At 38.7% G+C, this 144,179-nt stretch overlaps 1 protein-coding gene and 4 pseudogenes across 1 annotated transcript; 2 read left to right on the forward strand and 3 right to left on the reverse strand.

Moving 5' to 3' along the window:
- Positions 1-3,170: 3,170 nt before the first annotated feature.
- Positions 3,171-4,172, reverse strand: LOC148009383 (germin-like protein 8-2 pseudogene; annotated as a pseudogene).
- On the forward strand, positions 3,997-23,623 carry LOC148009384 (threonine synthase, chloroplastic-like; annotated as a pseudogene).
- Positions 23,624-31,586: 7,963 nt separating this feature from the next.
- LOC148009385 (germin-like protein 8-2 pseudogene) lies at positions 31,587-32,346 on the reverse strand (annotated as a pseudogene).
- A 13,495-nt stretch (positions 32,347-45,841) lies between these two features.
- Positions 45,842-89,400, forward strand: LOC148009386 (uncharacterized). The gene is made up of 6 exons (XM_087673594.1): positions 45,842-46,270; positions 46,361-46,438; positions 46,525-46,617; positions 46,715-46,777; positions 88,878-89,048; positions 89,134-89,400. The coding sequence occupies exons 1-6, from the start codon at positions 45,950-45,952 to the stop codon at positions 89,398-89,400; spliced, it is 993 nt and encodes a 330-aa protein (XP_087529720.1). The 5' UTR covers positions 45,842-45,949.
- A 7,932-nt stretch (positions 89,401-97,332) lies between these two features.
- Positions 97,333-98,196, reverse strand: LOC148009387 (cysteine synthase pseudogene; annotated as a pseudogene).
- Between the last annotated feature and the right edge of the window lie 45,983 nt (positions 98,197-144,179).

The following is a 144,179-nucleotide window of genomic DNA, read 5'->3' on the forward strand; positions in this document are numbered from 1 at the left end:
CAATGACGAGCAAGCTCTCCTTTTCCAGCAATTCCCAAGCAACCCATTAGGATTGGCATCGACACAAGTGATAGAGATTTTCAATTCTATGTCCAAGTAATTTACAATGTGATGTCTCTGTTTATCATTTCATTAGCCATTAGGAATCAACAAGAGTAAGGATATAGTACCACCATATTATGGCATCATATAAATTACTTAAATATTTTTTTAAAAAAATTATCTACATTAGAAAATTTTCTCCACATAGAAAAAAAGCTTATATAGAAAATATTACATATCTAGGATTTTTCTCTTAACATAGGAATAAAAACCTATATAGTGAAAATTTACCTATCTAAACTATTAGATGTACATTATGGCCTATTTGAAATTAACTAAACAATCTATATATCCTAGTTTTAAATTTACTGTATAATTTCTACTTATAAATTCATAGAAGTAGGAATGTGCAAACTAGGAAAAATGTAACATTTCCAATTAGAGAGAAACTAGAGTAACATAATAAATTTATTATGTAGGAAAACTATCAAATGTAGGGAAATTTCCCTATGTGGGGAAACATAGGAAAATTCCCTATGTATGAAAATTTCTGCACATAGGAAATTTTTCCTACATATGAAAGAAGAAAAGGGTTTTCCATGTCATTTCTCTGGTCAAAAAAAAATGTAGGTAGGAAAAGTAAATATTAGAAAAAATGGAACATTTCGCTATGTCGAAAATTTTCCCTATATAGAGAAGTTTTCTTTGAAGGGAAATTTCCCTTTCTAGGTAGGAAACTTCCTATGTGATTTCCTAGTTTCACTAATTAGGAAATATTCCATTTTCCCTAAATACTTTCCCTACTTATGTGTGTTTTTATCTATAGATTTGATAGGGGATTCCCTAGTTTTTCCTATGTAGGAAATGATTAAAAGTTCCTTATGCTTGAGCCTCAAGTATCACCTTCGATCCCAAGATACCCTCTGGGCCTGTTGTGATGCTGATTGGGGAGGTGATATTTTCACTCATAGATTGACTACCGATGGCTACCTGCTTCTCATGGGTGGTTCTTCTATCTGGAGTGCCAACAAGTAAACTTATATCACATTATGATCTAGGAATCAGACTTCTACTACAAAGTTGCTTAATTTACCATTTATTTTGATAATCAATCTTATATCACACTCATCACTTTAGGTGATGTCAATTCTAACAAACTCAAACACATTAGTTTATGTTTCCATTTTGTAAAATATTTATATCAGGAGAGCTATCTTCACATTGAGCATGTGCCTAGTTCTTACTAGATAGACATTTTCACAAAACTTGTCACTCATGAAAAATTTCGTCTCACCTCTAATGCTCCTGATTTCTATTGACATCATTTTTTGTACTTGCAACCCATTCCTTTCTATAAGGGGATAAAAAGTAGTAACTCCTTTTCTTGAAATCATTTTTAATTTGTCTTTTCTCAATTTAAGAAGGTATGTTGGAAGAATATTCAAATATCTTTTAGTGTAAGCCTTCAAAAGTGGCATCTTTCACTAATCATCCACCTTTCACATTGACCTCTTTAAGAGACATCCTTATATACAAGCATTGCTTGTACAACAATGAACACAATCAAGTCTTTTACTTTCTTTAACTCTTGTGTTCTTATCTCTATTTTCTTAGGGTTGGTTCTAGAGTGTGAAGTAGCTCAGAGGGTTTATCTATAAGTATTCATCTATATAACATGCATTCAAAGGATATTAAGAAATACCCTTTCTTTATATGTTATATGACCCTAAAATGATCCCTTTTACTTTACTAAACTTACATATTTTTTTCAATTTGTAATTAAAAAATCTTATTTGTAAATATGATCTTATAAATTTTACAAAATATAATACCATTTTTTTGAACTTATGTGGTATCTTACATAATCTATAAGGTGGACTCCTTGGGGGAGCAACAAAGATAAAGATGCATTAGTGCATTTATTCCATACAATTATAATTGCCTTTATTGTTTGAATGTGTCTATCCTTTCTGTATGGTGAAAGTGTGCTTGCTAACATAAAGACTTGATATGTACCACATTGGCTAGTGACACCTAATCTAGTAGCAATGGCAATGACAATACTAATAGTAGCAAAGCAAAATGAGAAATCATAGTAGCAGTAGTATGAGGAGGAGAAGCATCAATTATCACATCAATTTAAGAAGGTATGTTGGAAGAATATTCAAATATCTTTAAATGTAAGCCTTCAAAAGTCAACAAAGATTACCCATTCCACATCTTCTCATTTATGATCATCTTATCATATAGCATCTACCAAGTGGATACTTTTTTCCACTAATCACCCACCTTTCACATTGACCTCTTTATGTAAATTTTATGAAATATAATACCCTTTCTTTTGAACTTACGTGGTATCTTACATAATCTATAAGGTTGACTTCCAAGGAAGCATCAAAGATAAAGATACATTAGTGCATTTATTCCATACAATTATAATTGCCTTTATTGTTTGAATGTGTCTATCATTTTTATATGGTGAAAGTGTGCTCGCTAACATAAAGACTTGATATGTACCACATTGGCTAGTGACACCTAATCTAGAAGCAATGGCAATAACAATACTAATAGTAGCAAAGTAGAAGGAGAAATCATAGTAGTAGTATTATGAGGAGGAGGAGGAGCATCAATTATCACAGCACTACTGGTAGCAAAAAACAACAATAGTAGTTATTGCAATGTTCATGGAAACTATATTTTCTATATCACATGCAAAATTTTAAACTTCATAAATTGAATGTCAATTTTTAAGTAAAATTCATAGTGCTTCGTTTGCATAAAAGGAAGTTTGAAAATTCAATAAGGTAGTAATAATAGCAATTACTGCAATATTCATGGTAACTATATTGCGTAGATGGGCTTTTCTTGCATAACGTTTTTTGTGCTTTCCATTTTGATATTTTTTTTCATAAATAGACTTGGGAATCATGGAACATGAAAGCTCAAAATTTTGTGACCTCTAGATGGATTACTTTTTATGATTTCCAAATTTGTAGGTGTTGCGTGTAAAGTATCAAAGAAATGTGGTGGCAAGAATATCTATTCTGTAACAATAATGCTTAAGAATATTGATTTGTATAGCAATAATGTGTTAACTTAGTGCGACATAGATATAAGGATGACCACGGGAGGGTGGTGATGACGGATATATTAGCATGATAACGGGATTGTGGTGGCGAGTCTTAATGAGGCTGTAAACCTCGACTGTGCAGCAATGATGTGTTGAGATGGTGTGACACGTATTAGTACCATCACGGCAGTGTGGTGGCGACGCTTTTAATGAGGCTATAAACCTCGTCCTTGTCGATGGCGAAGGCGGTCTCCAGCACGTCCTCCGGCAGGGGAGGCATGGCGGCGAACAGAGCGGGGGCGACCTGGGAGGTGCCCGGGTTCTGGCTGTTGAGCGCGGAGATAGCGAGGGCAGGCTTCTTCTTGTCCGGGTTGATCTGGAAGTGGACGAGGCCGCGGGGAAAGACGAAGAGATCGCCCTTGTACAGGGTCTGCTGGAAGAGGGTGTTGTTGGTGGTGGAGACGAAGCCTACCACAAGCGTGCCTTCGGCAAGGAAGAGAACCTCGGTGGCACGCGGGTGGACGTGTGGAGGGTTGAGCCCACCTTTGGGCGCGAAGTCGATGCGGGCCACGGACAGGCCTTGGGTGTTGAGTCCAGGGAAGGTGAGGGCCGACGCCAGCTGCACAGCGGAGCCGAGCGCCTTGTTAAACTGGCCTTGCTGGCGAAGCAGAGGAGAGGCGAAGTCCTTGGCCTGCACTTGTTGGGGATTCTTGCACAGCAGACCGTTCACGGTTGTGATTCCGGCCGCCTGCGCCCCCTGATCAGCCACGCAGAAGTCCTGCAAGGGGTCCTCGTCCGCCGCCTCAGTGCGAGTTATCGGGTGGAAGAGCTGCTGCGCCAATGTGATAGCTACAATTAGCATAGCAAGCTTTAGTGATGATGCCATGGATACAGTATTGCGTATGGTGAGTGCAGGACGGTAACTATGAGAAAGCAGGGCCCCGAATGGTTCTCTACTAGCTAGTTAACCTCTTCCGATCGGCGAATACTGTATTAGCAGATCACGGTTTTCAGCAAGCACAAGTGCGGCTTTCTAACGTCTAGGAATGAACAACCGCTGCACCGCTGATCGCATGGTGGGAAGATGGAGCCTTCGATTCCATATAAGTAGTACGAGCTAGATGCGTGGATAATCGTTCGTATACCAGGTCATGAGCTTGCGTGGATAATCATTCGTATACCAGGTCATCAGCTTGTTTACCAGGTCTTTCACGCTCTTGTGGATCCAATCACGCGCGTCCGGCCTGATTAACATTAAAATAAGAGACTCTACTTTTCATCCTGCGTGTATGCAGAAAGTATTTATCTTATGTAAAATACCTATGAAGTCGTCGTCCACGCGTTCATGGAATGCGTCCGATCGCTCGGCCTACGACTTGGTAGTTAATCATTTCGCAAGATGGATAGAAAACATGTTTTCATGAGCGTTGCCCGTTTATGGAAAATGGCCACTACAAGGTGTGAGGCTCGGGATTTTCATATTTATATCATTAACCCATCTAATGTTGTGATTGGTAGCATAAACTAACGTTGTTCTTGTAATGTGGAAGGTAATGCAATATATCCCAAGACTTGCTAGGTAGAATGTAGAGAGATGGTGTAATAAACCCAAGGTCAAGAGTTCTATTTTTATGGGAAGCACTATTCTACAATGTAACGAGGTGATGTAATCATAAGGGCTTGCTAAGGTGAAAGTAGATGCTAAGTTCAAATATGATAACCACATGGGAAATTTACATAGAAATAGTTGTAAAGGTGCTCAAATAATAAAGAAATTTGGAGAAATCTAAAGAAATGAGTTACTCAAATTACACATATCAAATTCTTGTTTTGCTTTGTCTCAAGTTTTTATTTTACAAATTAATAGTAAGATATACATAAAGATCTCTTTAAAATTTCTCTATCATGTTATATTATGTATATTTGATTTGGTTTAGGAGTTTCCTTAACAACTCTAAGTGTGTGTATGTGCACGTGTGCATAGATATGTGCAAGTGGAGAATGGGCTCAAAGGGTTTACTATATATATATGCTTCGTATCATGTGTGTTTAAGGCTTGGTTATACATAACCTTATGTGTGAATTTTTCTTGAATAAATGTAAAATACCACGTGAGCTCAAAGAAAATGGTTTTTTACTTACTAAAATTTACAAAAAAGATTTTTTAATTTTACTTTGGAAGAAACCGATATTTTTTAAAAAAGAAAAAGGGGTCATTTTATGGCCTTATAGCATGCAAAGAAAGGTATTTCTTAATAGCCTTTTAACACACGCTATATCGATGATTTTTTACCCTTATTTATTCAATCTATAAGTAACTCCTTTATATGACACTCTTTTTTATATAAAAAATTTGTAAAAATAGTATTTTTAAAATCGCTTATTTTGAACCCATGTGATACACACATATATTCAAGAGTAACTGCCTCGAGGGGATGAGCAATACACATGCAAGTTACACATGGATACGTATTTATATTTGTGTGTAGACATGCCTATGTATGCATGTTAAAGACATAACCTTTCCAAATACCTCTCCATATAGGAATATATACTCATGCATGTGTACTAACAAAATAGTGATCAAGGATGTTTAATAGAAGTTCAAAAGATTTCTATAGCTAAGTTTTAACACTTGCAAGCAAGCATTTTCTAAAATAGTGGAGTAGTTATGGATTATAATGCAACTCTATTACACTACACACACAAGGTTATTTGAAAACAAACAAGTAGGTATTTAGCTTTTGTGAACATCAACCATATGTGCATATGGGAAAGTGAAATAAGCTTAATAAACTCATTTTATAGAGACCTTTATGGTGTAGAGCAATTAGAAATCTCTTACTTTGAAGATGATGTGTTAGAATGATGGTAACGATGAAATTTTCTTTATAATCTCATCTTTATGAGTGAACAAGAAAAGTAGCACCACATCAGTATATACTAATCTAATCCTTTAAGAGAAGTCTTAGTTGTCCTTATGCGTAGTGTATATGAGAATGGAAAACCAAACACACATAAGTGAACCCTCCTCACTACAACATATCCTTTGGCAAGAAAAGATTGTAATTACTATTTAACTTGTAAGAATTTTCTCTTGTTAGTCGGGTTTCACTTCCTAGCTTGAATGCAACAACTAAAAGCCTAATACCCATGCACTAATGGAAGTATTCTTGCCACTTGTATGTGGCTTCTACGTCATTGGTTGGATTTTCTAGAAGAATTTGTAGATAAGACAAAAAATGGTAGCTCCTTTTGCATGTTTTAACATCACATATAGTTGTTGGGTCCCTTGTATCAACAAATACCACTATGCAACTCATGGTCCTAGTAGTTACCACATTTGCATGTTTAGCTGGATCGACAAAGCCCCATCCATGTAGAATACTATGGTAATCTATATGTTCTACTATGGAGAAAAGCATCCTTTGTTAGAAAATCTTTGTATCCACAAAGAATGAAGTCGCGCTTAGATGATAGAGCACAAATTGTTGTATGCACGCATAGTGAACGTCGGAAGGTCCCCAAGAATAAGAAACTCCACTAAAGCTCGTAAAGTAATAAAAAGGTTTTGCAAAATATGAAGCAAGATAAAAAATAGCCCAATTTACAATTAGCATGCTTTGGCTTTTGTGTTTGCTTTTGTCCCGGTTGAGTATCCTAAAAGTCAGATTGTGCCTAAATACAATGTCCAATAACAAAATATTTAAACTGAGTGTGTATGCGCATACAAAATAATCAATATTTTTCAAGCCCTTCAATAAATAAGTGTACCTAAATAAATATTAGTGCTACGTCTTTAATGATAAGGCCCGCGCCCATCACAAATGATAACTTCTTCTAGGTAATTTGAATACACACCATCGCCTAGTGCTTTCCAATGCCATTGCTGTCTACTATACACATAAACTGAAGCATTCCCTACTGTTAGAAAATAATAAAATTAAACTGACAAAAGTGAATACCTAGCATTCTTCAGCTCTTTACCTACAAAATAAATAAATAGGTTGAAGCTAATGTCGCAAAACCTTACGAGGCACATCCATTGACTTCATCTCCACTTCGTATCTTGATTCGCCACAAATAGGACACTCTCGTGCGAACTCATGAATCCCACGAAATAAGACACAATCATTGATACATGCATGGATCTTGACATAATCGAGGCCTCCCATAGATGTCAAGTAATGTCTTGCTTGCTCTCTCTTAGTTGGAAATTTGTTTCCTTTTGGAAGCATTTGTGATAATGACCTACATATATTTTTAAAAGTGAGTTAAAAAACCACCAACGTCATATATTTATGTCTGATTTCAAAATAAAACTGAATTGATACCTACTTCAATAACGCATCCAAACTGACATTACTCTATTCATAAATTATTTGCAAGTTAAGTATCTCGAGGGACGCACGAAGAACGGAATACGTACAACCTTCATACAATGGAGTAGATGATGCTACATATAGTGGATCATCTGGCTTCGTAGAGTGACATTCTCCCTGAACCAGTTGCGAAAATAGATGGTGTACCATGTTGTCCAAAATCTCATCCTCTACGACTTGATGGGGCATTTCATGAGGGCTACTATCATGTTCGTCAGTCTCTACTCTTCTTGAAGACTCTGTCTCCTCGTGTCGACGTTTTGCAGCCTCTCGACGCCCGGGAGGGAGCATCTGAGGATGTGGCACCGCATCTTGCTCAACCACAAAAGGGAGTTTCATGTACGTTGATATATAATTCCCGTAACATAGACTAGCAATCTTAGTGGTGGTAAAAAAAACAATGAATACCGGTGATTTTTCTCCGTCCCATTCTCCATACAAGCTGAGGTGTGACATTGCAATTCGACGAGCTCGAAAAATACACCCTCGACAATGATCACACATGCATTTAATTTTTCATTGTACCCATGCATCTCGATTATGAAGACGCAATGTTTTATCCTCACTTGAGGATGTGCTCATTGACTCATCAGCATGCACCACACTAGGTGATGACGACGACATGATTAAACCTAATAATTCATAATAACATCAAATTAAAATATTTGTCATTCATATATTTACATAAGATCTCAATTTTAAATACACAAAAATCATCATAAATACATTAAAACTTATGATAAGAATTCACTATTAAAACTTATCGTAAAAACAAAAAATTATGATAAAGCCTAAATGTGCATCTATATTCGTGTCTATCCTCGTGTCTATATTAACGTCTATTTTTACGTCTATATTCGCGTCTATCTGAACAATAGATGCGCATATACAGGCAAAAATAGACACACATGTCAAAATTCAAACCATACTTAAATCATTTATTTTTAAATTGCGCCTTTCCTTTCCTGCGTTTTTTGCGGTTCTGAAGCTTGAGTTTAGCCGACATGCAGTCTCTTCATGCCTCACCTCCTCATGACTCACCTCTTCTTTCATTTCAAACACACAAGAAGGGAAAAATGAAAGCCAAGGAGAGGAAGAAAGAGAGAACAAGAGAGAGAAGAATAAGAAGAAGAAGCAAGCAAGCAAGCAAGCATAAAGGGAGGGTAACTTACCAAGGAGAGGAAGAAGGAGAAGGAAGAAGCGCCACCACCCGCCACACCAAACACCTAAGGTGAGTCTCTCTCTCTCTCTCTCTCTCTCTCTCTCTCTCTCTCTCTCTCTCTCTCTCTCTCTCTCTTTCTTTCTCTATTCCTCTCTCTGCTATGTCTGTGTATTTAGGATTTGTGATTCCATTATGTATTCCATTTTGTAAATCATCAATGGTGGTCTTCGAGCTAAAATCAGCCGACTGAGCGCGTCTGATAGCACGTCTACATTTCAGTGTAGACACATATATAGATACGAAAAATCTTTCCTCTCATAGCGTCTGAGGGCGTGTCTTAGAGCGCGTGTGCTCTGCAATCTACATGCGATGATACACTCGCTGTGACCTGCAGTCTACACGCGATTATACACGCGCATTGACCTGAAATGTGCGTCTGACAGTGCATCTGTGTTGCATCTCAGATGCGAAGATAGACGCGCTGGACAGAAGGTTGACTTTGGAGCGCGTTTGAGGGCTCGTCTAACCTGTAATTTAGACGTGGGGATACATGCGCCAGGTCTCCCGATTCTGATAGTAAACAATATATTTTTGTAATGATGAATGTGACCAATCCCATGTTTGTGTTTATCAGTTTTCTTGTTCATGAGAAGCATTAGCACTTAAGTTTTATGCTTAATGTCTAAAGAAAGCTCTTTGAAAATGTAGGTAATATATGATTTTTTGTATGCAAATAAATTTTTCTTTTTCCTATGTTTTTTTTTGCAGATGTCGTATCCTGGTTCATCTAGCAATGACCCGGATTTGGATCGCATGAATGATACATTGGCCTCCTTTGGTAGGGGGATCAATGCATTTTTTGGAGGTTTTCCTAGTAGGGAAGACTTCATGGGAGAGATGACCAAACACTTTGGCCGCTCTCCCACAGCGGATTGGCCGCTCTCCCATAGCGGACGAGGTGTTCAGTGTCATGTCTGGGATGCCTCTGACATCTTTGCCTGGCACTACTTCCCGAACTCCACATGCAGGTACTCCATATGCAGGTACTCCACGTGCTCCACGTGCATCAACTGAAGCACAAGCATCTACAGAAGCACGTGTATCTGCAGAAGCTCGTGCGTCCAGTGAGGTAGAGGGTAGTCGACAGTGAGGGAGGAGGGAGAGTCGAGGGGGAGGACGAGGCTTGTGTGGGGGTTGCTTAGGAGATGGCGAGCGATGACACTTACCAGTAGATCACGTAGAGGAGGTTGCACGCCAATACTATAGAGTTACAGATGCTGGTGGCATCTTTCATGATGATGAAGAAAGGGATGTAATGGCGTACATGAGGAGCGTCGTGCATGCGACGTATAAAGATTGTTTCAACGCCTTCAAAAATCAGAAAAGCGGCTTGTGGCAGGAGGTGTTGAGAGCAGTCCATAGGAGGTACCCAAATCCTGAGGGTCAGCGATTCTCGGATGATTAGGGACGCACAAAAGTGAGGGATATGCTTCACAACAAAAGATCCCATCTCATGACATGGGCCAGGGACTCACTACGGAGGTAGGAGGAGGGGCGTGGAGCCTATAGCCAACCACCTATGTGCCACCACATAGAGTGGAAGAAAGCCAAGAAGAAAGCAACAAAGAAAGTGAAGAGTCGCCAGCACGCAGAGGCGCGACGGATCCAAATGGAAACCATGGGATCGTCGCATTATGGATCGGGTAGCAGAGAGTCGTGGGAGGCAGAGTTTGTAAGTATATTTTGATTTCTAGTTTTTTAAAATTTATATTTCTTTCAATTCTTTATATATTTTATTCTAATATATTGTGACTCATAATCGTTTGTATATATCTAAATGTTTTGCAGACTACCATCGTTGGTAGGATACCTACTCCTAGAGAGGTAGGTTAGCATCGAGGCCATAACCACATAGCCACATGGCTTCACTTCTATGAGGAGGGTCTCATCACTGAGGACCAATACAACCGGGCCATGAGGATTCGACAGCTAGAGGAGGTATGTTTTTCTTACTTTCCTATTAAAAGTATAGCTAATTATAACTTTTTCTCCACCTTGTCTATGTAAGCAATCCTGATCTTTTGTGTGTGTAGGCGAACTCGGATGTGGAGCATAGTGAGGAGAGGGATAGCAACGCTAGTAGCCATGGTGGTACTAGCGAAGATGTTTCCTCTTCAAATTCGTAGAGGAGCACCATACCTCCTCATGATTCCTTCTTTTCTTATATATGTATGATCCATCTTTGAGCCTACTACTTGCGGCCATGCTTTAGGTCGCAAGCACTTAAACTTCCCATGAAAACGCTTTTGATATATAATGAATATATGGACTTTTATTTTCAATTCTCGTGACCGTAAGATACATTATCTTTTTCCCAAATGCACAATCTGATGTATGGGAGGGGGAAAAAGAAAACTAGAGAGCATCTTTGCAACCACATGCTCTCTGGTTTTTTTTTCCAGTTCTGTTTTGCGTGTCTATCCGCACATCTAAATTGCAGATAATTCACGTTTATACGTGCGTCTATAGTGCAGAATACATGCGCTTATACACGCGCTTTATAATTCAAATTTAAAAAAAAATTAAATATCTTTTTTTTAAAATGACATTTTTTGTTTTCCGTTCGCGTCTACCACTGCTTGTAAAAACGCGTCTACCAGCGTGTCTATATGCGCATGTATATGTGCGTCTATTGCACGTCTATTTTTGCGCGTAAATTCATTGATACATGCGATTATAGACATGAAATGGTAGACGTGTAAATAGAAGGGCGGATAGATACGCCCATAAGATTTTCTATATATTCAAAAATCGCATCTAAATGCGCGTCTATGAGGCCTTTTTGTTGTAGTGATCTAAAATATCATAAATTGGCTACACTCGTCTAAATAACTAATAAGTTTGAACCATGGACACTAACACTAATGTCTAAAATGGCATTGGCTCTCTAGATCAATAAGAAAGTCGCACTTTAGAGTCTTCACATGGTGTGCACGTAGTGGCACAACTCCACCCCCTCCTAATCGGCACATCCTCTAGCATGTGCCAAAGTCTCACTACCATGTCAATGTCTTCATCTTCTACCTCTTCTTCTTCCATATCCTCATGTTCATGCTGACTATCGAGCTCCTTCAACTTAGATGCCGAAGACTCCCTACATTTTAAGAGTTTGATATGTTTTCTAGCCATTGGAATCCTTAGAGTTGTCCCATCCATCTCATTTAATGCATAGGTAGCATTGTCAAAAACAAACCTTACCACATATGGACCAAACCACCCCCGCTTTGTCATCTTCTGACTTGCACTATGCTGATTTTCTAAGCTACTGTCATAAACTAGCACCCAATCTCCTTCTTGTATAGCTTGTGGCCGAAGTATGTGTCACTTTTTAAACCTCTTCTTATTCTTGATCCTTGCAGTCTTCAGTTTTTTCATGGTTGTCTCAATGTCTTCAGGCCTTCTTTCTAATTGTCTAATGCGTCGGACCAGAAACTCTTCTCTATTCAAACCCTCTTTCCATGGTAGAACACTCCAAGTAGTAATAGTCTCCTCAATAGGCATGATTGGCTTTTGTCCATACATTAATTCAGCAAGCATATACTCTGTAACTGCATTATGAGTGGCCCTATCAGCCCATAAAGCAAAGGGCAACATTCTTGGCCATTCTTTTATCTTGCCCTTGCATGACTTTGCTAGTGTCTTAATGATAGGTTGATGACCTCTTTCACTTTTTCCATTTGCTTTAGGATTGTAGGCTGAAATTAAAGCCAACTTGATACCGAATCGTGAAAAGAAGCACGAGCCTCATCCACATCCAATTCTCCTCTATCAGCAACACAACCATACCTGCAAAAGACTTCTTCTAATAAAAACTTGCAAACTGCTTGAGTAGTCTTTGTACTAAGAGCTCGACCTTCCACTTGATTTGTCAAGTCTTCTCGTGCAAGCACAATATATCTCATATTCCATAAACCTGTAGGTATAGTAACCAAATCAACTACCCATTTGTAATGCATAGATGATGGATAGGTCGGTTGCAACCCATCTCTATGCTTTACAATGGAATACATCCGACAGACATTGCATGATTCCACATAATGTTCCACATCTTTATACATGATTTGACACCAATACTTCTCTTTGATCTTGGCAAATGTGCCCCAAACTCCTCTATGTCGAGCCCATAAGCTTTCATGAAACTCCTACATCACCTGTTATTGAGAAGCCCTATCTCCCAAAACACGTATTGGAGCTCCTCTATTTTTCTTTGCATGCTTCCATAAACATCCATCTTTTAAGAAAAAACCCATAAGCTTTTCTTTGAATCCTTTTGAATTCAGCTTCAGACCATACAGCCTTCTTTGTCATGAGGCTGAGATATTGACCTATTTTCAGCCAATCATCCTCATACAACTCTTCCAAAAATTGTGTTCTCACTGAAGCATAACACTGATGATGCTTTCTCTCTATAGCCCATGCCATTTCTTCACCATGGCTGTAAGCTCGTTTCTTACTATTGAAATCCCTGTTACAATAGTTGTATCTACAGTAACAACAACTGCATACTCATTCCCTATTGTCATAAAGTCATTTTCAACACCTATCACATCATCCTCTTTATCTTCAAACCTCGTTTGTGAAAGCATGTTGGCCACAAGGTTTTCTCTACCTGTAAAATGCTGAAAATCAGGGTTAAGTGCCTTTATATATGCAATCCATCATAATATGGCAATATCAAGAGTTGAGCAATTTGCTATCATGCCCAATAGAGGTAGACAATTAGTCTCTACTACTACTACATGAGCTCCCATAAAATACTCCCTATCACACTTAAGCGTTGTCACTACACCCCAAAGCTCTCTTTTGACTTGAGAATACCATCATTGGCATTCATTGAGGACCTTTGCTCCAAACCGAATGGCATATCTATTCCCATCAGCATCATCCTGACCCACTGCCCAACCAATGCCAATTGGGCTTATATCCACAGTGAGAATAATAGGTTGCCAATTCTCATAATTTGCTATCATGCCCAATAGAGGTAGACAATCAATCTCTACCACTACATGAGCTCCCATAAAATACTCCCTATCACACTAAGGGCTGTCACTACACCCCCAAGCTCTCTTTTGACTTGAGAATACTGTCGTGGGCATTTATTGAGGACCTTTGCTCCAAACCGAATGGCATACCTATTTCCATCAGCATTATCATGACCCACTGCCCAACCAAGGCCAATTGGGCTTATATCCACAGTGAGAATAATAGGTTGCCCATTCTCATAATTTGCTCTCTTTAGTGTTAGGGCTGAAATCAATAAGCTATTTAACTTTTGAATTGCCTTCGTATGCTATTTTCCCCAGCAAAACTTTTGCCCTTTTCTCAAGAGCTAATATAGACTTTCAGCCACATGAGCAAAATGCGAAATCCATATCAAGTAAAAGACACATGCACCCCAAAATCTTCTTACCTCGGATACATTTAAACGTGTCTCCCACATCGTGCTTATGGCGTCAATCTTTACTAGTGAGGGCTTTCTTTCATATGGTCCACACATGTGCCCAACAACCAATATTTCCTCTACTCCAAAAACTGATTTTTCTCCTGACAGAGTCAAATGCACTTCTTCAAGATGGCACAAAATCCTATCACAATCAAAAATATGATCAACCACAAATCCTCTACATCCCTGATCATTCAACTCTTCATTCTTCTCATGGATATTGCACCCTTTGATTGGCACATGATCAAGAAAGGGTAAGGTTAACTGAGGAATCTACTCCCTCAATACTTTATGCATAGTATTCATCATATATGCCACTGAATTGGTTGCCCCCTGTGGAAGCGCACACATCCTAACCAATCCAAGTGGTGTCTTCATGGTAGTGATATCTTGGCTTTCTAATGCAAGCTAGAACTGATCATATCGTGAATATAAATCTCTCGAATAGTAAATTGCTTTGCCTACAAATGCTTCTGCAAATTCATCCACTATCGGGCCTGATCCAACATTCCTTATGGTGACTTTATTAACTGGCTGCAAATCCTATATAAACCTCAAAGAACCATTCTTCTTTGGAATCAAGAGTGTTAATCTCTTCACCATTCCCCCTTCTCTTATTCTCTTCTCTTCTCTTTTCTTGCTCGCGCACGGCTATGGTTGATGGAGCTTGAAGGAGGAGGCTTGAGGATGCTTGAGCTAGCATCTAAGATCATGGAGCTACCGGTGTGTATGAAGGAGGAGGCAACTCATTTTTGCATCCAGGAAATCTCACTACATTCATAGGTTTAGAGGCATGTCATCTAGGTGAGAGGTAGCCACTAGAGCTTGCTTGGAATGCTTAAACAATAAGTAGTCCGTGGGTCTTGGCGGTCAAGCGAGGGCTCTCACAATCACTTTCTTGAGTGAATGCCTTCCTTAATAGGCCATCATTTGAGGAGGAGATAATGGAAATGGTATTCCTTATGAATAAAAAATAAGATACTTGGTGCTCATAGTCTAGGAAATATGGAAAATTTGTATCTTAAGCTTCACTTTAGTGGTGACATTAACCACTCCACTAGATAACTGATGATGAGCAAACAAATCCTCCAATGGATGTCTTCCAAACTAGGTGACTTAATGGATGAGAATTTGATAAACTAGAAAATGATCTTAAATGGCCTTTTATTCTTGTAATAGCTTTACTTCTTAATATTCTAGTATATCTTGTGTCTAAAGCCAAGCAAAGGGTTTCTTTATCGACATTCAAAGAATAACACTAGTGCCTTAGTCATGACATTTTCTGTACTGACTCTCTAGAGGTCAAAGTCGCTTCCTTAAGTTTATGTCCATAACCAATCTCTAGATATTAATATTGAAAAAATAATGACTATATCCAAGGAATTTCAGAATCAATAGTCATATGATAAGCCACTATTTGCCTAGTTTCGAGGAAGGGACTAGCAATGGCTTTGTTTATTTCAACCACCCACATAGAATCATTCAATTCACATCATAAATAGTAAGCTTTTTTATATTTGGTGGTACCTATTTATTAAACAAACAAATTCTGAAGCTAGATATATATTATCATGGAAAGTATGACCATAGGCTATTGCTATCAAATATATTTAGCTTGTTACAATACCTTCATTCTCAAAAATCCAAAGCCAATGAATAGTGTTGCATCATTAACTTGCCACCAAAGATTAAACTAAAAATATATAAAGAAATAAAACAAAAGAAATTAGATCCTCTGTGATTGCTAGAGTGGGGCCTATTTGATCTAGATGGCCCAAGATTAGAATACATCCACATCACCCTAAATCTCAACATGTGAAGAATAAACACAACCACCTTGATGGTCCTTGCACATAACCTTTTGCAGGACCAAAACACCTTAGTATGGTGACTACTTTTTTGTGTTTGTAAGAAGTATCCAATTAATTTTTTTAGTCCTAATTGGCCTAGTAATTGCACATGTATGATTTTTTTTCATTGAGGATAGTGGCAGTCAGTGTGATTGATAAGAACATCCTAATCAAGAGGGGTTCTTATTGAGACTACACCTACGGTTTACCATGAAATGTACTAGGCATGCCACTAGGAATCTTTGCAACACATGTATCATGTTATTTTTTGTGCCTCTCTCACATCTATGAGATTCTAGCTCGTCAATTCCTATGCCTTTTGTTAGATGTTGTATCATTGTATGTAGTGATTTGAAATAGGAAGAAAATGATGGACTCGATGTCAAGATTGTGAGAGAGAAGGAAGGAGTCTCACTTATAGCTTTCTCACTTACACAATGGGGGAATACACACAAAGGTGGAGGCTAAAAACAGTTTTCCTCTTCTTAGTTGTTTAAGCCAAAAAGAACTCTAGTACAAAGAAATAGAAGAACCCTATATATGGGTCTCAAACCAAACTCAACTAACTAAGGTGGCATACTAACTGAGCCACGAACTAGAGTAGATAAGGATAGCTATCATCTAGCTATTATTCATGGGAGGTGTACCAACCGCATCTGCAGCTAAAAAGTCGATGACATAAATGCACAATGGTCACCCTGGCATATCACGAGTGGAGCTCGATATCTCAACACTCCCCCTCGAGCTCAATCCCAATTCCTGCACACCAAGCAGGTCTCGGAACTTGCGCAGCTTCTCTGCACCCAATGACTTCATGAATATGTCAGCTACCTGATCCTCTGTGCTGACATAAACAAGATCAATAAGACCTTGTAAAACCCTCTGCCGCACATAGTGATAATGCACCTCAATGTGCTTTGTTCTAGCATGATAGATCGGGTTATTTGCCAAGTGTATTCTACTCATGTTGTCATAATAAATGACAACTTGCCCATCTGTAGGCTGATGCATATCATAAAGTAGCTTATGCAACCAAGCTACCTCACATGCAGCCATTGCTGCACCCGTGTACTCAGCCTCTGTGCTCGACAAGGCAACTGTAGGCTGTTTCTTGTTGCTCCAACTGATTGTAGCACTCCCAAAAGAGAACACATATCCACTGGTAGATCGTCTTTAGAAATACTACCAGCCCAATCAGCATCAGTGTATCCATGCAACTGTATATGAATCCTAGTCTCATAAAGTAGTCCATACTACAATGTCGACTTCACATACCTGAGTATGCATCTAGCCGCATCCAAATGCAGTTTCCTTGGAGCTTGCATAAACTAACTTACCAATCCAACAACATAGCTCAAATCTGGCCTGGTAATCATATAAATCAAACTTCCTACTATGCATCTGTACATAGTAGGGTCTTCTAGAAGCTCACTTGCATCTACGCTCAGCTTCACATTCTGCTCCAAAGGAACTGACATAGGCTTATAGCCTGTCATCCCATATTTGGACAGCATGCTCTAGGTGCTTGCTTCAAGCCATACAAGGCTTTCTTCAACCTGCAAACAAACTCAGGATGAACAACATGCACATAACCTGGTGGCTGCTCCATATAGACCTCTTCTTGCAAATCACCATGCAAGAAGGCATTCTTTACATCCATTTGATGTAAAGACCATCCCTTTGATGCAGCCATAGCAATGACTGCTCTTACGATTTCCATCCTTGCAACGGGGCTGAATGTTTTTTCATAATCAATGCCATATGTTTGTGCATACCCTTGACTACTAATCTTTCCTTGTATATATTCAGAGAACCATCTATATTGTGTTTCACCTTATAAACCCACTTACAACCGATTGCATTCTTGTCTTTAGGCAAAGGTACCAATTTTTATGTAGCATTTGCTTCCAAGGCATCCATTTCTTCATCCATGGCTTTCTTCCATTTTTCTTTTCCCATGGCTTGCACAAAAGAACTGGGTTCTGGTTCCTGTATCACTTTGACCATATAGGCATAGTGAATGGCTATAAATCCATCATATTTCAGCCTATCCACAGGATACCTAGCTCTGGTAGAGCTCCGCAAAGTAGGTTCACTCCCAGGTGCTCTCAAAACATCCCTAGTCTTCCTTACTCCAGGTGTAACAATAGAAGGAATACCCAACTCATCATCAATGCTCTATTCTGAGCCAGTGGATTCACCATCCACATAAGAGTGACCTGCATTCACATCAAGCATGGGCTGATCTACCTTCTCTTTTCCTTTTCGTGAAACCTGCATACCACTATCTGCATTGTTTTGAGGAGATTCTCCTGATCTGAATCTGCCTGTCCATGGCCAAGAATGTGAACCATTGCTAGAGGACACTCCAGGTCCACTAATATTTTATGACTGCTGTTGTGAATTCTGTGCAGCATTACCATTTTGTGCATCTACATCATCAATCACATTTACTAGTTTATACCAGCTACTCATCTCATAAAAAATAACATCTCTGCTCACTATAAAATTACGAGTGGAAGGGTTATAGCATCTATACCCTTTCTGCTGCAAAGAGTAACCAATAAAGATGCACTTCTCAGCTTTTGAATCTCAACTCATTTGTCACATGAACATAGGCAATGCAACCAAAAATCTTCAAATGAGAAATATCTGGTTTCCTACCAGTATACCTCTCCTCTGGAGTCATCCCATGTATTGCTGTAGTGGGAGTCCTGTTCATTATGTAGATTGCTGTAGCAACTGCTTCAGCCCAATAAAAATCTGGCAAGTCTTTTTCGTTGAGCATGGCACGAGATACCTCTCCAATATGCATGTTTTTCCTTTTTGCAATTCCATTTTGTTGTGGGGTATGACTACATGAATATTGTTGCTTTATGCCATGCTCTTGCAGGAACCTTGCAAACTCATTTGAGAGGTACTCTCCCCCTCCATCTGACCTTAGGCATTTTATTTGCAGGCCTGCTTCTTTTTCAACCATAGCTTTAAGAGTTTTGAAATGCCCAAACACTTCACTTTTCTTTTTCATAAAATACACCCGAACTTTTCTGCTATAGTCATCAATAAAAGTGAAAATAATGACAGCCTCCAATAGATGCAGCTTTAGTAGTTCACACATCAGAGTGGATTAATTCCAATGGCTTCTCACTCTCTTGAACATGTCTAGAAAATGGTTTCCTTGCCTGTTTTCCAAATTGATAGGCTTCACATACCTTATGCATTTCTGCAACCTTGAATTTAGGCAATCCTGCAACAATATTTTGGGCTTGCATTGATTTAAGTCGCTGTACATTAACATGACCAATGCATTTATGCTAGGTATCAATATCTGCAACTACACCGGTCCCATGTGCAAACATTGATGCACTCAATTTAGGCATGTCTGCATCCAACGTAAATATTCTGTCATTCTTCTTTCCTTTTGCTATCAATCCACCTTTATTTTTCATATCCTCAACAAAGCATCCATGAGAATTAAATCTGACCTGCAAACCCTGCTCAACCATTTGACCAACAAAAACCAGGTTCTTGGTGATATTCGGGACATGAAATACATCCGACATGTATTTCTTTTTCCCATCTTGCATAGACAAAGGAATTTTTCCAATCTGCACAATAGGATGTGTATCATCACCAGTCTCCACAAATCCTGGTTTTTCCATTTTCCTTGCATCCTGCATCCATTTTGCATGACCTGTCATGTGGTTTGATGCACCTGAGTCAATATACCACACATCGTTGCTTTCTTCTGCACTTGTCCAGAATTGGTCATGTGCTGCACCATAAATAAATGCTCATTTCTGTCATCACCCTGTCTACTAGAAGATGTATAATTGCCTTGCTACAATTTTCCATTCATGATGTCATTCTGCTTTTTATAGCAGTCTTTAGCCATATGATCCATTTTACCACAGTAGTAGCATTCAACATTGCTATTTGCATTTTGGCCTCTTTGCTATCCACCACGACCTCTTTGGCTCCCCCTGCCTCTAGAGTTACCACGCCCTTCTCCATAGGACTAGTTTTCTTGAGTTTGCTACATATTCTGATTTCTACCACGGCCTCCAGATCAGCTTTCTCTACCTCTGCCTCTACCTCTTCCAGCATTTGAGTAGAAGACAACTTCTTTTGAAGTTCCTCCTGAAGAAGATGCACCACCATTTCTCTGCTCCTCAGAAATTAAAAGAGCAATCAACTCCTCAAAATCAAGAAATCTTTTACGGACGGAAATCGATGTTCGGAACTATGCATAATCCTTTCCTAGACCAGTCAAGGTCACAGAAACTAAATCATCATCTTTCACTGGCGACCCAATGGAAGCAAGTGCATCTGCAATCTTCTTCACCTTCATGTGGTAGTCATTGATGCTCATACTTTCTGTTTGCACATTGTGCAACTCTTGCTTGAGCTGCATTTTCCTGGCTTGTGTATTTGTGCTATACATTTTTGACAAAGTATCCCATGCCTCCTTTGGCATAATTGCATCGTGAATATGCACAATCATAGAGTCTAAAATGCTAATAGACAGCCAGTACATAACTTTCCTGGCTCTCTCATGCCATCCTTTAAATGCGTGCATTTGCTATTGATTGGGAACATCAGGAAGAACTAGTTCTTCTTCATTTCCTGCAACGAATTTCTAATATCCTTTTTCCATAAGGAAATTCGTCATTCTAAACTTCTATGCTTGGAAGTTGTTCTTGTCAATCTTTTCAGTGACAATCTATGAAAGAGAATCAGACATCATTACAGAACACTGCAAAAAATTCTGTCACTACAAAAAACACAACTTCAGCCTCACAAGGGCAAATCTGCAAAACTGACGAAAGTGGTATTTGACCACACAGTCACTTCCAAGTGACAATTTTGCATCAACAGGCAACAAGGATGATTCTGTAACTCCCAATGTCTCTACACACAGGCATACGATGCAATTTCTAGAGTAACTTTTCATCGACCTGTAGAAAAGTGATGCCACAACAAAAAACAGGGCCTTTTCCTAAGTGCGTGTGGAAAACTTCCGCCTCCAAAACAGGCATCGAAATGGCCTCGAATCAAAAAAACAGGGCAACCGAGGGCTAAATCCCTCGCCCGCAGCATATACTGCCCTCTTGCTACACCGCGAAGGGTCTCTCAATCTGAGACAATGCACTCTTGCACTTTCCGGCTATGCTACCTGCAGAGACTTGCTCCCTAACTCAAAAAATGAAAGCAACACTGGTCCTTTTACCAAAACACCACTAACTTGGTTTGCTTTCTTGAGCTCCTTACCACGAACCAGGCTCTGATACCATGCCAAGATTGTGGGAGAGAAGGAAGGAGTCTCACTTGTAGCTTTCTCACTTACACAATGGGAGAATACACACAAAGATGGAGGCTGAAAACAATTTTCCTCTTCTTAGTTGTGTAAGCCAAAAAGAACTCTAGTATAAAGAAATAGAAGAACCCTATATATGGGTCTCAAACCAAACTCAACTAACTAAGGTGGCATACTAACTGAGCCACGAACTAGAGTAGATAAGGATAGCTGTCATCTAGCTATTATTCATGGGCGGTGTAGCAACCGCATCTGCAGCTAACAAGTCGGTGACATAAATGCACAATGGTCACCCTGGCATATCACGAGTGGAGCTTGATATCTCAACACTCGAGAGATGTGAAACTTGCAAAGCAAAACAAATAGCTATAAATGCAACAAGTTTTTAGTGTAAAGGCTTCTTTTATCACAATAATGAGTTAGTGGGATGGTCTATTTTTTCCCCATTCTGATGGGTGCATTCGATGGTTGATACACTCTTGAAATAATTTCATGCATTAGGGCCACTAAAATAAAAATTTCCCTTTCTCATGTTTCAATGCATGTGTAGGATGTACTTGCATTTAGCATAGCTTTGGAAGTGCTCAGAAGAATTTCCAATGCAAGTTTGTAGCTACTACAAACTCCATTCAAAGGTCATTCACTTGCTTTACTAGGGTGTGCAATGGTAAATCACAACTAAAGTATTATGCTTTTGTTCGCATGAGACTTTTTTACCATTCAAAGCTGAACTAGTAAGAAGAGTTAGCGAATAGTATTTTTTGTCAATTTTTTTAAGCTAGTAAGAATAACTAGTAAGAAGAGTTAGCGAATAGTATTTTTTGACAATTTTTTTTAGCTAAACTAGTAAAAAGAGGTGGAGTCTTAACACAGCACTATTCGTGAGATCTGCTCACCCATGGAGGCTCACCTCTTCCACTTTGGCCTCTAGGAAAAAGAAGGCAAATGACAACATCTTTGACAATGCATGCCACCATGGTCTGTTTGAGCCGCCTACTACCTTCTCTGCCAAGTAAATTCCTTTCATCCCATATGACCCTATCAATGAGGGGTATTTGTTGGACAAGGTCATTTACAAAATCAAGGATGGTTTGGTTCTTGATGTTGAGCATGATATGGAGGCCCTAAGGAATATGATGTGAAGTATTTGAACGAGGTTTGATTTCTATGTTAGTAAAACTACTTGGCCATTTTGGATCAAGTGCTTGGAGTAAGGAAAATTGTGTACTTCCTAAGATGGACAGATGATATTGTAAATGCTTTTCAAGGGAATTTGACTTTGTTCCATGCATAGCAATTGGATAATGAGATGTTGAATTTGAATGACTTGTGGGTGAAGTAGTGTGGTATCAGTCACACGGGGAGCTTTAAGGATCTTGGCATGATGGTCTTGTTGAGTCAAGAGAAGAGGTTAACGAAAATGAATAATCTTCTCATTGATGTCAACTATGCATCAACTATTGATATATCTGTAACACTTTCAACTTATTTTGATGGACTTGGCATTCCTCCTATTGTGTTTTTGCTAGCAAACAAAATCTGAATTTCCCACTTGGTGCAACAAATTGCCAATGGGGTAGTCTTATTGAGCCTGGACACCAATTTTGATAGGTGCATGCATCTAATTTGAGAAGTGATAGAAGCAATGCCCATATACTTGGCTAATTCTTTATAAAGCCTTCACTTGGAAGGCCAGAAAACTATAGCCATAGAGATTTTAAGTGGGACATTCCTCATTGGGTTATTATACATTGAAGCAATTATGGGAACATCTATGGATTTTGTTAGGGGTTTGTTATGTGCAAAGAACTTGGCTTGACTAATCGAATTCCCAAGCTAGTTGTTGCACAATCCGCAACAACAAATGCCAATCCAATGCATCTATATTATAACACCAGGTGGAATAATTATACACCTATGAAGGCCAACCCCTTTTTTGCATCTGCTATTCAAACTAGTGATTTAGTATCCATTGATCATGTAGTTTCTACCCTTTGAAATTTTGAGGAGATTGTAAGAGGTTATAAAAGAAGAAATAATGGATGCTAGTTCTTTGGCTAATACGATAGAAGTGTTTACTTGCCCAGACACTTGCATGGCAGTATCTGCCTTGATGAAGTTGCGAGAGAAGAATGTAATTGGGCGCAACCAATCATACTATTGTTATGAGTGCAGTTAATGGCCTGATGTTCAGTCATTCCAAAATTGCTTACCAATTGAAGGAGATACCAGAGTTGCAATCAAAGTATGCTACCCTCCCAATTGAAATAAAGATTAGTTTAGGGTCTCTCTCATAGGCACATTTCTGAGAAGGAAACTAACCTAGAGTGTCAATATCTTTGAGGTTATTTGCACATTTCATGTTGACAAGTGGAATGTGCAACCACTATTCTATGGTAAATCACATCTCTCATTTTGATAAGCTCATGGTGTCTCGGATTTATCTTTATTATGCAAAAGAAAAACTCATGGGTTGGAATTTAGAATATCTCTGATGTTGTGTAACAAGGACAGGCTGATCATGGAATTTTGAATATCTCTGACATTGTGTAATAAGGACAAGCTCATCATTATGATACCCATAAGTTTGTTCTTATGTCTCCTATTATAAGCTTTGTACTTCTTTATTATCTTTTACCACTTCTTGATCTTTTGAGTTAGACCATGATTGTATCTCTGATGTTTTGAGCTTTATAGGTTTGAGTGCTAAGTCAGCTACTACTATGAAGCTTACAGGATACCTATGAAATGGATGCTAATGGACTATGGCATAGGCACATTTTGGAGTAACAAACTGACCCAAAGTGCTAGTGTCTCTGAGGTCACATGCACATTTCATTTTGACAGGTGCAATGTGCAACCTCAGTGTTTTTGTGGTAAATTTCATCTTTCATATTTTGACAAATGGCACATTTTTCTTTGGAGTCATCTTTATGCTACACAAGAATTATGGACTGGAATTTTGTGGATCTCTAATCTTATGTACTAGTAATAGTGAAAGTAGTAGGCACTTTTATTTTCGAATAAAACACTGGACATCATCTCCTATTGCCATGCCTTGTGAGGGATGTGTGAATTGTTGTAAGGTCAAGTTGATCATTAAGGTACCCACAATTTTTTTCACAAGTTGTAAGGCCTTGATTGATGCCCTTTGTTGGTGGTCATTGAATGCAATGGAGAGTGTCAAAACTATTACTCACATTTGAAGCTTACTTAAATATTCATGATATGTATGGAAGATGCCATGTAGATGTTCTTTGCAATATGTCCTCAATTTGTATGCTTTTATTCAGATGTAGCTTATTAATGTTATGCCAGGTGAAGTAGAGAAAATCTCTTTGAAGAAGCCTAAATCTCAAGTACTCATAATGAAGGTTTTGTGGAGAATCTCCAAGATACAATGGGTTCTAATTAATACATGGAAAAGATTAAGGAAGCTACCAGATAGTTTGTGACTTTATTGAGACTTTTTTTTAACTTGCTAAATTATCCTTGTAATCTTTATCCTTTTAGCATTGGTGTTTTTATTTTCTTCTAAAGTGGTAAAACTCAAACATGAAGAGTGAATAAACACGAAGATTAACAATTTGAAAAGGTTCATTGTCTTGTGTGTACGATACATACCTTATTACATCTATGCCTCCATATTTCATGTGTATTTTTAGAGTGATGTGTAGTGTGTTTCACAAGATTGTGTGTAAACATAAGGAGCATTTGCAACTAGTAGCTTTTGTTTTATGCATGTGTGCAAACATGCATTAGTCTATTCATTCTATATCCTTGTGCTCATGTTGATGGATTATGCATAAGGTTTTATAACTATTATAAATTTTTGCCAAGATGTCACTAGATTCAAGGCATGGATAAGCTTTAAAACTGAATGAAGGTGTTTTAGGAAAAATTGAATATGTAAGCCTACATCTCTTTCAAAAAACTTCAACTTCATATCCTCCTAGTTGAGAGGACAAGAACTTAATACATCATGTGTGATGTATGCTAGTATATATACTCATTTATCTCAGGTACTTTTCACGTTCCTCATATCTTGTTGTCAACTTAATTTTGTGGGGAAGATACTAGTGTGAAGACTGACAAAATCATAGGAAGAATGGATTGTTATTTCAAACAAAAAATGGGAGACATCTATAAAGCCTTGAGAGCTTCTACATGAGACATGATGGTTGGATTGTTGATTAAAAAGATGGAATGCTACATGGAGAAGGAGATTTTGCAGCCTAGATTCCACACTAAACCTGCTCATAAAAAAATTCATTGAGCATTGTATGGACTATGGAAAATGGTGACCTATCTCACCATAATTTCTTAAGTAGTGGATTAGGTTTGTAAATATGTAGATCTAAGTTAATTCTTAAAAGTTTTTGCAGTCAAATGCCTCGAGTAAGTTACTCATGAATATATGTATGCATCACGTGGGTTTAAAATAAGGTAGTTTTAAAATACCAATTTTTTTAAACATACACAGGGATATAATATAAAGGGGTTATTTACAGATTGAATAAAAAATGGTTATGTTTTATTCAACAAAAATTCATAGATAAGGATATTTATAAATAGGCCTTGAACGCACGTGATGTACAGAATATACATATAGTAACTTCCCCGAGGACTGTTTGCACGATTGTTTGCAGCAATCAAATGTCAAATGTCTTTATGTAGGTGGTTGTTCAGTGCTGCCGATTGCCAATAATTACAAACTTGGCTGTGAAGTTTTAATACTAGCTGTATATCAGCTATACAAAAAGAATCATCTCCATGTTCAACATCCTAGGCTTGTAAGTTACGATAGGACAAAAAGTAATATTGATCCCCATAAGCAAAAGGAGTTGGAACAATTATCTTTTCTGTCAACCACATGATGAGTTGACATGTATATGGATTTTCTTTAATATTTTAATTTTGTAAGGCTAGATTTTCTAAACATGTCATCCATAGATTTAGGTCCTTGGAGCTACTTTTGTGGAGCTTGTAGCTTGATGGATACCCTATACAATAACAACATTAATTTTAGCATCACATGCATCTTACATTTGTAGAGCATGAGATCATTGCTATAATTTCCCTGTCTTTTCATGTTTTATGGAACCAAAGGCTCTTGCCATACTAAGCAAAGGCAACCTCACATGTGAGCGAGCATGTGAGTGGGCTTACTGAACCGCTATGCATTGGAAAGGTTATTTGTGAGCTAACAATAATCATCATCATCACTAATGTTATCAAACTATTGTGCCCTCTCCTCATGCTATTTTTCAAGGAGGAATATGTGAGTGGACCATTGTTTGGAGCCCATTTTAAATTTTGCTAATGGCATTGGGCTATAGCTTACCTGTAGCTCCATCTTTGACTAGTTGTGACATGTGGGATTGATCTTCACAATCTTGCAAGTTTTGCTGCTTCAAGTGGAGACCCTTGGGGCTTGAAATAGATGCAGATTATGGCTTCTTATTTAGAAAGATGGACACAAAGGGAGACAAATCAAGAGTTGCAATATCTGGCTATGGCTGCTTTCTTGGGTAAAATAATAGTAGAAGAAGAGACTATTGAAGCAGGTCAATATAGAACCTTAAAAGGTAAAAGTAAGCGCAGATTTGAGAAGAGAATACAAAATTTTGGCTTGTGTCAAGCTGCAAGTAGGATGAACATTGCTGGGGTGAGCTAAAGAAATGCTTTGTACCTACACATGATTTCCACCAAGAAAGGCACACAACTCCAGTGTTTTTTGTGGTTGTACATTCACCAAGAAAGATTTGTGAAGAAATAGTGAGAATGAGTTGTACAAGTTGAAGAAATTTAAAGTGCATTGAGTGAGATGGTCTTCAGAGAAGAAGCTTCTTTCTTTCCTTGATGACATGGTTTTCACAGAAACTGCTACATTTATGGGAGCAAATGTGATGCAAGTGCTACTTGATTGCTAATGGAAGTGGTACTAGGTTATTCCAAAACCTAAATCTATGCATATGCTCAAGTAAAAACTTGCCTTCAATCCCATAGTTTCCACTACTTTAGGGACTCTTATTTAGAAGTAGCTATTGAGGGAAAAAATTCCTATGTCGATTAGTGGTTCGAGTTTTCTTACATGACCTTCCTGTGTGTTGATGGTTGTCTCCTCTGCAATTGTCTCCTATGGATTGATATTGCTAGAGCATGTGAACTTGGTTGTTGAGAGAGTGCTACTTCTTGATGTGTGCCTTGCATATAGTGTGATACTACAATATTGTCCTTCTTGGTTGAGTCTCTTTTTAGGTATTTCTATACATTTGACGCACCTTGTTGTTTGTCTTCTTTGTAGCCAAAGTTGACAGCAATGTGATTTTTTTTTGCCTTCTATGCAGCCCATTTTCTAGCAACATGTCGTATTTGTTTTGGTTGCTACAGGTTTTTCAGTATATCTATGTGAGTTGGCTACTATTGTTGACTCTAGTTTTTGTTAATAGTGTCCCTATTCTCAGTTTGGCTTGCTTATTTGTTCTTGGTGAGCAAGTTCTATTTTTATTTCTTTCTTCACTTTCAGTGTGGTAGGTTTTGGTTGTGGGTTGCTCAAGTTTTTTGCATTCTGTGATTGATTTAGCTAAGCTTCCCATTGTGCCGATACATCTCTATGTATTGCAGAGGGATATACATGCCATAACCATTGATAGCTACATGGAACTACTTGACAATGACGAGCAAGCTCTCCTTCTCCAGCAATTCCCAAGCAACCCATTAGCATTGGCATCGACACAAGTGATAGAGATTTTCAATTCTATGTCCAAGTAATTTACAATGCGATGTCTATGTTTATCATTTCATTAGCCATTAGGAATCAACTAGAGTAAGGATATAGTACCACCATATTTTGGCATCATATAAATTACTGAAATATTTTTTTAAAATAAAATTATCTACATTAAAAAACTTTCTCCACATAGAAAAAAAGCTTATATAGAAAATATTACATATCTAGGATTTTTCTCTTAACATAGGAAAAAAAACCTATATGGTGAAAATTTACCTATCTAAACTATTAGATGTACATTATGGCCTATTTGAAATTAACTAAACAATCTATGTATATCCTAGTTTTAAATTTACTGTATAATTTCTACTTATAAATTCATAGAAGTAGGAATGTGCAAACTAGGAAAAATGTTACATTTCCAATTAGAGAGAAACTAGAGTAACATAATAAATTTATTATGTAGGAAAACTATCAAATGTAGGGAAATTTCCCTATGTGGGGAAACATAGGAAAATTCCCTATGTATGAAAATTTCTGCACATAGGAAATTTTTCCTACATATGAAAGAAGAAAAGGGTTTTCCTTATCATTTCTTTGGTAAAAAATAAATGTAGGTAGGAAAAGTAAATATTAGAAAAAATGGAACATTTCGCTATGTAGAAAATTTTCCCTATAAAGAAAAGTTTTCTTTGAAGGGAATTTTCCCTTTCTATGTAGGAAACTTCCTATGTGATTTCCTAGTTTCTCTAATTAGGAAATATTCCATTTTCCCTAAATACTTTCCCTACGTATGTGTGTTTTTATCTATAGATTTGATAGGGGATTCCCTAGTTTTTCCTATGTAGGAAATGATTAAAAGTTCCTTATGCTTGAGCCTCAAGTATCACCTTCGATCCCAAGATACCCTCTGTGCCTGTTGTAATGTTGATTGCGGAGGTGATATTTTCATTCATAGATTGACTACCGATGGCTACCTGCTTCTCATGGGTGGTTCTTCTATGTGGAGTGCCAACAAGTAAAATTATATCACATTATGATCTAGGAATTAGACTTCTACTACAAAGTTACTTAATTTACCATTTATTTTGATAATCAATCTTATATCACACTCATCACTTTAGGTGATGTCAATTCTAACAAACTCAAACACATTTCCATTTTGTAAAATATTTATATTAGGAGAGCTATCTTCACATTGAGCATGTGCCTAGTTCTTACTAGATAGACATTTTCACAAAACTTGTCACTCATGAAAAATTTTGTCTCACCTCTAATGCTCCTGATTTCTATTGACATCATTTTTTGTACTTGCAACCCATTCCTTTCTATAAGGGGATAAAAAGTAGTAACTCCTTTTCTTGAAATCATTTTTAATTTGTCTTTTCTCGATTTAAGAAGGTATGTTGGAAGAATATTCAAATATCTTTTAGTGTAAGCCTTCAAAAGTGGAATCTTTCACTAATCATCCACCTTTCACATTGACCTCTTTAAGAGGCATCCTTATATACAAGCATTGCTTGTATAACAATGAACACAATCAAGTCTTTTACTTTCTTTAACTCTTGTGTTCTTATCTCCATTTTCTTAGGGTTGGTTCTAGAGTGTGAAGTAGCTCAGAGGGTTTACCTATAAGTATTCATCTATATAACATGCATTCAAAGGATATTAAGAAATACAGTTTCTTTATATGCTATATGACCCTAAAATGATCCCTTTTACTTTACTAAACTTACATATTTTTTTTGAATTGTAATTAAAAAATCCTATTTGTAAATATGATCTTATAAATTTTACAAAATAAAATACCATTTTTTTTGAACTTATGTGGTATCTTACATCATCTATAAGGTGGACTCCTTGGGGAAGCAGCAAAGATAAAGATGCATTAGTGCATTTATTCCATACAATTATAATTGCATTTATTGTTTGAATGTGTCTATCCTTTCTATATGGTGAAAGTGTGGTTGCTAACATAAAGACTTGATATGTACCACATTGGCTAGTGACACCTAATCTAGTAGCAATGGCAATAACAATACTAATAGTAGCAAAGCAGAAGGAGAAATCATAGTACTAGTAGTATGAGGAGGAGAAGCATCAATTATCACATCAATTTAAGAAGGTATGTTGGAAGAATATTCAAATATCTTTAAATGTAAGCCTTCAAAAGTCAACAAAGATTACCCATTCCACATCTTCTCATTTATTATCATCTTATCATATAGCATCTACCAAGTGGATACTTTTTTCCACTAATCACCCACCTTTCACATTGACCTCTTTATGAGGCATCCTTATATATAAGCATTGCTTGTACAACAATGAACACAATCAAGTCTTTTTCTTTCTTTCACTCTTGCATTCTTATCTCCATTTTATTAGAGTTGGTTCTAGAGTGTGAAGTAGCTCAGGGGGGTTTATCTATAAGTATTCATCTATATAACATGCATTCAAAGGATATTAAGAAATACCATTTCTTTATATGCTATAAGACCCTAAAATAACTCATTTTTCTTTACTCAACTTACGCATTTTTTTCAAATTTTAATTGAAAAACCCTATTTGTAAATATAATCCTGTAAATTTTATGAAATATAATACCCTTTCTTTTGAACTTACGTGGTATCTTACATAATCTATAAGGTTGACTTCCAAGGAAGCATCAAAGATAAAGATACATTAGTGCATTTATTCCATACAATTATAATTGCCTTTATTGTTTGAATGTGTCTATCATTTCTATATGGTGAAAGTGTGCTCGCTAACATAAAGACTTCATATGTACCACATTGGCTAGTGACACCTAATCTAGTAGCAATGGCAATAACAATACTAATAGTAGCAAAGTAGAAGGAGAAATCATAGTAGTAGTATTATGAGGAGGAGGAGGAGCATCAATTATCACAGCACTATTGGTAGCAAAAAACAACAATAGTAGTTATTGCAAGGTTCATGGAAACTATATTTTCTATATCACATGCAAAATTTTAAACTTCATAAATTGAATGTCAATTTTTAAGTAAAATTCATAGTACTTCGTTTGCATAAAAGGAAGTTTGAAAATTCAATAAGATAGTAATAATAGCAATTATTGCAATATTCATGGTAACTATATTGTGTAGATGGGCTTTTCTTGCATAATGTTTTTTGTGCTTTCCATTTTGATATTTTTTTTCATAAATAGACTTGGGAATCATGGAACATGAAAGCTCAAAATTTTGTGACCTCCGGATGGATTACTTTTTATGATTTCCAAATTTGTAGGTGTTGCGTGTAAAGTATCAAAGAAATGTGGTGGCAAGCATATCGATTCTGTAAAAATAATGCTTAAGAATATTGATTTGTATAGCAATAATGTGTTAACTTAGTGCGACATAGATATAAGGATGACCACGGGAGGGTGGCGATGACGGATATATTAGCATGATAACGGGATTGTGGTGGCGAGTCTTAATGAGGCTGTAAACCTCGACTGTGCAGCAATGATGTGTTGAGATGCTGAGTCGTGACACGTATTAGTACCATCACGGCAGTGTGGTGGCGACGCTTTTAATGAGGCTATAAACCTCGTCCTTGTCGATGGCGAAGGCGGTCTCCAGCACGTCCTCCGGCAGGGGAGGCATGGCGGCGAACAGAGCGGGGGCGACCTGGGAGGTGCCCGGGTTCTGGCTGTTGAGCGCGGAGATAGCGAGGGCAGGCTTCTTCTTGTCCGGGTTGATCTGGAAGTGGACGAGGCCGCGGGGAAAGACGAAGAGATCGCCCTTGTACAGGGTCTGCTGGAAGAGGGTGTTGTTGGTGGTGGAGACGAAGCCTACCACAAGCGTGCCCTCGGCAAGGAAGAGAACCTCGGTGGCACGCGGGTGGACGTGTGGAGGGTTGAGCCCGCCATTGGGCGCGAAGTCGATGCGGGCCACGGACAGGCCTTGGGTGTTGAGTCCAGGGAAGGTGAGGGCCGACGCCAGCTGCACAGCGGAGCCGAGCGCCTTGTTAAACTGGCCTTGCTGGCGAAGCAGAGGAGAGGCGAAGTCCTTGGCCTGCACTTGTTGGGGATTCTTGCACAGCAGACCGTTCACGGTTGTGATTCCGGCCGCCTGCGCCCCCTGATCAGCCACGCAGAAGTCCTGCAAGGGGTCCTCGTCCGCCGCCTCAGTGCGAGTTATCGGGTGGAAGAGCTGCTGCGCCAATGTGATAGCTACAATTAGCATAGCAAGCTTTAGTGATGATGCCATGGATAGAGTATTGCGTATGGAGAGTGCAGGACGGTAGCTATGAGAAAGCAGGGCCCCGAATGGTTCTCTACTAGCTAGTTAACCTCTTCCGATCAGCGAATACTGTATTAGCAGATCACGGTTTTCAGCAAGCACAAGTGCGGCTTTCTAACGTCTAGGAATGAACAACTGCTGCACCGCTGATCGCATGGTGGGAAGATGGAGCCTTCGATTCCATATAAGTAGTACGAGCTAGATGCGTGGATAATCGTTCGTATACCAGCACAAGGGACTTTTAATCAATCCCTATATAGGAAAACTTGTGAAATGTAGGAAATGTTGTAATATTTCCTATGTGTGAATGCATGTATTCCCTATGTACAACTAGGGAATTACATTCCCCACATCTAATAGTAGGAAATTAAAGGTCAATATAGACTATTTCCTACCTTCATTAAAAATTTCCTATATAAGAGTATACATGAATGTAATTTCCTACTTCTACTTGTAGGGAATCGTAGGTCACTATGAAGATTCCCTATGTTCTCTCAAAATTCCCTATATAACAGAATTATGTAAGAACGCCATTCTCCAATTGTAATGAAATTAATGAAATTGGAAGTAACCATATGGATGTGAACCTAGATTTTCTAACCCCCTACACATATGAACATATTGCATGCACATACATGTGCACATATACATATATGAACACGTGTGTACATGCGTACCCACACACATGCACCCCTCTTCTTTTCTAGTCATCAAAAGACAATATTTAAATATAGTTATGGGCTTGTTTATCATAGCACTAAATGTTGGAAATGACCACCATGTTGCAAAAAGAGGAGGCCTCAAACCAAGTAGCTACATACATATTTTGTGCAACATTACTCTCTTTTCTCTAACTTTTCAAGTGATGTAACCGTTTAATGCATTTCATGCAGACATAGAATATTGTATAAAGGCACATATGGCAATGTTTGGATTAAAAACTTATAGGTTCTCATGCACGCCTTGCATGAATTGGTCTACAACTCATGGTTAATTTAAGAACAATAGTAAAATACTAACCCTTCCAAGCTTAGACATACCAATGTAACCATAATCTTGGTCTAGCACCCTATGACCCTTGGGTGAGATACCATCAAGATTTTGAATGATTGTAGTGTTTGGACTGATGACCTAGATGATTGAAATGATCCAATCTTTTTGGGATATCCTATTACTCTTGTTAGAAGAAAATGTTGGTATTCTAATAACTTCTTTAAATGAGCAAGATGGTGCTAGCCTTTGACTGCCATAGTGATAGCAAGTGTCCAATGAGCCATAATCTTCCTTCAGTAGTTTTTAAAATAGCAAGGCACATATGTTGTATACTCTAAATAACTCCAAAACCCTAGGATCTCCTAGTAAGGCCCCTTATGAGAGGTCCCTAGAAAGGAGGAGTTACACTCTTTGACTATTACAACCATAAAAAATAAAAATACAAAATAACAACAACATAGTTCAACAACCCATTGCAATGGCTTGGTTGGCAGTCAGTATGAGACTCCTATGAGAGAACAATCTCCAAATGAATGTAAGGGTGGCATTATAAGCTTGGGTGGGGTCCTCGACATACACAAGAATTACTCCACTTTTTCTTATTTATCGCAACTCATTCTAGAGTGGCGATGTTAGCAAACATCCATTTTTTAGCAATGTCCATGTAATCCGTGAGGGACCTAAGCATATCAATTAAGACAAACGTGTTTACCATATTTTGGATCGATACTCTAAAATGACTAAGGGAGGACTAAGGGTCATTTCAAATTCATTCGGGGACAAATGTGTGCAACAAAGCCATTAATGGAGGTGGACATTATCCGATGTGGGATAGAACTATCTTAGGGTTGTTGAATTTGACAAGTAGGAGGTGAGTGGATAGTTTTTGATAATGCACAAAAATGAGTGACTAGCCATTGGTACCAATCAAATGCATGCAAGCATCCAAGAAATTTTTGAAAGCAAGAGTGCTCAAATCATGTTTGATGTGCCTTTCATGGCTTTCGCTTTATGCATTCTAAGGTGTTTTTTTGTCTAGACATTCATGAAACCTTCTTAAGCCAACAACTTTTCTCAAGGTGATGAGGTCCACAAGTCAGCTTTGGCTCTTTACACAGATAACCTAGTACGTCTAACCAAGATTAGATAGAGCACCATTCCAAGTCTATTCATAAATCACACTTGTTGGCTTGCAGGGGCTAAAATCTTGTCCAACTTACAATTATCAAAGATACAATTCGAATATAAGGATCACACAATACAGTTATCAAAGATATCACATAAAACATTAAATTACACCAATCAAAATACATCACATAGAAAAAAAATGAATGTGCATGAAATAGGAACAGAGTTTGATTCTAGTTATGGCATGTGAGTTTTTGGATGATTTGTGCCTATGTGGTTTCTAAAGCATGCCTCAATAACTTCAATATTATAGTGTGAGGAGCTAAAAATGGATCCCATAGAGTTTCATGTGCTAATGGAGCCCTGAAGGGTACTGGTAGATAGCTAAGGCATATATTTCTCATTTGAACCTTCAGCAACTTGTCGACCTCTTGCTAGTTGTATGACAATTCCACTATGCATCATCATGCCACATGCAACTGAACAAAACAAACAGGGGGACCTGTTTTTGGATAAACAAAGAAGGAACAGATTATGGTGGATCCATGAGAACCATGACTAGGGGCTGCTATTGTCTTTCAAGGGAGGCAAACGATATTCTAGACACGTATCGAGAAGAAGACCATGGTGAAGAAGGTGATGAAACCGTGAAAAGAGGGTGATTTAAATAGAACTAGTGATTGTAGCAAATAATCAATAGAAGGGTGAACAATTTCTTCTGAAAGTAAGACAAAGGGAGTGTCACAGCAGACTAAGCTTGGGCTTCTCATGCATTGTACAACCTCACATGCTGGGTTTGTATTTCCACCATAAGTTTTTTTACACCATCATCCACAAGTAGAGAGCAAGCACAATGTAAGCATAAAGATGATTAGAATATCATAATGGAAATCAGAGGGCACTATTGTATTTCCATGTCTGCATGCCACAATTGTACTACTATTGAAATCCAAGATGGCTACTTCTCCAAAATAAATGATGGCTAATTTGTAATGTGGGATTATATGGAGATGGATGCTCTTTTGAGGCACATAATGTGGAGGTTCAACACTTCTTCAGAAAATGAGGCACCTAACTCATGAGATTGGCATGAGGGGTGACAATGCAAATGTGGACAACTTGAAATTTAGATTTGCAAGTTTGTTAGGATGGCTATAAAAATGGAGATTGACTCAAACATGAAGGAGAGAAGTGAAGGGAGAGTTGCAAACGTAGGCTAGACGCTTGGGGAGTTCACATGGACAACTTATATAATCATGTAAGTACAGGGGAGGGGGCTTTTCCCAAAATTACATAAGCATATACATTAGGGATATGCCCCCATATTAAGTCCCCCTTTAGTGGCTAATATTTGTCAATTGGCTAAAACTTTATATGTGTGCTAATACATTAAGCTTGTCCCTCACTAAGTAATTTTCATCGGACCATCTGTGAACCTTGCCTTGGATCTTATCCTTGAACCATCCAAAACTCTAGTAAAGCAAGGAAACAAATATAGATGGCATGTTGTAGCATGGGAGTTGGTCATAGTTGAGAGGTCAAAAGGAGGACTTGGATTAACGAAAGCAAAAGAGGGATCATATTCCTTTGTGTTTCAACTGCTGAAGAGGTTGGATGCACAACAACAGTGGGCTATCATTGTCAAGAATTGGATGGTAACCTACCATCCTTCATGAGGTTAGGCCCAACATCTTGGGATATCCTAATAACTAAAGCTATTATAATTAAGATTGGTTGTAGAAATCAAAACTACGATTTGCATCTCTTTGACTATTTACAAACAATTACTAAGATGTTCTTAGTGCAATCAATCTTATTGTTGAATCCATATAGACTGATTGGATTTGAAGGTGCAACATGGAGTAACCAAGAGGCTTCATATGCCATAAAGATAACATTTGGTCTCTTGATTCTATGGCAACGATAACAACATTGTGCAAGCAAAGACCAAATGTGTAGATGCATTCAGGAAAGTGTATATGATAGTTTTTCAAAGCTCTATAGGGTGTGGTGATTATTAGTCTGAGCAAAAGAAAGCTTGTTTACGTAGGTTTCCTTTAATTCCCTTCTCTTCAAAAGAACTTGTCAGGTTTGGGAACCTCAAGCTCTAACCATTTAGGAATGGAGATTGGTGTCAAGTTTTTTTATTGTTTAGTTGGTTATATAAAAAGGATATAGTAAAGATATTGCACCTTTCTCAAAACCCCAAGATCTATCTATACTTTCTATAACTCCACTACAGGATAAAACCCCTCTTGTTTCATACACATTCTTCCTTACATATCCCAAAGCAAATTCCCTAAGCTTTAGTTGGGCAAAGCTACACCTAAAGGGATTCCCACATGTATTGCTTCCTAGCCCATTTCAAAAAGAGCCGTGCCCCCCATAAATAAGCAACAATCAGAAGTTAGAAGTAACCTAGTTTACTTTTTATAGTTTAGCTTGCCCATTAGATGTGCTTTGTGTGCCATAGAGCTTATGACACATATAAGCATATTGCCTGATAAGAATGAGTTTGCAACTTTCTTCTTATGGGTTTGTTCCACCCTATAGTGTTTTAAATTTGAATCTTTCGTATTCTTTACATGTTTCTTACATAGAAACACTTAAAAACCCTAGGCAAAATCTTGGATAATATGATACCTCAAGAGTATTGAACCCTTATTGTGCACTAATGGTAAAGTAATTAAGTTGCATCAAGTTAACCCAAAGTTTATTGGTATAGATCTATGTTTTGTTCTTTGTTTTTAAAAAATATTTTAGTTTTCTTTTCTTTTTTAAATAAAAGCACAAGTAGTTATGTGCACTTTGAACAAAATTGCATCATTTTTAGTTCTCATTACTCACTTACTTCTTAAAAGTAAGCAATCACGTTAAACTTGTCTAATGCAATGCTATTGTGCACCACCTGAATTGCATGAAAATTTTGAGCTTAGTGTGAAGCAAATTCTAAATTTGGAAAAAGGAATTAGCACATTTAGAGACAATGATTTTTTAATCACAATATGATAAAAACCGTTTAAAATCCCCCCCTCCCAAAAAAAAATAGTTTGAAGGTTTTCAAGTGTCAAATGAAGTACATAAATGGAAAATTTGACACCTTTTATGATGAATCATATGATAAGGTCTTAAGTTATTATCTACATAGTCAAAAAACATGGTAAATTGCAAAGCACTCAAGATATAAAAAACTCCATAAATTAGAAGTTAGCTTAATACTCTTTTACTAATAGTCATTAAGTTGAATGTTTTTGCACCTGCTTTGTAAAGTTGTTTTTATGGGCTAACTTGGAAGTTACCTACGTGCCCTTTTAGTCCTCTCCATTAGAGTAAAGGGGCCCAAGTTTGATTCTAGTTCCACCCATCAAAATACATCACCGAGAGAAAAAGTGGATGTGTGTGAAATAGGAACAAAGTTTGATTCTAGTTCCACTATTGTTACCTACCCTCTAATTAATTCCCTACCTAGCCTCTAATTAATTCTCGCCAACGAATCAATGCCCTTAGTGTAGAGGAGGGAAACAGCTTGTCCGCCATCGAATCACCAGCTCGTTTACAAACAGCTTGTCCGCCATCGCCACGCCCGCCAGCTTGCTGCTGCCCGATCGGGGCGAACCATGGAGGCGATCGAACTGGGGAGCTGCTGCTGCTCGATCGGCAATCGAACCGTGGAGGCGATCGAATATCCTTCTTGGGTCTCGGGAATGTCCACCGCATCGCCAAGCTAAGCGCTACAGCTGCCACCTCCACCCGGAAGCGAACGCCGACGCCGTCAACGCTGTCCTGCCCCGCTCCATCAGGTATCACTAATACGCTCTCTGATACGTGTGTAAAAAGCGACAATGTAATCTCTGATACACGACTCCTCTGATACGGCGTTCTCTCTGACCTGGAAGCGAACGCTAGTCCTTACGCAACTACAGCTAGTGTTTGCAAGTGCTATCGACGTGTCCAGATGCAGGGGGATGTAAATTGTAATGGATGATCGGTTGAATAGCTCACACGAATTATGCAATAAGCTAATCAGACATTGACTGCTGGATTTTTGCTCCAGACAAATTGCCATATTTGCCAAGGAGCCAGTTGCTTACTTCGATCATAGGGCCAGAACGATTCATTCATTCCTATTCGACGTGCAAGTAACTGATCTGATCCGCCATTATCCCATTTGATGGTGGTATATTTATGTGCATTGCAGCCAAAAATGTTGTGCAAGTGCTGGATGCAGTGGTAGCATATTATTTACAAATGCACCAAGTTTTGGAACGGATGATCGGTGACCCCCACACCCCCCCCCCCGCGGCTTGGGCAGGCCCGTGATGCGGTTATGGTCCAGGAAAAGGAAGAAGAGACTGGCAGTGAGGCTGGAGGCGAAGGCGTCGGGTACCTGGCCCGAGAGGCGGTTGTAGGCAAACCCCCCCCCCCGGGGCTTGGCAGGCCCGTGATGCGGTTATGAGCTAGTGAGGTTGGAGGCGAAGGTGTCGAGTACCTGGCCCGAGAGGCGGTTGTAGGCGAGGTCGGCATTGACGAGGGTTGGAGAGCTGGCTGAAGGAGGCAGGGATGGGACCCCCGATGGAGTTGCTGAAGATGCGAATGTGCTGCAGGCTGGCCATCCCGCCTATCGAGGGAGCTGGAGGCAGAGCGCCCGTCAGCTTGTTGTAGGAGACGTCCAGCTCCTGCAAGGCGGCCAGGTTCTCAAAGGACGCTGGGATGGCCCCCGTGAGGCCGCCGTCCCCGCCGTCGATGAGCATGTTGCTCAGGTCCAGGCTCATGAGCCCGGTCAGCTTCCGATCGGACCGTGGAAGAAGTTCTGGCTCAGGCTCAGAGTGCGGAGGGCCGATATACACCCACCAACACACGCATATATTATATATATATAGATGCACGCATACCGCACCCCTGTAGGGAATCGAAGTTGTTCGTTCCTGTATCAGCGCACGAGAGTGAGACTACAGGAGTCGTATCAGAGAGAACGTGTGTAAAAATCTATCTTAAGAGTAGCTTGAGCTGACGATTAGGTGCCCCATACCAGTTTTGCTTGAGAGAAAGGGCATCATATAGACAAGCAAATGGGATTGTTGCTTCTAGATTACTTGAGGGGATCTGTGGGGCGGAGTGGTTTTTCCTTCTCTATGCATCATACATCAAAAGGTTTTGACATTCCTATGTGGGAAAAGCGGTTCCTAAGAGCCACCACATACCTAACTAGTTGCGGTCCCGTTACCCCTAACCGCAACTAGCCAGGTATGCAATTCCTCCCTTGTAGAAGCTTGACATGATGTTGTAGCTCAGAATGTGGCAATTATAATGAGGATCCGTTTTGAGCTTGTGATAATATTGTGTTTTGAGCTTGTTTGGGTTAGTTGTGATAGGCTATTGTGATGTGTTTTGAGCTTGTTTGGGTTAGTTTTGATAGGCTATTCATTGTTGTAACAATGTGGGCTACATGTATACCATGATGTATACTACATGTATACCTTGCTTGGGAAAGGATAACTACTGTGATGGGCCTTATTTATAGCCCTAGGGACACGACCTTCCTATCCTAGCAGGGTTTTGTAATCTCTGAATTTGCTTGTTTTGAGGAGATGTCCAACCATGCTTGGGAAATGATAACTCTTGTGATGGGCCTTGTTAGCCCTAGGGACACGATCTTCCTATCCAAGCTGGGTTTTGTTCTCTCTTGTTTGCTTTTTATCCTATTTTTTCTCGAGCATAAGTTTATTATAGTAAGCTCCAAGTATCACTTATTTGAGGAGATGTTTAACCATACTAGGGAAATAATAAGTGATGTGATGGGTCTTTTTGGCCCAGCCCGGCCCAATGTTCCTTTCCAGGCAGGGTTTCGTAATCTCTCTCTCTATAGCCTACTTATGTTTATAGACTCAGAGTCAGCTTGAATTCCCCTTCAATTCACATGAACCAAGTGACACCTTTGCACCACTTCATAACGTACATCTAGCTATACTTTACTGGAAGATCTAGTTTATGTATGTGCCCATAATAAATATAGAACTTTGAGATAACAATATTAAGTGAACATAGTTTTCTTTCACCCTATGAATATGCTTGTAAACCATATAGCACTATCGTATCCCTGCTCTACCCTTAGAAATAATAGACACATGTTTTTGCTAAACTAAGTCTTATGCATCTTTGGAAGATTTTGATACGAAGGTATTCTATAATTAAATCTCCTTGCACTTTCCACTCTTTGCAGCTTTCTAATTAAATCTCCTTGACTATGCTTATGGTTCTTGAATATAATTTATTTCCACCATAGATAAAAGTCTACTTCCCGTTGAGTAATGCTTTTTTTTCCCGTTTGATGTATAACCTTTGATATGTAACTTTAATATATAGATTGATTATTTTTCATTTATGTCTATGTTTCAGGAAGCCATAATGAATAATTTAAGGAGATGTCAGTGCAATTATAAGTGTAGGCATTCAACCCTTGGTTATCAGAATGTTACTAGACAAACTTACTATGCACACAGTCGCAAGGATATGAATGGGATAATACATTCATCAGTTCTGGCTCAACAAGAAGGTCAAAATTCTACTAACAATGATGTTTCTATGAGTGAAGATAACCCTCCTATGGATCAACCATCATCTCACTCTTTGCCTAGACGCAGGCATTTGTGGTGTACATGCAGAACATATTGTGGAGGTGGACGTATGGTTCCTCACTCAACATATGCAAGACACATGAAAATTGAGGAAAGATTTAAGAGTCTCGCTACTAATCTTGGTTTACGTGACTCTCAAGGACTACCACAAGATGACATTCTACTAGAGCATAATGACATGGGAGATGAGGTCCATAATGACCCATCAGATGAGATTGGCAATTTAGACGAAAGGGAGGATAATGAGGTGGAACCACAAAATGAAGCGTTCGAGATGGATGATGTTGAACCATATTTATTTGACAAAATCGTTCAAAGAATAATTCAATTGCAAGCACTTTGGGATAAGCATCAAGCTTTAATTGAGTTTCAAGATAAAATGCTTAAAATTCTTTTTGGTGATATGGTCAGTTCTGATCCCCCCCAAGCACATATGGACAATATATATATGCCAAGCTTGGCCAAACTACTAGTGCAAATGCCTAACACATGGGATGGAGACTTGAATGGTATAAATATTCCTACTTGTTGGGAGAAACTTGGTATCATGTTCACACGGCTAGGTATGGTTAACTCCCAACGTTATAGGGTATGCCAAGGAAGTGAGAGCTCTATTCATGCACCATTGCTTTATCAGCCAAGCAAGGAGGATAACTACATTAGAGACACAATTGAATGCTTGTGTAACACCAGAAAAGGAGGAAGGAAGAAGTTAAAGCGTGATTGTTCACAATGTTGTGAAAAGTGTTCCAAGTGTTCTCTATCGAGAGAAGATATGCTCTCTTTTGACTATGTCTCCATTAGAGAACAATTGCGTCTACTAACTAGAAGTAGAACTCTATGCCATGAATTGTTGGAAATGTGGAGAAATAAAAACAAATGGTTAATACAGGAGAATACACTTTGTGATTCTACAATAAATGAGTTTTGGGATGGTACAAAATGCAAAAGTGTAAATGATTTTTGGAATCCTGAATCATACTTTGAGCTTCCATTGATATGTAATAACATGCATTGCAAACAAGTCTATACAGCTTGGCCTTCTGCCCAAAGGTCACCATTGCTTGATCATTCATGGGATGATATTGAGAGTGCCTACAAGTTTATCTGCAAATCATGTCGAACTCACATACATGGGTACAAAAGGATTTGTAAGGTACACTTTATTATCATGCTCGTCTTTTTAATTAATATAAATGAAATTTGATACAGGTTACTAAAATGTGGTGTGTTTTGTGATAAATAGGGTGATCCACGCAATTTCGCCTTGTTATTACATTGGGATGGATTCCAAGCCTCAAAGACAACCCAGAAGAAATGTGGAGTTGTTGAAATCAAAATTCTCAATGTTGGAAAGAGCTCCCTTATTGGAGTTATACCAGTTTTATTTATTCCATTCAGTTGCAAAAAAGTTATTGGAAGCTCTAGTAAACTCTTTCACATATTCATGCAGCCATTGATAGATGAATTAGAAAGTCTATTTGTTGATGGATTTGAAGTAGACTTCAATTATCCAGTTACACAGATTGTTGAGCATGAAAATTCTCTTAGTCGAAGATTCATTGCGCGTGCTATGCTAATGATGGTAACTGAAGACCATCCAGCTCAGTGCAAGATTGGATCTTTCAAAGATGGTGGTCAATCGTTTTGTCGTAGAGACAAAGCAATAGCCACTTTGGAGGGTGAAGGCTCAGGACGTTACTTGTATGGTCAAAATAGATTCCAGTTGAGATATAGACCAATTAAAAGATCAACCAATGAAATGCTAAGTTCTTTGACTATGGTAGAGCGAGCCCTCACCCAAGCAGAAAGAGAAGAGATTTTGAAAGATGCAGGACTTTCTGGTAGATCATGCTTGTGGATACTATATAAACTCTATGGCTTTGATTTATCCCTGGACCTTGTATATGATTGCATGCATATTTTGGCCCTAAATTTGTTCTCAAAATATATATGTGCTCTAGTAAGGACTGTGGATAACAGGATGAAAGTAAAAATTGATGAGACAACACATCGTGTCACTAAAGTAACACCATACTCTATTCGTTATGGTCGCTGGCCAAGATATCCTAGTAAGTATTGTGAGAGCTACAAGGCTGAGGAAAATCAAAAGTGGATTCAATGGTGTTTGCCTTATGTACTATGTGAGATTGAAGGTATTCCAAAGGTATTCTATGACCTAGGATTGATTCTAATAGACATTGCTCATGCTTTTTACAACTACACTCGCGACAATGGTTGGTCTAGAGAAAATATAGACACTTTGAGAGAATTGCTTGGTTAATGGAGAGTAAGCTCTGAGGAGCTCTTAGGATCAAACTCAGCTCCTTTGGAACATGTTGCAGGTATAAATATTTTTTATTTTCTTAGTTTTTTCATTTATATAGAAATTATATTTCACTTTTATCCTATATATTTTCTTGCCTTACTACATGTAGGTTTTGGAGAATTCTTGGATGACATTATTTGACATGGTAGTCATGATGCTTTCTGGTGTTATATTTATGAGCGTATGGTCTCAGTATATGTCAATATCAAAACAAATAACAAAGATAATGAGATTTCTTATGCAAACTACCAAAGACGAAGATTCTTTACATGGATATTTATGCATATTACAAAAGACCAATGTGACAAACTTATGCCGTATCAAAGGATGACAAGAGAACTCCACAAAGCTTTACTACCACCTGATGGATACTTAGTGGATTCTAATAGGTACGATGAATGTCCAGAATGGCATGCATCAGGTCTCATGCATGTATCATGTGTGGAGAAAGCAAAAGAAATATGGAGTTTTTTAGAAAAGGCTAATGATTGAGCATGCAAAAGAGTAGCTCTAACAAAGGGAATAACCATAGGAGCAAAGAAGTTAAGACGCAGAGATGCAACTAATGAAGAAAAGAGATATGTTCATCATAGCTTCAACATAGAGGTGGAAACAGTGACAGAATATAAAAAGGTTTTTCTAAAGGGAGAAGTTTATAAAGTGGGAGATAAAGTGGTGGTAAGATGTGATGAAGACTCTAGAGTGGACATAGATGTTGGCCATTGGAAAGCATGCATATCATCATTTTTTTCGTTTGAATGCAATGGTGAAGTGAAACTATTTTTTGGAGCTTATTACTACAGACAATGTATTGTTGTTGAAAGTGGCCATGAAAGTCTAGTTGTGGATACCACTACAGGTATGAGTGTCTTGCAAAATGGTTTTGTTCCATTTTCATGGGATTGTATTAGACCAATACAATCATTGTTACACAAATTTATTCCACTTCAACATGGAAACAATATCATTGCATATGAGACAAAAGATTTGAGACCAAGGTCACGTTTGATTACGATAGGTTGCATCGGTTGCATTCCTCCTTGGCCAGAGGAAAATGATGTTGTTTATATGAAGTCTCATCTAGATGCTTTATGTGAGCTAAATGACCTCAAATGTGCGGTTATAAGAGCAGTACACTATGAAATGAAGCAAGTAAAAGTGGGATGGCTAACTAATGTACACTTGCAAGAAAATATTTGGAAAGTGAGAATAGAGGATCAAGATTGGAAGGATTGGTGGCTATGTGTATCCACGAAAAAGCAATGGCAAGTACTCAAAACAAAAGCAATTGCAATTGACAACAAAAGAAAGATTGTACCTACCATGTGGCATTCGCATGAGCATGAGGCAACAATGTTATGACGGTATGTTTATTGAAGTTTTTTGTTTTGCATTGCTTAATGTAATTTACATTTTCAAACATTATGACGATATGTTTATTGAAGTCTTTTGTTTTGTATTGCTTAATGTGATTTATATTTTCAAACATACATTGCAAATACTTTCTTATTGTTACCATGCCTATGTAGGTTTGCCATGTTGACTTCTAATCTAGAGATGATGGCTCTTTTGAAAAAAATGATGAGTGAGGATCCCAAACTACTTGGGCTTGTGGATTCAGTTGTGGAAGAAGTGAAAGGTAACTAACTCTAATAACTAAATTTATACCTAATTTTATTACTATTTTATGTGTTCTAATCCAAGTGCTAAGGAATTAAGTGATTTAGTTTGATATAGTACTTCTTTTTAAAAAATATAAGTCTCTTATAATTCTAAACTTTGGTTTATTATGTGTACACAAAGGTAACAAAATCACAAATGCAGGTACAAGAGATAATGGAACAATGAAAGCTAAGGAGGTCATTGGCCCTAATGTCTCTTCAAATCACGATACAGGTATATGTCTTTATTTCTACTAAACTTTGAAAATTTAAATTTGTACATATATTACATCTTGCTTTATTAGGTGATTCATTCTGAGATTAACTAGCTTTAATTAGTCTCTTTGCCAAATTTAAAATGTTCATAGTTATTCATATCTTTAAACTTTGAGTAATTGTGTGTATATATGTAAACATAGATAAAAGAACAACAAAAGGTGGGAAAAGAGGTAATGTAAGAAAGGGAGATAAGGAGGTTACTTGTGATAATGTTTCTTCAAGTCAAGATGCAGGTACCAACTTTAAGGATCAAAAACTTGTACAAATTTGGTGACCCAAATTGATACACAATATCTAATTACTTTCTTTTGTGTTATTGAAAATTTTCATAACCTTGTATTATCGTGAGCTTTGGTTAACTCTATGTATATATAGGTAAACAAGTTACTAAAGATGACACAAGAGACAATGTAAGAAAGGAAGACGTTGAGATTGCTTGCCTTAACACTTCTTCAAGCCAAGAATCAGGTATTATCAGCTTTCTTATGTTGATAATGAGTCATTTTTTGAAATGGTTATACTAACTAATGATATTTGATCACTTGAGTATCAATAGGAGTGATACGCATACCATCATATGATGATATCTATCGGCCACCCATGTTGAAATTTAGAGAAGAGGGTAGACTTTATGGAAAAAAGCTCTTGGCTGAATACTTTAAAAGTCAACACACTGTCATGCTCGAAAATTATCATCGAGTACGTAGGTGGTTTGAATCCTTAAACCCAGATGATCTACGTTATAAAAATGCGGATAAAAAGTATATCATGAAAATTATATCAGAGAATCACCATGAGATTTTACCATTGAAGTTTACTGGATGTGAGTACATATGGAGAGAGAATGACATATATGACTGGTGGAAGGGTACAAAGCAAGATGAAAGAAAGTATTTGAAGAAAAAAGATTTTTTAAAGAAGGTAAGTTGATTGTTACTTTTTTTGATTGGCTTTCCTAATATTTGAGGTGTAGATTCTTAGTTATTGAACTATTAATCTTATGAAATATAGAGAGAATTATCCACATCTCTTGGAGTGGATGATATAGATAAGCTTCAAAATGTATCAAATGACATAACATCATCAATGGTAAGATGATTTATAAGTTTGATATCATAAGTGTAGGATTGGCTCTTTTTCTCCCATACTCATTTAGGGGTGTCTATTGATGGCAGAGTGAACCATATGTTGCTACTATTGATTCTAATCAACTTGATGTATACATTCCTAGCATGGATGATATTGCGAATGAACAAGGTTTGAAAAAGGTATCTTATAATCTTATATGTTTATCATTTTTGTACTTGATTCCATATATTTTGGAGACATTTGATGTATACACATGATCTTATTTTGTTGATGTAGCCTCTTGAAGAAAGTAGCTCCTTTGAAGGACAACAATACAAGCAAACAGATTTATCATTGCAGGTAATGCTTTTGAGCTCATATCTAATAACTTTCTTTGAGAATGTCTCTTATACAGATACTTATACATTAACTTTAATTTCCCATAGATGAAAATGTTCGTGGAGGAAGAAAAGAGCTTTGAAGAATTTCAATGTTATACATCCGATGAGGTTCTTTGCTTTATATTAAATTTAAGATTAACCATATGATTCATGTTCTTAACAGTATCTTATCCTTTACATGCTTAAAATGTAGGATGTTGAAAATGAAGATGAGATACTTGATATGGAAAATTGTGCCAGCTTTTCAAAGTTATTGTCACATGGTTTAGACAAAATAATGTACTCAACTAAACGTCAAGAAACTCTAGAACAAAGTATCCATAGTTCAAGCAATGATAATGTATGTAACTTTTTTTTCTATATAAATATTTTTAATGTGATTACTAATTTTAGTTTTGAATGTAGGCTAATCCAGATGATGACATTAATGAAACATCTCGAAAAAGTCAAAGAAAGAGGAAGGTATTTGATATATGTTTTTGAGAGAACAATAGCGTCATAGTTTAGTGAATAACTAAAGATATGATTTATTAAATAACTATTTATTTTACGTGTTGACTAGCCAAGTGAGAAGATGAAGGATATTTTGCAACAAAGGAGCATGAAACGAGGTACCAGTATCAACGAAAAAGAACCAAATGTGCTAGATGTAAATGTTTATATTTTTGTTTATGTCATACATGAAAAGCATAATCTAATCTTTTTATTTTATTTGAATTAGGAATTTAAAGATCTCCCAAACCAAGGCATTGAGATTAACATTTCAAATGATACTCAAAGGGTAACTTTATTGTTAATTTATATTTTAATTAGATATATATAATTGTAGTCATGTAATTGAATTTGTAGCTTTGAGATTAACATTTCAAATGATGCTTAAAGGGTAGCTTTATAGTTGATATATATATATATATATATATACACATATATAATAGTCATGTAGTTAAATTTATGGATTTTCATATTATAATTCGTGTCATTTAATTATCTATACATAGTATAATAAGTTACTTATTCTCCTTTTGTTATTCAATGCAGGTTAATATGACAAAAGAGAACATGGAAACCATACTTTTGAAGTATCTTGGTGTGCCTACAATTCATGATATGTACTTTTCTTTAAAGAGTACATACATGAATCTCAAAAAGATTGAAGCTAGCTTTCAAGTCTTGATTAAGGATACAAAGAAGCCAACAAGTGATGATATGATTAAGGAGATTGTTTATTGGCTACTAGGAAATGGAAAAGTTGTATTAAACAAAAATAGCAATGTGCTTAGTCTAGATGATGTGGAAGTTTTAGCATAACTTCTACTTTGAGTTAAGAATTTATTGCTTTTCAACATATTGGAGATTTGAGGGATTACTCAAACATTTATTACTTTGGAACATATTGGAGATTTAAGGGATAAAACATTCAAGACACACATGTTGCTTAATTAGTTTTTAGTTCTATGCTCCTTTAAAAGTATTTTCATTTTTCTTTTGGTTGCTAGAAGTAGATGTTGATGTCTTAATTTGTTTAATCTATTTTGATCATTAGATGTATGTTATTGATCCTTACTTAGAAATGATGACATTCTCGATATAAATTTCTAGTTAAAAAATTATTGTGTAATATTATTCTTGTTTGATATTAGCATGTCTAAGAGTAAGGGCAAAGTAGATAAATTGATAAGGAAAAAAGAGAATTCCCACGGAATTCCGTAGTTGAAAGTACATATAAGTAGGGAATGCAAAAAATAGGAAAAATGAGAGATTTCCTAGTGAGAGTACCTAGGGAATCACATCTAGAATTTTTTTCCTATATATGGAATATTTCTTATATAGGAATTATTCCCTACATAGAAAATTCTGTATTTTCCTATGTATGAAATATTTCCTACATAGGAATTTCCTATGTAGGAAATATTTCCTACATAGAAAAGGTCTTATGTGATTCCCTACTTATTCTTACTAGGAAATGTCCCATTCTCCCTAGTTTTTACTTTCCCCACCTATATGTATTTTCAACTAGGGAATTCCATGGGGAATTCTCTTTTTTTCCTATATAGGGATCGATTGAAAGTTCCTTGTGCAGGTCATGAGCTTGCGTGGATAATCGTTCGTATACCAAGTCATCAGCTTGTTTACCAGGTCTTTCACGCTCTTGTGTATCCAATCACGCGCGTCCGACCTGATTAACATTAAAATAAGAGACTCTACTTTTCATCCTACGTGTATGCAGAAAGTATTTATCTTATATAAAATACTTATGAAGTCGTCGTCCACACGTTCATGGAATGCGTCCGATCGCTCGGCCTACGACTTGGTAGTTAATCATTTCGCAAGATGGATAGAAAACATGTTTTCATGAGCGTTGCCCGTTTATGGAAAATGGCCACTACAAGGTGTGAGGCTCGGGATTTTCATATTTATATCATTAACCCATCTAATGTTGTGATTGGTAGCATAAACTAACGCTATTCTTGTAATGTGCAAGGTAATGCAATATATCCCAAGACTTGCTAGGTAGAATGTAGAGAGATGGTGTAATAAACCCAAGGTCAAGAGTTCTATTTTTATGGGAAGCACTATTCTACAATGTAACGAGGTGATGTAATCATAAGGGATTGCTAAGGTAAAAGTAGATGCTAAGTTCAAATATAATAACCACATGGGAAATTTACATAGAAATAGTTATAAAGGTGCTCAAATAATAAAGAAATTTGGAGAAATCTTAAGAAATGAGTTACTCAAATTACACATATCAAATTCTTGTTTTGCTTTGTCTCAAGTTTTTATTTTACAAATTAATAGTAAGATATACATAAAGATCTCTTTAAAATTTCTCTATCATGTTATATTATGTATATTTGATTTGGTTTACGAGTTTCCTTAACAACTCTAAGTGTGTGTATGTGCACGTGTGCATAGATATGTGCAAGTGGACAATGGGCTCAAAGGGTTTACTATATATATATGCTTCGTATCATGTGTGTTTAAGGCTTGGTTATACATAACCTTGTGTGAATTTTTCTTGAATAAATGTAAAATACCACGTGAGCTCAAAGAAAATGGTATTTTACTTACTAAAATTTACAAAAAAGATTTTTTAATTTTACTTTGGAAAAAACTGATATTTTTAGTAAAGTAAAAGGGGTCATTTTATGGCCTTATAGCATGCAAAGAAAGGTATTTCTTAATAGCCTTTTAACACACGCTATATAGATGATTTTTTACCCTTATTTATTCAATCTATAAGTAACTCCTTTATATGACACTCTTTTTTATATAAAAAATTTGTAAAAATAGTATTTTTAAAATCACTTATTTTGAACCCATGTGATACACACATATATTCAAGAGTAACTGCCTCGAGGGGATGAGTAATACACATGCAAGTTACACATGGATACGTATTTATATTTGTGTGTAGACATGCCTATGTATGCATGTTAAAGACATAACCTTTCCAAATACCTCTCCATATCGGAATATGTACTCATGCATGTGTACTAACAAAATAGTGATCAAGGATGTTTAATAGAAGTTCAAAAGATTTCTATAGCTAAGTTTTAACACTTGCAAGCAAGCATTTTCTAAAATAGTGGAGTAGTTATGGATTATAAGGCAACTCTATTACACTACACACACAAGGTTATTTGAAAACAAACGAGTAGGTATTTAGCTTTTGTGAACATCAAGCATATGTGCATATGGGAAAGTGAAATAAGCTTAATAGACTCATTTTATAGAGACCTTTATGGTGTGGAGCAATTAGAAATCTCTTACTTTGAAGATGATGTGTTAGAATGATGGTAACGATGAAATTTTCTTTATAATCTCATCTTTATGAGTGAACAAGAAAAGTAGCACCACATCAGCCTATACTAATCAAATCCTTTAAGAGAAGTCTTAGTTGTCCTTATGCGTAGTGTATATGAGAATGGAAAACCAAACACACATAAGTGAACCCTCCTCACTACAACATATCCTTTGGCAAGAAAAGATTGTAATTACTATTTAACTTGCAAGAATTTTCTCTTGTTAGTGGGGTTTCACTTCCTAGCTTGAATGCAACAACTAAAAGGCTAATACCCATACACTAATGGAAGTATTCTTGCCACTTGTATGTGGCTTCTACGTCATTGGTTGGATTTTCTAGAAGAATTTGTAGATAAGACAAAAAATGGTAGGTCCTTTTGCATGTTTTAACATCACATATAGCTGTTGGGCCCCTTGTATCAACAAATACCACTATGCAACTCATGGTCCTAGTAGTTACCACACTTGCATGTTTAGCTGGATCGATAAAGCCCCATCCATGTAGAATACTATGGTAATCTATATGTTCTACTATGGAGAAAAGCATCCTTTGTTAGAAAATCTTTGTATCCACAAAGAATGAAGTCGCGCTTAGATAATAGAGCACAAATTGTTGTATGCACGCATAGTGAACATCGGAAGGTCCCCAAGAATAAAGAACTCTACTAAAACTCGTAAAGTAATAAAAAGGTTTCGCAAAATATGAAGCAAGCTCAAAAATAGCCCAATTTACAATTAGCATGCTTTGGCTTTTGTGTTTGCTTTTGTCCAAATAAAGAATAAAGCAGTTGGGTATCCTAAAAGTCAAATTGTGCTTTAATACAATGTCCAATAACAAAATATTTAAACTAAGCATCTATGCGTATACAAAATAATCAATATTTTTCAAGCGCTTCAATAACTAAGTGTACCTAAATAAATATTAGTGCCACGCCTTTAATGATAAGGCCCGCGCCCATCATAAATGATAACTTCTGCTAGGTAATTTGAATACACACCATCGCCTAGTGCTTTCCAATGCCATTGCTGCTTGCTATACACATTAATTGAAGCATTCCCTACTGTTAGAAAATAATAAAATTAAACTAACAAAAGTGAATACCTAGCAGTCTTCAGCTCTTTAGCTACAAAATAAATAAATAGGTTGAAGCTTTGTCCTAACCTTAATTTAATAAGAGTGCACTCTAAACTCATAAACATCCATTAATTTAAATATGTATTTTGCAGAATCACTTGATGTGGAATCACCCACGTGCGCATTAAATTAATCTAATGCCCGAAAAGGACAGGCATCCCCGTCAACTTCTCACACGAGGAATCCACCTTGTGTATGAGCCCCAGAAAATATAGTTTTACAGAATCCACTGCAAAACCTCACGGAATCCACCGTGGAATAAAAATATCATAGAATCCACCGTCGAATATACCTCATAGCATCATACCCTTGGGGCAGGATAGCAATTGTTCTTAATTGCTATTAGCTCAATGTGGAGCAAGCAGTGACAGGTAAGAACTTAGGTCACATGCATGCATTCATTGGGCCTCTTCAACAAGATGATTTTTAAACTTAACCAAATATCTAGAATATCTATGGCTAGTTCTAGTGGTCATAAAAACAAAGTCTAGAATAGTTTCAGGTTCAAGAATTTTAGTTTCTTCTTCTAACAAAGGAGGGTTTTCATAGACAGGGTGGACATGTAATTGGCCTCTAAAGGTTGTAATAAACTGATATGAAAAGTATTATGGATTTTCCAATGCGGGGGTAGTTCTAATTTAAATGTATTTTCATTGATTTTGTGAATGATTTTGAAAGGTCCATAAAATCTAGGTGCTAATTTAACAAGAGGATGTTTCTTAACACTTTGCAATCTTCTCTTTTCAATGTGTAACCAAACATAATCATCAACTTTGAAACTCATGGCTTTTTTTTTCTTATTAACTTGTTTAGTGTATGATCGCTGTTAGAGAGTTTGCGGTCGAAAGTCTACCGCAGGGGGTAAGAGACAGTAGGGTAAAGGGAGATTCAAGGAGTGGAGTATATGGAAGAGAAGGGATTCAAAGAAAGAGAAGATATGAAAGAAAACTCACAGAAAGAAATAGAAGGCGTAGAATAATACTCACAGAATTGAAGGTTGTCAATTTATTTCTCCATTATGAGAAGAAAAATCTCTTGTACACAAAAACGATACCTTCCTCTATGCTGCTCAGACCGCCAATCTAATGCTTCCATTGACTCCGAAAGGAGAATAAAATACCAGCACACCTGGCCAAAATTCTGTCAGATTACTCTTTCTTTATCTCCCACTTCGGAGTGTTGTTCACTACCTGAAAATAGTGATCACGACGCGCGCAATTTCATCCATCTCTCTTTTTACATAAAATCCTCACAGATGACTGAAAGCTACATTCTTTCTTTTGCATGTCATCCTAATCTAGAAGTTTTCTACAATTTTTGGATTTTTTTAAAACAAGAGATAATATCTTAAATATCATAAATTCGCTACACTGGTCTAAAAAACTAATATGTTTGAACCATGGACACTAACACTAATGTCTAAAATGGCATTGGCTCTCTAGATCAATAAGAAAGTCGCACTTTAGAGTTTTTCACATGGTGTGCACGTAGCGGCAGGACATCCACCCCCTCCTAACCTGCACATCCTCTAGCATGTGCTAAAGTCTTATGGATCCGTAGTGTCAGAAGAAGTATCCTCACCATGTCAATGTCTTCATCTTCTACCTCTTCTTCTTCCATATCCTCATGTTCATGCTGAGTATCCAGCTCCTTCAACTCAAAAGAGTTTGATACGTTTTCTAGCCATTGGAATCCTTAGAGTTGTCCCATCCATCTCATTTAATGCATAGGTAGCATTGTCAAAAACAAACCTTACCACATATGGACCAAACCATCCCCGCTTTGTCATCTTCCGACTGGCACTATGCTGATTTTCTAAGCTACTATCATAAACTAGCACCCAATCTCCTTCTTGTATAGCTTGTGGCTGAAGTCTGTGTCGCTTTTTAAACCTCTTCTTATTCTTGATCCTTGCAGTCTTCAGTTTTTTCATGGCCATCTCAATGTCTTCAGGCCTTCTTTTTAACTGTCTAATGCGTAGGACCAGCAACTCTTCTCTATTCAAACCCTCTTTCCATGGTAGAATACTCCAAGTAGTAATAGTCTCCTCAATAGGCATGATTGGATTTTGTCCATACATTAATTCAGAAAGCATATACCTTGTAACTGCATTATGAGTGGTCCTATCAGCCCACAAAGCAAAGGGAACATTCTTGGCCATTCTTTCATCATGCCCTTGCATGACTTTGCTAGTGTCTTAATGATAGGTTGATGACCTCTTTCACTTTTTCCATTTGCTTTAGGATTGTAGGTTGAAATTAAAGCCAGCTTGATACCGAATCGTGAAAAGAAGTCACGAGCCTCATCCACATCCAATTCTCCTCTATCAGCAACACAACCATACCTGCAAAAGACTTCTTCCAATAAAAACTTGCAAACTTCTTGAGTAGTCTTTGCTCTAAGAGCTCGACCTTCCACTTGATTTGTCAAGTCTTCTCGTGCAAGCACAAGATATCTCATATTCCATAAACCTGTAGGCATGGTAATCAAATCAACTATCCATTTGTAATGCATAGACGATGGATAGGTCGGTTGCAACCCATCTCTATGCTGTACAATGGAATACATCTGACAGACATTGCATGATTCCACATAATGTTCCACATCTTTATACATGTTTTGACACCAATACTTCTCTTTGATCTTGGCAAATGTGCCCCAAACTCCTCTATGTCTAGCCCATAAGCTTTCATGAAACTCCTGCATCACCTGTTATTGAGAAGCCCTATCTCCCAAAACACGTATTGGAGCTCCTCTATTTTTTTTTGCATGCTTCCATAAACATCCATTTTTTAAGAAAAAACCCATAATATTTTCTTTGAATCCTTTTGAATTCAGCTTCAAACCATTCAGCCTTCTTTGTCATGAGGTTGAGATATTGACCTATTTTCAGCCAATCATCCTCATACAACTCTTCCAAAAATTCTGTTCTCACTGAAGCATAACACTGATGATGCTTTCTCTCTATATCCCATGCCATTTCTTCCCCATGGCTGTAAGCTCTTTTCTTACTACTGAAATCCCTGTTACAATAGTTGTACCTACAGTAACAATAGCTGCATACTCATTCCCTATTGTCATAAAGTCATTTTCAACACCTATCACATCATCCTCTTCATCTTCAAACCTCGCTCGTGAAAGCATGTTGGCCACGAGGTTTTCTCTACCTGCAATATGCTGAAAATCAAGGTTAAGTGTCTTTATATATGCAATCCATCGTAACATGGCAATATCAAGAGTTGAGCAATTTGCTATCATGCCCAATAGAGGTAGACAATCAGTCTCTACCACTATATGAGCTCCCATAAAATATTCCGTATCACACTTAAGCATTGTCACTACATCCCAAATCTCTCTTTTGACTTGAGAATACCATCGTTGGCATTTATTGAGGGCCTTTGCTGCAAACCGAATGGCATATCTATTCCCATCAACATCATCCTGACCCACTGCCAACCAATGCCAATTGGGCTTATATCCATAGTAAGAATAATAGGTTGCCCATTCTCATAATTTGCCCATTCTCATAATTTGCTAACATGCCTAATAGAGGTAGACAATCAATCTCTACCACTGCATGAGCTCCCATAAAATACTCCCTATCACACTTAAGGGCTATCACTACACCCCAAACAGTACAAGGATTTGAGCTAGTAGCGACGCCGATTAGCGATGGCGGGTAGCGGCGTCGCTATTGGTGTCGCTACTAGCGTCGCTATTTGCGTCGCAACTACGACACAAATAGCATTTGCGACGCAAATAGCAAATGCGACACAAATAGCATTAGAGATGCAAATAGCGACGCTCCATAGGGAAAAAAAAGCAGGCCGAAATCGAGCACGGTTTCATTTCGCGTTTGCGGCTTGTGTATTTTGAGAGCGAGAGTGACGAAGAGAGGGACCATCGTGAGTGAAGGAGAGGAACAAGTCTTTCCGCCGCCGCCGTTGTTCGCGAAGGAGAGGAGGATCTTTCATCGCGAAGAGGAGCCGCCCCACACTCGCCATATCTCATTGGTGAGTCTCCCTCTCTCTTTCTTTTTCTTGTTTAAGGTTTAAATCACTTTCTCTTTTGCTTTTTTAGGAGAGGAAATGAGAGAGAAAGAGAGGGAGAGGGAGAGAGAGGGAGAGGGAGAGAAAGAGAGGGAGAGGGAGAGGGAGAGGGAGAGGGAGAGGGAGAGTGCATTCTCTCTCTCCCTCTCCCTTTTGCTTGTTTAAGGTTTAAATCACTTTCTTTTTTGCTTGTTTAGAAGAGGAAATGTGAGAGAAAGAGATAAAGAGAGAAAGAGAGGGAGAGGGAGAGGGAGGGGGAGGAAATGAGAGAGGGAGAGAAAGAGAAAGAGAGGGAGAGGGAGAGGGAGGGAGAGTGCATTCTCTCTCTCCCTCTCCCTTTTGCTTGTTTAATGTTTAAATCACTTTCTTTTTTGCTTGTTTAGGAGAGGAAATGAGAGAGAAAGAGAGAAAGAGAGGGAGAGGGAGAGGGAGAGAGAGAAAGAGAGGGAGAGGGAGAGGGAGGGGAAGGAAATGAGAGAGGGAGAGAAAGAGAAAGAGAGGGAGAGGGAGAGGGAGGGAGAGTGCATTCTCTCTCTCCCTCTCCCTTTTGCTTATTAAAGGTTTAAATCACTTTCTTTTTTTCTTGTTTAGGAGAGGAAATGAGAGAGAAGGAGAGAAAGAGAGGGAGAGGTAGAGGGAGGAAATGAGAGAGGGAGAGAAAGAGAAAGAGAGGGAGAGGGAGAGGGAGAGGAAGGGAGAGTGCATTCTCTCTCTTCCTCTCCCTTTTGCTTTTGGAGAGTGTTAAGATATATTGTGAGAGGGAGAGAAAATGCGAGAGAAAGAGAAAGAGAGGGAGGGAGAGGGACAGAAAGAGAAAGATAACATATATTGGAATGATAGCATATCCATGATTATGGTAATGGTATCCACTTTGCTTTTTTTATGGGTACCATTACATCGACTCCTTAAGAGGGCTAAAAATTAGTCATACACTTTATAAAGTCTAATTAGAAGATTTAAGATGCACGATAATAGACTTATCGATAATGGTATGCAATGTGCTTTGCCATGGGCCACGTACATTGGTGACTCTTTAAGATGGCTTAAAATTGGTCATGTCCTTCATAATGTCCAAGTAGGGGATCTAATTGTGATATGCATAACTCATTGTTTTTGTATTAACTTTATAGGCATAACAAATTAGAAATCATGCCAACTAGTCAACGGAAGGACTAAAAGAAAATGATACCCTAGCTAATGGTCATTACGGTACTTCATCAAAATGAACCCAAAAGTATTGTTATAGAAGAAGAATCCCTTAAATTGAGTATAGGATATTTTCTCTTAGGTCTTATGACTATGAGTAGAATTGATTGAAATAAATTTTATTACTATAGTTGATAAATTTCATAGATGGCATTAATTTTAATACGCGATCCTAGGACAAAAAAACCACATTTCTAAGATGCTTTTTGTTGAGATTGATTTATTATTAGACTAAGATCCTCAATGATGCTCATAAATGGATTACTTATACTCAAAGCCCTCTAGTGCAGTTTTTTACAATAACGAATAATTATCTACCGGGACAAACAAATCCTTGAGCATGATATAGGGTCGAGATATAACATCAATAAATCTCTCAACTACTATGTACAATGCAAGATTTATGGTCAACTTGCAACTTGACATACATCTCCATAAAGCTATCCATTTAAGCCTTGTTTGCTGTAATGTAGATAAGATGGAAAACGAAGAAGGTCTTATTATTGAAGATCGCGAGACGTATCTTAATCAGCATGTCCCATGTCCTTGCTCTCAATGCAAGTTGGTAATTAGACGAAAATGCCGATTGTCTATAGAATACATACGATGATTTGGCGAGTTTCAATATGAGATCATTGATCAGGTGATTGCGGATTTTCAGCAAACGGTAATTTGAAGTTAATATTAATCATGTATTGTACTCGCAAGCTAATTGAAAACCATACACAATAAGATTGGGTCTTGTTGGCAATTTTTCTATCCAGGGGGGTGATGTCTTGATCCAAGGGGGAGTGCACCCTTTGCGGCCAATTAGAAGAGTTCGTGGGCGTGTGATGGATGGATTGCAGGAGCCAATCCACCATTCGCAAGGCCCATGTATACCGTCAATGCCATAGGAGACAGACAACCTTCCTGACCTACCTACAATCTTGGAGCCTGAGATGGAGGCAATGATCAATGCATTGATTCCCATGGATGTCGAGACATCTGACTTGCTTAGAGAGGAAGCATCCATACCATTATATGATGGGTGCCGAGTATCTCGGTTGAAGACATTGCTTGCACTCTTAAGTGTGCAAGCAAAATACAGGTGGAGCGATATGAGTGTGACCGAGTTATTCATGTACCTTGCACATAGGCTTCATTGATTTTTTTTTTGACACTATTATTACAAACATTTGTGCTTTTTCAAGGTGTTTTATGATTTTTTTCAGGTTATTGAAATATCATATATTACCACCTGCAAATACCATGTCTGAGTCTCGTGATGATGCACGACATGTTTTACGAAAGCTTGGCATGGACTACAATAACATCCATGCATGTATCAATGACTGCATACTGTTTCGAGAGTAATACGAGACTATGGAGACATGTCGAAAGTGTGGTGCTCACAGGTATCGACAGGACTTGCAAGGGCAAACCATCCCTCAAAAAGTTCTCAGACACTTTTCGCTCATCCCCCACATAAACCACATGTTTCACACGTCCGGCATGGCAAGCTTGACAACGTGGCATGTGCAGAATAGGTCCTCACGCGCATGGAACCACATTGACTCTACCTTCCCAGGCTTTGCGCGAGAGCCAATGAATCTTCGGCTCGGTCTTGCAATGGATGGTGTGAATACATTCGGTCTACGCTCAACTTCTTACAGTGTGTGGCCTATAGTGCTTGTCAACTACAATATCCCTCCATGGCTTTCTACGAAGAAAGGACGTCTCATCCTTAGCTTGCTCGTCCCAGGCCGCTACAAAGTAAAAAATATCGAAGTGTATCTTCGTCCATTAGTCCATGAGCTAAAGATTTTGTGGAAGGAGGGGGTCTTATTTGAGCGTTTCAATGTACAGTACAAAATATATAGTGCAGCGTGGTCACGCGGACGACATTTTCGCGTGGAGCGTATTGACAAAGTGCGCTCCAGAATGGACTGTGGTGTCATGGCAAGGTTTGAGCAAGAGAGCTGGCGACGAGCAATGGATCCGAACACGGTTATGGATGAGATGGAGTATTTTGGAAACTTGAAAGTATTATTACGGTGGATTACCATAGCTTCTTCATGATACTATTCGATGTGCAGTGGTTCAAAGTGGTACTTGGAGGAGCTGGTGCAACAGTTCGACGAGGTCCATCTGGATTTCTCGAAATAGATTCCAAAAAAAAATGGACAGATTTGTGTGACACCTTTGTGTTGCCGGCCCATTGTGAACAGGTGCATAGAGTCATTTTCTTGCTAGTTGTAATACGACATGGTTTATGTCACAATGGTTTGAACTCGCTTTGTACGTATTTGTGAACATGTAATCTTCTATCCAAACCCCCGACAACCTCGATGGTGGTATGTTATACATTCAACTCCTCGAAGTGTGAGAGTATATGATCAAAGCGATGTTTCGGGCATAGATGAAGATAATATCCAAATAGAGGGGTCGATATTACAAGGGGTGGAGGCTGCCGCAAGCTTGGAGCCCGCATCGGCTAACAATGATGGAAATACAAGAGTCCAAGAATTTTTTGAGAATGACCAGACTTATTCTTTTGTGGTGACATGTCTATCGACCTTCCAGTGTATGCAGAGTTGTGTCAGGAGATTAACATGGGACCATAGGGTACTTCATTCTTGGAGAATTGTATTACTCAATTCGTTGTTTAGATCTCTTATAAAGGTACATAAGATATGCAATTTAAGAGGGATTTTTAAAAAATGATTTATATTACTCTGCTTTGTATAGTTTAAATTGATTATTCTAACATCATTTTTTATCTATGCAGGTGACATTTTCAGGATGAGTCGAGGGATGAGCGATGAGGAGTTTCAGGACATGATGGAAAGCATATCTCCAGACCAGCTCGCGAGATTCAGAGAGATGGCAGACCACGAGCTGTCTCGTTCTTCATCAAGGAGCTCTACTAGATCTGCTTAAGCGCGATCAGATGCTTCAGCTTCGAGCAGACAATCTCGACGCTCACGACTTGGGCCAGAGGGAGGGACTGCATCGGGATCAGGGAGATGCTGCTGTGGAGACACGGATGTGGTGTCTCCGTCTCATCGTTCAGCTAGAGTTGCGTCACCTCCAGGATTTGTCACACCTGTGGGGATGTCTACTCCAGTTACTCCGGCTTTTGCGCAGCCGTCAGCAGGTGGTACCCCTTTTGGTGGTACCCCTATTGGTGGCACCCCTTCGAGTGCCACTTCGAGAGAGGTTACCCCCGTCGGTACACCGGATGTAGAGGGGTCTCCTGGATATGCCCAGGAGCGTGGACAGAGATGGGAGAGGACCCATCTTAGGGAGACTCCTAGGGGTTATGGATATCTGGTTGATAGTAGGTCAGGAGCCATCATCATGAATGATGAGGGAAGGAGGGTGATGGCTCATATGAGAGAGTTGTGCCAACAAGTTTTTCGACACAACGTCCTGGATCATTGGAAGAACATACCGGAGGGGAGCAAGGACTACATAGTAGCATCCTTGCACGAGGAGTTTCCGGTGCCAGCTGCAATAGATAGATTCTCTACGGGCTGGATGATGGATTGCATGCGTGCATATATGTCACATAGACGATCCGACGCACGCAAGGCAATCAAGAGTGGGGCTGCAAAGCCCGAGTGGTTAGATGCAGACGACTGGCACCGACTGTGGGAGGAGACTATAGATTTGCCAAGATGTTGGAGTCAGAAGCGGGAGGCGGCGAGGGCATGACTCGAGGCTGGAGTGGCCCATCATCTTGGGAGTGGCGGCCATAGAACATATTTGGAGGACTTTGTAAGTTTCTATTTTGTTTTGCTTGTTTGTTTTTTTGAAATATTCTTTGTACTGACAATCATGTTTCTAACAGTTAGCACTTTGTTTTCTTTGCAGCACTCCATTACAAATTGCGATCCACAAGGCCTTGAGACTCGATATGCAGAGAGGCATGGTCTCAATGCATTGATCGAGCAATTATATAGACGCGGTGGCCCTGTAAGTCACTCATCTTTCTTGTCCGTAGTTACCATGAGATATTTGAATGCATTATTGTATGGTGGATTGATGTGTTATTTCTTTTTCTGCAGAATCTGTTCGATGCTCCTTTGCAGCGGGACGAGCTTTCAGGGGACAAGGATTTGTAGCTCGCCCTTGGATCCTTGGAGCTCACACATCTTTATTTTTTAGTTGCCTGATTTATGTAGACATTTTCTATGTATTAGTGATATCCTGTCATAATTGTACCGATCTCTTTTTATGCGATCATGTATTTATTTCATGTATCAGCTTTATGATTTCAGTATACATTCTTTTTGTTTGCAAGCGCTTTGTATATAGTAGTGCAGAAACTATTTTGTATGGCTTCATACAGCACAGAGTGCTACAATTTTTTTTTTCCCTGTTACCGTCGCTATTTGCGTCGCAAATTTACTGGTTGCGTCGCTATGTGTGTCGCAAATTTACTGGTTGCGTCGCTATATGTGTAGCATATAGCGACGCCAATAGTGACGTTTCTATGGCGTCGTCAATAACGACGCTTTTTGCGATGACGGGGGTAATTTTTTTTGTTTGTATTTTCGTCGCTTTAAACGTCGGTATAAGGTCTATATCTTGTAGTGAAAGCTCTCTTTTGACTTGAGAATACCATCGTGGGCATTTATTAAGGACCTTTGCTCCAAACCGAATGGCATACCTATTCCCATCAGCATCATCCTGACCCACTGCCCAACCAAGGCCAATTGGCCTTATATCCATAGTGAGAATAATAGGTTGCCCATTCTCATAATTTGCTCTCTTTAGTGTTAGGGCTGAAATCAATAAGCTATTTAACTTTTGAACTGCCTTCATATGCTGTTTTCCCCACCAAAACTTTTTCCCTTTTCTCAAGAGCTAATATAGACTTTCAGCCACATGAGTAAAATGCGGAATCCATATCAAGTAAAAGACACATGCACCCTAAAATCTTCTTACCTTGGATACATTTGAACATGTCTCCCACATCCTGCTTATGGCGTCAATCTTTACTAGTGAGGGCTTTCTTCCATATGGTCCACACATGTGCCCAACAACTAATATTTTCTCTACTCCAAAAACTGATTTTTCTCCTGACAGAGTCAAATGCACTTCTTCAAGATGACTCAAAATCCTGTCACAATAAAAAATATGATCAACCACAAATCCTCTACATCCCTGATCATTCAACTCTTCATTCTTCTCATGGATATTGCACCCTTTTATCGGCACATGATCAAGAAAGGGTAAGGTCAACTGAGGAATCTACTCCCTCAATACTTTATGCATAGTATTCATCATATATGCCACTGAATTGGTTGCCCCCTGTGGAAGAACACACATCCTAACCAATCTAAGTGGTGTCTTCATGGTAGTGATATCTCGGCTTTCTAATGCAAGCTAGAACTGATCATATTGTGAATATAAATCTCTCGAATAGTAAATTGCTTTGCCTACAAATGCTTCTTCAAATTCATCCACTATCGGGCCTGATCCAACATTCCTTATGGTGACTTTATTAACTGGCGGAAAATCTTGTATAAACCTCAAAGAACCATTCTTCTTTGAAATGGTAAACCACTGATTTGAATATGGAGCTAAAGAGGGCTCCAAAATTTGCATCTTGATCTTCTCGGGCTTGAAGAGGAAGGACCAGCAATGTCCTCATCTCTTATTCTCTTTTCTTCCACAAGAGCTTATTGATTATGAACCTCAGCCAAATAAGCGTAGGCTAAAAATGAGTTCATTGGTATACTCCATCATGTTCTCCCTCGTATACTTTGACTTGCATCAGCCAATTTAGACTTTGCTATTTTGCACTTTTCCATGCAATCTAATGCTTGCATCCAAACACAAGATTTTTCTTCAACCATGCTTCCTTTAGGAGCTTCATCAATCCTTTCAATTCTCAACCCATATGTGGTTGCATCTATGGCAGCAAATGCTATCCTTGCAGCCATATCTACCAAATTCTTATGCATGCCACCTTTTCCAAAATTCGGCTCTATTGGAAGACCAATTTCTGTTGCATATATTTTTCCATCTTTTCAAAAGATTAACCTTTTTGCTTCCACTTCACGGTAAGCTGTACAATCTCGGTTTTCATGTTGTAAACTGTCACACCAAATGCATCTCCTCTTGTATCCTTCTTTGTATGGTCTTTGGGCTATTGTCCAAGCCTTCTCTTCTACCTTAACATCCAACTTTTTGACCTTTATATGTATTTCTATCAAATTCAGTCTCAAATCACACATGCCTTTGATTAATTCATCAACAGTATCACCTTTAAGAGCTGGACCAACATGTATAGCCTATTGTTCTGCCATAGCTACAGGCTCCTTGGTTGCAATTTCAGCCCCCTTTTGAGCCCTAGCAGTTGTGGTGCCTATATCCCATCTTAATTTCATCCGCTCTCTCTTTTCCAACATATGCATTGCTTCAGTTACATTAGCCCAATCTGATTTCAGTCCTGTTTCAGAAGAGGCATCTTCTAAACGATCAGTCAGCTTCTTCTGCAAGATAGGATCTGAAGCCTTCAGAAACAAATCAATTTTCTAACTCTCCAATGATTTGCTGCTCACCAGCATCCAATTGCATATACCGACTTTCAAATTCACGGAGCAAAGTTGTAGCAACCAACCCTTTATTGGGATTTTCAATCCAATCTGTAAATGTCTTTTTAGTTACCAATCCTGTATCTTCCAAGAAAAACTTTTCTCTCAAATCTTTCTTAAAAGCTGTCGAATCAGCATCTCTTCTATGTAACTCATCAATTCAATCATGCAAAGCATGCATGACCAAACTGGAGAAATACTGACTCCATGCATACTGCGGTATCCCATGAAACAACATATTTTCTTCATACAGTCGAATGAAGGCCAAAACATTTTGACATTTAAACTGCTTCAATTCTTGTCCCACTACCTGCAATGCATTCACGGCTAAGGAATCAATTCTTTCTACTTCATGCCGAGTTTGCATCTGTTGTTGTAACAACAACTGCTACTGTTGTTGTTGTTGTAACAAAGCTATCATTTGTTGTAAAGCATCACCACCACTTGAAGCTGTAGAATCTCCCATCTTTACACACCTTTGCTGCCAACTTTCACGTTGGGTTCACCACTGTTGGAGCGTTTGCGGTCGAAAGGCAACTGCGGGAGTAAGAGACAGCAGGGTGAAGGGAGATTCAAGGAGTGGAGTTGACCGAAGAGAAGGGGTTGAAAGAAAGAGAATACATGAAATAATAATCACATAAAGAAATAGAAGATGTAGAATAATACTCACAGAATTGAAGCATGTCAATTTATTTCTCCATTATGAGAAGACAAATCTCTTGTACACAAAAACGTACACAAAATAATGCCTTCCTCTATGCTAGATAAAATACTAGCACACTTGGCCAGAATTTTGCTAGATCGCTCCTTCTTTATCTCCCACTTGGGAGTATTGTTCACTGCCTGAAAACAATGATCACGACGCACGCGATTTCGTCCATCTCTCTTTTTACATAAAATCCTCACAGATGGCTGAAAGCTACATGCTTTCTTTTTCATGTCATCCTAATCTAGAAGTTGTCTACAGTTTTTGGATTTTTTTACAAGAGATAATATCTAAAATATCATAAATTGGCTATACTTGTCCAAAAACTAATATGTTTGAACCATGGACACTAACATTAATGTCTAAAATGGCATTGACTCTGGAGATCAATAAGAAATCCACACTTTAGAGTTTTTCACATGGTATGCGTGTAGCGGCATGACATCGCTAGGCTTTCACAATCATGTCGTTAACTTAAGCAAAGATAGTAGCATACATATTGGCAATATCATCAGCAACTTTAACTTTGTTTGACAATGATGTAACAGGTGTATGCAATCTATGTTCATAAATGATTTCAAAATGTGCTTATTGTGTAGCTGTGTGTGGTGTATTATTATATGCAAATTGAAGTAGATGAAAATGTGTATTCCATGTTTGTGGTTTTGAAATTGTGTATGTATATAAAAGATCTAGAATTGTAATGTTAGTAGCTTTTGTTTACCCATTGGTTTGTGGATGAAATGTAGATGAAAAATCAATCTGAGTATCTAAATTAGAAAACAAAGTAGTCAAAAAATTGTTACAGAATCTACATTCAACACAATATTAGTAAGTTTGGGAATCTCCCAATTACCATTTTTTGAATACTAAAAAGGTGGCACCCGAATAACATACCGATAATTTTCTCAAAACCATATGATGTGACCTATCATTGGAAAGTGCTTGAAAAATGGAATCTATTGAGCTATAGAGCACTCGATTTGGAGTTATAGTATTCAAGTTATGAAAATCCCAAAGATTTGACCATGTGTCCCAAACTTATGGAAAATTCCCATATTCCTCAATATGGTGTTATTCACAATCTAAAATAATAACTTTTGGCAAATCATGATTAGTGAAAACAGTCTTTAAAAAAAATTGTGCAGCTTGAGATGCAATTAATGTTTTCTTACATGGAAGGAAATATGAATTGTTTGCTAAATCAATGTACAATAGTCTAAATTATATCATGATTAGCTTGTGTGTTAGGCAAACCAATTATAAAATCCATTGAAATATGTGTCCATGGTTGTTCAAGATTTGGTAAAGGCATCAATAAACCATATTGCTTACCATGGTGTCAATTGACTCGTTGACAAATTAAGCATTTAGAAACAAAGTTAGAAACATCAGATTCCATTTGTGGCCAGTAAAAATCTTCAACTAATGTGCTTAAAGTAGAAATAATACCTCTATGGCCTTGATATAGGGAGCAATGAATTTTGTGTAATACAAATGATCTAAATGGAACACTGACACACAATCTTTTCTCGTAAAACATAAATCCATCAAAATAAGAAAAAGAATCAACTGGAATCCAATTATTAGCAACTAATTTATTCCAATAAGCTTGACAAGTGGGGTCCTGGTCATAGGTATCCTTCATAGGAATAAGGGAATCAAAATATATAACGGAAATATTATGGATACTTGGTCTTCTACTCAATGCATCGGCAACAACATTCTCTATTCCACATTGATATTGGATAAGTGGATGAAAACTTTGAATGAAAGTAACCCATTTGGTATGATGGTCCAAAATTTATGGCTGACTAAGAATATATTTGATACTTTGTTAGTCAATTTTGATCATAAATTCAGATTCCATTAGATAGTTTTTCCATTGACGTAAAGCTTGTACTACAGCTAACAATTACTTATCATGGGTAGAATACTTCAGCTCGGAGGGTCGAAGTTCTCAACTAGAATAGGCTATGGGATGTGAATCTTGCATAAGGAAAACTCCTATTCTTGATCCGCTAGCATCAGAGACTACTAGAAAGAATGATCCATTAAAATCAGGTAATTTCAAAACAAGTACATGTGTTAAACCATATTTCAATAAGTCAAAATACTTTTGCTAATTATCATACCAATGATATACAACACCTTTCTTTAATAATTTCGTAAAAGACAATGCAAGTAATGAAAATTTTCTCACAAATTTTCTGTAAAAACTAGCAAGACCTAAGCAAGAACATAACTCATGCACATTTTTAAGGATTGGCCAATTCAAAATTGATTCTATCTTTTTACGATTAGCTTGAATACCATCAGAAGAAACAATGTGACCTAAGTATTCAATTTCGGTTTGGAAAAATTCACTCTTTTTAGGGTTAGCATCTAATTGATTTTCTTTCAATAATTTGAAAACCAAAGATAGATGTTCATAATGCTCATTATCATTCTTACTAAAAACCAATATATCATCAAAGAAAACAATTATATAATATTGATACTTAAAAAATATTCAATTCGTCATACGACTGAATATGGCTTGTGCATTAGTCAAACCAAAAGGCATAACAAGAAATTCATAATGACTAAATTGATTTCTAAATGCAATCTTGAAAATGTCAGGTGTATCCAATTGTACTTGATGATATTCAGATTTGAGATCTATGTTGCTAAAAATAGTGGCTCCTTGTAGTTTATCCATGAGATCATCAACCCTAGGGATCGGATATTTGTTCTTAAGAGTAATCTTGTGTAGGGACACCATAATCAATGCACATCCCATATGTATTATTTTTCTTCTTAACTAATAGGACATGTGTACCAAAAGGAGAACTACTGGGCCTAATAAGTCATTGGGTTAATAGTTCTTCAACTTGTGCTTGGATTTATTTCTGTTCAATCTAATTGTGTCTATAAGGTGCTTTACATGGTGGTTGAGAACCAGGGATTAAATCTATTTTATGATCTTCATGACATTGTCGCACGAATCTCTGATAATGGTGTGCAGATCGGTCGCTGTATGCTCACGTAGTGAATCCCGGAAGGTCCCCAAGAACAATGAACTCTACTTTTTGCACAAATTACAAGGTAAAAAGCATGAATGACAAGAGCAAGAGACCAATTGGGTTCAATCTCCCCCCATGCCTTGTGTGAGCGCTTCACAAAGCATGTATTTTATGTATATTTCTTCTTCATGCTCAATAATAGCCCAATTTACAAAAATATATCAAGCTTTTAGCTTTTGAGTTTACTTTTACAAAAATAGAAGATAAAGCTAATGGACGGTGCCCAAAGAGTCTGGCACGCCCAATACAATGTCCAAATAGAAATAACATATCCGTGCGCATAGATGCATACAAAATAATAATAAATAATCGATGCCTCAATAGACATAACAAAATATAGGCGTGGCGCCTATCAAAATATAATCCATAGGTCGAATACTCGCTAAACTCCAATGCTTTCCTCCGCCACTGCTGCTATCTCTACACATCAACTGAAGCATTCACAATCGTTAGTAAAATAATACAATTAAACCGACAAAAGTGAATACCTAGCAGTCTTCAGCTACATAAATAAATCAACTGGTTAGAAATAAATCCTAACCTTAATTTATTACGAGTGCGCACTCTAAACTCATAAACGTTTATTAATTTAATATGCATTTTGCGGAATCACCCGCTATGGAATCACCCATGTACACACTAAATTAATGAAACGCCCGAAAAGGACAGGCGTCCCCATCAACTTCTCACACAAAGAATCCACTTTGTGTATGAGCCCCAGTCATCAAAGTTTACGGAATCCACCGTAAAACCTCACGGAATCCACCGTGGCACGGAATCCACCGTGAAATATGCCTCCTGGCATCATACCCCCGAGATGGGATAGCAATTGACCTCAATTGCTATTAGCTCAATGTGGAGCTAATAGAGTGGGGAAAGCATTTAAGTCTCTAGCGTGCATCCATTGTGCTTCCTCTACAGGATGGTTCTTAAATTTAACTAGATATCTAGAATACCTTCGATCAGTTCTAGTGGTCATAAAGTCAGTGTCTATGATAGCTTCTGGTTCAAGTATTTCAGTCTCTTCCTCTAATAAAGGTGGGTTTTCATAAACAGGGTGGACAGGTAATTGGCCTCTAAATGGTCTCAATAAACTAATGTGAAATGTATTGTGAATTTTCCAATGAGATGGTAATTCTAACTTGAATGTATTGTCATTAACTTTATGAATGATTCTAAATGGTCCATAGAATCTGGGAGCTAATTTGACAACTGGATGTCTATCTACACTTTGCAATCTACGTTTTTCTATTCTTAGCCAAACATAATCATCAACTTTGAAATTCATGGCTTGTCTTTTCTTGTTGGCTTGTTTGGTATATGATTGCTGGGCTTTAGTAATCATATCTTTAACCTCATCAAAAATAGTGTTATGCATACTAGCAATATCATCAGCACTTTGAATTCTATAAGACAAAGATGCAACAGGTGTAGATAATCTATATCCATAAATGACTTCAAACGGTGCTTTCTTTGTAGATGTGTGCGGTGTATTGTTATATACAAACTGTAATAAATGCAAATGTATGTCCCATGTCTGAGATTTAGAGATAGTGTATGCACGTAAAAGATCTAGAATGGTGCTATTTGTGGCTTCTGTTTGTCCATTAGTTTCTAGATGAAATGCAGATGAGAAATCAATCTTTGTGCCAAGATTAGCAAACAGGGTAATCCAAAAGTTGTTACAAAATCTAGAATCACGATCTGAAATAATCACTTTTGGCAATCCATGGTTAGTAAAAACAGTTTTAAAAACAATTGTGCTTCTTGTGATGCTGTTAAAGTTTTCTTACATGGAATGAAATATGCTTGTTTACTAAATCTATCTACAACTGTCCAAATCATATCATGGTTAGATTTAGTATTTGGTAAACCAGTAATGAAATCCATAGAAATGTGTTTCCAAGGTTTAGATGGAATAGACAAGGTCATAAGTAATCCATATTGTTTACCATGATGTCTCTTAATTCTTTGACAAATCAAACATTCAGAAACGAAGTTAGATACATCAGCATCCATATGCGGGCAAAAAATTTTCAATTAACATATGTAATGTAGATATGATACCTCCATTACCTTGATATGGGGGACAATGAATTTCATTCAAAACAAAAGATCGGAATGGAATTGTAACACACAATCTCTTTTCATAAAACACAAATCCATCATTATATGACAATGAATCAATAAGAATGAAATTATTTTGAACTAATTTATTCCAATCAGAATAAAAAGTAATATCCTGGTGATATGTATCTTTCATAGCAATCAAAGAATCAAAAGATATGACATAAATATTATGAATGGCAGGTCTTCTACTCAATGCATCAGCCACTACATTTTCTTTTCCAGGTTAGTATTGAATGATAGGATGAAAACTCTGAATAAAGGAAGCCCATTTGATATGACGGTCAGATATTTGAGGTTGGCTAAGTAAATGTCTAATACTTTGCTAATCGGTCTTTATCATAAATTCTGAACCCATTAAGTAGTGTTTCCACTGTCTTAATGCTTGTACAACTGCTAATAGTTCTTTGTCATATGTGGAATATTTCAGCTCAGAGGGTTTCAGTTTACAACTAGAATAGGCTATAGAATGATTGTCTTGCATAAGTACGGCTCCTATTCCTGATCCACTAGCATCGGTCACTACTAGAAAGAATAGTCTATTAAAGTCAGGCAACTGTAGAATAGGGGCATTGGTTAATGCATGTTTCAGTAAGTCAAAGGATTTTTGTTGATTTTCGGTCCATTGATAAACAATTCCTTTCTTCAGAAGTTTGATTAATGGTAAAGCAAGTAATGAAAAATTACGTACAAACTTCCTATAGAAACTAGCAAGACCAAGGAATGAGCGTAACTCATGCACGTTTTTAGGAACATGCCAATTCAATATTGCATCAATTTTCTTAGGATCAACTTTAATTCCATCAGATGATACAATATGACCTAAATACTCAATTTCTGTCTTAAAGAATTCACTCTTTTCAGGATTTGCATATAGTTGATTTTCTTTCAATAACTGAAAAACCAATGACAAATGCTCATAATGTTCTTTCTCATTTTGACAAAACACCAAAATATCATCAAAGAAAACAATTACACAATACTGATATTTCAAAAAGATACGGTTCATCATTCTACTAAAGGTAGCAGGTGCATTAGTCAATCCAAATGGCATGACCAAAAATTCGTAATGACCAAACTGTGTTCTGAATGCAGTCTTGAATATGTCAGACTTATCTAGCCTCACTTGATGATAACCAGACTTAAGGTCAATTTTACTAAATATAGAAGATCCTTGTAGTTTGTCCATAAGGTCATCAACTCTAAGAATAGGATACCTATTCTTTACAGTGATCTTATTTAAAGCTCGATAGTCAATACACATACGATAGGTATTATTCTTTTTCTTGACTAACAATAGAGGTGCACCGAATGGAGAACTGCTAGGTCGAATTAAACCTCTATTTAGTAATTCCTCAACTTGACTTTGGATTTCTTTTTGCTCTATCTGGTTATGCCTATATGGTGCTTTGCAAGGTGGTTGTGTGCCAGGGATCAAATCTATCTTATGATCTTCTGGACGTGAAGGAGGTAAACCAGGTGGTAGGTCTTCTGCAAAACAATCCTTAAAATATGCAAGAAATTCCTTATGCCTAGGGTGCATATGATTTTCCTTTACTTGCAATTCATTCACCCAAATAAGATAGGATTTACTACTCTTGCATAATGCACGTTTAGCTTGAGTATGCGAAAGCAGTGGAAAAACATTAGATGCATGTATACCATATAATATAATAGATTTTCCTTGAAAATTAATATTCATTGTGTGTGTGGAATAATCTATATCTGGGTTATGCTGGTGACGCCAAGGCATTCCTAAAATAATGTCACTCGACTGTAATGGAACAACTAAGAAATTTCTTCTTTCAGTGTATGAACCAATTTGAATCTCTAAGTCTTGTACTTCTTGTGTACCATTATACCTAGTGCCTAAAAATGTAGTTTTTATGCGATAATGCGTAGGTACAGTCTGTAAATTCAATTCTTTTACCAATTTTGCTGAAATAAAATCATGAGTACTACAGTCATCATGCAAAATAGTCTTTTCCTTTCCATGTACCAAACATTTCATAGTCAATAAAGAATGTGGAGTAGACATACCTGGTAAAGTATCGGAAGTAGTAGTAGTGTCGTCCTCATCTTTAGTGAAATCAGACATATCATCATGTTCGTCTTCGTCCATGGCTCCAAGATAGTTGATATGAGTTGGTGGCTTCTTTGAATGATAATTTGCTGCTAGATGTCCAGGCTGGTGGCATTTATAGCATACTATTGGCTTGGCTTTGGTTACATTGTTTGCAATAGCAGGAAGTCTAGGTACATTAGGATTTGGCTATGGAATAGGCTTAGGATTTTGATTGACATTAGATGGTAATGCAGGTGGTTTAGCCCAATTCTTACGGAAAGATGATGAAGAGAAACGACCTGGATTAAATCTTGTAAAATTGGAATTGAATTGTTTAGATCCATAATTACCATTGGCTTGGAATTGCTGTGGTCATCTGTCTCTACCGCGTAGCTTATCTTTAGTGTCGTGAGCTAGTGAAGCAGAACTTTGAGATGAAGGATTTGGGAGAGCTGCGTTATTTCTTGGGCATTGAGGTGATTAGATCACCAAGTGGGATACAGCTCTTGCAGAGGCAGTAGGGATTGGACATGCTGTCCAAATATGGGATGACAGGCTGTAAGCCTATTTCAGTTCCTTTGGAGTAGAATGTGAAGCTGAGCGCAGATGCAGGTGAGCTTCTGGAAGATCCTACTATGTACAGACGCATAGTAGGAAGCTTGATTTATATGACTATTACCAGGCCAGATTTGAGCTATGCTGTTGGATTGGTAAGTCAGTTTATGCAGGCTCCAAGGAAACCGCATTTGGATGCGACTAGACGCATACTCAGGTATGTGAAGTATACATTGCAGTATGGACTATTTTATGAGACTGGGGTTCAGATACAGTTGTATGGATACACTAATGCTGATTGGGCTGGTAGCATTTCTGATAGACGATCTACCAGTGGATATGTGTTCTCTTTTGGGAGTGCTGCAGTCACTTGGAGCAGCAAGAAATAGCCTACAGTTGCCTTGTCGAGCACAGAGGCTGAGTACAGGGGTGCAGCAATGGCTGCATGTGAGGTAGCTTGGTTGCATAAGCTACTTTATGATATGCATCAGCCTACAGATGGGCCTGTTGTCATTTATTGTGACAACATGAGTAGTATACACTTGGCAAATAACCCAGTCTATCATGCTAGAACAAAGCACATTGAGGTGCATTATCACTATGTGCGGGAGAGGGTTTTACTAGGTCTTATTGATCTAGTTTATGTTCAGCACAGAGGATCAGGTAGCTGACATATTCACGAAGGCATTGGGCGCAGAGAAGCTGCGCAAGTTCAGAGACCTGCTTGGTGTGCAGGAATTGGGATTGAGCTCGAGGGGGAGTGTTGAGATATCGAGCTCCACTCGTGATATACCAGGGTGACCGTTGTGTATTTATGTCACCGACTTGTCAGTTAGATGCAGTTGGTACACCGTCCATGAATAATAGCTACATGATAGCTATCCTTATCTACTCTAGTTCGTGGCTCAGTTAGTATGCCACCTTAATTAGTTGAGTTTGGTTTGAGACCCATATATAGGGTTCTTCTATTTCCTTGTACTAGAGTTCTTTTGGCTTACACAACTAAGAAGAGAAAAATTGTTTTCAGCCTCCACCCTTATGTGTATTCCCCCATTGTGCAAGCAAGAAAGCTACAAGTGAGACTCCTTCCTTCTCTCCCACAATCTTGACAGTTAGACAGGATGTACATGTCCCATAGCCTCTCTCTATTAGAGAAAAACAGTAGCCTAATCAGTTTGTACTCTCCATGGACTTCTTTAACATCTCCAATGAGTATTGCCTATTCACTAACCAAACTCTATGTGGATTGTCAATTACCTAAACGCCAAGAAAGTACCTTAATAAACCAAGGTCCTTAATGTCAAATTCCTTGTTCACTCCATGCTTTACTTCAACAATCTCTCTCTCAAGACTATGTTTTATGATGAGTTCATCAATGTAGATGACCATGACAAACATTCCATCCTCTAGATGTCTTACATAAAGTGAATAATTAGCCATTCTTTGTCAAAATCCCATGCTACATACAAACTTGTTGATCTTCTTACACCAAGATTTAAATGCTTGATTCAATGTATACAATGCCCTCCCTAACTTACATACATAATGTAAATATTTTGTGTGTATATACCCTTCTTACTAGTCCACATATATTTCCTCTTTCAATCTATCATTTAAGAAAGCATTCTTCACATCCATTTGGTATAATTCTAGCCATAAATAGAAGCTACTATAATTGTAGATCTCACTATAGTCATCTTAACCCACTGGACTAAATGTCTCACCATAGTCCATACCATATGTTTGTGCATAACCAATCGCAACCAACCTTTCTTTATATCTTTTGTAGTTGACTTTATACACCCACTTGCAGCTAATTTCCTTCTTGCCATAATGAAACTCAACTAGATGCCATGTCTTATTCTTTATCAATACATTCATAGCATTCTTCCAATCTTTTCTTCCAACTACCTCTTCAAAGCAAGTAGACTCTACATGCTAAATAGTAGATACCCTACTTTATCTAATCTCCACGAATGAGGTGCATTAGGTGGTGTCTCAATCATTCTTACATGTGCTAGAACATACTTTCCTGAACTCTTTATCTTTGGAGCTCTAACATGTGGTATACCAAACTCGTCATCCATAGACTCATCCTTAGAACTTTCACCCATAGGCTTCTTTCCTTGTGCAAATTCTACCCTGTTTTGTATGCTCCTCAACTTGTCATTGCATGGACCATAACTACCACTACTTTCTTCATGATCCTGAGGTCTAGACACATCCTTAGTATATTGATTTCTTTGACCATTATTTTTTGTAATTTTCTTTCCATAAACATAATCATCACTACTCTCATATGCATCTATCTCAACTATAGCTTTCCATCTATAACAAGACTCATATTCACTGAATTTTCTTATCCTTGCTTATATAGACCTCTTTATTGATAGGATCATAGTAGTTGTAACCCTTCTTCTCATTTGGATACCCTATAAAAATTCATTTAATAGCCTTTAGTTCCATGTTTTTCCTAAAACCATCAGGGACATGAGCATAACATACACAACCAAACACCCTAAGATATGCAACTATAGGTGACCTATACATCTTCTCATATGGAGACATGTGATGAGTCAAAGCTATAGGTGTCCTATTCATGATATAGATATCAGTATATACTACCTCAGCCTAATAAATGAAGGACATACGCATCTAATTCATCATTGCCCTTGTTACTTCTTCAATCATCATATTCTTCCTTTCACCCACACTATGTTATTGTGGTGTACACTTGCATGTAACTTGTCTTTTGATTCCATGGTCTTTCAAAAAGTAAGAGAACTCATTTATGGATTTAAACTCTAACAAATTTTTTAATGCTTTACTCTTATGTTGCAAAAAGTACACCCATGTTATCATGTTGAAATTATTAAAGAAAGTGATATAGAACTTGCATTTTCCACTCAAGCAAACATTCTGACATGGACACCAAATGTGCGAGTGTACCATTTCCAAAGGATAACTACTCATTCCCCCCCTCTTCAAAAGTAGGAGTTTGGACTACTTGCCAAATTGATAAGCCTAACATACATGATCATAATCTACATGACCAAACTATGGAAGCCCATGAGCAACCTATCTGGATTGCATCTATTTAAGACTTTGCAAATTCACATTTTTGATTCTTCTATGCAATAGTTGACATCTTTATCTTGTCCATGCCCAACCTCAACATACATAGAACTATGTATGATGGGGGTTCTTGCATCCAAAGCAAATAACATATCTTTCTTTTCACCACAAGCTATGAGTTTGCTAGCTTTTCCATTCTTGAATTTCTCAATGAAGAAAACATACTTGTTAAACCTTATTTGCAACACTTAATAAACCATTTGATCAACACTACAACGCTATTTGGTCACAAATGCGACGCAAATAGCGACGCCACAGGGAAAAAACGCGGCCGAAACCCGAGCGCGGTTTTCATTTCTTTTGCTTCGAGTTTTGAGAGCGAGAGCGAGGGAGAGAGCGAAGGCTTTGTGAGAGAAGAAGACTTGTTGCCGCCGCCGCCACCGCCGTTGTTCGTGAAGGAGAGGAGGAGCCTTCATCGCAAAGAGAAGCCACCCCACGCTTGCCATATCTCATTGGTGAGTCTTCCTCTCTCTTTCTTTTGCTTGTTCAAGGTTTAAATCACTCTCTTTTGCTTGTTTAGGAGAGGAAATGAAAGAGAAGGAGAGGGAGAGGGAGAGAGAGGGAGAGGGAGAGGGAGAGGGAGAGGGAGAGGGAGAGGGAGAGAAATAGAAAGAGAAAGAGAGGGAGAGTGCATTCTCTCTCTCCCTCTCCCTTTTTCTTGTTTAATGTTTAAATCACTTTCTTTTTTGCTTGTTTAGGAGAGGAAATGAGAGAGTAAGAGAGAAAGAGAGGGAGAGGGAGAGGGAGGAAATGAGAGAGGGAGAGAAAGAGAAAGAGAGGGAGAGTGCATTCTTTCTCTCCCTCTCCCTTTTGCTTGTTTAATGTTTAAATCACTTTCTTTTTTGCTTGTTTAGGAGAGGAAATGAGAGAGAAAGAGAGGGAGAGGGAGAGGGAGAGGGAGGGAAAGGAAATGAGAGAGGGAGAGAAAGAAAAAGAGAGGGAGAGTGCATTGTCTCTCTCCCTCTCCCTTTTGTTTGTTTAATGTTTAAATCACTTTATTTTTTGCTTGTTTAGGAAATGAGAGAGAAAGAGAGATAGAGAGGGAGAGAAAGAGAAAGAGAGGGAGAGGGAGGGGAAGGAAATGAGAGAGGGAGAGAAAGAGAAAGAGAGGGAGAGGGAGAGAAAGAGAAAAGAAAGAGAGGGAGAGGGAGAGGGAGAGAAAGAGAAAAGAAAGAGAGGGAGAGGGAGAGGGAGAGAAAGAGAAAGAGAAAGAGAGGGAGAGTGCATTCTCTCTCTCCCTCTCCCTTTTGCTTGTTTAATGTTTAAATCACTTTATTTTTTGCTTGTTTAGGAGAGGAAACGAGAGAGTAAGAGAGAAAGAGAGGGAGAGGGAGAGGGAGAGGGAGAGAGAGGGGAATGAAATTTAAGATAATAGACTTATCGATAATGGTATGCAATGTGCTTTGCCATGGGCCACGTACATTGGTGACTCTTTAAGATGGCTTAAAAATGATCAATTCCTTCATAATGTCCAAGTAGGGGATCTAATTGTGATATGCATAATTCATTATTTTTGTATTAACTTTATAGGCATACCAAATTAGAAATCATGCCAACTAGTCAACGGAAGGACTAAAAGAAAATGATATCCTAGCTAATGGTCATTACGGTACTTCATCAAAATGAACCCAAAAGTATTGTTATAGAAGAAGAAACCCTTAAATTGAGTATAGGATATTTTCTCTCAGGTTTTATGACTATGAGTAGAATTGATTGAAATAAATTTTATTACTATAGTTATTAAATTTCATACATGGCGCGCATTAATTTTAAAATGGATTACTTATACTCAAAGCCGAGATATAACAACTAATTATCTACCGGAACAAACAAATCCTTGAGCACGATACAAGGCTGAGATATAACATCGAAAAATCTCTCAACTACTATATACAATGCAAGATTTATGGTCAACTGGCAACTTGACGTACATCTCCATAAAGCTATTCATTTAAGCCTCATTTGCTGTAATGTAGATAAGATGGAAAACGAAGAAGGTCTTATTGTTTAAGACCGCGAGACGTATCTTAATCATCGTGTCCCATGTCCTTGCTCTCAATGCAAGTTGGCAATTAGACGAAAACGTCGATTGTCTATAGAACACGTACGACGATTTGGCGAGTTTCAATCTGAGATCATTCATCGGGCGATTGCGGATTTTCAGCAAACGGTAATTTGAAGTTAATATTAATCATGCATTGTACTCTCAAGCTAATTGAAAAACATACACAATAAGATTGGGTCTTGTTGGCAAATTTTCTATCCAGGGGGGTGATGTCTCGAACCAAGGGGGAGGGCACCCTTTGCGGCCAATTAGAAGAGTTTGTGGACGTGTGATGGATGGATTGCAGGAGCCAATCGACCACTCGCAAGGCCCATCTATACTGTCAATGCCAGAGGAGACAGATAACCTTCCCGACCTACCTACAATCTTGGAGCCTGAGATGGAGGCAATGATCGATGCATTGATTCCCATGGATGTTGAGACATCTGACCCGCTTAGAGAGGAAGCATCCATACCATTATATGATGGGTGTCGAGTATCTCGGTTGAAGACATTGCTTACACTCTTAAGTGTGCAAGCAAAATACGGTTGGAGCGATACAAGTGTGACTGAGTTATTCAGGTACCTTGCATACAAGCTTCATTGATTTTTTTTTAAACAGTATTATTGCAAACATTTGTGTTTTTTCAAGGTGTTTTATGATTTTTTTCAGGTTATTGAAATATCATATATTACCACCTGTAAATACCATGCCTGAGTCTCGTGATGATGCACGACATGTTTTACGGAGGCTTGGCATGGACTACAATAACATCCATGGATGTATCAACGACTGCATATTGTTTCGAGATGAATACGAGACTATGGAGACATGTTCAAAGTGTGGTGCTCAAAGGTATCAACAGGACTTGCAAGAGCAAACCATCCCTCAAAAAGTTCTTAGACACTTTCCGCTCATCCCCCGCATAAACCACATGTTTCGCACGTCTGCCATGGCAAGCTTGACAACATGGCATGTGCAGAATAAGTCCACGGATGGAGTTCAACGAATATCAGCGGATTCGCACGCAGGGAGCCACATTGACTCTACCTTCCCAAGCTTTGCGCAAGACCCAAGGAATCTTCGGCTCGGTCCTGCCATGGATGGTGTGAACCCATTCAGTCTACGCTCAACTTCTTACAGTGTGTGGCCTATAGTGCTTGTCAACTACAACATCCCTCCATGGCTTTCTACGAAGAAAGGACATCTCATCCTTAGGTTGCTCGTCCCGAGCCGCTACAAAGTAAAAAATATGGACATGTATCTTCGTCTATTAGTCGATGAGCTTAAGATTTTGTTGGAGGAGGGGGTCACGGTGCAAGATATGAGCAGGCGCGATGGTCGGCGGTCAACCAACATTCGAGCCATTCTCATGTGGACGATGCATGACTTTCCGAGATTGGGAGAGTGCTCAAGTGAGCAGACCTTTGTTCTCACTAGTAATATCTATATTTTATAATTTCATTCAATCAAGTATTCACTAGGTCGTGGCTCACCTTACAAGTCTGGTTACCTTAGGTTATCATGCATGTCCATTGTGTGGGCCACAATTAGACTCCCGAAGGTCACGAACCATGAAGAAGATGATATATCAAGGACACGCCACTTTCTTGCCGAAGGATCATGAACTCAGGGAAGGTTTTCTTGGACGACCTCCAGCACGTATGAACGCTGCAAGCTGGTATGAGCTGAAAATGGTAAACCCAGAATCACATCCAAATGGAATGCAATGGTTCTCAGTTTTCTACAAGTTGCCATATTGAACCCACTTACAGGTCAACCATTTGTTGGATCCCATGCATATTTTCAAGAATGTGGGCAGCTTGCTATGGGACCACATCACAGGAAAGAGAGACACTATAGGGTCACGAATGGATTTAAAGGAGGTAGGTAAGATGGAGGCGCTTTGGCCGTAGTCGAGTGCTGAAGGGGGAGTGCAGCTTCCTCGCGCACCTTGGGTTTTGTCTACCAAAGAAGAGCGCATTGTGAAGCAAGTAATCAAGTCTATCCGCACTCCGACGGGTATGATGCGTTCTCTCAGGTCCGCATTTTCTAAAGATGACCAAATGTCTGGGCTAAAATCCCATGATTGGTATAAGATATGTTAGGTTTGTGAACAGAATGGATTTTAATTAGCGTGGACATTTTGCAATTTGAAAAGTGGCCATTATCCATAATGCTTTCTCATTTGTGGTAGTTTGTCCTACCGATCGCGATCACGAGATGCCTTACTCTAGAAATTCGCGGGGCCATTTACAAGTTGTCGACTTTGGTGCAATGGATCTCATAGAAAGAGATTAAGATGTCCTCTATTGAATCTGCAAGGCGGGGAACAGTTGAGACGGTCTGTCTCTTTGAGAAATACCTGCCCACTAGCATGCTCACGATACAAGTTCACCTTCTTGTGCATCTTGTGGACGAAGTGGAGATTGCTGGACCTGTCCATACGTGATGGATGTTCTTCCTGGAGCGCTTTATGAAAACCCTGAAAGGCTTTGTGTGACAACGAGCTCGTCCAGAAGGTAGCATGGCGGAAGGTTGGTTGGTGTCAGAGCCGTTAGTGCATATCTCACAATGGCTACCAACGGTGGAACCAGACAATGAAATGCTATAGACGCTGAAGGAGAATGATAGGCTGACTGGAGATGTGGTGGTTGGAAATAGGGTAGAAAAAAGAATGGATGCCTCAATGGAAGAGAAGGTGAATCGCTTTTGTATGTTGCACCATGCCTCCATGGAGACGTGGCTCGCCAAGTACCAGATTGCAAGGCAAGATCGTGAGGAAGCGTGAGCTGAATTCCAACACAGTACGCGTCACTGACCGATTCGATATCCCGAAGGCATGGAGGAGATGCCGCGGTTTATGTCAACACGATGCTTGCATGGAGCCTTGACCGCAGCATCCAGCGAAGGGACAGAGGTCTCAATGGAGGAGTGGGAGTTCTCGAGGGGATGTAGTCCAAAGGTAATGAGGGGTTTAGAATGTGTCGTATCTAAATTTGCTTGCTACATCTAATTTGAGTGTTTCAATGTACAATACAAAATATATAGTGCAGTGTGGTCACGCGGACGGCATTTTCGGGTGGAGCGTATTGACAAAATGCGCTCCACAATGGACTGTGGTGTCATAGCAAGGTTTGAGCAAGAGAGCCGGCGATAAGCAACGGATCCGAACACGGTTGTGGATGAGATGGAGTATTTTGGGAACTTGCAAAGTATTATTACGGTGGATTACCGTAGCTTCTCCATGATACTATTCGATGTGCAGTGGTTCAAAGTGGTACTTGGAGGAGCTGGAGCAACAGTTCGACGAGGTCCATTTGTATTTCTCGAAATAGATTCCGAAAAAAAATGGACCGATTTGCGCGACACCTTTGTGTTGCTGGCCCATTGTGAACAGGTGCAAATAGTCATTTGCTTGCTAATTGTAATACGACATGGTTTATGTCACAATGGTTTGAACTCGCTTTGTAAGTGTTTGTGAACATGTAATCTTCTATCCAAACCCCCGACAACCTCGATGGTGGTATGTTATACCTTCAACTCCTCGAGGTGCGAGAGTATATGATCAAAGCGATGTTCCAGGCATAGATGAAGAAAATATGCAAATAGAGGGGTCGATATTACAAGGGGTGGAGGCCACCGCAAGCTTGGAGCCCGCATCGGCTAACAATGATGGAAATACAGAAGTCGTAGAATTTTTTGAGAATGAGGCAGACTCGTTCTTTTGTGGTGACATGTCTATCAACCTTCCAGTGTATGCAGAGTTGTGTCAGGAGATTAACATGGGACCATAGAATACTTCATTCTTGGAGAATTGTATTACTTAATTCGTTGTTTAGATCTTCCATAAAGGTAGATAAGATATGCATTTTAAGAGGGATTTTTCAAAAATGATTTATATTACTGTGCTTTGTATAGTTTAAATTGATTATTCTAACATCATTTTTAATCTGTGCAGGTGACATTTTCAGGATGAATCGAGGGATGAGCGATGAGGAGTTTCAGGACATGATGGCACACATATCTCCAGATCAGCTCGCGAGATTCAGAGAGATGGCAGACCAGGAGCTGTCTCGTTCTTCGTCAGGGCGCTTTGCTAGATCTGCTTCAGCGCGATCAGATGCTTCAGCTTCGAGCAGACGATCTCGACGCTCATGACTTGGGCCAGAGGGAGGAACTGCAGGAGGATCAGGGGGGTGCTGCTGTGGAGACACGGACGTGGTGTCTCCGTCTCGTCATTCAGCTGGAGCTGCGTCACCTCCAGGATTTGTCACACCTGTGGGAACGTCTACTCCAGTTACTCCAAGTTTTGCGCAGCCGTCAGCAGATGGCACGCCTTTTGGTGGCACTTCTTTTGGTGGCATCCCCTTTGGTGACACCCCTTTGAGTGGCACTCCGGGAGAGGGTACCCCCCTTGGTACACCGGATGTACAGGGGTCTCCTAGATATGCCCAGGAGCATGGACAGAGATGGGAGAGGGCCCATCTTAGGCAGACTCCTAGGGGTTATGGATACCTAGTGGATAGTAGGTCAGGAGCCATCATCATGAATGATGAGGGGAGGAGGGTGATGGCTCGCATGAGGGAGTTGTGCCAACAAGTTTTTTGGCGTCCTGGATCATTGGAGGAACATACCGGAGGGGAGCAAGGACTACATAGTAGCATCCTTGCACGAGGAGTTCCCGATGCCAGCCGCAGTAGATAGATTCTCTACGGGCTGGATGATGGATTGCATGCGTGCATACATGTCACATAGACGATCCGACGCACGCAAGGCAATCAAGAGTGGGGCTCCAAAGCCCGAGTGGTTAGATGCAGACGACTGGCGCTGACTGAGGGAGGAGGCTATAGATTCGCCAGGACGTTGGAGTCAGCAGAGGGAGGCGCGAGGGCATGAATCGAGGCCGGATCGGTATATCATCTTGGGAGTGGCGGCCATAGGACATATTTGGAGGACTTTGTAAGTTTCTTTTTTTTTTGCTTATTTATTTTTTTGAGATATTCTTTGTACTGACAATCATGTTTCTAACAGTTAGCATTTTGTTTTCTTTGCAGCACTCCATTACAAATCGCGATCCGCAAGGCCTTGAGACTCGATATGCAGAGAGGCACAGTCTCAGGGCATTGATCGACCGATTGTATAGACGTGGCAGCCATGTAAGTCACTCATCTTTCTTGTCCGTAGTTACCATGAGATATTTGAATGCATTATTGTATGGTGGATTGATATGTTGTTTCTTTTTCTGCAGAATCCATTTGATGCTCCTTTGCGGCGGGACGAGCTTTCGGGGGACGAGGATTTGTAGCTCGCCCTTGGATCCTTAGAGCTCATACACCTTTAGTTTTTAGTCGCCTGATCTATGTAGACATTTTCTATGTATTAGTGATATCGTTTCATGATTGTACCAATCGCATTTTATGTGATCATGTATTTATTTCATGTATCAGTTTTATGATTTCAGTATACATTCTTTTTGTTTGCAAGCGCTTTGTATGCAGAAGTGCAGAAACTATTTTGTATGGCTCTCATACAGCACACAGTGCTATTTGTGGCAGGGCAGCTTGCTGCCCTGCCACAATTTTTTTTTCTCTGTTACCGTTGCTATTTGCGTCACAAATTTACTGCTCGCATTGCTATTGGCATCGCTATGAGCGTTGCAAATTCTTTGTAACCGTCACTATATGCGTCGCAAACCATCGCTACGCATATAGCGACGATTCTATGGCGTCGTCAATAACGACGCTTTTTGCGACGACGGGGGCAAATTTTGTTGTTTGTATTTTCGTCGCTTTAAACATCGGTATAAGGTCTATATCTTGTAGTGCAATTGAAGCCAAATTTTTAGTGATATTAGGTACATATAAAACATCCCCAAGTCTATTTTATTTCTTATCTCTAGTCACCAAGGGAACATTGCCAATATGCATTATCTTACATAATGTGTCATCTCTTATAGACACATACTCTTCAATTTTTTACATTTTCTGAAAGGAGTGAGCAATGAAGTGGAAGCAAGAGATATGATGGAAGAAGCAAGAGAGAGAGAGAGAGAGAGAGAGAGAGAGAGAGAGAGAGAATATATGGGAACTCCAATAGTCACAATGTGTGATCTTTATTCAAATGTCACTGAACGAATAAATAATAAAGTGGCAGTGATGAGCATTTTTCCACCTACAATGTACAAGTGTGTTGGTAACTAATACACAGTGCAATTATTGTCAGTTTAACTAACACACGGGTGGCTAGGCACAAGCACATTTACCCCTAACAACCTCCCACTTAAAGGTGAATGTGCCCTTAGTGAGAGGAGAACAAGAAAAAATAACAAAATACAAATGCACATAAGTATAATAAGATAAGGAAAGATGCCATCTCATCCAACACCCATCGAATGCCCATCAACTTTCTAAGGAAGGCACGACGCTCCACTGAGAGACTCTCAGTGAGTAGATATGTAGGATTTTGGTCACTTGAAACTCAATGAATTTGTCCTTATTAATAACCTCCCAAATAAAGTAGTAATGCACCCCAATGTTCTTGGTCTTCACATGGAAGATTGGATTCTGGGCCAAGTGAATAACACTCATGGAATCCAAATGAAATGTGGGGATCTCATTAGTAATGCCAACATCTGCCACCAATCATCCTGATTAGAGAGCCTCCTTGCAAGCCTCAGTGGGGCTGCAATATACTAGGTGTCATGCAATCTTTAGTCTATGGTGTGAAAAGGAAAAAAATTAAGTGCCTTATAGGTAGTCACAACTTATCTTTGTAGGGTCATATGACATGATCATGCAACACTTGGGTCTTCAAAAGTTTTGATATACACTATGATAAGTATTATGGTATATGACATGAGATAGAGAGTACAAAGTCACCTAAGTGACTCAATAATCATTTGATCAACAAGAATGAGAAAAGTGTGAACAAAAGGAGGCTATTTTCATAAAACATTGGTGTAAATAGGTTGAGGGGCTGGCTGCTCCAATCGACACTTGGATAGAGGAAAGGATCTCATGCAAAGCAAGTGTGAGACAAGGAGAAAGAGCCCTCACAAGTGGGAAAGGAGGAGGATACCTAGAGCATGATTTTGGAGAGGGGAAGAGAGCTTTTGTGCAGATTAAAGTGGAATGTTTTGAATAGAAAAAATAGGGCTAAAAGCAACCATAACACTTCAAGGTTCAATTTTTAAGCTTTGGAAGAGTTCTATCACTTAAATCTAGGCCGCATACCTTAGGGGAGCCATCTCTAACCATGAAAGAGAAGTTTAAATACATGAAAGCTCTTATTCAGGATGGTTATAATCCATTATTCGTTGTCTAAAACAGGGTAGCAAGTTGCCATAAGCCAATCAAGGCTTCTACATGGTGCTTTAGGAGATCTAATGCTTGGAGAACAATTTGAAGTAGTAGTAGAAGTTGTCTAGATAGTTGAATAATAATTTTTCTTGGAGTTTAGCCATCAAATGATCCATTTATCATTGTTGTAATAACTAAGAATACAAAGGGCTAAAGTGTGTTTGGAGTCCCATACAAGGATTTTATTTACCTTCTCAAGTTCTATCATTACATAGTGCTTCGAGGAGAATTACTTGATATTTGAGCATTGTCTTTGCCTTGTGTAAAGGCTTTGGCAAACATGGCAGAAGGTTTTATGTTGATTCATGATGTATGGACATGTCTTGAAGAAAACTTGATTTCCAACATTCTTGGGGTTCATTTGGATCTCCTACCTATTCTTGTCCTTCTCTTCTATCTCTTATTCTCTACTTCCTTCTCTCTTTGATCCCCAGTGGATATGACCTTTTGGCTAGAACCCCTCCAACATTGGTGAACTTGATGTGAAAGGTCATAGAAAGGAAAGGTAGGATGGGAGAATCTTTAAGCATAGTTTTTAGTGATATTTTGCAGCAATTAGTACATAATATGAACATGCTTATGTAGGTACATTTATACCAACATGTGATGCATGCTTTTGCTCAAACAGAAACTGTTGTGGTGAATGTTCTATAGGTAGTAGAGCATGAGATGAAGTTGTTTAATGGTAGGAATGTATCTACATATTTTCTTACCTATGCTCAAAAGATGTAGTTCTTTGAGTGGCTCGACTTGCATAGAATCGGTATTTTGTAGGGGTCATTGTGCATGAATTGAAAGCCAGAGTTATTGCATTGTACATGCAAAATTCTAATTGGGTAGCTTTTAAGAAGATGCTCTAGGAAGAATTTTACATTGAAGACACTAGTTTGATTACCCACAAGACTTTTCACGAGTGGGTTCTAAAACCCAATAAGGGTCTTATGCTATAGAGTTATCAAGATAAATTGAAAGTCAGTTTGAGCAGTTAGATCTTGCAGAATAGAAGGTTATTGCAAGTCAATAAATTGAATTGTTTCTAGAAGTGGTAGACCTTGAGCTTCAAGAGAAGCTTGATAATTAATCAGAGGATTAAACTACAAAGACATGGCTTAAAATAGAGTGGAGTCATGTTAAGGATGTTGTTTCTACACTGATGAAAAAGCATAGAAGAAGAGAAAGATTGCATATATCTAGCTTGCCCACTATTACAAGAAAAAAAAATTGATGTATCTAGTAAGCAACGTGACATGGCTAACATTATAGAGTTGCACCTATTGTTTCCACAATTAGGGAAGATGTATTAGATGAATTGGTTAAAGGTATGTGGGATCTTCAGTTGAAGGTTGCAAAATTTAATGAGAAAGGATAAGAGGAAAGGGGATGGGTAGCAACCCCTAAACTAGGGAAAAGATATATGTGGTGTGATAGTTTGCAGATCAAAGGAAGGATTGTGATGCTTATCAAGAGGCCTTGGAATAGTAGTTCATCTTTTGGAAAGATGGCACGATCCATGCACAAGACGCAAGATTGCCTCTTGCTTTGAATTTTTGGAAAGGGAGGTATGAAAAAGTTATTGGAAGACTTAGCTATTTGAAATGCTTATATGGTTGTACATGCTGCTACTTTTGGTCTCTAATTGGATATAATGCTTGGCCAAGTGTGGTTGGTTGCAATATGGACACATCGTTTGCATTCATTTGAAAAGAGGAAGGCTACTAATAGTAAAATGTCTCATGCATGGCAAGATATTCGTGACATGACTAGTTGGGAATCACCAGCACATGCATATTCAGTGTATACATTTTTAGTAAAAGTGCAAAATATGGATGTACTTGTGAAATAGAAATAGAAGACAGATGAAGACAATGTAGGGACATCTAAGAGAGTGACAATAAGAAGTGTGGATTAACCTAAAACTGCAAATTAGCTGCCTTTCAAGCATGTTATGGAAGAGCTAAGATTGGAGCAAAAACAAGATAGCAAACAAGAGGGTAAAAAGGATAAGCAACCGGATACCAACTATAGTCTAATATTCAGATAGCCATGGATTTGAAGATGGTTCTTAAAGAATGGATTTTAAATAGTCAAGTGAAATTCACCTTAAGAGAGGTGCTTGGCATCGCCAAGCAAAAATTTCATGATGAAATCTTTGACATAATTAAGAGGAAGTATCATTTTCTCAGAGATACCACTGGCACATTGCTACCATTTGAAGAGGAAATTGGTTTGTTGGGCATTCACACTTAATATAAGCATGATGATGTAAGTGTTGGTTTATCAATGGATGATGTTGCTAATTAGAGGGCAGTATGTGGAAAGGAGAAGAAAGTGGCTGAAAATGCATTTTCTTGCATCAATATGCATGGTGAAGTAAGGTAGATGAAACAATATTGGGAAGAGACTCCAAGATTTATTCCTTAGAGTCATTACACAAGAAATCACTGGGCAAGGGCTACCACCAAAATGGTAGTGAAAATAGGGGATGAAACTCCTTGTCTTGCTTCGCTTGACCACCACGGGTCTGAGATTAATTTCATTGAGCATGGATTGTATGAGAATGGAGCATGGCATGTGGACACAGATTATGGTTGGCGTATGAGGGTTGGAGATTGTATTGCTCTATGATCATAATAGTAGGAGAGAGTGACATCCTATAGCTGTGGCTATAGTAAAACAAAGAAGCGAGTTGCTATCTTGATTGAAATAAATGTAACATTTGGTCCACATCTTGTTGTTGGACAGATTTATGAATGAAGTGTTTGGTTTTTGCAAAAGAAGGCTATGTATAATAGCCTTCATAGAGCAATGCTCAAGAAGATTTGGTAGCTTTCTATATCAATTTGTGATGATACCTTACATGCAAGAGAAAGCTTAGAAAGCCATGGGGGAGTTTCCTTGCTAATTTTCATTACTATTACATTGCTCGAAATCAATGCAAATAGCACAAAATAGGATCGTGTACTCCATCTCCATGTTTTGCGAGATATAAGTGACATGATAGTTGCTCGTCTCACAAGATACTCCAAGGAATCAAGCTACAGAAGGATATCAATCCATAAGAGCTAGTGAGTAGAGATTTCTTGTTGTTACTGATTTTTCCATGGAAGCCCTCAAGTAAAAAGAAGAAGGAATCTCTTTTGAAAAAGTAATGACACTTAAACCTCTCTCCATGTCTTGTGAGTGGCTTTCTTGAACTAGGAACCCCTAAAGTTTTACTAAAGATGATCTACATACCTATAACTTTCCCATGGCTCCTATGAGATCCCCAACAAATACTACTAACACCGTGTGGTACTCCATCACTACTCCTTAAAGATCAATACGTCCCATCTACTATACCTATCTAAATTAAGAAAGAGAAAGAGGAAGGGACTCTTTCAGTTGATTCAAATGAAAGATGTCCTATCAAGGAAACAGAGAATTCCTGTGATAAGACAGATTCTGACTTTGGACTAGATGTTTAAAAGGCGTTAGCATGCCCCTTATTATGGTACAGTTGATTATCTGGAGGTCTTGCACAGTTAATACTATGGTGCAGAGCTTACTTTTTGCATTGGCTTCCCTCCCGGCAGTGGAAGCAAAAGCGCAGATTGGGAGCTTGTTGCATCCGAGGACCCTAGTTCCCCCTTGCCTCAATCCAGCTATGAGGATTACGGCCTCATAGGTATAGTGCAAAGCAGTCTCAGATCAAGAAGCGCAAGAGCTCACCACACAGCAGTTCTTAGCCCCAGCGCGTCTCTACTTTCCCTTCTGATGTCCTGTCCTGGCTGCATCGTTTTGTGCCTCCCACCATGGTGCACAGAGGATATTACACTGGGGAGGACGAGGAGGTCTACAACATCCTTCCTCTGCATGACATGCTCATTACTGCTTCTCTGCTTACCACTATTATAGCGGGGAGGACGAGGAGGTCTACAACATCCTTCCTCTGCATGACATGCTCACTACTACTTCTCTGCTTACCACTAGCAGCAGTCCGTAGCAACCAAGAAAAAGAAGCAGCTTTTTCTCACAAGTTTTCTTCAGCCATCTCTCTCTCTCTCTGGTTATGGCTTCCCTGTCTGGTCGTCGCAGTCCCTGTTTCTCTCATGAACCTCATCTGCTGGAATTGAAAGCACTCTCGTGGATCAAGAAAGGTACTCCTTGAAGAAAATTAGGCACAAGTAACAGAGAAGAGCATTTGCCATCACCGATACTAGAGTAATCCTCACAGGTAGCCCCAATCGCAGAGAAAGATCAGTCGGTTGGTTTTGAAGAGATATCCTCCTCCGTTGTGCAGTCTGGAGACAGCAGGGATCGAGAAGACGAGGTGGCTATGCGTAGTGAGGGCATAGAGTATACCTCTGCCCTTCAAGAGTTTCTTGCACTGGACTCGGGATCTGCGGTCACAATATCTGAGAGTGATGATTTAGATAGCCCTCCACGGACGATGGGTCATGAGAGGTCATTCAAGTCCATATTCTCTCTAGCCTGGTTACGATGATTCAGACAGCCCTCCACCGACGATGGGTCATGAGAGGTCATTCAAGTCCATATTCTTTCTGGCTTGGTTACACAAACAATTGATCCAGTGGAAGGTTTACATTGGCGGTCATGCAAAGATTCTCTGGTCAGTTGCTGTAGCTGCAGCAGACAAACAATTGATCCGGTGGAAGGTTTACATTGGCGGTCATGCAAAGATTCTCTGGTCAGTTGATATAGCTACAGCAGTGTTAGGGCTTCTCATGTTGGGGTGAGGGTGGCAATGTCTGCAAGCTCAAAACCACATTCTAGAGCAGGAGCTTCATGCAAAAGACAAGAATATATCTCAGCTTATGTTTCAGTTGATTCAAATGAAAGATGTCCTATCAAGGAAATGGAGAATTCCTGTGATAAGACAGATTCTGACTTTGGACTAGATGTTTAAAAGGAGTTAGCATGCCCCTTATTATGGTACAGTCGATTATCTGAATGTCTTGCATAGTTAATACTATGGTGCAGAGCTTACTTTTTGCATTGGCTCCCAAACTCAAAAGCTTGTGGAGAAGCCAACCCACTTCCCATCTGCAGTTGATCTTCACAATTGTGGTATCAAATTCCAACCTGGCACTAGGTTACATGACCTCATGATGATTGTCCTCGTTCGTTATTCCATTGATGAGCGTCTATATTCTAGCTGATGATACATTGTTTTGTTTATATTCTTTCTAGCTGATGAGCATCTATATTCTAGCTGATGACAAATTGTTTTATTTATATTCTATTCATGGGGCCCCACATGTGTTATGTTGTTTATAGAGTGGCGTCGCAAACCGTCTATAGACCTTGTGTTGTTCGAATGTCACTGTAGTGTTTTTCTTTAAGTTTTGATGTGAGAGATATACTGCTTATATCCCAAATTCAATTGAAAGAATTTCTTGGAGATTTTATCTTTTGCAATGATGTCGCTTATCCTTATTTTACATGTTGTATATTAAGGAGTGATACAACTCTTTTGATGCCTTTGAATAGTCTATTGTAATTCAGGAGTGATGTAGCTCCTGAGTGATGTAGCTCCTTCTCCGTTGATGTTGTAATTCACGAGTGATGTAGCTCCTTTGATACCTATGAATAGGCTCTTGTAAGTTCAACTTTGTAGTTTTATATTTTAAATATTAATATAACGGTAGGCCTATATAGAGCTGTGGGTTTTTCCCTTGAGCCCCCAAGGGATTTTTCATCCATAGTAAGGGACCTTTATTTGAGCAGGGGTGTTAGCTATATATAGTCCGTCTATATATAGTGCCCCTGTTAGCTATATATAGTCTATCTATATATAGCGCGCCAGGTCCCCTCTATATATTTCTATCATGTGTGCTCAGTTGACACACTTATGGGGTTCCACTTCCGGTGTCTCATATCTCTCTTCTCTCCTCTCTTCCTTTCGTCTCTCGTCTTCCTCGCAGTTTCCAACAGGGACCAAAGATTGAGGTTCTGGTACCAATTGTAATAAAAAGGATTGAGAGAGAGGAGAGGAAATTATGGAAAGGAGGGGGAAGAGGAAGAAAAGAAGGGAAAAATACTAGACAAAGAGAGAGAAAGGTAGGAAGAGAGAGAAGGGAGGAAGTGAAGCCATGGAAAATGTGAGGAAAATGAAGAGACTAATTTGATTCATATTTCTAGATAACCCTAATTAATCCCCTTACACCTTGTCCATGTAGGCAAGTGTTTTCTCATATTTTGCCTAGTCTTTTCTATGCTACAACATTCTTTACACAATTGTGAGGTAGGTATTTTGATCCTATGATGGTTCCAAATCAATTGAGGTGAAGATAAATTCTAGACTTGAGACAAAAGATATTAAGAATGTGAAAAATCATGGCAATATATGCTACTAAGAGGAAAGAAAGAAAATGTGAGACGTGGAAAAGAGGCCAACATTAAGCAAACAAATAGGGATCAGATCATGGAGCCTCTTCATCATTGCTCATGTTATAAAATCGTATTACAATTATCTTTAATGAGATAATCAAAGAAAAAAGCTTTGCCAAAATAATTCAAGAAAGCAACAAAACATTAGGCACTAGGATACAATAGCAAGTCCATCTGGTCTAGATCTATATAATGGCTTATTATTGGAGTTTCTAGGTTGATTGTGAAAGAGAGTGGCCATCAATAGAGAGATGAGACTGAAGGTAAGGTATTTTTCATAGTCAAAGTTTTTGTGGAGAGAGTGTAAGAGAAAAAGCCAGTTAGTGGCACTGTTTTTTTGTTATCTAAAGAAAGGAGTTTGTGAAGCTATGGAGTTGGAGAGGATTATACTCGCTCGCATTAAAGACCCAATGAAAATTTCTGAAATGTTATTATCAAAGGCTCAATGACCACAAGTGTGATCATCAAAGTATCAAAGTGGCTCGTGGATTTGACTCGTAGTTGGTTGGAAATGTCTTGGAGTTGAAATCTCCTTGAATATAGCCCAAGAGATTCTACTTGTCCACGTTACTTGGAGTTTTATAGAATTGTGATGCTAATTCTATTGGTGTGTGAGCCGTAGATTGAGAGTGTAATTTTGTTGAATTAGCGCTAAAAGTATAGAGGCACCATTATGCTCGATGTGAAGACTTATTTTATATTTTGTTCTTCGACATAATACATTTCCAAATAATTTTCCTATGAATGTAGCATACATCAAATTCATTGAAGATTGGGTTAGAATGTGGATATCCCCTTATATGTTGTGTTCCAGTGATTCTGGCCATAGCATTTGTGATTCTTTTCCCTCTATTGAGCTATAAATATGTTACAATTTCATGCATGTGACTCCTATACTTGACGTTAAACTTTGTATCATTATTCTTTTGGGTTCAAGTGCATGGTTTATTTTTGTGGGTGTCGAGTTTTTGTTGCTTTAGTGTTGGGTAGTTCTGTAGTGATTCTATTTAAGTTGCCATTGTAGTAGATAGTGCCATTTTCAATGTTTCCACCATAGTATTGTTACTATGGTTGTTTTCATAACACTCAATAGAAGTGTTATTGGTAGAATTGGTTTCATAATCTCATCATTATCTTAGGAAATATACATGACAATAGTGGCTCACATACCTTATGCATTTCTGCAATCTTGAATTTAGGCAATCCTGCAACAATATTTTGGGCCTGCATTGATTAAAGTCGTTGTACATTAACATGACCAATTCATTTATGCCAGATATCAATATCTGCAACTACACTGGTCCCATGTGCAAACATTGCTGCACTCAATTCAGGCATGTCTGCATCCAACGTAAACATTCTGCCCTTCTTCTTTCCTTTTGCTATCAAGCGACCTTTATTTTTTATATCCTCAACAAAGCATCCATGAGGATTAAATCTGACCTACAAGCCTTGCTCAACCATTTGACCAACCGAAACCAGATTCTTGGTGATATTCGGGACATAAAATACATCGGACAGGTATTTCTTTTTCCCATCCTGCATAGACAAATGAATTTTTCCAATCTGCACAATAGGATGTGCAGTATCATCACCAGTCTCCACAAATCCTGGTTTTTCCATTTTCCTTGCATCCTCCATCCATTCTGCATGACCTGTCATGTGGTTTGATGCACGTGAGTCAACATACCATACATCGTTGCTTTCTTCTGCACTTGTCACAGAATTGTTCATGTGCTGCACCATAAACAAATGCTTATTTCTGTCATCACCTTGTCTACTAGAAGATGCATAATTCCCTTGTTGCGATTTTCCATTCATGATGTCATTTTGCTTTTTATAGCAGTCTTTAGCCATATGACCCATTTTACCACAGTAGTAGCATTCAACGTTGCTATTTGCATTTTGGCCTCTTTGCCATCCACCACGACCTCTTTGGCTCCCCTTGTCTCTAGAGGTACCACGTCCTCCTCCATAGGACTGGTTTTCTTGAGTTTGCTGCATATTCTGATTTCTACCACGGCCTCCAGATCGGCCTCCTCTACCTCTGCCTCTACCTCTTCCAGCATTTGAGTAGAAGACAGCTTCTTTTGAAGTTCCTCCTGAAGAAGATGCACCACCATTTCTCTGCTCCTTAGAAATTAGAAGAGCAATCAACTTCTCAAAATCAGGAAATCTTTCACGGATGGAAAGGTCATAGAAACTAAATCATCATTTTTCACTGGCGACCCAATGGAAGCAAGTGCACCTTCATGCTCATATTTTCTCTTTGCACATTATGCAACTCTTGCTTGAGCTGCATTTTCGTGGCTTGCGTATTTGTGCTATACATTTTTGACAAAGTATGCCATGCCTCCTTTGGCGTACTTGCATCCTGAATATGCACAATCATAGAGTCTGAAATGCTGATAGACAGCCAATACATAACTTTCCTGGCTCTCTCATGCCATGCTTTAAATGCTTGCATTTGCTATTGATTGGGAACATCAGGAAGAACTGGTTCTTCTTCATTTCCTGTAACAAATTCCCAGTATCCTTTTCCCATAAGGAAATTCGTCATTCTCAACTTCCATGCTTGGAAGTTGTTTTTGTCAAGCTTTTCAGTGACAATCTGTGAGAGAGAATCAGACGCCATTACAGAACACTACAAAAAATTCTGTCACTGCAAAGAACACAGCTTCAGCCTCACAAGGGCAAATCTACAAAACTGATGAAAGTGGTATTTGACCACACAGTCACTTCCTAGTGACGATTTTGCATCAACAGGCAATAAGGATGATTCTGTAACTACCAATGTCTCTGCCCACAGGCATACGATGTAATTTCTACAGTAACTTTTCACCGACCTGTAGAACAGTGGTCGCATAGCATAAAACCGGGCCTTTTCCTGAGTGCATGCAGAAAACTTCCGTCTCCAAAACAGGCCCCGAAATGGCCTCAAATCAAAAAACCAAGGTCACTAAGGGCTAAAGCCCTGTCCCAAAGCATATACTGCCCTCTTGCTTCACCGCGAAGGGCGTCTCAACCTGAGACAATGCACTCTTGCAATTTTTGGCTGTGCTACCTGCAAAGATCTACTCCCAAAACAGAAAATGAAAGCAACACTAGTCCTCGTACCAGAACACCGCAAACTTGGCTTGCTTTCTTGAGCTCCTTACCATGAACAAGGCTTTGATACCATGTCAAGATTGTGGGAGAGAAGTAAGGAGTCTCACTTGTAGCTTTCTTGCTTGCACAATGGGGGAATACACACAAAGGTGGAGGCTGAAAACAGTTTTCCTCTTCTTAGTTGTGTAAGCCAAAAGAACTCTCGTACATAGAAATAGAAGAACCCTATATATGGGTCTCAAACCAAACTTAACTAACTAAGGTGGCATACTAACTGAGCCACGAACTAGAGTAGATAAGGATAGCTGTCATCTAGCTATTATTCATGGGCGGTGTACCAACTGCATCTGCAATTGACAAGTCAGTGACATAAATGCACAACGGTCACCCTGGCATATCACGAGTGGAGCTCGATATCTCAACACCCCACTTTTGCATCTGCTATTCAAACTAGTGATTTAGTATCCATTGATCATGCAGTTTATGCCCTTTGAAATTTTGACGAGATTGTAAGAGGATATAAAAGAAGAACTAATGGATTCTGGTGCTTTGGCTAATACGACTGAAGTGTTTACTTTCTCACACACTTGCATAGCACTATCTGCCTTGATGAAGTTGCGAGCGAAGAATGTAATTGGACCCAACCAATCATACTATTGTTATGAGTGCAGCTCATGGCCTGATGTTTAGTCATTCCAAAATTTCTTACCAATTGAAGGAGATACTAGAGTTGCAGTCAAAGTATGCTACCCTCCCAATTGAAATAAAGGTTAATTTAGGGTCTCTCTCATAGGCACATTTCTGAGAAGGAAACTAACCTAGAGTGTCAAAATCTTTGAGGTTATTTGCACATTTCATGTTCACAAGTGAAATGTGCAACAACTATTTCTATGGTAAATCACATCTCTCATTTTGATAAGAGCATGGTGTTTCGAATTTATCTTTATGGTGCAAAAAAAAACCCTTCATGGGTTGGAATTTAGCATATCTCTAATGTTGTGTAATAAGGACAAACTGATCATGGAATTTTGCATATCTCTGACATTGTGCAATAAGGACAAGCTGATCATTATGATATCCATAAGTTTGTTCTTATGTCTCCTATTACAAGCTTTGTACTTCTTTATTATCTTTTACTACTTCTTGACCTTCTGAGTTAGATCGTGATTGTATCTCTGATGTTTTGAGCTTTATAGGTTTTAGTGCCAAGTTAGCTACTACTATGAAGCTTATATGATACCTATGAAATGGGTGCTAATGGACTATGGCATAGGCACATTTTTTAGCAGCAAACTAACCCAAAGTGTTACTATCTCTAAAGTCACATGCACATTTCATTTTGACAGCTACAATGTGCAACCTAAATTTTTTTGTGGTAAATTTCATCTTCCATATTTTGACAAGTGGCACATTTTTCTTTGGACTTATCTTTATGCTACACAAGAATTAAGCTTTACGGGTTGGAATTTTGTGGATCTCTAATCTTATGTACTAGTAATAGTGAAAGTAGTAGGCACTTTTTTTAAAGAATAAAACACTAGACATCATCTCCTATTGCCATGCCTTGTCAGGGATGTGTGAATTGTAGTAAGGTCAAGTTGATCATTAAGGTACCCACAATTTTTTTCATATGTCTCTTGTAATAGGTTTTGGCCACAATGAAGATTATTGTGATGATGAAGGCCTTGATTGATGCCCTTTGTTAGTGGTCATTGAATGCAATAGAGAGTGTCAAAACTATTACTCACATTTGGAGCGAGCTTCAATATTTAGGATATGTATGGAAGATGCCATGTAGATGTTCTATGCAATAAGTCCTAAATTTGTATGCTTTTATTCGGATGTAACTTATTAATGTTATGCAAGTTAAGTAGAGAAAATCTATTTGAAGAAGCCTAAATCTCAAAGACTCACATTGAAGGTTTTGTGGAGTATCTCCAAGTTACAATTGGTTCTAATTAATACATGTAAAAGATTCAAGAAGCTACCAAATAGTTTGTGACTTTGTTGTAATGGAGGGAAATACCTAGTGTCACACTGACCTAGGTATAAAAGGTGTGAAGGACATTGGCATGGTACCAATTTATGAATATACATCTATCCTTTCACCTTCTCTCCTGTCCTCTTCCCTTCTTTCTCTCTCTACTCCTAGTCTTTCTCTCTCCTCGTCACCCTCTTTCTCTCTCCTTCTCTCCTCTCTACAATCTTTCTCTCTCTTCCTACACCTATTCTCTCTCTTCTGCAGTCTCTCTCTCTCTTCTTCCTCCCTCATGTCCTCTCCCTTACATCTCTCTCTTCCTACACCTCTTCTCTCTCTTCTGCAGTCTCTCTCTCTCTTCTTCCTCTCTCTCATGTCCTCTCCCTTACAGTGGTATCATAGCTTCAGCCTTTGATCCAGTCTTCTCTCTCCTTCCTCACATCTAGTTATAGTTTTCAAAAAGAAAAGAAAGAGAAACCCTCGTCAAATAGGTACAAGAGCTATAAGGATAATTAATGGAGTACCACAAGGTGCTGGCAGCTTTCTTGGACTCCACACAAGCTATGGCAAGAGGCTCAATTGAATCTGGAGGCAAAGAGATAAAATGGTAACCCGTCTTCAATTTTGAGGGTAAGTTCCCCTTCTTCTTCCTCCTCTTGACATTTCCTGGAAACTATGGAGTCTTGCCTATGGTGTGAAGTCACGAAAGAGAAGGTCATGGAGTTTGGAAACCATCCTTGTAGCCATAAACCACAGTAATAGCTAGCAGGTTCAAACGTTGAAGAGAGAAATAAGAAGCTAAAGCAAATGGTCGTGCTCTCTGACAATGCACACAGCTCAGGCCGCTCGAGGCCCTTTTGAGAGTGGTCTAGTTTGAGCCATGATCCGCTACCTCACAAGGGACTGCTAAACTTTCTACAGACCCCGATTCCAAACTTAGAGTTTCCACAATCGTAGCGAAAGTGCCTTCTTGTCCATAATTCTATTACCTCATGTCCATCATGACAGGCAATTGAACATGCTGTGCAGACTCCTGCATTTCCCTCGTGGCACCAGGTTATGTATGAGAAGACAGCCTGCCGTGGAAGATATCCCTTAGGGTAAGTGCATTCCTTACCTTCATTGCCACAAAGAACAAGCTCAACTTCCAATTCTTGTGCTTCAAGGCCCTCGATGACCTCTGACATGGTCACTACATGAAAGCTTCCAACATGCCAGAAAGGAGATCCATGCTTAAAACTTTGTGCTCATCCTTGGACCACTTCAAGGAAAGAGCGCAAGATTGAAATGGACTTTTTGCAACTTGAATAGCAGCCACAATAGCTACTCCATATGAAATGCCCACAAATATTCCCTCTTTAAGAGCAAGTTGTTTAGCCATTTCAACTACTTCATCACTAGAAACCTGTACCACCTCATCCAAGATATCAACATCTAAGATGCCAGGGATGAAGCCAGCACCAATGCCTTGAATCTTGTGAGGACCTGGCTTCCCTCCAGAAAGCACACTACTCTCAGTTAACTCTACACCATAAATCTTAATGTTGGGATTTTTTCCCTTTAAGAAGTGACCAACACCTGTCACTGTTCCACCATTACCAATTCCAAATACCAAAATGTCAACCTTCCCAACTGTGTCTTCCCAGATCTCAGGCCCCGTGGTTTCAAAATGCACCTTTCGATTGGCAGGATTTTCAATTTGCTGAAGCATGTAAGAGTTAGGAGTCTTCATCAAGATCTCTTCTGCTTTTGCAAGCGCTCCTTTCATGCCTCTAGCTGGATCTGTTAGAACCAGCTCAGCTCTAAAGGCTTTCAGCAACACACGACGCTCCAGGCTCATTGATGCAGGCATTGTAAGAATCAAATTGTACCCTTTGGATGTGGCAATAAATGCTATCTCTATACTAATATTACCACTAGTGGGCTCCACAAGAATGCTCTTGCCAAGTGTAATTAGACCCTTTGATTCAACATCTTCAATCATACTTTTCCCAATCCTATCTTTAACACTGGAGCAGGGCTCCATAGATTCTAGCTTAGCAGCAACATGAGCCCCACAACTACAAAGATACGATGGCCTCCCACGAGCAAAAATGGAGGCAGATCACTAAAGTTAGCAGGTCGTTTTGGGGCTTCTTGCACTGTCATAGCTTTGATTTGTTTGTTTGGAGCTCTTGACTTTCTGAAGGCTTACTATAAAGCCCAACTTCTTGATCTACTTCTTCACTACCTATCGATCTACTTCAAGGGTAGCTATACGCTCCAGGAGCAGGCAAACAGATGTGGGTCTTTACTGGGCTCTTTAGTTTCACGTTGGCTTGGATGGCTCTTCTTGCCCCCTAAAGGATTCCAAAAGGTTGAATCCTGGGACTATAGGACTACATGATTCATCTCAACAAGGCACTCTTGGAAGGTACTTAAGTTCATACTATCTAGATCTAAATATTTTTTGGATAACTCACAAGTGCTACAAGTGCTATAGCTTCCAGATTATAGACATTGAAAGACCTTTCAGTTTCAACCAACAGTGATCATCTGTGTTGCAGCATAGCTAGCTGAAAAAGAGGTGTTCTGAAGGTTGTTGTTTTGAAAGCTCCTAGATTTGGTGAGAGGAAAAGTCAATATCTTGATGATATTGCCATTTTGACTGGGGGGACTGTTGGCAGCATAGCAATTGTATTTGGATAATATGTTGCACGAAGCTGCTTGATGTGTCTCATCATGCATCGAATCTGCATGTGCAAGCAAATGGCAGTGATGACTATAACATCAATGATGCCAATGAGACATGGTACATCTCTATCGACTTTGATTTTGTTCTAGAGGACAATTGAAGGGGAATCATTCAACAAAACTTCATCAGACATATTTTCTGAAGACTGCATGCCCACCGCTGCCACTATCAACTACAACCACAGTCATGTCACTGCTAAGATCATATCTCCCTTTTTGCAAGCAACTATGTTTGTCCTACAACTCTTATGTCTTTAAATCTGCAGCAGTGCGACCAAATGCTAAATTCTATTCTTTTTGAAGTACAAGTAGATGCATATCCATTGCCCTGAGTAGCTCCACCTTGGATGCTTCAACTCCATGATCAAGATTATCAGGTGGGCATCTTGTTGGCTATTTTAAGCTTCCATCCTTCTCCTCAATTCCAAAGGTTTCCCCATCAGCATTCCAGGATTAGATCACATAGTGAAGGGAAGCACCCCAGGACCAACTTGGCTTAATGCTGGAGTAGATACAGGATATGGAGAATCATGGGCAGAAGCATGTATGCTGGAGTAGCGGCTGTAATAGCCAGCCTGCTTTTGTGCAGAAAGGAATGTTATATATAGGTAGCAATATGCTGCCAGATGGATTGGGAATGCATGAAGGGTATCTAGACCGTTATGGCTATTACGATGCTCTAGGAGCACCTTGTTACAGCACTATGTTTATGTCAGGTGTGAATGACAACCATGCATCACCTATTGCTGGTAATTTTGGATTGTATGGAATGCATGCAGAGAGCACAGGGCCCCCATATGGGCTTCAATCCATGCACAAACAACAACCATTATCTGGTTTTGGGCAGCACCATGCCTATATGTATGATGTTCATGCTTACTCTCATGGGCAGTAGTGTGCATATGGAAAGGTCATCAAGAGTACCATAGAGAAAATTATGTTCAGCAAGCTTGATGCTGGAATGGTTGATATGATGGCTGCATTGGCACATGTGCTCATGATATTTGACGATACAATGATGGCTGCAAAAATAGTAGATGTTGTTCTGGCTGAGCAGGTACTTGTACAACAATTAACACTTAATACCCCTCAATTGGTACAACAATGTATTGTGGAGGCTCTTGTAAACCTCTATGGCAATATTGTTTTGTGAGAAGGCCTAGATCACGTACAACACAAGAACATGCTGATTGATCTAATTGCTAGGACTAATGCAGAAGTTCAAGGGGACTCTATGCAATCATTGATTGAATTGTGCAGGAGTGAGTGTGGATAGCCACCCTATTACGAGCAGTGTGGTGCATATGATCACAAGCATCATGCATATGATGAGAACTCTATGCATGATGTCGATGTCTATGAACAGTTCTCTTGTGATCAATATGTTGGGGGATAGCATGATGTCACTCAAGGAAAGATTCTCACCCATGCTAATATAAGACGACTGCATGCTCAAGAGCTATGCTATCGATGTGCTGAGCCTATGTCCTCCAATCACAAGGATACATGTAGGAAAAGGAATGCTAAACTAGCAATTGTTTTAGAGTTTTTGGATGATGAGAATAATGAAGAGGAAGATGAACAAGCGGATGACATAGTGGATCATGAAGATCATGACCAGCATGAGGAAGATCGTCAACATGAGGAAGGTCATGCATATCATGTAGTATTTGGTTCATTTGCTTATGATTTGGTGGCCCAAGGAGCACATACATATGATTTGATGGATGATGACATCTATGTCTTGGAGGACAATGATTCGATGCAAGGAGCACATACATATGATTTTGTGGATGATGACATCTATGTCTTGGAGGACAATGATTTGATGCATGGCGGTAATGTCACTTTTCCCTTTGATCCAAGTGGAAAAAAGGGTGTTAAAAACTCTATGTAGGTCAGTAAGCATCTGTGGGGCTAATCCTCATATCTTCATGATGATCTTTCAAATGCAAAGGATGCAAGTTAAGTGCCCTATTTCACTACAGTCTGCTTCCTGCCAGCTCTCTGTTTTGAGCTCTTTAAAATTCTGAATTGCTTACAGAGATGTATCACTTGCATGAGTTCATAGTACACTGAAAGAGCTTTCTACAGAGCTATTAAATGCTTGGTTTGGTTCAGCCTACCTAGACTTATGGAAGTTTTTGTACAACAGGGTTTGCAGGGACAGTACGGTTATTCTATCAGGTTGCTGTTCATGATTGAAGAAGAATGCATCAAGTCATCATCCCATACCACATCTATCTTTATAGCATTGTTTCCTTGGGCACATGTCCTTAAAAGGAATGAAAATGCTATCTTGTTTGTAGTATCTTTGGCCCCTTGACTACAAATATCTTGATTCTTGTGACCATTGTCTTTATGGTGATTTAGACATGTAGTACTCATAAGAAGTCTGGCATTATGCACATGGATGAAAATTTGGCTCTTATTCATTATGATGTATGTGGTCTTATGCCCTATCAATCTAAGTGGAGTAAAATATTTTGTGACTTTCATTGATGATGATTCATATAAGCTTTGGGCATATCCCATAAATAAAAAATCAAATGTATTGGCTATCTTTTAGTTTTTGCTTGATTTTGAGTATAGGATGAAATGCCTAAGTTTAGATTAGGGGGGTGAATATGTCTCTAAATAATTTGAGAAGTTTTGTGATGGATAGGGTATTAAGCATTAGTTGACCACACCTTACACACCCACCCCAAAATGGTATTGCTGAGCATATGAATAGGACGATTCAAGACAGAGTCTGTAGTATGCTTAGCCATATAAGCTTACCACAATATTTTTTTAGTAGAGGAAATTACTACTAATTTACACTTGATAAGAGATTCCCATGCATTGCTATTGGCATCATATGCTTATTTGCGTGTCTTTAGATGTGAAGCTTTTTGCCATGTTTTCAAGGAAATTTTCAATAAGTTGGATCTTAAATCAATGAAATATATATTTGTTGGTTATGGGGATGTAGTTGAGATAGGCTATCGCCTATAGGATATGCAAGCTATGAAGGTCATTCATAGCCATATGTTGTTTTCCATAAGGAGAATATGCATAAGTAGCTTAAGTAAATAGTTGAGGTATGCAATGTGATATTTTAGGAGGATTCTCTTGCTCCTATACAACTAGCTAGATAGCCTACAGTAGATGCTCTAGTGGGTCATGATAATGATGATAGACAGGATGTACATGCCCCCTAGCCTCTTTCTATTAGAGATAAAATAGTAGCCTAATCGGTTTGTACTCTCCATGAACTTCTCTAACATCTCCAATGAGTACTGTCTCTTCACTAACCAAACTCTATGTGGAAATCACCTCAATGCCAAGAAAGTACCTTAATAAACCAAGGTCCTTAATGTCAAATTCCTTGTGCAACCCATGCTTTACTTCAAAAATCTCTCTCTCAAGACTGTGTTTTATGATGAGATCATCAACATAGATGATCATGACAAACATTCAATCCTCTATATGTCTTACATAAAGTGAATAATTAGCCATGCTTTGTTGAAATCCCATGCTACATACAAACTTTTTGATCTTCTTACACTAATCTCTAAATGCTTGATTCAATGCATACAATCCCTTCCTTAACTTACCCACATAATGCAAATATTTAGTGTGTATATACCCTTCTCACTAGTCCAATATACTTCCTCTTTCAATGTATCGTTTAAGAAAGCATTCTTCACATCCAATAGGTATAATTCTAGCCATAAATAGAAGCTAGTGCGATTGTAGATCTCACTGTAATCATCTTAGCCACTAGACTAAATGTCTCCTCATAGTCCAAACCATATTTTTGTGCATAACCATTCGCAACCAACCTTGCTTTATACCTTTTGTAGTTGACTTTATACACCCACTTGCAGCTAATTGCCTTCTTGCCATAATCTAACTCAACTAGATGCCATGTCTTATTCTTTATCAATACATTCATTGCCTCATCCATAGAATTCTTACAATATTTTCTTCCAACTACCTCTTCAAAGAAAGTAGAGTCTACATGCTAAATACTAGATACCCTACTTTATCTAATCTCCACAAATTAGGTGCATTAGGTGGTGTCTCAATCATACTCCCATGTGCTCGAACATACTTTCTTGAACTCTTTATCTTTGGATTTCTAACATGTGGTATGCCAAACTCATCATCCATAGACTCATCCTTAGAACTTTCACCCATAGGCTTCTTTCCTTGTGCATTTTGTGCCCTATTTTGTGCACTCCTCAACCTACCATTGCGTGGACCATAACTACCACTACTTTATTCATGATCTTGAGGTCCAGACATATCGTTAGTATATTGATTTCTTATATCATTATTTGCCATAATTTTCTTTCCATAAGCATAATTCTCGTTACTCTCATATGCATCTATCTCAACTATAGCTTTCCATCTACAACAAGACTCATATTCACTGAATCTCAAATCCTTACTTATGTAGACCTCTTTATTGATAGGATCATAGTAGTTGTAACCCTTGTTCTCATTTGGATACCCTAGAAAAATGCATTTAACAGCCTTTAGTTCCATCTTTTTCCTCAAACCATCAAGGACATGAACATAACATACACAACCAAACACCCTAAGATATGCAACTATAGGTGACCTTCTATACATCTTCTCATAAGGAGACATGTGATGAGTCAAAGCTATAGGTGTCATGTTCATTATATATATTGCAATATGTACTACCTCAACCTAATAAGTCAAGGACATATGTATCTAATTCTTCACTCTTATGTTGCAAAACGTACACCCATGAGCGAGTGTACCATTTCCAAAGGATAACTACTCACTCTCAATCTCTTAAAAAATAGGAGTTTGGACTACTTGCTAAATCGATAAGCCTAACATACATGATCATAGTTTACATAACCAAACTATGGAAGCCCATGAGCAATCTATCTGGATTGCATCTATTTAAGACTTTGCAAATTCACATTTCTGATTCTTCTATGCAATAGTTGACATCTTTATCTTGTCCATGCCCAACTCAACATACATATAACTATGTATGATGGGGGTTCTTGCATCCAACGCAAATAACCTATCTTTCTTTTGACCACAAGCTATGAGTTTGCTAGCCTTTCCATTCTTTAATTTCTCAATGAAGCAACAATACTTGTTAAACCTTATTTGCAACCCTTAATAAACCATTTGACCAATTGAAGCCAATTTTTTAGTGATATTAGGTACATATAAAACATCCCCAACTGTATTTTATGTCCCATCCCTAGTCACCAAGGGAACATTGCCAATATGCATTATCTTATATAATGTGTCATCTCTTATAGCCACATACTCTTCAAATTTTTGCATTTTTTGAAGGGAGAGCAATGAAGTGGAGGCACAGAGTGGAAGCAGGAGCTATGATGGAAGGAGAGAGAGAGAGAGAGAGAGAGAGAGAGAGAGAGAGAAGATATGGGAACTCCAATAGTCATAATGTGTGACCATGGCCTTCCCTTTATTCAAATTTCACTGAAAGAATAAATAATAAAGTGGCAGTGATGGGCTTGCCACCTACAATGTACAGGTGTGTGGGTAACTAACACACAGTGTGTAGGTATTATCACTGTAACTAACACATGGGTGTCTAGGCACAAGCACATTTACCCCTAAAAACCTCCCACATAAAGGTGAATGTGCCCCTAGTGAGGGGAGAATAAGAAAAAGTAACAAAATACAAATGCACATAAGTATAATAAGAGGAGGAAAGATGTCATCCCATCCAACGCCCATCAACTTTCTAAGGAAGGCACGAAGCTCCACTGAGATACTTTCAATGAGTAGATCTATAGGATTTTGGTCAATTGAAACTCAATGGACTTTTCCTTATTAATTACCTCTCGAATAAAGTAGTCTTACACCTCATTGTTCTTTGTCTTTGCATGGAAGACCGGCTTCTTGGCCAAGTAAATAACACTCATAGAATCAAAATGCAATGTAGGGATCTCATGAGTAATGCCAAGGTCTACCACCAATTAGCCTTACTAGAGAACCTCCGTGCAAGCCTGAATGGGGTTGCAATATACTAGGTTTCATGCAATCTTTAGTATATGGTGTGAAAATGTAAAAAGTTGGTTGCCTTAGAGGTAGGCACAACTTATCTCTGTTGAGTCATATGACATGATCATGCAACACTTGGCTCTCTAAAAGTCTTGGTAAGTCTCGATATGCACTATGATAAGTATTGTGGTATATGACATGAGATAGAGAGTAGGAAGCCACCTAAGTGACTCAATAATCATTTGATCAACAAGAAGGAGAAAAGTGTAAAGAAAAGGAGGCTATTTCACTTAAGTCAGGGCCCCATACCTTAAGGGAACCATCTCTAACCATCAAAGAGAAGTTTAAATACATAAAAGCTCTTATTGAGGATTGTTATAATCTATTATTATTTGTCTAAAATAGGGTAGCAAGTTGCCATAAGCTAATCAAGGATTCTGCATGGTGCTTAAGGAGATCTAACTCTTGGAGATTGATTCGAAGTAGTCGTAGACATTGTCTGGATAGTCCAAGAATCATTTGTCAAGTTGGAGTTTGACCATCAAATGATCCATTTCTAACTGTTGCAATAACTAAGAATACATAGGGCAAAAGTGTGTTTGGATTTCCATACAAGGATTTTATTTACCTTCTCAAGTTCTATCATTACATAGTGCTTGTAGGAGAAGTACTTGATATGTGAGCATTGTCTTTGTCTTGTGTAAAGGCTTTGGTAGACTTGGTAGAAGGTTTTATTATTGATTCATGATGTATGGACATGTCTTTAAGATAACTTTATTTCTAGCATTCTTGGGGTTCATTTGGATCTCCTGCCTATTATTTTTCTCCTCTCTTGAAAGGTCATCGGAAGGAAAGGTAGGATGGGAGAATCTTTAACCATAGTTTTTAGTGATGTTTTGCAAAAACTAGTACATAATATGAACATGATTATGTAGGTACAATAATAGAAACATGTGATGCATGCTTTTGCTCAAACAGAAACTATTGTGGTGAATGTTGTATAGGTAGTAGAGCATGAGATTAAGTTTTTTAATGGCAGGAATGTATCTACATATTTGCATACCTATGAACAAAAGATGAAGTTCTTTGGGTGGCTCGACTTGCATAGACTTGGTATTTTGTACGGGTTATTGTGCATGAATTGAAAGTCTGAGTTATTGAATTGTACATGCAGGATGCTAATTTGGTAGCTTTTAAGAAAATGCTCTAGGAAGAATTTTACCTTGAAGACACCAATTTGATTAGCCAAAAGACTTTTCAAGACTGAGTTCTAAAACCCAATAAGGTCTTATGCTATTGAGTTATTAAGAGAATTTGAAAGTCAATTTGAGCAGTTAGATCTTGTAGAATAGCAAGCTTTTGCAAGTCAAAAAAATGAATGGTTTCTGGAATTGGTAGACCTTGAGCTTCAAGAGAATCTTGATAATTTACTAGAGGATTAGACTATAGAGACATGGCTTAAGACAAAGTGGAGACATGTTAAGGATGTTATTTCTACACTGATAAAAAAACATAAAATAAGAGCAAGATTGCATATATCTAGCTTACCCACTATTACAAGTAATACAATTGATGTATCTAGTAAGCCACCTGCTTACATGGCTAACCATATAGAGTTTCACATATTGTTTCCACAATTAGGGGAGATGTATTAGATGAATTGGTTAAAGGTATGTGGGATCTTTAGTTGAAGGCCGCAAAATTGGATGAGAAAGGATAAGAGGAAAGGGGATAGGTAGCAACCCCTAAACTAGGGAAAAGATGTATGTGGCGTGATAATTTGCAGCATCAAAGGGAGGATTGTGTTGCTTATCAAGAGGCCTTGACATGCTAGCTCATCTTTTGGAAATATGCCAATGGCAAGATCCATGCACAAGAAACGTGATTTCCTCTTGCTTTGAGTTTTTGGAAAGGAATGTATGCAAAAGTTATTGGAAGGCTTGGCTATTTGAAATGCTTATATGGTTGTACATACTGCTACTTTCGGACTCTAATTGGATAGAATGCTTGGCCAAGTGTGGTTGGTCTGAAGGTTGCAATATGGATACATGCTTTGCATGCATTTGAAAAGAGAAAAGCTACTAATAGTAAAATGTCTCATGCATAGAAAGATATTCATGACATGACGAGTTGGAATCACCAATATATTCAGTGTATGCATATCACGGGGGTTCACTCATAGTAAAGAAGACTTGTCACCTGCATGCAAGGACTTCTAAAAAATCCCCTATTTATGAAGCTTGTAAGACTAATATATCCCCCTAGTTAAGCTTATAAGATATATACATGTATCACTTTTTATGTATCCCCTTTCTTAAATGTAAGTCTTCATAGAACATATACTAACTTTCTTTTAAGTCGGAATTATCCTAAGAAATTAAAAGTATCAAAATGGTCATATCACTGTTTGCTAACGTTTTTTTTTTTGTTAGAAACCTTAGATTCAATAACCCTACTATGTGAGGGTTTAGGGTTTTAACCTTACTTGTCTTGGTCTCTTGTATGCCATGGAGAAACCAATCTATGGAGAGAGGTGATCAAATGCATCCCCCCCTTCTTTCTCCCCTCTATCCCCTCCTTAAATTCAAGTTCAATATAGGAAATTAAGAGGGGACTACCTCTAATGTATATACTTAGGTGTCCCCTTCCAAAAACCCCCCTCCCTAACACTAACGTGATACAATACAACATCTATAGTGAACCCCCTGGGATGCATATTTAGGAAAAGTGCAAAACATGGATGTACTTGTGAAATAGAAATAGAAGAGAGATGAAGATAATGCAGGGTTATCTAAGAGAGTGATAAGAAGAAGTTTGGATCAGCCTAAAGCTACAAATTAGTAGCCTTTCAAGCATGTTATGGAAGAGGTCGAATAGGAGCAAAAACAAGATAGTAAACAAGAGGGTAAAAAGAAGGACAAGCAACTAGGATACAAGCTTTAGTCTAATATTAAGATAGCCATGGATCTGAAGATGGTTCTTGAAGAATGGATTGTAAACACTCGAGTGAAATTCACCTCGGGAGGGGTGCTTGGCATCGCCGAGCAAAAATTTCATGACGAAATCATTGACATAATTAAGAGAAAGTATCATTTTCTTAGAGATATCACTAGCACATTGCTACAATTTAAAGAGGAAATTGGTTTGTTGGGCATTTCGGTTGAATATAAGCATGATGATGTAAGTGTTGGTTTATCAATGGATGATGTTGCTAATTAGATGTCAGAATGTGGAAAAGAGAAGAAAGTGGCTGAAAATGCATTGTATTACATCAATATGCATGGTGGAGTAAGTCAAATGCAACAATATGGAGAAGAGACTCCAAGATTTATTCCTCAGATTCATTACAAAAGAAATCACTAGGCAAGGGCTACCAAAAAACGGTAGTGAAAATAGGGGAGCATGAGACTCCTTATGTTGCTTTGCTTGACCACCACGGGTTTGAGATTAATATCATTGAGCCTGGATCGTATGAGAATGGAGCATGGCCTGTGGACAGTGATCATGCTTGGCATATGAGGGTTGCAGATTGTATTGCTCTATGATCATTATAGTAGGAGAGGGTGATATCCTATAACTGTGGCTATAGTAGAAAAAAGAAGCCAGTTGCTATCTTGATTAAAATAAATGCAATGTTTGGTCCACATCTTTTTGTTGGCCAGATTTATAAATGAAATGTTTGGTTTTCCCAAAAGAAGGCTATGTATAATAGTCTCCATAGAGCAATGCTCACGAAGATTTGGTAGCTTTCTATATCAATTTTTTATGATACCTTACATGCAAGAGAAAGCTTAGAAAGCCATGGGGGAGGATCCTTGCTTGTAAAATGCCAATGGCTTTAGGCTCACATGAACTGGCCATTAGGACATTTGGAATTATTCTTTGATAAAATCAAAATTTTTAAAAAAAATTCCCCTCTCCTCCAGCGAATTGTCGAGCTGGAGGAAGAGGGGATTAGAAAGGTAGGCAAGCTCCTTGCGGGAGCTTGCCAAGGCAATGATACATGCCCATCGACATGCAAGGGGGGGGGGGGAGGATCTTATCCCCTCCCCTATATAATTGAGGGGCCGCAGGCTGAAAAGGGGATGGGCCAGAGATGGGGATGAAGACGAAATGCTACCGCCATGACCCTGTGCCGAAACTGAGAGGGTGAGAGAGGGAAGAGTTGAGTCGTTGCGCCAACGGTAGCCTATGTGGAAGGAGGAGGGAAGAGTGACACAACTCTAGTTGGCCTTTGGTGTCCCAGTCTGTGCCCCCCAGCTGTCATCCCAGTCCGCACACTGCCAAGTCAGCATTTGAGCTTCCCCCTCCCACGTGCCAGAAGCTTTAGAAGCTTCTTGGAGGGAAGCTTCTAAATGCCTAGATAAGCCCCCTTTTATCCCCCCGTTTCTTAAAAAAAAAACCCCCCCCTTAGGGCCCCTTCCTGTGGCCTTGGAGACTTTCTCCCCCTCATAAAAGGGTTTTGACCTTAAAGGTCTTGTCTCCCCGGTTTTTTTTTTTAATCCTCCTTAGGGCCCTTGTTCTTATAACCTTCGAGAATACCCCCCTTATATCTTCTCCTAAGGCCTCCTTAGGCCCCCTTTTCCAATAGCCTTTAAGGCTACTTTTCCCCCCCCTTGGAGTTCCTCCCTTAGGATTCTATAAGGCCTTTTTCCCCCAAGAAAATTTGTCCTTAGCCCTTTCCTTTTCCTATGCAAAATATCCTTGGGGCTTTGTTTTTTTTTTCCCCATTCGTAAAAGGAAAGAGGGTGTTGAGGGTCATTTAACACCTCTCTTTCCCACTCAAAAACCTTCGTAAGGGATTCCACACCTTTTTATTCCCTATTCGTACGAGTCCTTACAAAGGCCATTAAGCCTTCCGCATGGCTTAATGGGTCTTAGTCATGAAAGATTCTGAAACACCCCTTTCGAATTCCCGACTTCAAGGAGGAAGCCTTCTAAAACTGCTTTCGACGGACAGTGCAAGTTATTGCAAAACAGAGCCACGGTGGAATATCAAAAAGGAGTTGTAAAGTTGCTTCCACGGCGGAAATGCATCCCAAGAAAGTCCAAGGCACAGCCGCGGGAGGGTCTAAAATAGTATACTTCGTTTAAGCTTGGAAGTATAAACTCTATCTCACACTATTAATCCATATCCTCTTCGCAATGAATCTTCATGGAAAGTGCAAGGCATGAAATGATTCTTACGATGCATAACTCTAGGAAATTATCGTTTGTCAACTGCATAAATTATCAAGAAAAAGGTTGCTTATGTAGCATGAATTTTGTTTGCAAAGTAAAGAAAGATTAGTTGGAAGTAACCTAACCTATGCCTCACCTCAAATCGATAAGTTAGGGTTGAAAAATCAATTTATGCATAGACAACGAATCGTGTGGAACTGATCTCAAAATTATCTTCTAGAGTTAAACAAATTGGCATAAATCTAAAACACCTAAACCGTGGAGTACTCATTTAGAACGAGTTAAATTCAAAGAAATTCACTAGGAAGTTAATACATGACTTAATTGTATGTATTGCAAAAATTGAAACTCCTATACCTTAAATACTTGCCCACTTTCACCGAAATGTAGGGATAGTGCAATATATTTGGAAGGTAAACTAGGGTTTATCCCTAAGAATCTTACAAGATGGAACTTGGAACCCTAGTTCTAACGACATCAACCTAATGTAATTAGGAACAGATTGTTTTTGTGACTCCGTTCAATGAGTAGAATAAGTCTCATAGTTCAATGGGACACTTGCGCAACGAGTGTGGAGTCATATGATCTTGTGATTGGATCACAAGGGAATGGCCAAATTCTCGCAATGAGGTTGCCAAGTCCTTACGCAAGTTATCTTGCAAGAGAATGAATAATCATCCTTATTTAGTATCTTTCTTGAGTAAAGAAGATTGATTGGAAATTAAAAACCAGCCGATAAATTGAAATAACCAATGAACTTAAGGTTTGACCAACTCGGGCTAATAGGGTACGCCCTAACCCAGGATATAGGGGATCTTGCCAAGTTGCAAGTCATCCCGGATCGAGTGCTGGAAGCATTTGAAAGAAAGGATTCATTCCTTAGCAGTTTGCCAACAAAAACTATCAATGGAAATGTTTGTGCTTGCTACAGATTCTTGAGTACTGTTTGTCTTTGTTTGATCAATGAATTAAAAGATAAATGGATATCTATACTTCAGGTTGAAGGCATGAAGGGAGAGGCATCTTCAGTTACCCCCGACTGCTTGTCTAACCCTAACCAAGGGGGTTGTTGACCGCGCCGGGAAAGTGGACCAAACCTGCCGCGAGAGGTGTCTTCGTTGAGCGCTACTTGGAGTAGGAGGATGCTTGGGTGCCAGGGGGCTCTGACCATAAATCCCTCGCCTTTCGGGCCCTACACAAGAGGCTAACGTGACTCGGGATTGGATCTCGAGGCCCGCATACTAGTCTACGGGCGGAAACTTGGATTGGTAATCCCTGTGGATTGTTGGATAGCCTTCGAGGGGATTGTGGATAAGCCTACGGGCTGGACTCTTTGTATTTCAAAGATAAATATGATAACCTGTTAATAAGGAACTTATCTGATATTTTTTTTCTATGTCAAGTGATAAGATTACGTGAAGGAACCAGTGCCTAACGGGTTAATTAAAGAAGCTGGTTGTTACATGTCCAACTAATGTGCTAGGTAATTAAATAACTTAAACAACCCGACGAAAGTGCGGAGGATGGGCCATAGGTCCGTCCTACGGATGGGTGGTCCCGGTTGGCCGGGAACTTTTCTCAAATCACGATGGACAGCAGGAAGATCGTCAAAGAACACAAATAACAAAAGCGTTGACCTAGAGCTATGATTGAACCCAATTTACGTTGTTTTAGGGGAACAGAATGGGACTATGCCTTATGGCAGAGAGGTTGAGCCTTGCATCCCTCTCGTATCCCATTCTCCTTGAACCAAGTGCAGCGTGAATCCGCTTCGGACCTGGAGTTTTTGCGTAAAGTAGTTCGCTTGGGTCTAACGCTAGTTGCCATCAGGAAATGACCAATAAGGAAAACCCTAATTCAGGTCGATCCTAAGTAGGAACGACCAGAATACTTTTGCTGTGTGGCAGACGTGGAAAGCCCTAGATTGCAAATCCCGTAACATTCCATGGGAGTGCTGGGCAGAGCTTTCTAGACATCCTTTCCAAAGGATTGCTAAGACGTGTCCTGAAGATACAAGTGGACACGTTACAATTGGTATCAGAGCCGACCAACAACCGAATTTTTTTTATGAAATCTTAATAAGATGAAGTAAAGCAAATGTTTTTATCCAAACATTTTCTTACCTTCAATGATGTCTTGTAGAATTGCAAAGCATGGAACAAGTTTTTAGTATTTCGAATCATGTTTATGACTGCAATGCATTCTTCGCATTATCGACAAAGGATTGAGATGATGAACATCCTAGAGCATATCTATAATCCATCAACTTTGTACATGGAACGAACATGGACTGGTGCTTCAGGAATCTACTATATAGCTACCCACCGGTTTGTTTACCTACAAATCAACCTAAAAAGGATCAAGTGGTTGGAAGACTTAAAAGTCGTGAAGCTGTTCATTTTTTGTGGAAGCTCACGTAAACTCAACTTTACATATTTGAGTTCGGAGGGTTGAGATGAACTCATATGTATATGAGGAAGTAACCCGTGTAATCCCCACTGACAGGATTAAAGTGTTAGGGCGCCATGAAAAGAATGGATTACAAAGGAAAGGATACCCTGAACTTCCAATGACTTACTGATTCCTAAAGATCCGTGACCTGAAACCATACTATTATACAGTTCCTGTAGATAAATGTAATACAATGTTGTTCTCCCCAAACTAAATGTAACAGTTGGCTTATCATCGCAAGAAATGTTGTATTCTGAAAGGGCTATGCCCATATAAATACAAATAAGACTTCTTTTTATCAATGTCTGATTGTGCATTAGAATTGATAAAAAGTTAAGTGGTTAGATTTCCTGGGTGATAGCGGAATTGAAGATGTAATATAAATCAATAACGTTTACCGTATAATGACAATAAGAAATCTAGGCACAACCCCAGGTACAGGTTCCTAGTTCACCTCCTACATCAAGTACTGCTGTAATCCAAGAGAAGAAGTTTCTTCTCAAGCAAATTAAGCCACCCGAGTTTGACGGGAGAGGCAGGTTCATCCAAGAAGATGTTGAAATTTGGATTGAATCCATGGAGGATTACTTCGAAGTAGCCGGTACTGCACCCGCCAATCAGGCTATGCTCGCCAAGCTAAAGCTCACCAGCAAAGTCAGGCTCTGGTGAAAGCAATGGTGCACAGATCAAGGGATCCTGGAGGCATCCGTTACCTAGGAGAAGCTGAAGAAAGCAATGCAGGGAAGATACTTGCCACCTGCATATCGCACACAGAATGAGTTCTACAAGTTGAAATAGCTAGGGCTCACTCTTGACGCATACTACTCTAAATTCGTCTCACTTTTAAAGTATGCACCTTAGATGGACATGACACAGCAGGTGTCTAAATTTTGTGCAGGTTTAAATCCACCAGTAAATACCCGTCTCGAATCTATGCGTCCATCAGATCTTCAGGACGCTCTCATTCGAGTTGCGCCTATAATTCAGGAGGTGCAGGCTAGACCAAGGGGTAACAAAACTTGGTCTTATAATGACTCGAACAGAGGAGCATTCAGACCTCAGATGAAGAGAGTTCAAGGTCATAATCAAGGAAAAAGAAAGAAAGCAAGGATTAATAACATCAAAAACTTTGTTCCTACTCAAAGCAATGGCCAAAACCCCCGTTGTTTCCATTGCAACGACCCCGGTCATTTCAAGAGGCAATGTCCCAAACTTGGTGGAGGACATCGCCAAGCGCCTTTCTAGGGAACGGGCCGTGGTCAAGGAGCCGCTACCTGAGGCAAAGGAAGAACCGCCTACATTGCCAATAGGCAAATGTGCGAAGAAGAAGAAGAAGAAGATCCAACCATGGAAGAAGAATTTGAAAGGGCGACAGTCTGTGCCGCTCTACACAAGAAAGGGCCAAATTGCCAGTTCTCGGTGATTCGGACACCAGACTATCAAGGTAAAAGTTTCAAGACCTTGATTGATTGTGGTAGTATACATTCCTTTATCTCACCAGCTTGTGCAAAAAGATTAGGAATAGCCACAGTAGAAGCACCTACCTTGCTTGTGGAATTGGCAAATGGTCGTGAGGTTACTTGTACCAGGCAAATTGCTAAGGTGGAATTCTTTCTGGGAGGAAAAAAGACTTCGGTCAAATTCAGAGTCATGAATTAAGGTATCCACGAGTGTCTACTCGGTATGGATTGGCTTAAGCCTAATGACGCCCACATTCATTGTGGAAAGGGTCAAGTTTCCTTTCGGAACTCTGAAAGGGAATTAGTCACAACTGAAGATGAGGCTGGAGTGCCAAGGATCCAATTGGCCAAAGTATCTCAGATCATAAAAGGAGCCAGAAAAGGATTACCTGTCTACTTAATTAAGCTTAACAAGTTAGATCAGAAGCAAGAGTCTAGTGAAGGACCTTCTTGGCTAAAGGAATACGTGGATTATTCCCTAAAGAGTTGACAGAGCTCCCGCCTCAAAGAGAAGTGGATCATGAGATTAAGCTAATACCAGGAGCTGCACCAATTGCAAAGAGACTTTATAGGATGTCTATACCGGAAGCAATTGAGCTGAAGTAACAACTCAAGAAACTACTAGATTAGGGCTACATCTGTCCTAGCAATTCACCATGGGGAGCTCCAGTATTGTTCCAGAAAAAGAAAGATGGGACACTTCGACTATGTATTGATTACCGAGGGTTGAATCAATCAACGGTCAAGAACAAGTACCCTATTCCTAGAATAGATAAGCTTCTTGATCGTCTTCAAGGTGCAAAGATCTTCTCCAAGATTGATCTCAGGTCAGGTTACTATCAGATAAGGATCAAGGAAGAAGATATCCCCAAGACGGCCTTCAATACAAGATATAGGCACTTTGAGTTCCTAGTTATGTCATTCGGACCTACGAATGCACTTGCCACTTTCAACAGGTTAATGCAGGATATCTTTAGGCTATATCTTGATGACTTCGTGCTTGTCTTCTTCGACGACACTTTAGTCTATTCCAAACGGGAAGAATATCATGAACCCCAACTTCGGATTGTCCTTAAGACAATGAGGTCATATAAGTTGTATGCTAAGATGAAGAAGTGCGCATTCTTCAAGCGTCAGATTGAATATTTGGGATTCATAGTATCAGTAGAAGGAATCTCAGTGGACCCAGCCAAGGTCAGAGATGTGCTAGAATGGCCAATACCAACATCTGTCAAAGAGATACATAGCTTTCTTGGATAGACAAGATGGTATAGGGTCTTCATCAAAAACTATGCTTTGATTGCAGCACCTCTGATAGACTTACTAAAGAAGCGAACTTCCATTTCATGGTCAACTCCCGAACAAAATAGCTTCGATAGATTGAAGCAAAGTTTGGTATCAGCATCTATTCTAAAACTTCCAGACCTCAATAAAGAGTTCAAGGTAGTAACTGATGCTAGCATACTTGCCTTGGGGTGTGTACTCATGCAGGAAGGTCATCCTGTAGCATACTCTTCAAGGAAATTGAAGAGTCGTGAAAAGAACTATGCTACGCATGATCTGGAATTGCTAGCTATCATCCATGCTCTAAAGCTTTGGAGACACTACCTATTGGGTAACAAGTTTACTCTAGTAACTGACCATAAGAGTCTCAAATGGATCTTTACCCAGAATGAGCTCAACATGAAGCAACGTCGGTGGATTGAAGTGTTGGAGAAGTATGACTTTGAAATCAAGTACCGACCATGGAAAGAAAATGTAGTTGCGGATGCACTTAGTCGCAAGGCATTCCTTAATTCCCTAATCTTGCAGAACCCATTAATAGCCAGATCTCTAGCTATAAAAGTATCTATGCCAAACAATCCAATACTTGAGTTAGCTAGAGAGGATCTCTAACAAACAATGCTAAGGGAGATCTCTAACAAAGATCAGAACCAAAAGCTGTAGGCTAAGTATCATGAATTCTCTATTAATAGTGGACTTGTCAACTATAGAACAAGGCTGTGTATACCAACAAGTCAGTCACTTAAGTAGAAGATTTTGTGTTAAACTCATTATTCCCCTTTCTCAGGACATTCTGGCCAAGACTCTTAATGCAGTTAGGAAGAGCTACCACTGGGAGAGGCTCAAAGGTGGCATTCTCAAATAAGGCACCAAGTGTTTTTCTTGTCAACGTATCAAAGCTGAACATGTCAAGATGCCATGGAAGCTGCAACCGCTTGACATTCCCCAAATGAAATGGGAATTCATAAGTATGGAATTTGTTGTTAGCCTACCCCAAGTTCAGGGAGGATACAACTCCATCATGGTTTTGGTTGACATGCTTACTAAGGTTGCACACCTTATTCCAGTAAACACAAACTATAAAGCCTCAGACATTGCAAGATTTTTTATCAAGGAGATATTCAAGATACGTGGGTTACCCAGAAGAATCATTAGTGATCATGATTCTCTCTTTACATCACACTTCTGGAGAGCTATCTTTGAAGCCATTGGGACTCAACTCTGCTTTAGCACTGCTTACCATCCCCAAACAGATGGACAAACAGAGCGACTAAATCAAGTTATGGAGGACATGCTTAGGGCATACTGCTGTCGTGAGCCAAAGAGGTGGATTCAATACTTGCCTTTAGTTGAATTTGCCTACAATGCTTCTTACCAACAAAGCATTCAATTGACCCCTTTCCAAGCATTGTATGGTCATGACTGTCGAAGTCCCCTAAACTTCTCAGACCTTAAGGGTTGAAGCTTCAAGGCAGATGTTGGAAGAGATGGATGACCAAGTAAAGTCAATAAGACAGGACATCCAAGCTACCAAGGATAGACAGAAGGCATACGCGGATTTGAAGCGTCAACATAAAATCTTTGAAGAAGGAGACATGGTTTTCATTCACCTACGCCCTAAGAAGAGTTCCCTATCCTTAGGTGATTGCAAGAAGCTAAGTCCAAGGTATTGTGGACCGTACAAGATCCTCAAATGCCTAGGACCTAATGCTTATAAACTGCAATTCCCTGAGAACCTAAAGGTTCACAATGTATTCCATATCAGCCTATTGAAGAAATATGTACCTAATCCTAACCATGTACTTGATGACCAACAAGTTGTAATGCCTAGTCAAGGAGTCCTTGAACTTCTATGTCAAGTAATAAGATTACGTGAAGGAACCAGTGCCTAACGGGTTAATTAAAGAAGCTAGTTGTCACATGTCCAACTAATGTGCTAGGTAATTAAATAACTGAAACAAGCTGAGGAAAGTGCGGAGGATGGACCATAGGTTTGTCCTACGGATGGGTGGTCCCGGTTGGCCGGGAACTTTTCTCAAATCACGATGGACAGCAGGAAGATCGTCAAAGAACAGAATAACAAAAACGTTGACCTAGAGTTATGATTGAACCTGATTTATGCTGTTTTAGGGGAACGGAATGGGACTATGCCTTATGGCAGAGAGGTTGAGCCTTGCATCCCTCTCGTTTCCCATTCTCCTTGAGCCAAGTGCGGCGTGAATCCGCTTCGGACCTGGCATTTCTGCGTAAAGTAGTTCACTTGGGTCTAACACTAGTTGCCATTAGGAAATGACCAATAAGAAAAACCCTAAATCCTAAGTGGGAATTGCCAGAATACTTCCGGTGCATGGCAGACGCGGAAAGCCCTAGATCGCAAACCCTGTAACATTCCATGGGAGTGCCGGGTGGAGCTTTCTAGACATCCTTTTCGATGGACTGCGTGTCCTGAAGATACAAGTGGACACGTTACATTGCTAATTTTCATTATTGTTACATTTCTCGAAATCAATGTAAATAGCACAAAATAGGATCATGTCCTCCATCTCCATGTTTTGCAAGATGTAAGCAATATGGTACTTGCCTTGCTCACAAGACACTCCAAAGAACCAAGCTACAGAAGAATATCAATCCATAAGAGCTAGTGAGTAGAGATTTCTTGTTTTTACTGATTTTTCCAAGGAAGCCCTCAAGTATGAAGAAGAAGAAATCTCTTTTTAAAAAGTAATGACACTTAAACCTCTCTCCATGTCGTGTGAGCCTTCTTGAACTAGGAACCCCTAAAATTTTACCTCAAAGTTGGTAACGAGTCGCTAAAGATGATCTGTATACCTACAACTTTCCCATGGCTCTTGTGAGATCCCCAACAAATGCTACTAACACCTTGTGATACTCCATCACTACTCCTTAAAGGTTATGTCCCACCTACTATACCTATCTAAATTAGGAAAGAGAAAGAGGAAGGGCCAAAGATTGAGGCTATGGTACCAATTGTAATAAAGAGGATTGAGAGAGATGAGAGGAGATTATGGAAAGGAGAGTGAAGAGAAAGAAAAGAAGAGAAAAATACTAGAGAAAGAGAGAGAAAGATAGGAAGAAAGAGAAGGGAGGAAGGGAAGTCATGGAAGATGTGAGGAAAATGAAGAGAATAATTTGATTCATATTTCTAGATAAACCTAACTAAGCCCCTTACACCTTTTACACCTTGTCCATATAGCCAAGTATTTTCTCGTATTTTGCCTAGTTTTTTCTATGCTACACCATTCTTTACACAATTGTGAAGTAGGTATTTTAATCCTATGATGGTGCCAAATCAATTGACATGGAGATAAATTCTAGACTTGAGACAAAGGATAGTAAGAATGTGAAAAATCATGGAAACATATGCTACTAACAGGAAAGAAAGAAAAGGTGAGACGATGTTCGCCTAAATGGAAAAGAGGCCAACATTAAGTAAAAAACAAGGATCAGATCATGGAGATTCTTCATCATTTCTCATGTTACAAAATCATATTTTAATTATATTTAATGAGATAATCAAAGAAAAAAGCTTTTCCAACATAATTCAAGAAAGAACGAAAGTTTTAGGCACTACGATACAATAGCAAGTCTACTTGGTCTAGATCTATATAGTGGCTTATTATTGGAGTTTCAAGGTTGATTGTGAAAGTGAGTGGCCATCAATAGAGAGATGATACTGAAGGTAAGGTATTTCTCATAGTCAACATTGTGGTGGAGAGAGTGTAAGAGCCAAAGCCAGTTAGTGGCACTGTTTTACTGTTATCTAAAGAAAGGAGTTTGTTAAGCTATGGAGTTAGATATGATTATACTCTCTCGCATCAAAGACCCAATGAAAATTTCAAAAATGCTATTATCAAAGGCTTGGTGAGTACAAGTGTGATAGTGGAAGAATCGAAGTGGCTTGTGGATTTGAATATTCCTAGTTAGTTGGAAATGTCTTTGAGTTGAAATCTCCTTGAATATAGCCCAAGGGATTCTACTTGTCCACGTTACTTGGAGTGTTAAAGAATTGTGATGCTAATTCTATTGGTGTGTGAGTCTTAGATTGAGAGTGTCATTTTGTTGAATTAGGGCTAAAATTATAGAGGCATCATTATTCTCGATGTGAAGACCTATTTTATACTTTTTTCTTCGACAAAATAAATTTCTAAATAATTTTCCTATGAAAGTAGCATACATCAAATTCATTGAATATTGGGTTGGAATGTGGATATCCCCTTATATGTTGTGTTACAGTGATTGTGGCCATAGCATTTGTGATTCTTTTCCATCTATTGAGCTATAAATATGTTACAATTGCATGCATGTGACTTCTATACTTGACCATTAATCTTTGTATCATTGTTCTTTTGGATTCAAGTGCATGGTTTTTTTTCGTGGGTTTCAATTTTTTGTTGCTTTAGTGTTGGGTAGTTCTGTAGTGATTCTATTTATGTTTCCATTGTAGTAGATAGTGTTATTTTAAATGTTTCTACCATAGTATTGTTACTGTGGTTGTTTTCATAGCACTCAATGGAAGTGTTATTAGTAGGATTGGTTTCATAATCTCATCATTATGCTAGTAAATATACATGACCATAGTGCCTCAAATGTGTTCATGTATATTTGGTTTGAGTAAGAATCATTTATCCCTAATCACATGTTATTCTATTTATGTAGCCCAAGTATTCAATCTCTTGGCGTAAATGACATGATTCATTCTAATGGTTTTGTAGGTATTTAGTGCTTGGGTGTTGAGTGGTTCTCTATATCTCTTTTTTTATTTTAGCCTCAAAGCATTATACATATTAGTAGTCGTTAAAACACTATAAGCGAAGTTGGGAATAGTGAAACCGAGTTATCACGCAAATTAGTGGCGTCGCTAGCTTATAGCAATGCAAATATCAACGATACTCAGACAAAAAAACGCGGCAGCCAAAACTTGAGCATGGCATTTTGTGAAAGATTTTGTGAAAGAGGGAAGGAGAGGAAGAGAAAGAGAGAAAGAGAAGGAAGGAGAGCTTCTCCCCGTCATGCCGCCGCCACCACCATCGTGTTGTCGCCATTCGCAAAGAACAAGACAAAGTGTACGAAGAGCAAAGAGGAGCCATCACAAAGAGGAGGCAAAGAATCCATCTTCAAGCCTTTGCGGTGAGTACATTTCTTCTTCTTGCTTTGTTCTTGTTCTTTGTCCTTTCTTTTGTTTGTTTTTGTTGAGAATGAGGTGCATTGAGGGAGAAAGAGAGAAAATGAGAAAGGGAGAAGAAGAAAGGAAAAGGAAGAAAGAACGAGAGAGAGAAGGAATAAACATGAAACATAATAAAGAAAGAGAGAAAAAGAGAGAGAGGGAGGGAGGGAGGGAGAGAGGAGAATGAATGAGAAAACACAAGGGGATAGAGAAAAACAAAGAGAGACCGTATTCATGCAAGAGGACATTTCATGGTTAAAAGCTTAGTGAAAGAAACTCCCTACACCTTGACACATCACAAGGGCCATTGCACTTGAGAAGGAGTAACCAAGTCTTCACTAACGGGAAGCTCAATTCAACTCACTTGTTTGGATAGGAGTGTTTTCAAAGTGCTAGATAGAGGCAAAAAAGATTATACCAATACTTTTGATATGCTCACTTCCAAAGAAAGTGCTAAACGCTTACTTCATACCTCGAGAAGTGAACTTGAGTAGTCAACCTAAAACTATTCTTAAGCTTACTTGGAACCATTTGGTGAGAACAACTTGAGTGGAGGTAATACTGATAGTGATAGTCAATCCCTTGGACCTCATGTAGCTAGGTCATCAAAAGTGACTACATCTAAGAGATGACAACCCTAAAAAGACTAAGATCTCACCTTAATTGGCCTACAAAATCACTCACAAGTGGTTGGATCATCAAAAAACACCATATTGAGGAATATGAAAATTACCCATAAGTTTGGGACACGTAGTCAAATATTTGGATTTGTCATAACTTGAACACTATAACTCCGAATCAAGTGCTCTATAGCTCAATAAATTTCATTTTTCAAGAACTTTCCAATGATAGGTCACATCATGTGGTTTTGAGAAACTTATGGGTATGTTATCTGGGTGCTGTCTTTTTAGTATTCAAAAAATGAGAATTGGGAGATTCCCAAACTCACTAATATTGTGTTAAAATGAGAGTTCACACAATGTGTAGTATTGTAAAAATTGTGATTGAATGCTTGTTTGTATATGTCATAATTGAATTGGAAGTTTGAGCACCATCATCATGAAGATACTTGCATTTATATTGAATTACATTGATTGTGGAAAACAAAAGCCTAGTTGTGCATGGTGCACCTACATACACTTGCAAGTTAGTTAAATTGCAAATTTCTAACAACGAAACACAATATACATAAAGAAATTTGAGAAATAGAGAGACCAAATATTGACTGACTCTAGAAACCCCTACAATCATAGCTTAGACAAAGAAAATACACTGTGAAAAATGGACCTTATCATGAAAAATACTCTAAAGCTTAGATACCATGCAACAGAGACCACATCACTAAATGAGCCTTACTCACCAACAATGACAAATTAGGCAACAATCTTTTTAGCACCTACTATACCACGCATCAAACATATGACAAATTTGGAGCATGAGAGGTGTCTTCCTCAAAAGCCATCACTTTCTTGCCTAAACTAATCACTTATTAAGATGATAGTCATGCAAGAGGAGGTAGATAGAAACAAACAGAGGGGGAGAGAGGGAGGGAGAAAAAATAAGGGGGTGGAGAGAAAAAAAGAGAGGGGCAACAAAGAAAGAGAAAGAGAGAAAGAAAGGGAAATGGGAGAGAACACAAAACAAAGAGCACAAAGAAAGGGGGAGAATCAAAGAAACATGGAGAAAACCAAGATGAGAGTTGAGGTTACTTTTGTTGAGTTACAAGAGAAGAAATCTCTTCTTAAATGAATTCAGAAAGAAAAAGACAATGAGAACAAAAACAAATTGTTTGTTGTAATGTAGAAAAAATGGAAAATGATGAAAGTCATGATGTTAAAGATCGCAGGGCATATCTTAATCAGCATGTCCCGCGTCCTTGCTCTCACTGCAATCTGGCAATCAGACAAAAGTGTCTCTTGTCTATAGAACACATACGACACTTTGGCAAGTTTCAATCGGAGCTCATTGATCAAGCGATCTCAAACTTTAAGCAGATGGTAAGAAAAGTGTGTATCAATCATGCATTATATTCGCAAACTAATTGAATATCATATACAACTACATTAGATGCAATCATAAAATTTATACAAGGAGGTGATGCCTCATTCCAAGAAGGAGGGCACCTATTGGGGCCAGTTAGAAGATTTCATGGGCGTGTGATGGATGAAATGCTTTAGCCAATTCATCACTTGAAAGGCATTATCCAGTCTATACCGTCAATATCAGAGGAGATAGTCAACCTTTCAGACTTTCCTACAATCTTGAAGCCTGAGATGGAGACAATGATCGATGCAATGATGCCCATGGATATCAAGACATGTAATCCACTTTGAGAGAAAGTATCCATTTCATTATACCGAGTATCTTGCCTGAAGACACTACTTGCACTTCTATGTGTGCCAACAAAATATGGGTGGAACGATGCAAGTGTGATCGAGTTGTTACATGTACACCAGATGTACATGGGTCTCCTAGATATGCCTAGGAGTGTGGTCGCAGGTAGGAGAGGATACATCTTAGACATACCAAAATGGGATATGGATACCTTGTAGATGATAGGGCAGGAGCCATTATCATGAATGATGAGGAGAGGAGGGTGATAGCTCCTATGAGAGAGTTGTGCCAACAAGTTTTTTAACACAATGTCTTGGATCATTGAAAGAACATACCGGAGGGGAGAAATGACTACATAGTAGCATCATTACATGAGGAGTTTTTGGTACCCACTGGAGTAGATAGGTTCTCCACAAGCTAAATGATGGAGTACATGCATGTGTACATATCACACAGATGATCTGACGCACACAAGGCACTTAAGATTGTGGCCTCAAAGCCCAAGTGGCTAGATGTAGATGGTTAGCATCGACTCAAGGAGGAGGCTACAAATTCTCTAAGACATTGGAGACATCAGCATGAGGTAGCTAGGGAATGATTAGAGGAAGGAGTGGTCCATCATCTTGGGAGTGACGGCCAATAGGACTTATCTGGAGGACTTTGTAAGTTTTTATTTTGTTCTTCTTGCTTATTTTTTTGCAATATCGCTTGTGCTTACAATTGTGTTTCTAACAGTTGTAATTTGTTTTCTTTGCAGTACTCCATTACCAACTGCGATCCCACCAACCTAGAGACTCAGTATACAGAGAGATAGAGTCGCACTGCATTGATGGATAGATTGTATGCGCGCGGCGGCCCAGTAAGTCACTCATCTTTCTTGTCCATAGTTACTAATTTTAATTTGAATGCATTATTGTATGGAAGACTGATGTGTAATTGTTTCTTTTTTTGCAAAGTCCATTGATGCTCCTTTGCATTAGGAGAAGCTTTCAGATTGGCGAGGATCTATAGCTTGTGCTTGGATCCGTGTGTTAAGAGAGAGAGAGAGAGTACGAGAGAGATACACAAGACATGCTCCCAAAGAATGATTCATATTGATGTAGAGTAGTATATATAGGTGAGACCCAAGTCAAGTGAGAGATTATATATATAGTTGTAACATCCCTACTCAAACAAAGATCTCTGGCTACGAGTGAAAAAAACCCTTGGGGAGGATAAGGGAAAAACCCGAGCCCCTACACATACCTACGATACAAAAATGATTTACTATAAAGTTTTCTTGAATACAATGATACATGCCTCAATCAGTGAGACAAGAACTTGGAATAATACCAACTGCATGTCTTAATGAACTAAAGCGAGCTTCACTAAGAGCTTTTGTGAAGATGTCTGCAACCATTTGATCACTGGGACAATGCTCCACCATAATGGAACCTTTCTTGACTTCATGTCGAACATAATGATAATGAATAGCAATATGCTTTGATTTACTATGTTATATATAGTCTTTGGTAAGACTAATAGCACTTTGGTTATCGCATCGAAGAGGTGTACTAGATGATGAAGGACGTCCCAAATCTGCAAGCAGTTGTGTCGAAGCCAAACTAGCTCGCGAGCTGCTAATGATGCAGCAACATATTCGGCCTCAGTTTTAGAAACCGCAACACATCGTTGTTTCTTGCTGGACCAAGAAACCAAACATCCATTTACAAAGAAACAATTCCCACTTGTAGATTGCATGGATAAATGTGAACTTGCCCAATCAGCATCTGTATATCCAATAAGGTCAAGAGAAGTTGAAGAAGATAAAGAAGAATCCTCTCGACGACGATAAATAAGACCAAACTCCTTAGTACCCTTGAGGTACTTAAGAATATGTTTTGCAGCACTCCAATGAATAGTGGAAGGGGAAGAAAGATACTGTCCCAAAAAGTTAGCTACAAATAAAATATCTGGTCTTGTGTTTAAACCAATAAATTGAAGACAACCAACAAGATTAGCAAAAGGTTGATGAATGGCTGATTCTTCATTACATGTTGTAGATGTACCCTTGGTAGAGCTTGAAAGAATGGGAGTGTTGGCAGAGTGCGCATTTGTCAACCCAAACTTCTCAACAATATCATTAATAAAAAAAATTTGGCGAAGAAGAAGAATGCCTTGTTGTCGGTGTCGTTGAACTTGAATACCCAAACAAGAATGTATCTCACCAAGATCCACCATTTCAAATGCAGTCGATAAAAGCTTCTTCATAGCATCCAAGAAAGCAATATTATTTGACACAAGAATAGTATCATCAACATATAGAGAAAGAATAATAAAACATTTGTACTCCCTTTTAATGTAAAGATTTGGGTCAACAAAACATGCAACAAAACCTTTATATGTGAGGAAGTGATCAGTCTTAATATACCAAGCACAAGAGGCTTGCTTCAATCCATATAATGCACGATGAAGCTGGCATACAAGATCCTCTTTTCCTGCAATCATAAAACCTTCAGGTTTCTCCATATAGATTTCTTCTTCAAGATCTCCATTGAGAAAAGCCGTTTTAACATCCATTTGGTGAATTTCTAGATCAAATAGTGTTGCAAAAGCCAAAAGCATACGAACAGTTGTGGAGTGCACAATGGGAGAAAATGTTTCTTGATAATCTACTCCTGCAATCTACGAGTAGCCTTTTGCAACAAGTCATGCTTTGAACTTATCAAACGAGCCATCAGCTTTGGTCTTGGTTTTATAAACCCATTTACATTTGATAGGAACACGATTTGGGGGGAGTTCAATAAGAATTCATGTACCTTTGGAGATTAAAGAATCGTACTCAACTTGCATAGCTTCTTGCCATTGATCCCTTTGAGACGAATTGATAGCTTCCATATACGATATTGGATCCTCTTGGACAGACATAGCATCATCAAAGTTATCATATTCAATAGAATAGAATCCATGCTCTATCTCAATAGGAAGATCGAGATATATCTCCAAATTTTCATCAATCTTCTTTGGAGGTGAAGGAGGTTTATGATCATCAAAATTAGTAGATTCACAAAGCAAGTAAGGAAATGCACTAAGCAAAGACTGTGTATCATCTGAAACATCTGACGACCATGTGCCACCCATCGTCTTCTCATCAAATATAGCATCACGACTAATGATAACTTTTTTAATAGAAGGATCATAAAATTTGTAACCTTTGGAATGATCTGAATAACCAAGAAAAATAACCTTCAAACCTGGAGGATCCAACTTATGTCGAGTGTCCTTGGGCACATGAATATAAGCAATGCAGCCAAATGTGCAAAAGTGAGAGACTGAAGGTGTCTTCCCTGTCCAGATTGTTATAGGAATTTTACCAACAGGTGCAGTTGTTGGAAGATGATTTTGAATAAAAAGGGTGTTAGAAGTGCTTCAATCCAAAACTTTCGAGACAAAACAGAGTGTATAAGCATGCAACGTATAGCATTAAGAATAGTGTGATTTTTATACTCAGCAATACCATTTTGTTGAGGAGAATAATGAACTGTAAACTCATGATGAATGCCTTGATCCTTACAGAAGTCATCAAATAGATTGGATACATATTCACCGCCATTGTCACTGCGAAGAGTCTTTATAGAGAATCCAGTTTGAAGCTCCACACTTATCTTGTATTGTTTAAATATAGATAAAGCCTCACACTTATGTCGAAGAAGATAGACATGTGTGTACCGTGAGAAATCATCAATGAAAGTTATAAAATATCAATATTGAGACTTTGAGGTAGGAAAATGACAGCAACCCTCCCACGGCAGGAAATAAACATGAAACCAAGGTAGAAGCATGCAAAATCTATGCACATGGCTGAGCCATTAATCTCAAAACTAAAAAGAAACCATAAATTTTCTACTTAATAATGAACCGATTCGTTATTTTCATCATCTTCATCCATATCTTCAACCATTATACAAGAACAAAAGGGAAAAGAGGAATTTCTGCACAAAAGACAGAAGAGAGAGGAGAGAGAACAACTTTTTGCACCACCAAAAAGGAGAATGTGCCATTGGACAAGAGAGGGAAGGGAAAGAGGCACATAACCATTCGTGCACTCCGCCCCACCTCTTCCCCAAAAAGCACACCCCTTCATATTTTATTATTTCTTTGAAACTTTGATACATTTGATATTATAAGACCTTTGGCCTTTAATTTTGAGTATTCCTACCCTTCACAAATGCATGCACGTAACACTTTTGTGTATATCATTTATTTATGATGAATGTATGTGTGTGTGGATGTGGATGTGGCCCCCTCATATAGGTGTGTATTTTAGTGATTTTGTAACAATGTACTTGTTATCTTTTTTACAAAAGATGAAATTATGATATATGCATGGACATTTTTGTGCCTTGTTTTTATGCTTCTTTTGGGTGTCATCATATTCCTCCCACACTGAAATGTGAAGCGTCCTCGCGAACCTTGTCAAAGAAGAACCACTGTCTAACACAAACAACTTCCAAAATTGTTAGTAAAACAACTTCGATCATAAGGATGAGGCCTAGCCATGGTAGGGTATGGGACTCCAAATCCACGACCACCAGAGTAAGGGAACTCCTGCCTCAAATACTCCCACACTGAAAATTTTTACTAGTCTTCAAAGGATAGGGTTCAGTCTTCCACATGGATCATGAGCACAACTCCTCCATTCCAATGGAGAATGAAAGATGAATCCACCATTTAGCTCAATAATACTTAAGGGAATGGGATTTGTTGTTGTATTTGAGCCTTTGTGAACGTGTTTCATGTGAGACAACTCTCTCCTATGGGCTTATGTGTGAGGGGAGAAAAACAAAATATGGGTTACCACCTTGGGAAGGACAAAACTAGGAAGTATAAAATTAACAAGGATGGGGATGGAAATGTAGATGGTGGTAATGGTAGAGTTGTTTGCTATTTTGAGGTGGGGCAATAATTTGCTTGCTTGTGATGATGTAGCAAAGGTTTTTTTCAAAATGCAAAGAGGAAAAAAAAATAGATGGCATTTTGTTTTTGTTTTTGTTTTTGTTTTTTTTTTTTGTTGGGAAAAGTGAGAGAGGGGGGATAGGCCACTTGAGTACGACTTGAGTTTATCTTAATGTGAGGTTGTGTTTCTCATAAAGGTTAAAGGTACACATTTTTCTTTCACTTACCTTAGGAAGGGATAAGCATATTAAAGTTTTAAAAAAACATTATTATTTGATTGATCAAAGAGATAATAAACCTATCTCCCATATTTTGTGGCTGTTGGAGATTGGAGATCTGAATAGTGGCCTTTACGAGGTCATGGACCAACTTGCCCTTTCTTCTTCTTTGAGATTGCCTCCACCATCCGGTGCTTCCCCACCACCGAGTCTATCTTAGCCCTTAGCCTTTGTAACTCAATCAGATTCTTCAATAGATCTACCATGTCCCATTCCATGGTGATGGTCGATGTATCAACTCCAGCACTAAACATGAGAGGCCCCTTGGGGTGCAATCGCATTGTCTCCTTCACCACCGCCATTGACATCCCCCTGGTGGGAAGGAGTGTGCAGTGTGTTCGCACTGCATTTTTGGTAGATATTCTGGGTAGAGGAATCCCTCTTCTATTTTCTCTTTGTTCTATCTTTTCGATTGGAAATGACCTCTTTCTTCCTTTCACCTCCTCCTCTTCCTCTTCTTGGTACAACTTGGAGGCTCTTTCATGGTTGCGATTTGGAACTTCCCCTGCTTGTCGATGTTATTGCCATTCTTGTCACGGCTAAAGATAATGATGTCGATGCTAGGACAATAGCTCCATCATGTTGTCCTTGCTCATCAATAAGACCTTCATGTTTTTCTGCTGCTGAGGTGGAGGCGACGGACGATTAAAATAATGATCCTATCTTCTAACAAATTCAGCATGGCCGATCATCATGCAAGAGATCGAGACTTCCTGGTGTGTCACAAAAGCTCTTTCGTAATGCGAATCCGTTAATGAGGTTCTGACCAAGAAGCGCCAACTGACATAGGGCGAAAAGCTTCGACAGCAAATTGTACAAAGGATGCTGGTTAGGGCAGATCGAGCACATACACAATGCAAAACCCCTCTATTGCCCTATGCTGCTGCTTTTTCTTCTTCTTTTGGTCCTCCTCCTCCCCCTCCTCCTTACGGGGGAGACAAGGGTAGAGGTTGCCTATAGCCAAGAATGCTTGAAAGGACAACCCAGCAATCCGGATATGCTTCCAACGATCAGTCACAGGAAGGTTCTAAACCAAAGCTTTCTCTCTTTCTCGCAGGTTCTAAACCCAAGAATTATATGTCTGTGGTGGTAGACCAAGCTGATGCTGCTGCAAAATGGGGTCATTAGCATGCCGAGGCCATGCACTTGCACTTCGGGGAAGGTTCTGCTTCAGAAAGACTCCCAGGGAGCGCAGTGAGGAGGACTTCTCAAGCATCAACTGCTGCTGGTAAAGCATCATGGCCAGGGCCTGCTGATGAAGGAGCTCTTCCTCGAACCTAGCTTGCCAGTTGAACCGAGACCTGGGGGGAGGATCCGAGCCTGTCTTGTCGACATACTTCCTTCTCTACTTCTGCTGGCTGCTTCGCCCTGTTATTCTTCTTTCCTCTGATTTTTCTTCCTTATTTTTGTTTCTTCTTCTGTCTCGTTGCTAAAATCGGTCAAGATCTCTCTCTCTCTCTCTCTCTCTCTCTCTCTCTCTCTCTCAATATCTCTCGTCGTTGTCTGTGTCCGTATCCATGTCAAGAAAAGCCAGAAGAGGAAGACGAAGAAAGGGAGGTGAACGAGGGAGGGGCACCCTGCACAACAAGGGGGCGTGGCACGAAGTCACGTGGGCGTGGCACGAAGTCACGTGGGAACCTCCTTTTCTCTCTGTGTCTCTCACAGTCGACCCCTCCCCTGTGTCAGTATTTTCTTCTTCTCACCTCTTCTGAGTTCTCCCTTCTGGCTTATTTTCCTCCTTTTCCCCTTCTTTTTCTTCTTCTTTTTCTTCTTGTGCCTCTGTTACTTCTTCTTTAACATAGATTGTCTTTGATAGAACTGAGAGGAGTCTGCATGCCTGTTCAGGACCTTGCGCTGTGAGGAAGACCTTATGCAGTGGTTCTTCCCCTTCCTTGGCTTCTTTTACAGCCTGATCCCGGACTAATTTTGCTTCTCTTTTGTCATCGATTTGATGAGGCAAAGGGACATCAAGATCGGTCGTGAGGAAGCCAATGATTGCTTCTCCATCTCATTCTCCTTTTCCCAGTATTTGCAATTAGTGAGCTTTTGCTTGTTGAATTCGCCTCTTACACCCCATGAGATTTCCTGGTTTTTCTTTGCTCCATATTCCCGGGAGGCCTTCTTTCTCGATTCTTCTACAATCCAAAAGCTTTTGCACTTGTATTTCTTTGTGTTTGCAATTCTTCACAAAACGAGAGACTAGCTTCTTCCCCGGCTGCGCACCAAAATGACAGCAACCCTCCCACGGCAGGAAATAAACATGAAACCAAGGTAGAAGCATGCAAAATCTATGCACATGGCTGAGCCATTAATCTCAAAACTAAAAAGAAACCATAAATTTTCTACTTAATAATGAACCGATTCGTTATTTTCATCATCTTCATCCATATCTTCAACCATTATACAAGAACAAAAGGGAAAAGAGGAATTTCTGCACAAAAGACAGAAGAGAGAGGAGAGAGAACAACTTTTTGCACCACCAAAAAGGAGAATGTGCCATTGGACAAGAGAGGGAAGGGAAAGAGGCACATAACCATTCGTGCACTCCACCCCACCTCTTCCCCAAAAAGCACACCCCTTCGTATTTTATTATTTCTTTGAAACTTTGATACATTTGATATTATAAGACCTTTGGCCTTTAATTTTGAGTATTCCTACCCTTCACAAATGCATGCACGTAACACTTTTGTGTATATCATTTATTTATGATGAATGTATGTGTGTGTGGATGTGGATGTGGCCCCCTCATATAGGTGTGTATTTTAGTGATTTTGTAACAATGTACTTGTTATCTTTTTTACAAAAGATGAAATTATGATATATGCATGGACATTTTTGTGCCTTGTTTTTATGCTTCTTTTGGGTGTCATCAGAAAAGAACAGCAAATATCGGTTAGAAGGATCATAAAATTTGTAACCTTTGGAATGATCTGAATAACCAAGAAAAATAACCTTCAAACCTGGAGGATCCAACTTATGTCGAGTGTCCTTGGGCACATGAATATAAGCAATGCAGCCAAATGTGCAAAAGTGAGAGACTGAAGGTGTCTTCCTTGTCCAGATTGTTATAGGAATTTTACCAACAGGTGCAGTTGTTGGAAGATGATTTTGAATAAAAAGGCTGTTAGAAGTGCTTCAATCCAAAACTTTTGAGACAAAACAGAGTGTATAAGCATGCAACGTATAGCATTAAGAATAGTGTGATTTTTATACTCAGCAATACCATTTTGTTGAGGAGAATAATGAACTGTAAACTCATGATGAATGCCTTGATCCTTACAGAAGTCATCAAATAGATTGGATACATATTCACCGCCATTGTCACTGCGAAGAGTCTTTATAGAGAATCCAATTTGAAGCTCCACACTTATCTTGTATTGTTTAAATATAGATAAAGCCTCACACTTATGTCGAAGAAGATAGACATGTGTGTACCGTGAGAAATCATCAATGAAAGTTATAAAATATCAATATTGAGACTTTGAGGTAGGAAAAGAACCGCAAATATCGGTCTGAACCAAAATCCAAGAGAGCATAGGAATGTGATGAAGTAGAAGTGTGGAAAGGCGAACAATGGTGTTTTCCAAGTGCACAGTACTCACATATTCCCATACGTGGATGAGCTTTAAGATTCATACCTTGCACAAGACCATGACGATGAAGATCAAGAATTTTGGCAAAATCAGAGTGTGCAAATCGTTGATGCCATAATTTGCAATCTGCATCTCTAGGGGCAGTAACAACATTTGCAACAGTATCGTTCAATGATAGCTCAAATAGATTACCATGTCGAGGAGCCACTACTATAGTATGTCCGTCTTTCTCTATACGACATTGATTATGATCAAAGCCAACAAACAAACCAAGATCAACTAGATGAGCAACAGAAAGAAGATTTCTTTGCAAATCTGGAACATGAAGAAATCCTCTTAATATTCTAGTGGATGAAACAGTCCCCAGATATAAATCACCCACTCCTTTGACTTGACAAGTCATATTATCCGCAAGGTAAACAAACTTCTTGACAGGAAGAGAATGATAATTGTGAAGCCACTGCGATTGGTATGTCATGTTTCCAGTGGCACCTGAATCAACGATGAATAGAGAACCATCATGAACATGAAGTACCTTTTCTGAAGAGATATCATGATGGACGAAATTGAGCTCCTACAGATGAGTATGATCATCATCAGTTGTAGTTTGTTGAACAATATAAGCTCGAGAACGTTCTTCATCATATCTGCGTTTATAACAACGACTAGATGGATGATCTGTATGTGCACAATAATCACAAGGAGGAAAGCTTTTGGACGAGCAAGGTTGCTTTGTAGTAAACCCATGCTCCTCATCATATTGACGTGCCTAACAATCAAAAGCCACATGGCCTTTCTTATCACAATAAGAACAATGTTTGTTAGGATAAGCAAGACGAGAAGATTTACCATCTTGATTAGGGCGTCCACCCTGCTGAAAACGTGAAGCGAACGCTTGCGAGCAACAAAAGCAGCATCAAAATCTCTTTGTTCGTGAGTGACCAAAACAGCATCATATTTTTCCAAATGATGCTATATTCAATAAGAGATATACATGATTTGTTAAAGTGGATATAATCCTTGTTAGAAAAAATAGTGATGATATTGTCATATAAAGGATCTTTGATGGTATGAAGAAGTTGAGTAACAATCTAATTTTTAGAAACAAGAGCGCCAGCAACACCAAGCTAATTGATAATGTCTTTAAAAGCCTCGATATGAGAGTGCATAGAAGTACCAACCTTATATTGAAGATTCTTCAAACGAGTTTGGAGATATAAAATTTCGATGACTGATTTCTTCTCAAACGTTGAGATAAGATACTCCCAAACAGCATGAGAGGTTTCCAGATGAAAGACATCCAACATAAGTGAGTCAAGAAGCGCAGGAAATATATAACGACGAGCCGCTTTGTCACGACGAATCCAATGAGTTTGATCAATTTTCTATTGTTCAAATATTGGGCCATCAGTAATTAGAGAATTGTCATCAATAGGTTGAATTGGGCAAGACAGGTCGCCCAAAACAATATCAAATAATTCGTCACCTTTAAGAATTAGAATCATCTTTGCTTTCCATCCAGGAAAGCCTTGTCCTTGGAAGAAGGGAACCGAACGTTGGTCAGACGGATATCCGTTAACAATTACGCAATTGGCCATGCCTGTATTTTGAGAGAAAATAAATAAGATGAGATCGCAGAATCTGCAAACCATGAACAAGACGAGCGTAGTTGAGACGCGTAACAATCAAAATAGGGAGATGCACGTAAGAATGATGAAAAGCATTGAGTGACTAAAAAGAAAGCCCGAAATAGAGAGACATAATGTGCAAGACGAGATGTCGCGTATAAGAAAAGTGCTATTTCGGTCAAACAAAGAACATGAATGAGAAAATTAACTAATACTTCTAATTCGAGAGCAAGACTTGTGCAAAGAATTCAATCAAGTGTAAACAATGAAACAACTTATCTTTCTTGTTGTTGCTACACATCCATAGCTCTGATACCATGTTAAGAGAGAGAGAGAGAGTACGAGAGAGATACACAAGACATGCTCCCAAAGAATGATTCATATTGATATGGAGTTAGTATATATAGGTGAGACCCAAGTCAAGTGAGAGATGATATATATAGTTATAACATTGTGGAGTGCACATCCTCTTCTTTTTTGGTCATGTGGTTTATGTAAGCATTTTCTATTCACTCTGTTATTATCATCCTTTGTATCTTTTTGTGATTCCATGAGTGCTTTTATTAAGCGATCTTGTATTTATTTTATGTATTAGTCTAGTTGTGGATTCAAGTACACTTTGCCTTTATTTTGATGACCATTGTACACCTTACTATAACCCTTCTCTATAGCCCAAATACAACACATCAAGCAGTCCTACCACAATTATTTTTTTATTTGTAACTATCTTTATTAGCATCGCAGATTTATTGCACGCGTTGCTATTAGCATCGCAGTTTGCATCCCAAAATGTCGCTATGAGCATCACTATTTGCGATGAGCGTCACAGATAGTGACATAAATAGTAACACTGATAGCGACACGAATAGAGACGTTTCTATGGCATCGCTAATGTGGACATGTTTAGAGATGATGGGGGTTTTTTTTTGAACATTTTCGTCGCTTTGAACGTCAGTATGAGGTCTGTATCTTGTAATGATATTCCCATTATAGTAAATAGGTGCCTTTAAGTTATTCCTATGCTAGTATATTACTATTGTTATTTTTGTAAAACTCCATGTAAATCTTGTTAGTAGCTTCGTTTTCAAAAGAATCATTCATAGGATTGTTTTCATAATCTCATTATTAACTTGATAAAGCTATATGATGATAATGGCTCAAATGTGTCCATGTATCTTGGATTTGACTAATAGGCTTTGATCTTTACATGGCATGCTATCTATCTTTATGGATGGTTGATTGGGCTATTCATTTTTTTTTTTAAAGTGTCATAATTGATATGGTAATGATGCCTACTTTTTTTTTAGTTGCTCAACCTAGCCTAGATTCCTAACTCTTTTATCTTAGGGAAGTCCATAAAATAATACCATGCACACAGAAAAACTTCCTTAGATTATATATCTACTAGTTGCAGTTGCATAGGTCAACATACATTAGCTAGTGAAGGCATGTAATGGTAGTTTTCTACCATTTGAGGAATGGTATTTTCAGTCTAAAAGAAATTGAGGACAAATGGCCTAATCAATGATGGCCATATTTTAGATTTTGACAACCTATATAGTAATTAGGGTAGAGTTCACTTTTAAGTAAGGGGACAAGATTTGCTAATGTGACCAAATATTAACTATATTGGGAATTCCCAAACTATATAAGAATTCCCAAAATCCCTTATATAGTGTTTCACTACAAGGATACAAGCGCATAGCAACGACGGTTTCTAATGTAAAATAGTAGGATAGCTATTTATGTCACAAATGCAACGCAAATAGTGACAGTACTCAGGCAAAAAAATACGGGCCAAAACTCGAGCATGGCATTTTGCGTGAATAAACAAAAGAGAGAGCGAAAGGGAGAGTGAAAGGGAGAGCGAACTCCATCTTGCATTTGAGAGGGAGAGGGTGGAGCCCCAAGAGGAACGCCAAGAAAAAGGGGATTCTACTGCAAGAAAATCTATCTTATAACATCAACAACCTTTTATTTCATTCTTTTGATGACCAAAACAAAGAAAACAACAATTCTTCAAGCAGCATCATAGTAGCTCCCATAATTTTTATCCATAATAGAATCAACCATCATTTTTAACATCTTCATAAAATCCATCAATAGAACAAGGAACATAGAAGAATACACCATTTTTGAATGGAAATAAATCACATAGTATTCATATTCAATGTCTTCATAGTTTTCTTTTTCAATCTCTCATATATAGATATACTGTTTTGATAGAATTAGCTATCTCTGGCTCTCTCTCTCTCTCTCTCTCTCTCTCTCTCTCAATAATACATCATATCCTCACTACAATACTCAATAATGGCACTTAATAATCCCTCTTAGGTCATGGATACACCTCCCAAGAGGTATGGGAGGTATGAAAGGGCACTAGAGCCACTACAGTGTCTCTTCATAAGTCACTATTATTATTGTCACTTCAGTTTTCTCTTCAGTCTTCAGTAGCTGTTTCTTCCAAGTATTTTAGCTCTTTTGAACTTAGATTCATACTCTACAAAAGTTAGAAAACTTTTTCAAAGTCACAATACATTCTACAGAGCACTTACAGAAGATCTACAGAACAAAACAGAACAGGAACAGAGCAGAGACACAATAGAGACAAAGACTCCACAGAAGGTCTATAAAGGGTTACAGAAGGTCATCAGAGAACATCAGATCCTCATAACTCATACTAAAACCATTCTAAACTATCAAAAAATATTCAATAAACTTCCAAAATATTTCAACCTTCATCAATCATCAATCCATGCTTCATACAAGAGAAAGTCAGAACAAAACAGAAGTTATACCAAAGGTATCAGAACCAATCAAAACCTCACAGAACCTATCAGAACATCACAGAGCCTCATATTTCTACTAAGAATCATGATGAACTTTCAAAACATAATCAACATCATCCAAAACACTCTCAAAAACTTCCATTAACAAGTATACATCACTCAAAATCCATCAAAAATCAACCATTCGAACCTCAAAAACAATAAAAAGCAATAAAAATTTCAGTCTTTTTCCACTATCAACATATATCTCCACACTTAGAAAGGAAGCATCCTCATGACCTAAGGAAAAGAAGAATGTAAGTTCGGTAGAGCTCAATTTGATCTTCTTTAGTATCTTCAATAATCACCCCAAACCAGGACCCCAACTTATCACCTGTATGTAGGAAAGAATACTACTAAAGGAAAACTTCGTTATTCATTAACATATTTGATAAACAATAAAAAGTCATGACAAATTTGTAAGGGATATAAGAGGTTCTTTAGCTTTGCGTCATAGGTTTTCCATCCACATCACCATCAATAGTTGAAAAGAGAGCTCTCGAACAAATTATTCAACTAGCACAAACTCATCTCATATAAATTATTATAGCACAAACACAAACATAACCATTTGAATGGCACCTTCAAAAAAATATCTCATTAAGAATCATAGAAGATACATTCAGGGGTGTCAGTGAAGATGATCCCTCTTGAAGGCTTGATGATTATGAAAATGATCCAGGGATAAAGACTCATCTACAAAAGATTTTGGAGGATTCTGAAAGAATTGAAGGCAGTACATCCATTCTAGCAAAACAAGGTATCTGCTAGGTAGACAAAGGGCATGAAAATATAGGGCATTCAACTATTGGGAATCAATGTTCACATTGACATTCATACAAAGCTTTGGAATGGCCTTTTGATCGTTATGGGAATGCCTATGCATATATGCTAGATACCAAGCAAAATGGGCTGTCAATCTCATTGAAGGATCTAGAGATTGTGAATATTGTTGGAAAAAATGGAGGTAATTTTGGTATAATTAACTAGCAGTTGTCTAGTTTTCCAAAATTAATGGCCAATTAATCTGTGGTCCCTTGAGAGAATCAGTTGAGCTCCATCCTCTTCTTCTCGGAATTTGTTGATCAAATCACTCGTACCCACTAACTAACTGAGGGGGTTGAGAAATAGAAGTGGCAAGAGATGGAAGAGGAATGAGTAAAAGAAGATGAAGAGATAGATAGGAAAAATCATAAGATGAGGAATAAGCTAAAGAAGAAGTGGTTGAAAATTTAAGTAAATCAGTTAGGAAAGGTGTCAATTGATATGCAAAAAAAGTAGAAGGTATATGGATAGATGGAGAAGGACATGGCGGAGAAGGGGAAAAGACTCGATCTTCAATGAAAGAACAATAGGTAAATATTGGAATTTGAGGAAAACCCTGAGGTTGGAAAAGAAGAGGTAAGATGGCTGCTGAGTTGGATTGATAAAGGGAAAAATAAGCATCATAGTGATGGGCCATTTGTTGATAATACAATAAGCTAGGAACAGAGGGACCTAACATAGATCGTCGATGGTAGGCATCAAAGAAGGATGAATCAAATGGGTGATTCTTAAAAAGATAAGCTAGGAGATCCACCCTCAGTTGGTTAGTGCTCTACACATGAGTAGAAGTTGTATTCTCGCGTCGGTTCACGACTACAGAATCAATCATTGAATGCCATAAAGTGTCAGGGTAAGTAGCCACTTTAGAATAATAGCACTAAAACATTTCATCTATCCTCAACTCCAAATGGTTGACATATAAGAGAGCTTGCAAGACCACATTCCCCACATACCAAGCCAGATCCACATCATCTGAAATTAACAGATCACCTCGTAGATACATATAAGACAACAACATGGTATCCGTTGTCACAGAATCTTTAAAGACCATACGGACAACTTCTGCTAGCAAATGAGAAGACCAAGCCCACTCCAACCATCCTCTAGAAGAGGAAGATCCATCATTGAGAGCTTAATATAGAATGCCAACTTGTGGAGTTGATAGTGGACAAAAAAGGAATGGTCGGGAGGAACATACTCCTAATATTTTTCTAATATAGACCATAATAAATCCATCCTAGACTGCAATCTTTCCATCTTATCTTGAAACAATGAACATAAAAACGTGGCATGTCTCTCGAGAACTGCCAAGTCCTATTGAGATATAAAAGGAATCATGGGGACACTAGGACTTCAACTGTTTAATCTGGGACTTCAACTGTTTAAAATGGACCGTGACTGCACCAGTTGGTCCTTCAACTGTTTAATCTGGGAAGCTTGGGATTCCACTTTATTGTGAGCAGTCTGCAAAGTTGACAGTTTCATATCCAAAAGAGTCTTAAACTCTTGAGCTTCTTTCGACATTTTCTCTTTCTCTTCCGAAAGTTTAGTAATCTTTGCCTGAGCCTCTGCTAACTGAGTTTTCAAAGAAGATATTTCTTCTCTCTAGGTCTCAATCATTTGTGTCTACTGCTCCATCTTCTTAAACAGATCAGCAAGAGTGTCTTTAGCAGAGGCTAACTGTGTGGTTGCCTTATGCATCTGGTCTTTGGATTGCATCAATTCTTCATAAAAAGAAGCATATAATTCTTGAACAAAAGTTATCATTGAGAGTTCAATAGAACTCTAAATGTTGTTATAAAGGAAAGAAATGGAATCCCCTGATACTAAACTGTTCAGCGAAGGAACTGCTATTTCCAAAGAACCCTCTCGATGTGCCCTGAATAAGTTGTTGCATGTGAGGTAGGCAGGGAGGTCACTTCCAGAGGTAGCACGAACTGACACTGAAGGAATGACTGGTGGAATTTTCTCTGCTACACGCTTCAACACTTTTGCTGAATGACCAATGGAGGAGGGGAGTCAATATTCTCTATGTCAATGGGTTTTGAATCTTCTGAAGGTGGAGGGGGAGGAACTGGATCAGATGGAGGAGGAGGTAACACACCCTTCTTAAGGCCTGAATATGCCAAGAAAGCATATAAATTTGAACCATGACCTCTTTAGTCTACTTTTGTAACAACTTGATAATCTCTTCATTTGAGAATAACTATCTAGCTGTGATAAAGGGTTCTCCTTGTAAGGAAGAGACAAAGCCTTCCCTAACCCTCTAGGTGTCGAGACCATGGAAGTACCACGCAACATGCCCGATTTCTTATTATATGACACAAGAAACTCATCACAAAGGCTTGGATCATCTAGAATCAAAGGGAGTGAAGCAGCCATAAAATTTGCAAGGCCAGCTTTCGCAATAGGCTCAAAAGTCAGTAGGGAAGAATAATCCCTACTGATCAATGGGACATACTGAACAAGAGGAGGAGCTTGAGACGCCATTCCGATGGAATATACACACACACCATACACACAAACAATCACAGCAAATACTTGGAAAACAACAAAATATCTATAAAAAAAATCGATCAAAATAAGCACACATAGATATAGCTAACCAACTAACCATCCCAAACAACCCACATCCTAGAAAAAATTCGGCATGATCCCTACACATATGCGATCGAAAGCTTCATGTTATGCAACAAACAGGCACCCAAGACCTCGTATCTGGCAAAAAAGAAAACTACAGAGACCACACCTGTAATTGTATCACACAATCAAACCATAATACCTCAATAACCTAATCAAGACATAACTTAAAAGTCTGCACGTGCTCATCCCACGAAGTGTATTTATTAAAAAGAAAAAAAAGTGTAGTGAGGGGAATGATTTTATTGAAGGGTTCGTTTTAATAAATTATTAACAATGGTTGAAATTTTATTAGGTTCTAAACCTTAATAAGAAAACAATAGTTCATTTTTAAATTGTTAATTACAATTTATTAATGTGAAACGGTGCTTTTAATGAAGCTCGGACTTCGATACCTAGACTTAGGTCTCTAAATGCATATTCATTGATTAAAAATTTAATGTGTCTGAAGCGCTCTTCTTTTTCAGCGCGTGCATTTTTGTAACAATTGGTTTACTTTTATTTAAAATTAAAGTATCTCTAAAGCGCACATAGCGCATGCAAAGTGAACGAAGGGTGAATTTTAATTTATTAGAAAAATGCATGTTTGGTGTGAGCGCACGTGAAAAAGTGGGTGAATAAAGTTTATTTTAACAATTAACCGTGCTTAAGGGATAACAAAAAATAAATAAAGCAGGAAAGATAGATACCTGATAGGGGTGTACATGTAGGAAACTGAGGGTGCACTGAGTAGTTCCAAATGCAAGGAATCCAATACAAAAGCAAAAACCACTAATAAGAAAAAATAAAACACCTTATTATTTAAAAAAACAAAAGAAATATCAAGGTGATGTTAGTGAGATCACATTTGGTTTAGTTAATGTGCATTAGTATTTGGGTGATATTATTATTATTATTATTTAATTAGAATTCAAGTGCGTGTTTGTTTTTTCTAGTTTTCTTTTTTATTTGTTTGTATTATTATTATTATATTTTTTAATATGTATATTTGATTTATTAGGGTATTCATCAAACCTAAGTGAGAATGGAACCATCAGGCTTCAACAATGGATTTGTATTTTTTTGTAATTTTGCAACCTATTTTTTGCTTTTAAAATGAATTTTCCATTTTTTTGAATTTAATTGTATTTCTCCATTTTTAGTGAGTTTTAAAAATAATTTTAAATATTCTTAAATTTTTACAATTAAATATTTGTATTATAATCATCAAGAAAACCCAAAAAATTGCCAAATTTAGTAAGAATATTTTTTTCTAATTAAATTTTTATGACTTTTTAAATGTTTTTAAGTGTTCTTGGATATTTTTAGGTATTTTTAACAAGTTTATGGAAAATCAAAGGAGATACCCGAGCTGTGTGTGAAGAGCTATGTGTGCTCGGGGATGACACGCACCACCACAAGGATAAGACCAAACGCGCGTCCTTGCGCGTGAACACCCGCTGGCAGCTTCATAGACGCACAGGCACACCTCGACCCCCATGCGAATATATGCACACAAGGAACCACCGGGCAGAAAGGGGGCTTGCATGTGGGGGGGTGGTGGTGTGGTGTGGTGAAGTTAGTTTTTGGGTTGGCAGGGGATGTGGGTGTGGGATTGTGGGTAGAGGTGGTGGGAATGGGGGCTAGGAGGGGGGTAATGGGGTAGGGGTGTGAAGGGGGATGAGGGTGGGGGAAACTGGTTATGAGTGGAAAGGGGGGTTAGGGTGGGGGTTAGGTTTGGTTGGGGGGTTTAGTTAGGTGTGGGAGGGGAGGTTAGGTGAAGGGAAGGAGAAGGAGAAGCGGCGGCGGCGACGGCGAAGAGGGAGGGAGAAGGTGACGGCGCCACGGGCGGCAGGAGGGGAGGAAGAGGAAGACGTGGGAAGGGCCCATGAGAAAGGGCGTGGCGGAAGGGGAGGAAGAGGACGTCGTGGGGAGGGCACAGACGGAGGGCGAAGAAGGGAGGCGAGGAGGGAGGAAGGCACGACGACAGAGGAGGGAGGGCGCAGCGACAGAGAAGGGAGATGAGGATGACGAAGGCACGACGACAGAGGAGGGAGGCGAGGAGGACGATGGCACGACAACTGAGGAGACCCCACAATGTGTGACATGTAAGTGGTTACTTTTTTTCTTTTTTTTGTGTTTTTTTGGTTTTTTTTTGTTTTTTTTGTGTTGTTTTCGAGTTGTGTTTTGTGTTTTTTTTCATTTTTTTGTTTTTAATTTTATTGGTTCTTTGAGTATTTTATTTTTTAAATTTTTCATGTGTTTGTTGTTGTTGTTTTTTTTTTCTTTTTCTTCTTTTTTTTGTTTTTTATTATTTGGTTGTTTCCGTTTTTTGTTTTTTGTTTGTCTTGTTGTTTTGTTTTTTTTCTTGGTTTTTTTCTTTGTTTGTGTTTTTCTTGTTTTTAGGTTTTTTTTGTTGAATTATTGTATTTTTGTGTGTGTGGGTATTTGTGTTTTTGTAAAAATTTTGTGGTTTTCGGTTTTGCTTTGTTTATTAAAATTTTTGTTTTTAATGGATGTTGTTCTTTGTTTTTGTTGGGTTGTTCTTTATGTGTTGTTTTTTGTTTTTGTTGTTGTTTATTTTTTTTGTTTATGTGTGTGTGTGTTTTTTTTTAAAATTAAAAGGAGAGATCACCCCGTCCGGCGTGTATGCGCGGGGCGAGAGTAAAACAATTTACATCTGCTGGATCAAATGGAGCGGGGATGGCAACATGCGAGGCATAGAGGCCACATGAGCGTCCCAAGGAGCTTAAAACCAAAAACATGCACGTTCACGCACGACACGAGAGATGCGGCCACATGTCAAGAGCAAGAAAAATTAATAAAACCCAAACCATACACCGGATCAAAAGATCGTAAAAAGGAAAAATGTGCCAGGAGACAAGGGAAAGATGACAGAAAATTGCGACACGGGTGCCGAGGCTAAATCAAGGTGTTCACATGGGAAAAACATGAAAAACGACTCTAAAAATACATACGGGGATTAATATGGCAAAAGTTGTTCGATGGAACACAGGGCAAAAAAAAGGAAAAAGGTGCCAAATAACGTGCCCAACAACCCTATCATGTCAACACACAATTCCAACCGAGAAAGGACGCATTCACATGGGAAAAACCCAAAAAATGGACTTGAAAATGGACTCAAAGATGAATACGGAAAGAACCGAGTAGCGAAATGAAGGGCAATAAAAAGGGAAAATGTAAGTGGAAAGGGGATGCATAAGGCTATCATGTCAAAACTCACTTTCGGTGGAGTTAGAAGGGGTTCACTTGTGAAAAACACAAAAAATAGAACCGAAAATATATTGAAATTTTAATAACGAAAAATACAACAGTCGAAATAGGGTGGAGAAAAAAGGAAAAATGTGGGGAAAGGCTAGCGGGACACATTAGTCAAATGAAACAGGAATTCCGGTGAAAATAAGGCATGTTCACATGGAAAAATGTTAAAAATTTACACGAAAATGGCCCGAAAACGCGCAAAAATTAATATCGGATGAACCATGAATTAGAAGGATAGGGAGAAAAAAGAAAAAATGTCAGGGGAAAGATGAAGTACAGGCTTGTCACATCAGATTGTTGTTCAGAAGCAATAAAGATGCGTTCACATGGAAAACCATCAAATTTACGAAAAATGCTTCAAAAATTAATAACTCAAGAACCGTCGGTCAGAATAGGGGTTAGTAAAAAGAAAAATTGGTCAAGTCGAAGGGATGAATAGGGTAATAAGGTTGGATGTGGGTTTCGGTGCACGTAAGATGCGTTCACATGAAAAAACATCACAACAAGGAATAAAGGAAAAAAGAGAAAGAACGGCCCCAAGGGTGGGTTGAACATGGACGGGTGGGTAGGGAAGGGACCCCATCAGAGTAAAATCAGGTCATGGCATACATGTATGATTAAATTGAGGCATACACAGAGAGGTATGCATTATAGACGCGCGGGGACGTGTCCCCACACACTGAAAACCTTAACGGACAGGATTAGATGCAGCAACACGACCTAGGACTCATCAACCGACTAGACTGGCATCCCCACACTTAAAACATAATGTACACTTACAATCATAAGAATAAGGTTAGAAAAACTTGGCATGTTTCACGTATGGTCAAAGAAACTGTCACTGCTGCTACAGAAGGGTTCAAGTCGGTTGAAGGAGGTACCACGGCTCGCTCCAGTGTTCAACGAGCATGGCACGGACCATGTAGTAGCACCCAGGGAGGTAGCTGGTTGATGAAGCCCGTCAGGATAGATGTCGTTGACGAAGGATAGTCACTCAACTTATGGGCACTTAAGAGGATGATAGAATAGTCACTCACCGCATGATGCACATCCCTCAATGAATAAGGATGAAATCCCATAACTCACGGCCGGTGTAGAATTAAACAAGGGGAAACTGATTTAGAGGGAGTATGTCAGTGTGCGCAATTGATGGTGCATTCATGCATTCCATCCATCTAGCATAGGTGCAAGGAGTAAGGCCAAGGAGCCTTATAGTGCAGTGCATAGAACAGAGTGATACATCCTGTGACGATGGCAAAGACCCATCCCATGGTTGCATAGGGAAACAGAAACGTACCTGACGCCAATTGTCGTAATGTTCCTCAAGCCTCACCTCTCAATAATTGATTGAAGAAACACCAGGCACACTCAGTTCACCCTCTGTCCCACTCTCTGTTGAAAGATATAGGAG

Source organism: Lygodium microphyllum, unplaced genomic scaffold, assembly GCF_053477565.2.
Source record: "Lygodium microphyllum isolate KBCC unplaced genomic scaffold, Lygodium_microphyllum_v1.1.10 scaffold_31, whole genome shotgun sequence".
In the NCBI taxonomy this organism is placed as follows: Eukaryota; Viridiplantae; Streptophyta; class Polypodiopsida; order Schizaeales; family Lygodiaceae; genus Lygodium; species Lygodium microphyllum.

Coding starts and splice junctions, on each gene's coding strand:
- LOC148009386 (XM_087673594.1), top strand. CDS start 45,950: ATGTTGAAATTTAGAGAAGAGGGTAGACTTTATGGAAAAAAGCTCTTG. Junction 46,271..46,360: donor AAAAAGATTTTTTAAAGAAG/GTAAGTTGATTG, acceptor TATGAAATATAG/AGAGAATTATCCACATCTCT. Junction 46,778..88,877: donor AAACAGATTTATCATTGCAG/GTAATGCTTTTG, acceptor TAATCCTCACAG/GTAGCCCCAATCGCAGAGAA.